Raw genomic sequence first — 144,179 nt, 5'->3', positions numbered from 1 at the left:
GGACGGTTTATTGAAGTGTTCAGGTGTGGAGGAGGATTTGGGACTGGTTATGAAAGTATAAATGTAAACTAAGGGAGAGAGTGATTCTATGCTTTCACGAGTGTGCAAGGAAATGAAAAATGGAGAGGAGTTAGGGATTGCGGATTTTTCCTCTAAAAAAGAGTGAGTCATCCACAATGCCTTCCAATTTAAGCCATACATATCATAGAGTCTTACTTGCTGGGTAAGGGTATATGTGTCCAACTCAGCAATTTACAATAGTAATTAGACAGATGTAGATAGTAGGGTGCTAATTGAATAACGGCTTCATAGTTTAGGTGTCTAATTGAATTTTATTAAAGTTTGGATCTCTACTAGACATTGAGGTCAAAGTTTGGAGGGTATTTTGAAAATTTTCAATGCCAAATAAGCTCTCGAACTTTATCCTCCTACCTTTTACATCCTCATCATCAAATTTTGTTTGCAATTTGACTGAATTAGACGGTAGAGGGCTAATTGAATAACAGAAGAATAGTTTGGGAGTAAAATTGAAGTTTATAAAAGTATATATAGGCGTCTATTTTTTTTTTTTATTATTATTACATCAAAGCCCATAGGGCAATACAGATTTACTCACGAAATAAATGAATAAATCAAAACTATCTAAACGTAAACCTAGGCAACTACTCTCGAAGCAAACTGACGAAACACCGGGACATAAGAAACCGTGAGAAAACCATCAGTCCATTAGCAGGACTAGAGAACCAGGGCGTACCCATTTTAAACCCCACCACCCTATACTTTTTTTTTTTGAAAAGTCATTCATTCAACACAAGCCCATCGGGCAAACAGATTCCAGAACAAATACAGGAAAGAACCAAAGTAACCTAAACGTCAATCTCAAGCACCTACTGCCGAAGCAGGCCCCGCGATAACGCCGATACATAAGAGCCAATCTCGGTCTAGATAACAGAGGATTTAAAGATATCCACAGCTCAAACCCTAAACAAATAAGCATCGCTGAAATCTGAAGACAAACAACAACAAATCAACTAAAATCTAACAGGTCTCATGGACAAACCACACGGGGCACCGGAACAGGATGAGCATTGAACACCACCCGACCACGGCGACAGTAGACCAGTCTTCTTCCAGCCAAAACTGCTGCGCAGCCCAAAACAAACACCACCGGACCACCACCAGCCCCAACAACACCACCGAAACCCACCAGCCCCAAAAACAGACATCCAAAGACACAGAGATCACCAACATCGGACCATTCCTCAATAGGCGCCGAGTTATTTGCCCACCACCATCACCCACCAAATCTGGAACACCCAGACTGGTACAGAAACCGGACGAGGGAGACCCGCCGGTAGAAAACACAGAAAAACAGAAAACAAAACTCACATCCCGGAACACATCTCCCTTATTCAGCCGCATTGACGTCCACCGCTGGGCCGCCCTCCACACGCCGCTTTCCTTGCTCCGACTTGAACCAGGAGAAAACGCCAGGCATCACGGACGAGCACCGCCACGGGAGCCGGATCTCTGGGTCAAAAAATCAGAAAACAAAAACAAACAAAACAGGGAGGACGGGAGAACAGTGGGGAAAAACGATTTGTTACGTATAGCACAGACGGCGCCAATGACCGGTTTATGCTGTGGTTCATTCCCACAGACGGCGCCAATTGTAGGTGGATAAATTCAAGTGATGGCAGATAACATCTGCATTCACCCCAGGCATCTCCTCTGGTGTCCAAGCAAATACATCGACATAAGTTTTCAAAAAACTAATCAGTTCATTCTCTTCCTCTTCTGGCAGTGATTCCCCAATTAGAAAATACCTATCTGGATCACTCTCGTTGATCAGTGTTTTCTTCAAATCCTCAACCACCCTTTCAGTTGGGTCTTTTCCGATATCCTCAATGGTCGGCAGATCCGGAGTTTCCACAGTATTAATATGGGGGGCATTATGGACTCTTTTAATGATGGATACCAAACATTGTTGAGCTATCTTTTGGTTACCTTTGATGTGCTCAATCCCATTAGACCCTGGGAACTTTACCATCTGATGGAAAGTTGAAGAGACTGCCCTCATCTTGTGCAACCATGTCCTTCCTATAATCACGTTATAGGAAGACGGTACATCCACCACTAAGAAGTCGATTCGTAGCACCACTGTCCCAGCCCGAACAGGCAGAGTTACCTTGCCTAACGGCCAAACTGCTCCTGCTCCAAATCCGACCAGTGGAGTTGCTGATTGTACCAAATCTTCTTGTGTGAGCCCCAGTTTCTTAAACGCATCGTAGAATAGCACTTCGGTGCAACTCCCTGAATCTACCAGGATTCTCTCCATATCATATTCCCCAACTCGTAGGGTTATGACCAAAGCATCATTGTGAGGTACCTGGACTCCTCCCAGATCTTCATCAGTAAAAACTATGCCCTCGTTACTTGCCCCTTCGTTGCGACCTCTTTTCTTCCCCAACTGCATTACATGCTGGTCATGTTTCACTCGTCTCTGAAGCAATCTCACCTCATTTCTCGTATAAGGTTCGGCCAATCCATGTATCATATGGATTATCCCTTTTGGATTTTGTTCGTAATCCAATTCCATTGCCTTGTCTTTATCCTTGGAATCCTCTTGGATAAATTCTTTGAGGTAACCTCGTGAGACCAAATCATCAAGATGTCGTTTAAACATCTCACAGTCCTCTGTCATGTGACCCCAATCCTTATGGTAACTGCAGTGTTGGTTCGTAGCACGTTTTGCATCTTTATTCCCACCAAGAGTTGGGGGCCATTTGAAGTATGGTTGATTCTTTATTCGATAAAGAATCCTGTAAATGGGCTCTTTCCAAACCGTGTTTATTGAAAAGAATGACTTGGGATCCGGGGCTTGTTTATCCTTGTACTGCTCTTTTTTCGCCTGCCCATAATCTTTCCTTTCATGATAGGTTTTGGGCTCTGGCTTGTCAGCTTTCTTTGTAGGCCCCTTTACTTGCTCGGCGGCCAACTTTCCATCCTCTCGTAGGATGTCATCCTCGTTCCTGGCATGCTGCTCAATCCTCTCCATTAATTTTGCCAATGTCTGCACGGGACTCATGTTTAGAGACTTACGCAGTTCCCCCCGAAAAGGTAAACCCGTTTTGAACGTGGCTATTGCGTACTCTTCACTACATCCTTCAATTTCGTTGAAGGTCTCCCAGTACTTCTTTGCATAAGTCCTGATCGGCTCGTCCTCTCCTTGTTTCATAAAAGAAAGACTCTCAAAGGTTTTGGGAGCTTTCCTGCTCGTCAAGAACCGTGCAGTGAATTCCTCGGCCAATTGCACCCATGTTCGGATGGAGCGTGAGCCCAATTTGTGGAACCAGGACAGAGCAACCTTCCCCAAACTCGACGGGAACATCTTGCACATAATTGCATCATCCCCTTCATGCATAAACATTGCTTGCTGATAACGCTGTATATGGGCCACGGGATCAGTATCTGTCTCATAGAGGATGAATGTCCCGTGCTTTACCCTGGTCGGCAATCTAGCCTCCTGTAACTTTTTTGCAAAAGGGGAGGATGCTATATTCTGCAGTGCTCTCCGTGCTGCTTCCCGTGCAGTCATGGCTTCATCCTCTGGTCCTTTCTTGGATCTAGTTCGTTCCCAATCGGAATCAGGTCTCTCGTACCTGTCCCTATGATGTTTTCTACTCCCTTCTTCTTCGGGGGTAGAACTCCGACCTCTGCTTCTCCTCTTTCTTGGAGATACCCTCCTTCGCTCGGGTGTTCGGATCCTGCTCCTCCCTTTTCGTGGAGAAGTTTTACGTCGCCTCGGGGTCAGACTTCTGCTTCTGCTCCTCCTTCCTCGTGAAGGAGCCTTTTGGTACTGTACCAAAGCGTATTCACTGCCTCTAGAATTTCTTCGAGATAGTCCAGAGTCCTCCGGATGTTCTCTGATTCTCTCTAGTTCTCTGATTTCATGTTCTCGTTTTTTGATCAAACGAGCATACTCCTCAATTTCTCGTCTCTTTTTATCAAGAACGTCTTCGCTACGGAATACACTTCTGGAGTGTGCAATCGATTCATCCCCTCGATGGGATTTAGTCCTTCTCGTGGACTTTGATGCCGTCTCTCCATCTCTATTTCTGGAGTTGCCGTGGATAGTAAGGGGGTGGCCCTTACTCGTGGTCCTTTTGTGTCCTCCGTCGGGCTTTCTCGGAGCCCCGGGTGGAGACTCATCCCCTCCTCCAATTAACACATCATTTGGGTCGTGTGGCGTTGCTGGCTCTACTTCCACCATGGTTGTATTTCAAAGGGAACTCTTTCGTTTCCCACAGACGGCGCCAATTGTAGGTGGATAAATTCAAGTAGTGCTTTAAACAGCACTGGAATGCAACGGCTTCTCATGCCTCTTGAACGTAACCCTAATTTGTCAATGAAACCCCTGTCCTGCAAAACAGACAAGGAGTGAGTGCACCTTTGCCTCTCGTGGCAAAGGCCCTCCGATGCCTTTGTTAGTATCACATACTAGCATTCAAACCCTAATTATCAATAGGAAAGCAAATAGAATGCAATGTATTGCGTACCTTTTACCTCTAGGTTTACCTCATATTTATAGATATGCGTATGCTTGTTGCCCAAGCATTCCTGTTGCCATAGGATTCCTAACTCGTATAGGAAACCCATGACATCAAGGATTCTCGTTTCCTTTATCAGTTTATGGAAAAGAGTCCTTTTAGGATTCTTTTCCTTAAAGAGCCGAACATCCATTCTTATTGGGTATCTTTCTTAGATCCTATATTCTCGGGATCTTATTCCTTAACGGAATACCAACATTTCTGGATCTTTCCAGAATGTTCCTCAAACTCCAACAATCGATTTGGAGCTCTTTCCTTGTTCGGCCATCTCGTTGCCGAACAGAGGGCCTAGACCAGTTACTTCACATGTAACTGGTCTTTTATCAATTATTTGGACCATTCCTTTTTTTAGGGTAGGGGGGGGGGGGGGGGGGGGGGGGTTCTCCTTTTGTTCGGCTCTCTCATAGCCGAACAAGGTACTTTGAACAGTGGCTTTACGTGTCACCGGTCAATCGCGTTGACCTTTCATAAGCTCCATGCTCGGGTGCTTCTTGGGCCTGCTCGGGAATACCTCCCTACAATTGCTCCCCGGCTTCACTTATTATTTTTTACTCAGATGATGTGTGAAGCTTCTCTTCCGAGCAAATTCATTCTGCTCCTGCACCTTATATATTGGAGCAACTTATCATCATTTTACCATGACGAAAATACCTTTTTAGGCCGTTTTCAGGCTTTCAGCCCTAATCTTTACACGTGTCAATGTTTATTTTGTTCACATTTAATGCGGACAGGAGTGTTTTTGGGGAACGGAACACTCAAACGCCGTCTGGGGTGACGTTTCACTTACGCCACCCTGGCTGTAGGGTATTTTTGGGTTTTCGTCCCATTTTTCAAAACACCCCAATCTTCCCCTTAGACTCCCTCTGCAGAAGAAAAAACTGTTCAAGCGTTCCCCCGCCATTGAAGCTCTGTTCATCATCTCAAGACCTCTTCTTTTAAGGATTCCATCGACTATTCTCGTAAGTCATCATTTCTTCTTCTTACAACTCCATTTCTCTAGTGGATTGTTTTCAACCGCAGTTTAGGGTTTCATTGTCCCCATTGCTTTACACTTCGTAGAATTCCAAAATCCTATCTGGTAATGGGTAGATTTCGAAGGCACTGTAATACTCCTCAAGCCATGGCTAGTTTCAGATCTCGATATGGGATTCCTGACGATGTAGCCACTGTATTGGCTCCTGAGGATGCCCTTCGTGAGAGTTTCGATTTCGACACTCTTCACATTCCTGTAGTAGCCATTGTTTAGGGCGGGGTTAGATTCCCTTTGGCTCCTCTGCTTCCCCAAGTTTTGGCGTATTATAGACTTTCCCCAATGCAAGTCTCTGCCAACTTCTTCCGAGTAGTTATGGGCATCAACACCATAAATCAGATGTTAGGGACCTCTTTAGGTTTATACGACATTCATCACCTATACAGTATCTTTAGAACCGGGGATGCCCTTTCATATTATTTAAAGAGTAGGGATTCTAGGAAGAAGCTTGTCCTTGAACTCCCTGACTCTGCTCGAGGGGATGACGACGACTTCCTGATTGTCACGGGCAACTTCGAACCCAGAGATGAGGACGGCCAAGTGATTGGTTTTCACGCTCCTCATGTATTCGGGAGCCCACGTTAGTGCTTTCCCCTAATTTCAAATCCTTGTCCTTTTTCATAGGAAAAGCTTTTTCGTGCTTTCTAATTATTTATGCTTTGCTCGGCTGCAGCTTCGAACATTAACCGGGGTTATAATATCATAACCCCTCAAGTGCACGTAGCTGATATCAAGCGAGCACTTGCTTTCAACGGCGAAGGGACTTACCTTGCTGGCCGAGCAAGAGCGGCTCAGGTTCTGCTGAGTTACAAAGCGTCATACGGGGGGTTTATTGATCGGCGTACCCGAGCAACGGACAACCTTGCAGCGGCTGGTCCTTCAAGACCTGTTCCCGAAGAAAGGCGTTCTCGGACACCTCCAATCTCCGACGAACCAATTCCCCTTGCCGAAGAAGCCTCCAGTCCCACATCAAGTTCTTCTTCCAGCGGTTACACGCCTTCACCTCCAGCAATGAACCAGCCAATTGATTTAGGGAGTCTTCTCACCATACCTGGTCGAGGTCGTGGCGCTGCTCGGGGCCAATGTGGCCAAGGTCGTGGCCGCCGTACTCAGACTCAGACTGATGCTCCTCCTGGCTTTTCCCCAGAAGAAATCGAGGCCATCCACAGAGAGAAACGTCAACGGGTGGAACAGCCTCAAGAAAGACCCCCACCTTCCTCCTCGTCTCCTGCTCTAATATGGGCTCCCTCCTTCTCTCATGGGAACCGAGCTATCACTGCTCGGGACACTGTCGAGACCGAATGGACTGCCCTTGCATTGTCCCAAGCCTTTTTGTTGCCTGGGGACATGCAAAAAGAAGTTGCAATGTCTCCAGACAATCTTCTCAGTTCCTTCATGTCCCACAACGCCAAGGTAAAATTTCTTTTTGTGATCATAGTGTACACAGAACTTAACAGTTATGTTTATCACAATTGTTTTGAATGTTTCCAGGTGATGCAAAAAATGGTGGCCATGGCTCAAAAACTTAGCCAATCAGAGCCCCAACGAGCAAAACTTGTCAGTGAAAACTCCAAGCTCCAATGTACCATCATCAGGCTTGAGAGAGAAAGGAACCAGGCCCAGGGGGTTGCAGATGGCCTGAAAGGACAGTTGAAGGGGACTGAGGACAGTCTTGCCCAGACTTTGAAGGAGCTCGAGACGTCCCAGAATGAAGCCAAGGCTGCCTTTGAAAAGGGATATAACGAAGGAATCAAAGTTGCCACAGAGAGCTACACAAACCAGATGCCTGGAATTCAGGATCAAGTGTGGGTGGCGTCTTGGAGGGCCTGCCTTGAAAAAGCAGAGATTCCTGAGTCATCTCCACTTTGGACCAACATTGAGCTTCCAAGCGCAGCAGCTGGTGATCAGGAGGAAATTGTTGAAGAGGGAGATGAAGAACAGGTCTTGCAGACAGCGGAGCCTCCTGTTACCGAAGTGGAGCCTCAGAGTGATATGACCAACTCTGGCCAAAAGGAAGCCAGTGGTGGTCAACTTGAAGATGAGAATCTAACTGCAGCTGAAGCTCCTCCAACTGTTCCTACAACCGTTCAAGACCTGACTGAAGATGAGTGAATATGTCTTTGTATTGTGACAATATGTTTGGCTTTCTGTTTCTGGGCCTAGCCAAAGTGTTTAAAACATTCTAACAGTATTTCATACTTGTCTTTAAGTATTTCGTACTTATGCATATATTTGAATGCTTCTAAGTCTGTGCACATTCGTTGTATGATTTGAACAGTTTTGTGCATATTCTCGTATGCTTATGCATGTATTCATATGCTTTGCATAGTCTCGTAGAGTTTTAAGTTTCACGTACTTTAAACTTTTAAGTTTCACGTACTTAAATGTTTGAAATTTACACAAGTATTTCGAACTTGTGTTCAATTTACACAAGTATTTCGAACTTGTGTTCAAGTGTCACGTACTTTAAATGGATGTCATATACCCTGCTCCCCAATACGAATGAGGGAATTTTACTTCGTAATTCGTATTTAAAACAAATACCAGAAACAACAATAGTTATAAAAAAAAGGCGACTTTATTCATAAGCTATAGAGCTCAAGAGGGCGTTATTCGTACCCCGTGCAGCTAAAATAACAGAACTAGAACATAAGAGAGTTTTATTCGTAACTCTCACACAAGCACGATGTGTACAAAGAAAAAGTATTTTTCATATAAAAAACTTCCTCAAATTATGGACATTCCAAGGCCTTGGCACCGGGTTCCCATCCAGGTCTGCCAGTCGATAAGCCCCAATGCCTACAATCTCAGTAACTCGATATGGGCCCTCCCAATTGGCCCCCAACTTTCCTTCATTAGCCACTTTAGTGTTGCCGAGCACCTTTCGTAGCACAAGGTCCCCAACACTAAATTCCCGTGGATGCACATGTTTGTTGTAGCCTTTGATTAACTGCTCTTGGTACGAGGCCAAGTGCACTAGGGCCCGTTCTCGTCTCTCCTCGGCAAGATCTAATTCAATCTCCAAAACTCGATCGTTGCCTCCACTTTCAACCAAATTGGTCCTGTTGGTCGGCAGACCTACCTCCAATGGAATAACAGCCTCTGTTCCATACGCCAAAGAATAGGGGGTCTCTCCCGTAGACCTCCTAGGTGTTGTACGGTATGCCCATAGAACCAATGGCAATTCATCAGGCCATTTCCCCTTTGCTTTATCCAAACGTTTCTTAATCCCATCAAGAATGGTTTTGTTAGATGCCTCTGCTTGGCCATTACTTTGAGGGTAGGCCGGAGTTGAATAGTAATTTCTTATCCCATACTGGGTACAGAAAGTTTTGAACTTTTTCTGAAATTGAGACCCATTGTCTGTAATCAATGAGTACGGGACTCCAAAACGAGTAATGATGCTCTTCCATACGAACCTCTCTATCATAGGTTCGGTGATTTTAGCCAATGGTTCTGCCTCAATCCATTTGGTAAAATAATCTGTCGCAACTAGCAGAAATTTCCGATTTCCAGTTGCCTTGTGTAGTGGACCCACTATGTCCATTCCCCATTGAGCAAACGGCCAGGGACTCGTCAGCGGCACCAGGTCCTCGGCTGGTGTTCGAATCATTGGTGAAAATTTCTGACACTTCTCACAAATTTTTACGTACACCTTAGCATCTTCTTGCATGTACGGCCACCAATACCCTTGGGTGATTGCTCGGTGGGCTATGGACCGACCACCAGCATGGCTTCCACAAGTTCCCTCGTGAATTTCGTGGAGGAACTTTTGCACCATCTCAGGATGCACACAAAGCAAGTAGGGTCCTGTAAAAGACTTCCTATATAGTTTTCCCTCTGGGGATAACCAGAACCGAGCAGATTTTGTCCTGATTTTATATGCCTCCTTTTTGTCCAAAGGGAGTACTTCATCTCGTAAAAACTCCACTATTGGGTCCATCCAACTTGGTCCTTGGTTCACGTCCAAGACCATCTCTACACTTCTGCCAATGCTCGGCTCAGTTAAATACTCTACGGCTATTTTTCTTTTAAACTCAGATGGCACAGCTGCAGCTAACCATGCCAATGAATCTGCATGAGCATTCTTTCCAGAACTTATCTGTTCAATATACACCCTTTCGAAGGTATCGAGCAGATCTCTGGTAACCTGTACATATGCCGCCATCTTCTCGCTCCGGGTTTCATATTGCCCGGACAGTTGATGGACTACGAGCTGTGAATCAGAATACACCCTAACTCGTTCAGCTTTTAGGGTTTTTGCACTTCTCAAACCAGCTAAAAGCGCCTCATACTCTGCCACATTATTTGATGCATTGAACCCTAGCCGAACAGATAATTCTAACATTGACCCTTCAGGGGGTAAAAGCACAACTCCAATTCCCGAACCGGTGTTGCAAGCTGACCCATCAACAAACAGCTTCCATTCCAGGGGATCTTGTTCGGCTAATGCCTGTTTCTTCGTTACAGGAGACTTTGCTTCACACTCCTTTCTCGTAGGAGGCAGAGGTGCAACCGCAGGTGAGAATTCTGCCACAAAATCCGCCAACACCTGGCCTTTGATTGCTGTGCGCGGCTGATAGTCGATGTCATATTGGCTCAACTCAACGGACCAAGTTGAGATCCTTCCCGAGAAATCTGCCTTTCGGAGCAATGATTTTAATGGGAACTCAGTGTAAACCACAACTTTATGGCTCTGGAAATAATGTGGCAATTTTCTAGTTGCTGTCCTTAATGCTAGGACCAATTTCTCGAGTGGCAAATACCTTGTTTCGGCATCTAACAAAGTTTTGCTCACATAATAGACTGGGATTTGCTCGGATCCCTTATCCCTTAAAAGTACTGCACTTACAGCATGCTCAGAAACAGCTAGATATAAAATCAGAGACTCACCTGTTTCTGGAGTCGAAAGAAGGGGAGGAGAGGCCAAATATCCCTTTAGATCCTGAAAGGCTTGTTTACATTCTGCTCCCCATTCGAACCCTTCCCTTTTCTTTAATAGCTGAAAGAAAGGTCTGCACTTGTCACTTGATCGGCTAATAAATCGATTAAGAGCTGCTGCCATCCCAGTTAATCGTTGGACTTCTTTCGTTGTCCGAGGACTTTCCAGATTTTGTAAGGCCTTTATCTGGTCGGGATTTGCCTCTATTCCCTTTAGAGTTACAAGATGGCCCAAAAACTTTCCAGAGCCGACTCCAAACGCACACTTCGAGGCGTTGAGTTTCAACTTGTATTTCCTCGAAATCTCGAAAGCTTCTCTTAAATCTGCAATATGGCCTTGCCCAGATTTACTCTTTACCACCATGTCATCTATGTAGACCTCCATAGTTTTGCCGAGCAATTTTCTAAACATGATGGTCGCCAGTCTCTGATACGTTGCCCCTGCATTCTTCAATCCAAAAGGCATGACATTATAACAGTACAACCCTCGTGGTGTAATAAAAGACGTCTTCTCCTGATCTGGTCCAAACATTGCAATTTGATGGTATCCTCGATATGCATCGAGAAAACTCATCCGTCCATATCCCGCTGTTGCATCAACCAACTGGTCAATCCTTGGAAGAGGAAAACTGTCTTTAGGACACGCCTTGTTTAAATCTGTGAAGTCAACACATACACGCCATTTTCCGTTCTTTTTCTTGACGACAACAGTATTTGATAGCCACTCTGGATAATAAACTTCCCTTATTGCCTTGGCTTCTAACAAGTGATCCACTTCTTCAATTACAGCGTCAACGTGCTGTACGGCCGCCCTTCGTTTCTTTTGAATGACCGGTTTATGCTGTGGATCTATATTCACAGACGGCGCCAATTGTATTTTGACTTCTTCTGGTTCGATTTGTTACGTATGCTTTTAGTTCATTAATTTATTACGATTTTTTATAGTGTGTATAGCACGTCATTTTTTTTTCTTATGAAATCATTTAGTACTATCCAATTAAAATTTGATAAACATATTCTGTATACAATAACTAAAAGGAACTTTAATTTACAAATTGCGATCTTCATTTTATTACATACGTCATGGGTAATTACTTTATGCTTGGATTGGAAGATACTTATGTTTTTTAATTATTTTTCTAGTTTTTTTTACGGGGAAGGTTATGAGGTAGTGAGTAGTCAATCTATTAAGTATTAACTGCATCGATGTAACCCATCAAGTTTTCTAAAAAAGAAATTTGCTGATAAAAAAAAGGAGAGTTCTAACTGCATCAAGGTTAGCTGTTGGCAGAAGTTACATAAATTCTAGTTTGAAAAATCATTTTAATCCTGTCAAGTCATTTTTATAAGTAACCTAAATTAACATAGAACTGATTTTGGCGTGACCATTTTTGTATTTTTACTTCTTTTGTTTTTTTTGGCCAATATTGTATACATCAGTTGAGAATTAACAGAAAAATTAGTGTGTTAACAACTTAGGGCCGGGGTTTGATGTCTCTCCATTGACTCGAACCCCAGACCTTCCCCTTAAAAGCAAAAGGAACAACTAGATGGGTTAATTAGCAATTTTATGTTTGTTTATTCAATTAATCCACAAATAGTGGCTAAAATAGCCTAAAGTCACAAGATAATACGAATTGATCCCGTAAGAATCCGGTGGTTCAACACAGAATCATATACCTTAGCCATCATATAAAAATCACAGATTTTTAGTAACTGGATTTTACCTAAGATCATGTTTGATTTGTCAAACTTCTGATGGATTTCCAATTACAGAATTTACCATAGCCTTCATAGGATTGATGATCCATCGGTTAACGTAATCGTTTCATCACACAAATCCTAGACCACATGCCTAATAAGTATTTTGAAGATTTTTTGGCTCTCTCTCTCTCTCCCTAACCCTAGAAAAACCACCGCACCCCATCTCCCTCCATCCCCTACTTCCAGGCTTTTATGGTACGGCAGAGTACTCTATCCAGTTCCATTACTGGTTTTTCTTTTTCCTGGTTCTCTTCTTTAGTGATGAATTTTCTTCTTGGTGTTTTGTTTCTTAGATCTATATTATCACATGTTATCGTTTTTGCCAAAAAAAGAAGAGATTCTAGCTTTTTATAATTAGCTTGGACTATTTACTAAAATTTATAAATAACAGATTTTCAAAAGCTAAAAAAAGGAATGAAATTTTAAAAGTTTCAAAACTGGGTTTTGGTAGCTTTAAGAACTTTTAGGATTAGATTTTTTGTTTTTAGTTCAAAAAATGCTAACTTTCAGTTTTTGCACTAAATAATTCTCTAGCTTTTATTGCAGCTTAGTAATAATTTCACAGTTGTGGTAAACTTGTTTATCTAATTTTACTAAAATCATAATTCATAGCTATCGCAAGCATGCCCAATATAAAAATTCTGATTTAAGCAGTTGATTGTATGTTAAACTAGTTATTTACATGTTCTAATCACCCTTTTGCTGCTCTAATCCAGCGGCTCATAATTCAAGAAACTGTAGGAAGAAGACTTCACATTAGCACAGGCAGCAAAATCTAGCTATGGCCAAAAGCCAATTGGCAGTGCTAAGTGCACTCGATAATACGAAAACCCAATTGTACCATTTCACTGCAATCGTAATTGCTGGTATGGGCTTCTTCACTGATGCCTATGATCTCTTCTGCATTTCCATCGTCACAAAGTTACTAGGCCGAATCTACTATACCAACCCCAACCCCAACCCGAAAAATCCCGGTATTTTACCGATCAAAGTTTCAGCCGCGGTTACCGGTGTTGCCCTAGTTGGCACCTTGTTCGGCCAACTCTTCTTCGGTTGGCTCGGTGACAAACTGGGCCGCAAAAAGGTATACGGGATAACCCTGCTTCTCATGATTTTCTGCTCTCTCGCCTCTGGTCTTTCTTTCGGTCATCATGCAAGGGATACGATGGCCACTCTATGTTTCTTCCGATTTTGGCTTGGGTTTGGCATTGGAGGCGATTACCCGCTTTCCGCCACCATCATGTCCGAATACGCAAACAAGAAGACTCGGGGATCGTTTATAGCTGCCATATTCGCAATGCAAGGGTTCGGAATATTAACCGGTGGAATTGTTGGTCTCGTAGTCTCGGCCGCATTCGAACATGGGATCCATGTTTATGCGTATAATCAAAACGCCGAATTATCCCTGCCACCCCGGGCCGACTACGTTTGGCGCATTATACTAATGTTTGGGGCCGTTCCGGCTGCAATGACTTTCTATTGGCGTATGAAGATGCCCGAGACTGCCCGTTACACTGCTCTTATTGCGAAAAATGCCAAAAAAGCAGCCGAGGACATGGCTCAGGTGTTAAATGTGAAATTTGACCCCGAAGAGGCCAAGCTAGAGAAATTCGTCGAAGAACCCTCCAATCAATATGGATTGTTTTCGAAAGAATTTCTTCATCGCCACGGGCTTCACTTGCTTGGCACCGCGACCTGTTGGTTCTTACTCGACATCTCCTTCTACAGCCAAAATCTGTTCCAGAAAAACATATTTTCAGCAATCCATTGGCTCCCTCCTGCTGCCAATATGAGTGGGATTCAAGAGGTTTATAAAGTCTCAAGAGCCCAAACCCTCATTGCCCTATGCGGTACCGTGCCGGGGTACTAGTTTACAGTGTTTTTCATCGATAAAATCGGAAGATGGGTCATTCAACTGCAGGGTTTCTTCTTCATGACCGTATTCATGTTCGCACTCGGGATACCTTTCAATTACTGGACATCGCATAAGGTTCCATTCATCATAATGTACTCCCTCACGTTTTTCTTTTCCAACTTCGGTCCAAATGCCACAACATTTGTACTGCCAGCGGAGATCTTCCCGGCCCGACTTAGGTCCACTTGCCACGGAATATCGGCTGCAGCAGGAAAAGCGGGGGCCATAGTTGGGGCGTTTGGGTTTTTGTACGCGTCCGAGCCCAGTCAAACCTCAAAGGACGATTCAGGTTACCCCCCGGGTATCGGTGTGAAGAAGTCGCTCATTGTGCTTGGGTTTATTTCTCTCTTCGGAATGGTGTTTACTTTCCTCGTCCCGGAGCCCAACGGGAAATCGCTCGAGGAGCTTTCAGGTGAGAATGAGGATTGTTCAATTGATGCAGTTGAGGAGTCCACGCGGGATAAACAGTACGTTTTTAACCGGACCATTCCTGCTTAATTCAGGTGAGGTAATGTGGGACTCTATATCAAGCTATTTGGAAGTGAAGAAATAGGTCTTTGTGTGTGTTTGAATAATGTAGATAATTTACTGTTCGGTTGTTTCATGTTGTAACTCTATGAGACAAATTGTGTTTTCTAGCTACTATGTTATATGTTCCTTCCGTCTTTTTTCTGGTTGTAATTTCAAAGCTCCAAATGAAAGGGAGTTTGAAAGCTTTTGTGATTTTGAATGGAGATTATGTTAGTGTTGTGTTTGTTCTACGGTACCTTAATTATCTTGCTCTCCTCGTGACTCCTGTATTAACCATTAGCAAGTGAATGTCGAGAAAGTTAGTCACATCTATGATATATATTTCCTTTGTCCCAAATTGCTCGACCTTTTTTTCTTCTCAATCAAGTCTTCAAATGGTGTAAGATGAATAGTCTCATTGACACAATCCAACCTTTCTGTAACAATGAAAACTCTTCCTTTGTCCTCAGATGACCTCACCCCATAGGTTGCCAATGCTTCTGAAGACTTGATTATTCCAAATATTAGGAGGAACACCGAGACATGATAACCAAACACATCTTGAGGGAATAAAGTCGATCCATTCCATTCCATTTGTTGATGTCATCAGAGAACCATCGTTTCCACACTTTTTTCAATGATAGGAATTCTTCTAAAGATTTGTTGGACTCGAAGGATATCAAAGTGTTTAAACCTCCCAAAGATCTGATTTGAGCGTCCCAAATGCCATGAGTAATGAAGAGATCTTGTATGAAGGAATTATCATGGTAATGAAGTAGTTTGACCACTGCACACAACCCCCACCATTTAGTGTCAGATTAACCTCAATCAAAGGGGTGGAAGATCTCCCTGAATCTCTGTTAGGATCTACGGCATTGTCTCGGCAAAGAGTTGCATTGTTATTCCTACGACCTCCAACAATCTCCGCGTAAGACGCAACCCCGATGACAGGAGCTTCCTTTGATAACTCCGCTTTGCTTGAAACTGCCACAAACTGTATCGATTTCTTCACATTTAGTATATTCTGACTACTCCTCAATTTCAATTTATCTTCCCTTCTGTGGAAAACTTGCAATCGATCTTAGCATGGAGTTTGTGACCTCTGATTGTCATCCCATTCATTTCATATATTGCAGACATAGCCTCCTTCTTTTGACGAAATCTAACAAACCCAAAAAAATTGAGTTTCTTCTAGATCTCTTACTTGGATCATAGAATGGATCAATTCACCATAAGGGCTAAAAAGCTGATAAAGCCATTCCTCATCCATTGAATTTGGAAGAACATCAAGATAGACCGAAGTTGAGCTTGAAAACATTCCCTCATATCCCCCATCACCTGAATATAAAAAACCCTTCCCTTTGGGTTTCCTTCGAGAGGCCATAGTCCAGGCCGCTAGAGGATTATCATCCTTGGATTTAGGAGACATCATAGAAGCCTCATAGATTCTGGAGGAAAAAAAAAAGCCTCCACCCTCCAGCAATATAAACAAGACCAGAAAATCAACAACAGAGAAAACAGAGCTGAAAATCGAGCCACGGCATGACGGAAGCAAGCTAGCCGACAAAGAGGAAGAAAAAAGGGAATACCTCGTAAGGGAGAGAACAGAGCCCCAAAAGTTCCCGGTGAACGAAAACGAAACACGATCACAGTACCAAAAAGTTGAGACACGACGACAACGGCGAGCAGAAAGGGAAAACGGGTAAAGGGCGGATGGAGGTCGGGGGAAAGAGGTCGGTTGGAGGGACAGAGAGACGATAGGAAAAGCTGTGAGTTGGAGAGGGCCGGTCGGCAATGGCCGCCGGCAATGATCTTCCCTGCCCGAATTAGGTCCGCCACTTGCCACGGAATATCGGCGGCAGCAGGAAAAGCGGGGGCCATAGTTGTGGCGTTTGGGTTTTTGTACGCGTCTGAGTCCGATCATGTCTTGGAGGACGATACAGGGTACCCCAAGGGTATCGGTGTGAAGTACTCACTCATTGTGCTTGGTTTTGTGTCTCTCTTCGGAATGGTTTTTACTTTCCTCGTCCCGAAGACCAACGGAAAATCGCTCGAGGAGCTTTCCAGTGAGAATGAGGATGATTCAATTGATGCAGTTGAGGAGTCCTCGCCGGACAAACAGGTTGCTTATAATCGACCCATTCCAGTTTAATTCGGGTGAGGTAATGTGGGACTTTGGATCAAGCTATTTGGAAGTGAAGAAATTTGTCTTCCTGTGTGTTTCAGTAGTGTAGATATTAGTGGGGATTTTATTCCGGACTGCAATGCAAATAGAATTTTCCGCTTTTGTTGGGCTGGTGTTATGAACCAAAAATAGTTTTATAATAAATTTTCAACAAATTTTAACAAAACTATGTAAATGTTCAAAAATAAACAAAAAAAAAAGTAAAAAAAAAAATGTATACTATTGAAGTTGTATCGTACTGAAGTTGAGCCCCACGTTGTTTTAGACAGTAGAAACAATTTATTATCGAATTTGAGTCGATTAGTTCTCTTTTAATAAAGATAATCATACAGGACGGGTTAGGCTACAAAAAGAAAAGGCGCTGCTATTCGCAGCCCTCTATTTTCTCCCATAACCCATTAAAATTTTTTAATTATATTCGACAGTTAGTTACCAAAATTAAGATATATTTCAACATCCAATTACCGAAATATAATATTTTTTTCAACAACTATTTACCGAAAATGTATGTTTGGCAGTTATTTACCGAAAGTTGAACATATTTTCGACACGTAGTTACCGAAATATAATCTTGTTTTCAACAGCAATTTACCGAAATGTTATTTATACTTTTCAACAACCATTTACCGAAATGTAGTGGGCTATGGGAGAAAATAAAGGGCTGCGAATAGCGGCGCTCAAAAGAAAATGATCAGGTGGGCTTACATATAAATTATTTATCTTTTTAACTCCACCTGAGCTATGGCCCAACTATAACTGTATGTACTTCCGCCCTTGCCTCTTGTTCTCTTAGGATGGTTAATTCTTAGTGTCAGAACTTTCGGCCAACCTCTCGTTCAATACCTTAAGTTGGGAATGGGCAATCTACATTGGGTTCTTTGTCGCCCAGTTTAGGTGGTAGCATTATTTTCAATCTTGGGAGATCACTTCGAAGCCAAGTTCATAGTAGGCAGTGACATTGTCCAGTTGCCCATTTCGTTATCACCCACGATGCAATTCTGGATTTTATCAGTTCTGTTAATTCCACCCAACTGATTTCCTTTTGCTGAAAAATGGATTCATTTCTCATCTTCCAAATGGGCCGCATGACTGCGATAGAAATGGTAACCGAGTTCAATTTTTTTCCTGTTTTTTCGGTTTTCACCAATCCACCACTGCATAAGAGATTGAACTGATGTTAGATTTTTCCATTGCATACCCCACCAATTAAGAATCTTCAGTCCATAGGGTCCATACTTTATTCAGCCATTCAGGATGAACCAAGAACCTATCAATCCTGCTCCATTTCTCACCCTCATTTGACCATATGAATTTCCTGCCCATCATTTGAAAATCAACCAGTTCCATGTCTTGAATGAACTTGTTTAAGTCACCCATGACTAGCTACTTCCCTCCTAGAGTAACTTTACCTTTCACCACCAATGCACTATGGATCATTGAATTCTTTTTTCAGATTTCTTATGATTTCCCAAAATTTTCTCCTTTCCCCAGTATCACAAGATCCATAAATGATTACAAAGACGCAAGGAAAGTTGGAATTTCTGGTACCTTTCAGTGAGATGAAGTTCCTGTTGCAACATGAAGAATCCGGCTCGAAGAAATTGGCCTTCCAAATGCATAGAAGTCCACCAGCAGAGCCTTCAGCATCCATTTCAGCATATTCAAAAGAGAAATTTATAGAAATGGTCCTCCTAGTTTCACCCGAGTCTCATTTTCGTCCTCCAAGTATTAATAACAACTCTATTAACCTTCAAGTTTGGTTTTCTTACCAAGTTGGTCCAATTGATAAAATCTATCAGCCAAATTGGACCGAAAAAATAATATTAATGGCAGTTTGGACGTTGCAGTTTGTACCAAGTTGGTTCAATTGATAACGTTTGCCCTCAATTTGATTTTTTTCGTCCATTATGGCTGACTAAAGTTATCAATTAAATCAATTTGGTATGAAAACCAAACTTGAAGGTCAAAAGAGTTGTAATTAATACTTTGAGGACAAAAATGAGACTCGAATGAAATTAGGAGGACCATTTATATAAATTTCCCTATTCAAAATCATCATCCCACCAAAGGGAGCTGACAAATTCTTTGGTGATGCTTTTTTTGCTTACTCTCTAGTAAAAGTAAAATATCTAGATTGCTTTCTCTTAGTGTTTTCTTCAAGTTTTCCCGTTTCTCCTTTTTCCCCAAGCCTCTAACATTCCATGACGTGAGTTTCATATTGGCTTGAGAGGCGGACACCATTTACAGTTTGAGTTGATTAGGGAAGGCATTCAGCCTTCTCGATCTGCATCTTGAACTTCCATCTCATAGAATTTAATTGCTTATTACCTCATCTTCATTTCCATCACAGCCAGGACCCATTAGCTTGTTTACAGTCCAGACGGTTTTGGGCTTCGTTGAGAATAGAAATCTATCATGATTTTCAATTCCCCCTGATGATATAGAGACAGACACTGCAACAGCAGCTGCAGCTAATCTTGTGGAAACTTTATATCCATCTCAAAACCAATTGGCAATGAGTGGAGAGGTCCCAGATGTTATTAAGTGATCACCCATTCCACCCCCAAGCAATGTGGGATTCATTTCCTTAACATTCCCCCATCACGTGCAACCGCATTTGAGGTCTGTCACGTGTGGCCATTTTGGGTCCTATCATCGTGCAGCCTTTCTGCTGGTCTGTCATCGTGGGGTGTGGACTGTTAATTTTTAAAATGGGGGGGGGGGGGGGGGGGAACGGGCCCCTCTCTGATACCATGAGTTTGCGGGGGTGTGTACAGCAAAGCCATTAGAAGGATGTATAAGTCTTTTACTGAATATCTTTAACCTTTACGTTTAAAGTGAGATTAGTGGTTAGTCAGTTGAGCTGGCATGTGCTAGCATTCTGTTGAGATCAGAGTGGAGTATAAAAGGGGTTTTGGCTCCTCATTTGTAATCAAGTACGACAGATATATTCAAGATTCAAGAAGTTACGAATTGTGTTTTCTCTCTCTCTATCTTCTCTGGTTTGGATTTCAATTTTCGTCATGGTATCAAAGCCCTAGACGCAAGTCTCACGATCCTGAGGTTACAGATCGATTGTGCTCACCAATTTCTATCTTCTTCAGCATTTTCTTTGATTTCTGCATAATGTCTTCAACAGCGGTAACCCTACCTTCTTCTCTTCTGTTTCTTGTCTCTAATTTTCACTCGTTTGTCAACATAAAGTTGGATAGTACAAATTACTTGTTGTGGCGCATCCAAGTCGAAAATGTTATGCAAGCAAATGGATTTTATGAGTATCTAGATGGTACTGCTGCTTGTCCTGCTCCACAAATTAGGTCTACTGAAGGAGAACTATCGCCTAATCCAGCGTTTGCTCTGTGGAGACTCATAGATACTCAACTGCTTGCATGCCTAACAGCATCTCTTTCCCCAACTACCTTACCCTACATTTTAGGGTTACATCATTCTCATGAAGTTTGGGAGTCATTGTCTAACAGATATAATTCTCTGTCCAAAAGTAATGTCCAAGAGTTTAAGAGCAAACTGTATACAATTACTAAAACTTCTACTATGGAGACTTATGTGGATACAATCAAAGAATATGCTCAAAAGCTTGCTGCTGCAGGGAGTCCAGTTGAGAATGATGATCTAATTTTTCATACTTTGAGAGGTTTGCCTTCTGTGTTCAATAGTTTTAAGACAATGATTAGAGCTTTACAACAACAAGGACATGGTATTAAATTTACTGAGGTGGTTACTATGCTCCATGGAGAGGATATTCAACTTCTTCAAGAATCCACCACACCTATGGATTCTGGTTCAGTTTTGGTTGCTACACATGGTCAAGGCAAACTGTCAGTTGGTTCTACTTCTTCTACTCTATCAGCTCATCCTTTGTCTACAGCTTCTACCTCTTATAATGATCTGAGTCAAAGCTTTGGGCAACTTGGGATTTCTTCTCAGTATGGACCTACTCAGCAGTGTGGTTTGCCTCAGCAGCTTGCTTCTTGTCCACAGACTTCATATTCTCAGTTTTCTGGGCCACCAACTATGGTTCAACAGTCAATGCCTCAGCAATCCGTGTCTCAACAGCTTATGCCACAACAGTTCTTTCATCAGTCTTCCAGAGGTTATTATAGAGGCAGAGGACGAGGTCCACGTATCCATGTGATATCTGTGGTAAGAGTAATCATTCCACCAACTATTGCTACTACAGACCACAATCTCCTTTCTCATTCTATCCTAATGTACCATGGAAGCCACAAATGCCTGCTCAGCATTCATCTTGGATGTCATTTAATGCACCTTCAATGCCTCACTACCCATATTCACCTGGTTTACCCATGTATCAACCACCAGTGCAACAAACTCCAGCTTCTGTGGTTTCTACTCAGTCTTCCACTACCACTATGCCATCCCAACAACCAGGTTTTGCTGGTTTCACTGAGACGTGTGCAGTTCCATATATGGATCAGTTCTCAGGGTTTTATCGAGGCTCAAGTCCAATATTGAATTCTGTTACACCAAACATTAGAGGACCAGCATATCCTCAGTGTCCTGTTCCTACAACAGCATATGGACCTCAGTTTTCTGCTCCTACATCAGCATATGGACCTCAGACTTCTGTTCTTTCACCAGCATATGCCTCTGTCAACAGTGCTTCCGCAAGTACCTCTCAGCCCTGGTATTTTGACAGTGGAGCAACAAACCATATCACCAATAACTTGCAGAATCTGACTAGCCTTCAGCCTGCTACTGTGAATGATGGCATAATGGTGGGAAATGGTTCTCATCTTCAGATCTCTCATACTGGGAAAGGTTTGTTACAAACACCTTCAGTCCATTTCCAGTTGTCTCATGTTCTACATACACCTCAGATTACTCACAACTTAATTTCTGTCCATCAATTTGCTAAAGATAATCATTGTTGTCTAATCTTTGACTCTTCTGGACTTGAAATCCAGGACAAGAATACTCACAGAGTCTTGTACAAGGGCCCCTGTCACAAGGGTCTGTACCCAATTCTGACCTACTCTGAGTCTTCTCCTGGTATTCCTTCATCCACTGCCTTTATAAGCTCATATTCTACTTCTGCTATGTTGTGGCATCAGAAACTTGGTCATCCTAGTTTTCCTTTATTTCAAGCTTTAATAAAACAGTTTGACTTGCCTGTAACAAAGCCTCATTTGGTTCAATGTAAATGTTGCAATATGGCTAAAAGTCATAAACTTCAGTTTCCTATCTCTGAAACAAGTACTACTGCTCCTTTTCAGCTTATTCACATGGATGTGTGGGGGCCTTCTCCTGTCCCTTCTCATAAAGGTTTTAAATACTACTTATTAGTTGTGGATGATTTTTCCAGATTTACTTGGTTATTTCCTGTTCATTACAAGTCTGAAGTAAAACATGTGATTGCTCAATTTAAAGCCTATGTTTCTACTCAATTTCATACCACCATTCAGACCATAAGGAGTGACAATGGGGGTGAATTCATTAATCACTTCCTTCTTAGTCTTTTTCTCACTAATGGCATGATACATCAAACTTCATGTCCTCACACACCAGAACAAAATGGTCTAGCTGAGAGAAAACATAAACATCTCATTGAAACCACAATTACACTTCTTTTACAATCTCAGTTACCAATGAGTTTCTGGCTTGAAGCTCTTACCACAGCTGTCTTTCTTGCCAATCGACTACCTCATACTAGTCTTAATTTTCAGGTCCCTTATTCTGTGTTGTTCAAAGCTTCTCCTGACTATATGAGTCTCAAACCTTTTGGATGTTGTTGCTATCCTTGGTTAAAACCCTATACAGCACATAAACTAATACCTAAGTCTTCTCCTTGTATCTTTCTAGGATATTGTGCTCATACCAAGGGATACAAGTGTTATGATCCCTTAACAAAAAGAGTTTATGTCTCTAGACATGTTAAGTTTGTTGAAACTGAATTTCCTTATCTTGATTTAACAAATACAGTTGCTTCTTCTGTTTCTTCTTCTCCTACCTCCTTTAGTGTTCCTCTTACCACTTTTGAGAACCTTGCTGTTTCTGTACCATGTACTCCTGTGACTTCTCCTTCTATCTCTTCTCCTGTTCCTTTGTCTGCTCCATCAACTTTTAATGTTTCTCATCTTTGTCCATCTAGTCTTGAGGTCTCTTCTTCTGTTCCTCATTCTTCTCCTTCCCCAGTAAATCCTATTGTTCCTCACTGTTCTTCCTTACTTGAGTCACCGGTTGTTGACAATTCTACTCCTACTCCTGTTTCCTTTCCAGGACTACCTTTTGAAACTTTTGTTCCAAACCTTTCTGTTATTCCTCCTGTGCTCTCTTCCTCCCAACCTTCTTTATCAGAGTCTCTTCCCATTTCCAAACCTCATTCCATGGTCACACGATCCCAACATGGAATAGTTAAGCCTAATCCTAAATATGGACTGAATGTTGTTGCTTCTAACAATACCTTACCAGAAAAGGAACCTGTGCATTTTTCTGACGCTGTTAAGCATTCAGCATGGCAACAAGCCATGCATAATAAGTATCAGGCTCTGGTCAAGCAGGGCACATGGTCTCTTGTTGAACCTCCTATAGATGCTCACATCATTGGTTGTCAGTGGATCTATAAGATCAAACGTCATTCTGATGGCAGCGTAGCCAGATATAAAGCTCGTTTGGTTGCAAATGGAAATCAACAAACTGAAGGTCTAGATTTTACAGACACATTTAGCCCAGTGATCAAACAACCCACAGTTAGGGTGGTTCTGAGCTTAGCTGTTCATCATGCTTGGTCAATCAAACAATTAGATGTCTCTAATGCTTTCTTGCATGGTGTTCTTGATGAAGAGGTTTATATGAGACAGCCTTTGGGATACAAAGATCCAACTCATCCTTCTTATGTGTGCAAACTTTCTAAAGCTCTTTATGGGTTAAGACAAGCACCAAGGGCATGGTTTTCTGTCTTCTCTAGTTTTCTGCTTCAACAAGGGTTTGCTCAGAGTAAATCAGATTCCTCTTTGTTTGTTAAGAAGACTCCCACTGAGATTACACTGGTTTTGATATATGTGGACGACATCTTGGTCACTGGTAGTAGTTCTTCTTACATTACAGAATTGATTTCTGTGTTGAACTCTAAATTTGCTATGAAGGACCTGGGTTCCTTAAGTTACTTTTTGGGCATTGAAGTTCTGTATCATGGCCCTTCTGTCATCTTGTCTCAAACCAAATATGCCTCTGATTTGTTGACAAAAGCTGGGATGCAAGACTGTAAACCAAGCTTGTCTCCCTCTTCTGCTAAACCTGCTCAATTCACTCCTAATCCTGATTTTCAAGATGTTCATTGGTTTCGTACCATTGTGGGATCATTTCAATACCTTACTCTTACTAAACCTGAGATTGCCTTTGCTGTTAATCTGGCATGTCAACACATGCATAATCCCAAATACAGTCATTTTGTTGCTGTAAAACGTATTCTGAGATATATCAAGGGCAGTTTACTTCAAGGTCTTACCTTTTCTCCTGGCCCTTTGCAACTCACTGCCTTCTCCGATGCAGACTGGGCTGGCAATCCTTTAGATAGAAGATCAACAACTGGTTTCTGTGTGTTTCTTGGTTCCAATCTTGTCTCTTGGTGTGCCAAGAAACAGCATACGGTTGCACGTTCTTCCACTGAAGCTGAGTATAGATCCCTAGCACAGACAGCAGCAGATGTCACTTGGTTACAACAGTTACTTGTGGAGTTGTGCGTTTGTACTTCTCAGCTTCCTGTCATATGGTGTGACAATCTTTCTGCTATAGCCCTTGCTTCCAATCCTATTTTCCATGCCAGGACCAAACACGTAGAGATTGACTATCATTTTATAAGGGAAAAAGTGTTGTCCAAACAGCTTATTGTTCAACATGTGGGGACTTTTGATCAAGTAGCCGACGTCTTCACTAAATCTCTGTCTGTGGCACGTTTTGAATATCTTAAGGCCAAACTCAAGGTTATTGACATACCCATGAGTTTGCGGGGGTGTGTACAGCAAAGCCATTAGAAGGGTGTATAAGTCTTTTACTGAATATCTTTAACCTTTACGTTTAAAGTGAGATTAGTGGTTAGTCAATTGAGCTGGCATGTGCTAGCATTCTGTTGAGATCAGAGTGGAGTATAAAAGGGGTTTTGGCTCCTCATTTGTAATCAAGTAAGACAGATATATTCAAGATTCAAGAAGTTACGAATTGTGTTTTCTCTCTCTCTATCTTCTCTGGTTTGGATTTCAATTTTCGTCAAATCTGAAATGGCACTTTTTCCCTCCTTCCTCCTTCTTCTTCTACCAAAGTTGGGTGGTGAGTAGAGTTGCTGAGGAAAACCCAGGATTTCTCCAACCGACTTCTGTTTTTCTCTCTTTAGAGATTGGTTTGATAGGTAGTAACTCTTTAGCTTCCATGCAAACAGGGATGGGTTTAGGAGTTTATCTATGGATTGGGATCGAGCATTCTTATTAACCTTTGAGCGTCTCGTCACTAATTTGGACAACACCTACTCTGTTGCCATTTGCCAGACGATTCTAGCTAGTGAAGATTTTGTGACCTGGCTTCCTAATGGTAATGGGGAATTCTCTGTCAAATCCTCTCGGGATGCAATTAACGAGAGATATCTCTACAACTTTTCTAAAATCTTGAGTGTCGGAATTGAATCTGGACAGCTTCTCGATTGTAATTTCAGCGCAACTTTCTTCTAAGAAATTGGATTGAGGTTATTCAAATTGGGATGGAATTTCTGATTCTCTGACTTTTTCACTGGGTCAAAACGGGACCACCATGCCAGAAGAGTCATATTTGCTAAGTAAAATTCCATCGCTTGTTTCCCCTTTTGGTTTGAAATTTTCTACTTTGTTTTGGACTTGTTAAAAGTACTATAAAATAAGCTATAGGATTCAAAGATTGATAACATTATAAGGGCCTAATTAAATCGATCTCTAAGGTGGAGATGAAGCTATTGTCCAAGTAATTGTTGGGTTCCCTCCTTTAGTGGAAGCCCAATATTTTGTTAGCCCAATAATAATTGTGTTTGGCACAAAAGAGTTATATTTGTGTGGGCTAATTTTGGTGGAACATTCTACACATTTGGAGCACATGTTTGGCACATGATTTGTTGGGATGAGAAAAGCTTCTCCTGGAAGCTAATTCAGTTTTTGCCTATTTTGGGGAAAAAAAATATCATCAGAAAAGTTAGCAGCTTTGAAAGAAAAAAGAAAAACTTAGTGCACTGTGTGTGAGTGTTTCGGTGGGTAAGAGAACCAATTGGGACAGCCATTCTCTCTTTTCTCTTGAAGCAATATTCAGCATCATCTTCGTTAACATTTGGGGCTGATTTGTGCTCTGTTTCCGGCTCTCCTTCACCTGCTATTGGAGGGTTTTGTTCATCTATTTTGGTGAGGTCTTCTCCTCTTGGTTGTTGTATTTGTTGGATACATCTTAAGGTGTGTGAGATCTTGTATATCTTGTAAACCCATTTGTAAGAACCTTCGTTGATAGTGGAATCGGACTCCGATCCCGTGGACGTACCTCACACTTAGGGGGAACCACGTAAAAATTCCTTGTGTTTGTTTGGTTTGTGATTTGCGCATTTTGATTACATTCGCTGCATTTACATTATTTCCTTCGAGATTTACTCATGGGAAATTCCGCATATTTTTCCCAACAACTGGTATCAGAGCCAGGTTGGCTAAGGTTTATTAATTTGGTGTAAATCATGGAAGGAAATGTGGGTAGAATGATTAGTTTTAATGGAACCAATTGGGTGACTTGGAAAATTAAAATGGAAGACCTCTTGTATTGTAGAGACTTACATGGGCCTATAGAGGGTGATACGGCTAAATCCATCGATATGAAACGTGAGGATTGGACCATTTTGAATAGAAAAGCTGTTGGGCTTATTCGTCATTGGATTGACGATAGTGTTTTTCATCATGTCTCCACCGAAACTTCGGCGTATGATTTGTGGAAGAAATTGGAAAGTCTCTATGATAGAAAATCGGCCACTAACAAAGCATTCTTGTTCAAAAAATTGGTGAATTTGAAATTTAAAGAGGACAAGTCTATTGCGGAACATTTGAGTGAAATAAATAGCATTGTTAATCAACTTGCTTCTATGAAGATTGTGTTTGATGATGAGTTGCAGGATTTGATGCTTCTTAGTTCTCTACCCGAGACTTGGGAAACTTTGGTTGTGATGGTTAGTAACTCGGCGCTGGATGGAGTTGTTTCCATGAGCCAAATTACTAGTAGTTTGTTGAATGAAGAGACGAGAAGGAAATCCACCCGGTTCTTCTCATTCGGAGGCACTTGTTAACCCAAGAGGGAGATCTCGAGGTATAAGTAGCACTCCCCACAATCGTGATCAAAGCCGTGGGAGTTCGAGGGGAAGATCACTGTCAAAGCAAGATATAGAGTGTCATTATTGTAAAAAGAAAGGCCACATGAAGCGGGAATGTCTAAAGCTCAAATTCAAGGAGGAAAATCGTGCCAAGCATGGTGATAAAAAGCAAGAAAACACAACGGCGGTCTCTTCCGATGGTGAACTTGTGGTTGTATGTGATGAGAGTTGTGTCAATTTGGTTAGCCAACATACTAATTCGGTGATTGATTCTGGTGTTTCATTCCATGTCACTTCAAGAGCCGATTTCTTCACTTCCTACAATGAAGGAGATTTTTGGGTGTGTTCGAATGGGAAATGAAGGTTTGTCGAAAATTGTTGGCATGGGTAATATTTGCTTGGAAACAAGTGTTGGATGCAAGTTGGTGCTTAAAGATGTGAGGCATATGCCGAATATTCATCTCAATTTGATTTCTACCAAAAAGTTGGATGATGAAGGCTACAATAACCACTTTGGTAATGGAAAATGGAAGCTCACGAAGGGTTCTCTTGTGGTGGCTAAAGGGAACAAGACTTGCTCGCTTTATACAATAAAAGGGAAAATTAGCAAGGGGTTTGTAAATTCACTTGACGATGGCTCCTCTACCGAATGGTGGCACAAGAGGCTTGGGCATATGAGTGAAAAGGGGATGCACGTTCTTGCCAAGAAAGAGCTCTTACCCGGTATGAAAGGTACCCCTCTTAAAACTTGTGTTCATTGCTTGGCCGGTAAATAAAATAGAGTTGCATTTCGTTTCAAGTCTTTTACTAGAGAACCTAATATATTGGACTTGATTCATTCGGATGTGTGTGGTGCCTTGAAAGTTAAATCTCATAGTGATGCACTTTATTTTGTTACCTTTATTAATTGATGATCATTCGAGAAAATTATGGGCTTATCTGTTAAAAACTAAAGATCAAGTTTTGAATGTGTTTAAAGATTTTCAGGCCTAGGTTGAAAGAGAGACCGGGAAGAAGTTGAAATGTGTTCGTTCCGACAATGGTGGTGAATATCTTGGGCCGTTTGATGAATATTGTCGTAGCCAAGGCATTAAACACCAAAAGACCGTCAAGAAAACTCCTCAACAAAATAGAGTCGCCGAGAGGATGAACTGCACTATGGTGGAAAGGATGCGATGCATGCTTTCACTTGCGAAATTGCCAAGGTCTTTTTGGGTGGAGACAATGAGGATGGTGGTTGATTTGATTAATTTGTCTCCTTTGGTTCCTTTGAATGGCAATGTTCCGAAAAAAATTTGGTTGGGCAAGGATGTCACTTATGATCACTTGAGGATCTTCGGTTGCCGGGCATTTGTTCACATTCCGAAAAATGAAAGGTCCAAGCTTGATGACAAGGCAAGACAATGCATTTTTCTTGGCTATGGGCATGAAGAATTTGGTTATAGATTGTGGGATCCGGTTGACAAGAAAATCGTTCGGAGTAGAGATGTTGTCTTTCTTGAAGATCAAACAATTAAAGACTTTAACAAGGATGATCAACAGGAGGAAATTGCTAGTGATCTCATTGACTTGGAGCCAATTCGTTCACCTTCGGTACATGACGAAAATGAGGAGGATGTGCAGCCACCTCTTGAAGTTGGTGAAAATGTTGATGTTCCGAATGAAGTTGAGTTGGAAAATGAGGGGGAGCAACCAATCAAGAGCCACCACCGCAACCGGAGTTGAGAAGATCCGTTAGAGACAAGCAAGCCTCAAGAAAGTACTCTCCCGATGAATTTGTGACGGTAACGGAACAGGGGGAGCCCGAGAGCTACCAAGAAGCCATGGAGCATGACAAGAAAGATGAGTGGGCTAAGGCTATGCAATAGGAAATGAAGTCCTTGCTTGACAACCGCACTTACGATTTGGTGAAATTACCTAAGGGTAAGAAAGCTTTGAAAAACAAATGGGTTTACCGATTGAAGCATGATGGGAAAAATTTAAGGTACAAGGCACGCCTCGTGGTGAAAGGGTTTGGGCAGAAAAAAGTTATTGATTTTGATGAAATTTTTTCGCCCGTTGTGAAAATATCCACCATTCGTGTTGTTCTTGGTATGGCCGCAAGCTTGAATCTCGAGGTCGAACAATTTGATGTGAAAACCGCGTTCCTTCACGGTGATTTAGAGAAGGAGATTTATATGGAGCAACCCGAAGGCTTCAAAGTGAAAGGGAAGGAGAACTTTGTTTGCAAATTGAAGAAGAGCTTGTATGGCTTGAAACAAGCACCGAGGCAATGGTACAAGAAATTTGATTCCTTTATGATAGAGCATGGGTATTCAAGAACCACTTCGGATCATTGCGTGTTTGTGAAAAAGTTTCTGGATGAAACTTTATTATTCTCTTGCTGTATGTCGATGATATGTTAATCGTGGGACAAAATTCTACGAAAATCAACGAGTTGAAGTTGGAGTTGAGTAAATCCTTTGCTATGAAAAATTTTGGACCGGCAAAGCAAATTTTGGGTATGAAAATTACTCGTGATCAAAAGAAGGGGCTAATTTGGTTGTCTCAAGAAAGTTACGTTGAAAAGATTCTTGAGAGGTTCAATATGGATAAAGCGAAGCCCATTAGTTGTCCGCTTGCGAGCCACTTAAAGCTTAGTTCGAAACAATGTCCTACAAGTGAAAAAGACAAGGCGGAGATGGAAAAATTTCCTTATGCTTTAGCGGTTGGTTCTTTGATGTATGCTATGGTTTGTACTAGGCCGGATTTAGCTCATGCGGTTGGAGTTGTTAGTCGGTTTCTTTCAAATCCGGGCAAAGAACATTGGGCAGCTGTGAAATGGACTCTCAGGTATCTCCGGGGTACTTCTAGAGTTTGTTTGTGTTTCAGAAATGGTAAAGCTGTGTTGGATGGATACACGGATGCCAACATGGCGGGTGACATTGATTCTCGGAAGTCCACTTCGGGGTACTTGATGACCTTTGCAGGGGGAGCTGTCAATTGGCAATCAAGATTGCAAAAATGTGTCGCTCTATCGACTACGGAAGCGGAGTTCATTGCAATTACCGAAGCTTGCAAGGAATTGTTGTGGTTGAAGAAGTTCTTGCAAGAGTTGGGTTTAAATCAAAAGAGGTATGTTATCTTTTGTGATAGTCAAAGTGCAATGCATTTGAGCAAGAATTCCACTTTCCATTCTCGATCAAAGCATATTGATGTTAGATATCATTGGATACGGGACACGCCTGATATGAAGTTGTTGCAACTTGAGAAATTCACACGGATGATAATCCTTCGGATATGATGACTAAAGCTTTGTTTAAGGACAAACATGATAAATTTTGAGCTTTGTCGGGTTTGGTCGATCCTTCCACTTAAGTCGGAAAGGGGGAGAATGTTGGGTTCCCTCCTTTAGTGGAAGCCCAATATTTTGTTAGCCCAATAATAATTGTGTTTGGCCCAAAAGAGTTATATTTGTGTGGGCTAATTTTGGTGGAACATTCTACACATTTGGAGCACATGTTTGGCACATGATTTGTTGGGATGAGAAAAGCTTCTCCTGAAAGCTAATTCGGTTTTCGTCTGTTTTGGGGAAAAAAAATATCATCAGAAAAGTTAGCAGCTTTGAAAGAAAAAAGAAAAACTTAGTGCACTGAGTGTGAGTGTTTCGGTGGGTAGGAGAACCAATTGGGACAGCCATTCTCTCTTTTCTCTTGAAGCAATATTCAGAATCATCTTCGTCAACATTTGGGGCTGATTTGTGCTCTGTTTCCGGCTCTCCTTTTCAGCTGCTATTGGAGGGTTTTGTTCATCTATTTTGGTGAGGTCTTCTCCTCTTGGTTGTTGTATTTGTTGGATACACCTTAGGGTGTGTGAGATCTTGTATCTCTTGTAAACCCATTTATAAAAACCTTCGTTGATTGTGGAATCGAACTCCGGTCCCGTGGATGTACCTCACATTTTGGGGGACCCACGTAAAAATTTCTTGTATTCCTTTGGTTTGTGATTTGTGCATTTTAATTACATTCGCTGCATTTACATTATTTCCTTCGTGATTTACTCATGAAAAATTCCGCATATTTTTCCCAACAACAATATTCTTGTATAAACTCTAGGTTTTTATTCGAGTTTTGATTGCATGATACTGATGATAGGATGATAGGGATCATTTTCATGATATAATTATATAATTTGGTTTATATATTCTATTTATAATCATGATATACAGTCAAGCAATGGTCTTTTAAGTCCACGATTCGCGTGATTAAGATAGATTACGCTAGGATAGACGAGACGTCATGCCAAGCTACGAGATGAGTCATGTATTTGAGACAATTGGTGCCAAACCTAGAATAGTCTATGCCGATTGATGAATCATAATAATCTCCTTGGCGATTATTGATAGAATCATAATTGACTTCAATAGTAAACTGGTTTTACAGTACTACATAACTTGTTTTTGCGCTAGTGATAAATTTGAAACTCTAGACTTTCCTTTTCAAGACTTCATCACTTTGATTCTATTGTTTAATCTAATATAGATTTGGATATGGAAACGACACGACCAGTGGTCAACAGGGTATATGCTGCAATATACCGGTGTTGATTCTGGGGACATTTAGAATTTTTTAAAGATTGAAGCGATTAATTAAATTTCCTTTAAAAAGTAGGCCAACAATTAAACATCTCGCCAACCTAGTTATACAGTACTACATATAGATAGATCTCTTACAGTTGCAACCCTTTCTAGCTCTCTCACACATTGTCGATAGTTTTTTCTCCGAACAAGCTGCTTACAATCACGTAACTCTCTCTCTCTCTCTCTCTCTCTCTCTCTCTCTCTCTCTCTCTCTTGTTATTTAAAATATTTTTTTTCGATCCCATTCATTAAATCTAATCTACTCTATCCTAAGGGACATGAGGAGGGGATTGAGAATGCACGTTGATTATGGTAAACGTAAGCATATCTTTTGTTTACCGTAAAATTGAGTGTGTAACATTAAAAGGTAAAGTTATGCATAGTTTGGTTTGTTACAAACTTTATAATTCATGTATTTTGGACTTCTTATGGTTCGATTTGTTACGTATGCATTTATTTCATTTATTTCGATTTTTTATAGTGATTAATTGTTATATACTATTCTTGTTATTGTGATTATAACACGTTATTTTTTTTACTTAGGAATCATTTAGTACTATCTAATTACAAACTATTAAACATATTCTGCATACCATAACTAAAGAACTTTAACTTACTCATTGTGATCTTCATTTTACGCTTGGGTTAATTCTTTTTTAATTTTTTTTATGGGGAAGGTTATGGGGGTAGTAATTAGTCGATCTATTAAGTGTTAACTACCAATGTTGCTACGCACATAGATATTTGCACATATGTTGTGCACTAATCACGGTGTGGGGCCCACTATGGGTCCCACACAAACGATCTGAACCGTTTATTAAATGTAAAATAATTTTTCAATGGCTTTCGCATAAAATCAAATTTTCAAAAGTTACGTAAATTCTACTTTGAAAAATCAAATTTATTCTCGTCATCAACGGCTGCTTAGTTACCCCCTCCGTCCTAATTTGTTTGTCCAATTTCAACATACGTGTCTTTTAAAAAATTGTCTATATCTCACAATCCATAATGTTTTATACTTCTATAATTTTGAAAACATCGTATTATAGACCTAATTGAGATCTATCAAACAAGATCTATATTGTATATACAAAATATTATACACTGAAACATATAGACAATTTTATAGAAGGTCCCAAATTATAAAAATGAACAAACAAATTAAGATGGAAGAAGTAATATATAGGGTAGTGGTTACGGTCAAATCAAGGGCTGCTTACATGAAGTTCTAGATTTTGAAAAGTTAGAATTTCAAAATCTGCAAAAAAATACTTGATATGTAGTTTGAATTTGTTTGACGAAACGATTACGTTAACCGACGGGCCATCAATCCTGTGAAGCCTATGGTAAATCCTCTAATTGGAAATCCATCCGCAGTTTGGCAACTAAAAATATGTATACTTTTTATATTTTTTTGTCAAAAGTGAGAAAATTGTATTTATAAATGTCCAGCAACACTCGTCTAAAAAATACAAACGGATCGAGATCGTTACAAAGTACTTGGCCAAAGCCAAACAATCATCTAACAAATACAAAACGAGTAAATCACAAGACAATCAATGTCTTTCATCTTAATCCAGGCATGACTTGACGTAACAGCGACACTTTTAAACTGCCTAATATCTAATTAGGAGTCTCAAACAAGAAAATTGTAAAGTTAAAGACAAAAGACAAAAGACATCAAATACCCAAACAATCAAATGCACTCAAACCAAGTATGAACGCATTAATGAACTCCCAAAAACTACAGATCTGTCAAGCCGCCATGAGTTGCCCCGCTAAAGACATCGTGTAAGGATAAAATGCTGAAGATCAAATATCATTGTGAAGCAATCTCGACTGAGAGAACCCCGATCTGTAACAAAATTCGTCCAAAGACGAAACTAGCAGCTCTAGTAAAACGAGAGACAACACTCTCACAGATCAGACGACAAGTCGTTGATCTAGAGAAACGGAAGAAAAAAGAAAAAAACAAAGAAAGAGAGTCGGAATAGTACCATGGTCCATGGCCTTCCCCTCCCACCGCCGCACAAAGGTATGGAACCCACGAGGGGGAGGGGAAGAGAGAAGAGGAGTTGTGGTGGCTAGATTTGAGAGGGAGGGAGAAAGAGATAGGGTGGGCTATGTTTATATCTCTACTAAAAATCTGTATATGATGGCTAAGGAATATGATTCTGTGTTAGACCACCGGACTTACAGGATCAATCGTATTATCTTGTGACTTTAGGCTATTTTAGCCAGACTTTAGGCTATTTTAGCCACTATTTGTCGATTAATTGAATAAAACAAAGATAAGAGTGCTAACTAATTTAGATACTAGAGAAGAAAAAAAATCCAGAAATGGTCACGCCAAAATCTGTTCTATGTTGATGCAGATTACTTATAAAATGACTTCAACTATTACATGGTATGGCAAGAATTAATGCCTACTTCCGGAGAAATCATACTTTTCTTACACCACCAAAAGTGCTAAAAGTGTCAAAGGGGCTATTTAATTAACACTTTTAAGTACTTTTGAGTTTCGAGAAACTAACTTAAAAAGAATTCTTAGCACACAAACTCTATCTCACTCACTTTGGTACCTCACTCTCTATTTAGTCTCACATACTGTAACGTCCCGATTTTTTAAGGAATTTTGGGAGCAATATAAAATACTAACTTTTTAAGAAAAATTTTGCTAATCAAGTACAATTTACTCAAAATAGAGGTTTAATCATTTCAATCTCAAGATAGATTTACTTAATCAAAATACATTAACTTCAGCACTGACTCTAGGCTTGATATTGATCCCAAGCATACTTGATCTCTGCCTCTGGTATTCCTCCTATTTCTGACTGCTCATCCATTGAATCATGTACCCTCTGGCAAATTGATTGCCAAAGCAACCGATTTACCAGAATATGGACGTATCCGTGAGTGATAAATCACCCAGTAGAATAATCTAACCCAACTACCCTTCTTATTTTACAGCTAGCAAGCAAATAATATTGATACAGAAGAATTGAACAGAAATTTCACACATAACCGATTTAATGCTATCCATTAGCCTAACGTGTGATCTAAAATATCAACCGCGAGATCTTTCCTCCCCTACCGCTAGCCATGTCCCGTCCCATGAGATCACTTCCTTTTGCTGTCGTAGATACACCTAAGTTATGTACCGAATGTGTATCCCAATGACTACAACAAAGGGTAAGCTTATCATGCCGTGACATAACTAGGGTTCGCCTATCTTATTCACCACTTCACAATCATCACTGGACTCCCGCCAGTTTCAATTCATCACTGGGCTTACTTTGCCAGTTTCAAATTATCACATCCAACTCATCACATCTCAAAATTCCGCCTGTAGGCAATCTAAAAATAAAACTTTCCGATTTATCCATTACCTAGCATCATCTAGGTGAATTCTATTCGTATACCACCCTATGTCTCTAAGGTCCAATCTAGCATTCAAATCAAGTATCAGTGCAATATACAATTAATGAAATAATAATTAAAACAAATAATAAGAAATGCGATCACACAATTTTTTTTTATGAATAGGCCGTTGCCCTTAATTTTGTATGGCCAAAAAGTTAATCTTATTAGAGGAAATCTTTATTTATAAAGAAAAATAATTTTGTACAACTACTAGTAAGTCTAGGCTTATTTATGAAATTAGATTGATTAATAACTAAATTAAATACATTAAAATATTATCCTAAAAAATGACCTTATTAGGAATCCTACGGTCCTACACAACATGTTCAGTATCAACAATCGGGTCCGGAGGGTCTTGAGGTTATACTAGTAACCGAAAAATACGTTGTCAGGTCAGTACATTAACCTTATTTAATTATAGGACTAAACCGTAATTCTGTTAACATTAATAGGGCCGAAATAATACATTAGAAAGTAGAAAGGGGTTTTAAGTGAGGAACTTACTATTAGTTGGGCCAATATAATATACTAATAAAATTAGAAGGGTTAAAGTGTAGTTTTTACAAAAAAATTGAAACCCAGGAGGCGGTTTCACTGTACCACGTCGGAAAAAAAAGAGGCCATTTTCGACCGTGTGACAACCAATTGGAGTCCTTTTTATTTCGGAACATAAAATCCAACTTGTAAACAATATATTTAGAGAAGAGATAGATAAGATTATAAAACTTAAGTCATAATAAAAGAAGAAAATGTTATGGCGCCAAAACAGGAACTTTAATAAACTAAGGGGCTAATTATAATATGTTGCCATACATTTGGACCAAAATTAGTACACTAAATAATTTAGGAGGATCAAAGTGTTATTTTATCAAAAAATTCAATATCCATCTCGTGGGATTCACTGTTCACAGCCGAAGAAAAAAAATAAAACAGAGGAGAACGGCCGATCTCGACCCCGCAACGTCGAGATCGATTTCTTTCAATCCGGATCATAAAATTAATATGCAATTACTTAATATACTTAAAAGAAGGTAGGGGAGGGATTATAATACCTCGAATTCGGTTAAAAATATGCGGCGAATGGTTTCAGTAAATTTTTGGGCCGATGGAAGAAGATGACCCGAACAAAGAGCTTCGATAGTGACTTCAGACGAAGGGGTAATGTTGCTGTGATGTTTGGGAACTCGGGGGATGGAGTGTGAACCAAATTTAGGTCCGGTTGGGTGTGAACCCGAAACCCATTTTTTTCTCTCTCTATCCTAAACCAACACGGACGGAGTTTCCGAGGCTTTTTCCCTTTTCTCTATTTCTACGAAATTTTCAGTGGCGGTGGTTGTGTCGTTGATGTGTAATTTTCAGATAGGAAAAGAGAGAGAGTATTTATAGGAGATGGGGTGGAGTGGGAAGCAAGGAGGGGAAGAGGAGAGAGAGAGTAGGGTGGTGGGCAAGGAATGGGGCAGGGGAGATGGATGCCGGAAATGGGGCAGGGGGAGGGTTCGCTTGGGGAGAGAGGAAGAGAATTAATGGAGAGAGAGAGAGAGAGAGAGTCGCGGCTGAGAGAAGAGAGAGTAGAAAAAAAAAATTGTTTTGGAAAAAAGTTATGGTGCATGTAGCACAAAATGTACACATGGAATTTATACTATAATAAATTCTTTATAACTAATTTACTGAGAATAATCATACCGGAATAAAATTTGTAAATCTTAAAAAAATTTGGGTCGAAAATCCAGGTCGTTACACATGCACCACTCTCACTACCATTCTATACATGTATTTATGAGTAAAAGCTTGGTTTGAGTAACTTTTGGAGCTTTGCGGATTATATTTTTAGTTTGAAGTTCAACAAAAGATAAATTTCAGTTTTGTGCAGTAAATAATACCAACTTTTATTGCAGCTTAGTCATAGTTTCACAGTTGTGATAAACATATTTATTTGATTCTTTTAAAATTTAGATTCTATAGTAAAATCTTATGTTAGAATCTAAAATCTGAATCTGTAGCTATCGCAAACACGTCCAATGTAACAATTCTGAACTTTGTGATAACTCAATTGGTAAGCGAGGACATGTCTTGTGATTTAAGCAGTTGATTATATGTTCTAATCACCCTTTTGCTTCTCTAATCCAGCGGCTCATAATTCAGAAACAGTTGGAAGAAGATTTCATAAGCAGCAAAATCTAGCCATGGCCAGGGAACAATTTTATTTTTGCTCGGCCAGGGAACAATTGGAAGTGCTAAATGCACTTGATGTGGCCAAAACTCAATTGTACCATTTCACTACTATCGTAATTGCTGGTATGGGCTTCTTCACTGCTGCCTATGATCTCTTCAGCATTTCCGTCGTCACAAAGTTACTGGGCCGAATCTACTACACCCTGCCCAACGCGGCCAAGCCCGGCGTGTTACCGCCCGGTGTTTCAGCCGTCGTCACAGGTGTTGCCCTTGTTGGCACCTTATTTGGCCAACTCTTCTTCGGTTGGCTAGGTGACAAACTGGGTCGCAAAAAGGTGTACGGTGTAACCCTGCTTCTCATGATTTTATGCTCTCTCGCCTCTGGTCTTTCTTTCGGTCATCATGCAAGGGGTACGATGGTCACTCTCTGTTTCTTCCGATTTTGGCTTGGGTTTGGCATTGGCGGCGATTACCCGTTGTCCGCAACCATCATGTCCGAATACGCAAACAAGAAGACTCGTGGATCGTTTATGGCTGCCGTATTTGCAATGCAAGGGTTCGGAATATTAACAAGTGGAATTGTTGGTCTCGTAGTCTCGGCCGCATTAGAACATGGGATCCATGTTTATACTTATAATCAAAACGCCGAATTATCCCTGTCGCCCTGGGCCGACTACGTTTGGCGCATTATACTGATGTTTGGGGCCGTTCCAGCTGCAATGACTTACTACTGGCGTATGAAGATGCCCGAGACTGCCCGTTACACTGCTCTTATTGCGAAAAATGCCAAAAAAGCAGCCGAGGACATGGCTCAGGTGTTAAACGTGGAATTTGACCCCGAAGAGGCCAAGCTAGAGAAATTCGTCGAAGAACCCTCCAATCAATATGGATTGTTTTCGAAAGAATTTCTTCATCGCCACGGGCTTCACTTACTTGGCACTGCGACCTGTTGGTTCTTACTCGATATCGCCTTCTACAGCCAAAATCTATTCCAGAAAAACATATTCACAGCAATCAATTGGCTCCCTCCGGCTGCCAATATGAGTGGGATTCAAGAGGTTTATAAAGTCTCAAGAGCCCAAACCCTCATTGCCCTATGCGGTACCGTGCCGGGGTACTGGTTTACAGTGTTTTTCATCGATAAAATTGGAAGATGGGTCATTCAATTGCAGGGTTTCTTCTTCATGTCCGTGTTCATGTTTGCACTTGGACTACCTTTCCATCACTGGGCATTGCATAAGGTTCCATTCATCATAATGTACTCCCTCACGTTTTTCTTTTCCAACTTCGGTCCAAATGCCACAACATTTGTAGTGCCGGCGGAGATCTTCCCGGCCCGCCTTAGGTCCACTTGCCACGGAATATCGGCTGCAGCAGGAAAAGCGGGGGCCATAGTTGGGGCGTTTGGGTTTTTGTACGCATCCGAGTCCAATCATGTCAAAGAGGACGATACAGGTTACCCCAAGGGTATCGGTGTGAGCTACTCATTTATTGTGCTCGGTTTTGTGTCTCTCTTCGGAATGATGTTTACTTTCCTCGTCCCAGAACCCAACGGGAAATCGCTTGAGGAGCTTTCAGGTGAGAATGAGGATGATTCAATTGATGCAGTTGTGGTGTCCACTCCGGATAAACAGGGCGCTTATAACCCGAACATTCCTGTTTAATTCGAGCGTGGTAATGTTGGACTGTACATCAAACTATTTTTTTTTTATTCGATAGATGTCTAGCCTACTCCTAAGTGGATGGGGAAGGGGTACCACTAAATGGTATACGGGTGGGGCAAGTTCAAAGGGCATCATCAACAATCACACCAAGTACTCGCACTCGTGGCGAGACTCAAACCCTCACTTTCCATGTAGAAGAGGTAAGGATGTTTCGTTGGGCTACAAACCTGGTGGCGTAAATCAAGCTATTTGGAAGTGAAGGAATTGGTCTTTCTGTGTGTTTCAATAATGTAGATATTTCTCCATTCGGAAAGCAATTACAGAATTTACTGTTTGATGAGTCGTGTTGTCTGTGTCAGTAGGCAGTTGGACAAAAAAAAATTCGAGAGTTCGAATGAATTCCGAGTCAGAATTTAAGCACAACTTTCTTCTAAATAATCGGATTGAGGTGATTCAAAGTGAGTTGGAAAGCTGGTCTTCAACTTTCCGTGAATAGGAATTTCAGATTCTGACCTTCACTGGGTCAACACCGGACCACCAGAGAGTCATATATGCTGAGTAAAATTCCATCGAAGTTTCCTTTTTGGTAATTGGGGCTTTAATTTCTACTTTGCTTGGGACTTGTTAAAAGTTAAAAAAAATACGCTTTTATATCAGATTTAGGTGTTGGTGAAAGAGAGAGATAGGATTCAAAGTTTCATAACATTACGAGGGCCTAAATCGATCTCTAAGGTGTAGATGCTGATCAAGAAACATATATATCGATCAAGGGTGTCGAACATACAAGAATCCATTCCGGGGATCTACGAAGATGCTGTCCGTCCATATTTCAATCGTGAAGCTGCCATTTTGTTGGAACAAGAGACTCTATGCTGTTTTTTTGCTTGGGATGAGCTATTGCTGATTTTGCAATGACCTGCTGTTTCATTCAGGATGTGTTCCATGTGTATAGACTTTTAGATGTATCTTGGGATTCTCAAGGATCTTTGTATTTTCCTTTATTGTTGGTTGTCGGTGGATTACTTGTCATCCTCAACCTCCTTAAGCTGGAGTGGCATATGGTCGTCGCTTGGCTTAGGGTGCCAATCTTGTTGGAATACTTCACCCGAGTTGTGATGCATTTTCACTCTTGCACCTTTAAATCGAGGGAAAATTTCACGTAGGCACCTGACCTTTCACACAAATCACATATAAACACCTGACCTTTCTTAAATTTCATATAAACACCTGAGCTTTCTAAAAACTCACCAATCAATACCTGACCTTTTTTAAATTTCATATAAACACCTGAGCTTTCTAAAAACTCATCAATTCAACACCTGTCATCACCCCTCCGTCTAAAACCAAACAGAAAAAAAATTAAGTGTTCCAATTTTTTATTTGTTTGAATCAGTGCACAGATCTTATTTTTTTATCATTTTATTCTAAAGAATCATAATTAATTTTTAACTCTAAAGCTCTCGTTAGTCAGTTCTAAGAAAGTCGTATAATCAAATATCTCTAGGGCTAACTAACGAGAGCCTTAGAGTCAAAAATTAAGTATAACCCTTTAGAATAAAATGATCAGAGAAATAAGATCTTCACATCAGTTCAAACGAATTGAAAATTGGGGCAATTAATTTTTTAACCATGTATAGACCGTTTATATATTAAAAAATATGATTAAAAAATTAAGTACTCAAATTTTCAATCTGTTTAAACCGGTGCGAATATCTTATTTCTCTGATCATTTTATCCTAAAGAATCATAATTAATTTTTTGACTCTAAGGCTCCCATTAGTTAGCCCTGAGAGATATTTGATTTTACGACTTTCTTAGGGCTAACTAACGAGAGCTTTAGAATCAAAAATTAATTATGATTCTTTAGGATAAAATGATTAAAAAAATAAGATCTTCGCACTGATTCAAAAAAAAAAATTGGAGCACTTAACTTTTTTTCCGTTTGGTTTTAGACGAAGGGGTGACGGCAGGTGTTGAATTGATGAGTTTTCAGAAAGCTCGGGTGTTTATATGAAATTTAAGAAAGGTCAGGTGTTGAATTGATGAGTTTTTAGAAAGCTCAAGTGTTTATATGAAATTTAAAAAAAGTCAGGTGTTCATGTGTGATTTGTGTAAAATGTCAGGTGCCTACGTGAAATTTTCCCTTAAATCTATTGCAATCCTTGCAATTGATTAATAAAATATTGGAAAAAAAAACTGTAATAGTCCTTGTACTTAAATGTTCGTATCAATTTGGTCCCTGTAGTTATAATTAGTTCGATTTACACTCTGTACTTTCCATTTTGTTTCAATTCGGTCCAATTACTAACTTCCGTTAGTCCGCCGTTAGTCCTTTAAATAGCAAAATCATATGGCCCCATTTTTTGGGGTTAAAACAAACCCATTCGGCTAAATAAGCCAACTTCCTTATTTTTTGTCCTTATTCAAATTTTTTTTTGTATTTGTTAGTTTTTCGTCAATTTTTTGAGGGTTATTGCATCGTCATGACGAGAAGAATCTAAAAAGTAAAAAATTATTATCAAAATTCAATTTTTTTTTGAATAAAGACGAAAAAATTGGCTTAGGTTTATTTTTCAACATTCCTAATTTGGAATCAATGCATGGGCCAAATGTAGGAAAATGAATGGAATGACAGGGCATTATTTTTTGTAACCACTTGGGCCGTTAAGTTAGGTTTATTATAACCTAGTTGAGTGGTTTGTTATGTCTATGTATTAGGTTATGACATGGTAAATTTAAAACTGAGTTTATATAATATTCTGACTTTTGGACATGGTTATTTATCATGTTATGAACTTTTGGATCTATATCATGTTGTGACTTTTGAACATGGTTCTATATGCATTTTCAGTATTATGCAGAAAAATAAGGCATCTCAGTATTTGTCCACAAGTTGAACATGTAGACAATATCAGTGGTTATGATGCCTCATGGCTGATCATGAAAATGCTGAATTCGATGACAACTTTTTGTAGAAAATTATAACCAAATTTCTTCCCTAGTGCCTCCTTATCAATGGAGAATGGAAGAATGAGCTGTGTTTTGGTTCAGAGGTATATTAGGGCAATAGGCGAATGAGTAACCCTATTCAGCTAAATAAGCCAACTGGCTTATTTTTTTGTCCTTATTCAAATTTTTTTTGTATTTATTAGTTTTTCGTCATTTTTTTGGGAATTATTGCATCGTCATAACAAGAGGAATCTAAAAAGTAAAAAATTACGATCGAAACTTAATTTTTTTGAATAAAGACAAAAATAAGCCAATAAGCAAATTTTTTCGTCTTTATTAAAAAAAATTGAATTTCTATCATAATTTTTTACTTTTTAGATTCCTCTCGTCATGACGATGCAATAACCCCAAAAAAATTGACGAAAAACTAACAAATACGAAAAAAAATTCAATAAGGATAAAAAAATAAGCCAGTTGTCTTATTTAGCCAAACGAGTCTATTTTAACCCCAAAAAAGGGAGCCATATGATTTTGTTGTTTAAAGGACTAACGGCAGACTAACGGAAGTTAGTAATTGGACCAAATTGAAACAAAATGAAAAGTACAGAGTGTAAATCGAGCCAATTACAACTACAGGGACCAAATTGACACAAATACTTAACTATAGGGACTATTTCAGTTTTTTCCCCTAAAATATTCTATTCTGCCGTTCTCAAAAAAAAAAAAAAAAAGAGAAGAAGAAGAAGCTATTGTTCAAGTAACATTGTTCTTATATGAGCTCTAGTTTTTATACATTCAAGTTTTGATTGCATGATAAGGACCCTTTTCATGATTATATAATTTGGTTTAAATAGTCCTATGTATATTCGTATCTACAATCAATTGCGATATACAATCAAGCAATGGTGTTTGAAGTTTGCGATTCGTGCGATTGAGATTGATTACGCTAGGAGAGACAAGTAGTGCCAAGCCTAGGATAGTACGTCAGTGCCGATTGATGAATTAATAATTTCATTGGCGATTACTGATAGAGATTGTAAGCCCCAGCAATAATCGTAATTGACTTGAATAGTAAACCAGTTTTCCACATAACTTGTTTCTGATAAATTCCGAACTCTAGGCTTCCTTTTTTTTAGTTCTAGTTTTCATAAACAAGTCTCGTTCCTTGAATTAACTTAGAAATTAATTGACTTACACTTAATTCAGTCCCTAAACAACCATACTCAGTATTTACCACTATTACCACTATTGTACGGTGGACTAGTTATCTCCAAGTTTTATAAATATGTTTTGATATGAATACAACACAATATGAAATATATTTTGATACGGAAACGACACGATCTGTGATCAAAAGGGTATATGCTGCAATATGCCGGCGTTGATTCTGGCGATATTTACAATTTTTTAAAGATTAAAGCGATTAATTTTCTTTGACCGGAGGCCAACAAACATCTCGCCAACATAGTTAATTAGTGTCACCCCTAGCTAGATAGATCTATTGCAGTTGCAATCCTTTCTATCTCTCAAATTTCCGTTAGTTTTCTCTCTAAACAAGCTGCTGACAATCAGGTAACACACACGCTCTCTCTCTCTCTCTCTCTCTCTCTCTCTCTCTCTCTCATGTTGTATTCGTTTTGGTGTGTTGCTTTTGGTGAAAATAGAAGACAGATTATCCAACGCACCCTTTATTTTTTCACTTTTTCCTTGCATTTATAGATATAGAAAATATTCTTGTTTCAACTCACCCTTCTTCTTTTTTCCCTCACAGTCAGGAAATTAAATAAAAAATCTTTTAAATTCACTTTCCTAATACAAAAGTGAAAAATGTAGATGAGGAATGCAAGTGGATTATGATTGGAGGAAAAGTAAACAGGGAGTATATATCTTTTGCAATAATGCTACATACACAATGGATGAAAAGTAAACAGATACAGAGTATGTCTTCTTTTGAAAAATGAAGAAGAAACACTAAGCTATAGAGATTTTTTATTGAAAATTTTAACAATAAAATTCTTATTACTTACTTTTTTATTACAAAATATTTATTCATCCTCTCAAATGAAAAATAGATTCGTCTTTTGGGATACAATTATAGTAGTTGTTAGAATCTCACCCAGTTAATTAGTAATTGTTTGAATAAGATTTTTTTTTTTTTTCCCTTTTTCGTAGTTTTGTGAATTAGTAGTATTTGAGTATTTTCCTCAAATGAATGTTTTGTTATGTAGAGAATAAAGTTTGTGATATATTAAAGCGGGTGCCATTTTTCTATTTAACTTTTCGAATGCTAATTAGTTCTCTAATATTTAAGGAAGTAACTTTGCATAATGCAGTGAAGTTAATTTCAATTCTTATGAAACCCCGCCAATTTTTTGTATGTAGGATGGGTGAGATTACAAACAGGTCCATCATCTTTTCTGTTCTTTTTATTTATTGACAAACACGGCGGACGTCCTTGATCTTTTAAATTTTGTCATGATACTTTTATGAGAAGTGGCATATTTTACCATTGTGGGATAGTTAATACTAGCGCCTTGCCCGTTCCTGAAGGCACGGCCAAGCGTAATTAGATCTGATCAAATTATATCGGTTATCTCGTTCTACTCGTCAAATCCAATCGAAGTCCATCAAAAATTTTACATATTGGGTCTACATAATTTCAACCTTTTACTTTTCATTCAGTTAGTCCCCTGTGTTTTTTTCTCTTAAGAATGCAACACCAATTCTTGCTCAAAGCACAGGGATAGCACCAAAGACCCGTTCACATAAGCACATGATAGCTCTCAAGCTCCCCATTTAAGTTTGGTTCGTAAAACACAATTCAAAATTTGAATTGTCACCATAAGCCTTTTACCACATTGAGTACCTTTGCTTTCCACATGTCTCCAGCTTCCTATCAGATTTAATAATAGTTTCTGAATAGTCAAACGTTCAATGGAAAATAACAAACAAAATTTAAAATAAAACAAATGAAGAAGTTAATTACTCCCTCCGTCCCTTTTTAAATGTCCTGCTTCGTAACTCCAACTTATTAAAAAGACATCATCATTACATCTTTCACACCAACTTTTTCCTCCACTTTCCCTACTTACCCATCATCATTACACTTTTACTCACTAACTTTTCAAAATAAAATCTACTTTTAGGGACAAAATAGACAATACACCAACTTTTACCCCCTAACTTTACAAAATGGACACTTATTAAGGGACAACCCAAAATGAAATACTGGACACAAAAAAAGGGACGGAGGGAGTACCATTCATCAAAATTGATCTTAAGGCAGAATAGAGCTTGTATTATTATAATATTTTATCAATTTAATGGGAAAAATCATCACAATAAACTAGGGGCTTCACGCATCGGATGGTTTCTCGTACGGTTGAAAGTACGTATTTAGCACGGATTTGATGCTAATTTAGATACGATCTTTCTATTATCAGCCCAGTGGATTGATAATAAGCACACAAGAGGAAAAGAAAAACACATATTTCTATTTTTTTTTTTACACTTTTTAATACACATTTACACTTCTTATTGTTAGTCCGTTGAACTGATTTTATAATTGGAAATTTCTAAAATCAGCCAAATTGGCTGACAATAATAAGTGTGTGAATTTGTATTCAATAGTGTAAAAAGTACACAGAATTATGTATTTTCCTTGTCTTCTAGAATACTTATCGTCAGCCCAGTGGACTGACAATAGTAAGACCGTTTATAATTTTCCATTTAGTTATTAGAAGCATTTAGATTTTGGCTCCCAAAAAATCGGGAGCAAATTTCATTCCCATATCCCAACCAAGTTCATTAATGAGAGAGAGAGAGAGAGAGTGAGAGAGAGAGAGGGAGGGAGGGAGGGAGAGGAATGGAAGGCATCTCAATTTTTTTGGAATAGAATCCCTTGAAGTTTTGGGAATGATATCATCCCTAAGATTGATTTGGTATTGATCCTAGCCGTAGAATTGAAATCATTTCTATGTGGGATTTAAATTTTGAATAAAGAGATAACAACCCTAGGATCAATTGAATCACAAACTTAAAATTAAATCCCACCTCTTCAACGTGCCACGGAGGATAGTTATGAGAGGAATATTTTGCAAAACGGTTGTATAATTTAATATCGATATAGATGGAGCTTTCCAAACCAACCTCCACTAGTGAAAAGTGAAATTTGATTTTCCAAATTGTCAAGGTGCACATTAGTACCCGAACACTAGTTATAGAAAAAATTTACTTACTTATGCAAGTGTTAAGACTTTATCTCTTATTGTTCATTTAAACCAGTCAAACTTAGTTACTCCCTAAGGTCATTTTTAAGTGTTCTGCTTTCTAACTCCAACTTATTAAGGAAACATCATTATTACACATTTCACATCAACTTTTATCTCCACTTTTCCTACTTACCCTCTGTAGAGGTATCATCATTACACTTTTACTCACTAACTTTACAAAATGGACACTTATTAAAGGATAGCCCAAAATAGAATACTGAACTCTAAAAAATGGACAGAGGGAGTAATATATTCTATAGGCAAACCCCAATTATTGCCAATTGATTTTAGGTCTGAACCCTCCAAGAAATCTAACATGACTTCAGAGCTAGGTCTTGGGTAACCTTACCTCACGTGGTCGATTCTCCGTCACCAGAGTCAAATCTCCTGGTCTCCTAAATTTATATCTCTATGTGCATCTAGACTGCATGTGAGGGGAAGTGTTAGACTTAATTTATCCCGCATCGCTCATCTAAGTCATTCAAACTTAGTTAATATATTCTAGAAGCTACTATACCTATAAGCAATTGGTGTTTTTCTTTTTTGTTACAAGTTTTATGATAATAAAAGTATTTAACTGATGTCAAACAGAACATAAGCCCACAGTCATATTAGAAACGGGAAAGTCTATCAATACAATTCTTTTTATAACAATATGCACAACAAGCTGAGGTGGCATTGTATAATTTTTTTTATCGGCAGGGACTGCATTATTAGGCAATGTAAATTCATTGGTTTTCTAATCGGGACTCATATTTGATGAAACAGTTGGAATAAGACTACCTATTATCACATGCAACAAAATCAAGCCATGGGCAGAGGACAACTACAAGTGCCAGATGCCCTTGATAGGGCAAAAACCCAATCCTACTATTTCATGGCAATCATAATTGCTGGTATGGGCTGCTTCACATCTGCCTATGATCTCTTCAGCATTTCCGTCGTCACAAGTTTACTACGCCGAATCTACTACTTCAATGACGGGGCCAAGCCCGGCGTGTTACCGCCCAATGTTTCAACCGCCGTTACTGGTGTTGCCCTCGTCGGCACCTTATTCGGCCAACTCTTCTTTGGTTGGCTTGGTGACCATATGGGCCCGAAAAAGGTGTACGGTGTAACCCTGCTTCTCATGACCATCTGCTCTCTCGGCTCTGGTCTTTCTTTCGCTGGTAGCGCCACTGGTCCAATGGCCGCAAAGGGTGTGATGGCAACTCTCTGTTTCTTCCGTTTTTGGCTTGGGTTTGGCATTGGCGGCGATTACCCGTTGGCCACGACCATCATCTCCGAATATGCAAACAAGAGGACTCGGGGTTCAATTATCGCTGCCGTCTTTGCAATGCAAAGGTTTGGAATCTTGGCCGGTGGAAATGTAGGTCTCATAGTCTCGCCGCCTTCGAATATGCATACAAAGCTCCTCAGTATTATGTCAATCACTCTGGCTACACGCCGCCTCAGGCTGACTACGTTTGGCGGATTATACTAATGTTTGGGGCCTTTCCAGCTGCAATGACATACTACTGGCGTATGAAGATGCCCGAGACTGCCCGTTACATTGCTATTATTACGAAAAACCCCAATCTTGCCACCGAGGACATGGCTAAGGTGTGACATGTCGAATTCCCCGATGAGGCAAGCTGGAGAAACTCACCGAAGAACCCTCCAATCAATATGGATTGTTTTCGAAACAATTTCTTAAACGCCACGGGCTTCACTTACTTGGCACCACCACATGTTGGTTCTTGCTCGATATCACATTCTACACCCAAAATCTATTCCAGAAGAACATATTCTCAGAAATTGATTGGCTCCCTACGGCTTCGAAAATGAGTGCAATTCAGGAGGTGTATCAAGTGTCAAGAGCCCAAGCCCTAATTGCCTTATGCGGTACCGTGCCGGGGTACTGGTTTACTGTGTTTTTCATTGATAAAATCGGAAGATGGACCATTCAATTGCAGGGTTTCTTCTTCATGACCGTGTTCATGTTCGCACTCGCAATTCCTTTCTATCACTGGACATTTCATAAGATTCCATTCATCATAATGTACTCTCTCACGTTTTTCTTTTCAAATTTCGGGCCTAACTCCACAACATTTGTAGTGCCAGCAGAGATCTTCCCGGCCCGATATAGGTCCACTTGCCACGGAATATCAGCTGCGGCAGGAAAAGCGGGGGCCATAGTCGGCGCGTCTGGGTTTTTGTAAGCGTCCCAGCCTTCTTATCGCTCTGTGGACGATCCAGGGTACCCGCGCGGTATCGGTGTGAAGTATTCACTCATTGTGCTTGGTGTCGTGTCTCTCTTGGGTATGGTGTTCACTTTCCTCGTCCCGGAGCCCAACGGGAAATCGCTCGAGGAGCTTTCGGGTGAGAATGAGGAGTCCACGCCTAACAAACAGGACACCTATTACCCGACGACGGTTTAATTCGGGTGTGGTAATTTGTACTTTACATCAAACTATTTGGAAGTGATGGAATTGGTCTTTCTATGTGTTTCAATAATGTCGATATTTTGGGGCTGGGCTATGTATCTCTTTGATGAATGTTATAGTGACCACATTAATTTGAATACTACACTTTGAGTGCCACATGATTTATTAGTAAAGCATTGGTTGAATGTGCTTCCCTACATGAATAAGTGAAAAACATTTCACCAATACATTGGTGACACAAAACATGGTACTCGAATGAGATAGATCACCTAAATACTATTGTATCTCTAGTTCAAAAACAATTACCCAATTCGCAGTTTTTAGTGTTTCGTGTTGTAACTCTATGAGATACAAGTTGTGTTTAATTTTCCCATCTGCTAGAGCTAGCTTCAAGAATTCCCAAAGGGCCAACGTATTAAGGGCCAATATTGTGCTGTATCGCTGTGGATATTTCTCTTTCTAGTGATGGCCAATATTTTGTTGTATCCCAAAAGGGCCAATATTCAGGGCCAGCACACAAAGGCAAATTGCCTAGAGTAGTAGACAGCCCCTTAGAAGACACATACATTAATTTTTGGGTTTAACTAGTTAGTAGCCAATGGAATCGTACAGTAGGCTCTGAGATGGGTCTAAGCAAACAATTACTAGCTAGGATACCTTTTGGGATTCCTATTACACGAGTAAAGATATATATAGGAACAAACATCCATATGATTCCATAGACTTCTTTCAAGGATTCCGGCTAACCTAGAAAACGAATTGATAGCTTGTACTTTTGTTTAGGAATTAAGGGATCCGTATTGTTGTGGTTTTCAATTGAGATGGTGTATATAAGTTTATTTTACAGTAGCTCATCTTGCTCTCCTACCGTCTCTTGCTAGTTTTAAGCAATGTGCTTTGCACGTTGACTGGTATCCCTTCAAGAATTCAGAAGTAAAACTTAATTATTTCCCACAATCAAATTTTGTTCCCAGCAAAAATCAAAGAAGTTGCCATGTAATGTGAATTGAAGTATGAATTCTTTGTAAGTTCTCTTAAAAGAGAACGAAAATAACATCACCTGAAAAATGATGAGTGGAATTCACTCTCATATTCTCTATTAAGCTATTTTTTACCTTTATAACTGAAATATTCAAAATTTTGGGTCTCGAATTGTAGACAAACACTAGCATTTTACGGAACCTTGTAGAGCGATGCAAAGCGGCCGATTCGGCCGCTTATTTCGACAATCGACGGCTCGGATCTTAACCATGCAATGGTACGGTTTAGATCTGCATGCGCTCAGATTCGATCCTAACCGTCCGTGCCAGGATAAACGACCGGATCAACTGCTCTGCACCAGCTCAGCAGTAGCCGGGTCCCCATTTTACTAGATAAAAGCCTATGATTAGAATGAAGTTAATTCTACAAAGAACCTGGAAATTTTAATTTTCCAAGCCCACAACCGGGAGGGGGGGGGGGGATCATTTTACGCTTAGTCTCCAAAACTCTTAAGCACAATTCCTAATCGTATAAATGTAAACTGTCTGCTAGCGCAATACATCCGGTGGATACAAATAATTCCTTCTCATTTTTTTATTAGAAATTAGCCTTTTCTTTTCTATGTAAAATGGTTTCGTACTTATAAAATCGTGTGGTAAATTTGGCTATTAACCATCAGAATTCTTGCATCTTACTATGAGGTCGGAAGTTCGAATCTCCCTACCTGTGGATGTTCTTCCCTTAGAAGGCTTTTGTTTTATTTCTAGGGAGCTTTGGCCAAAAGGACATCATATAGGGTGTAATGATGTATTTTATTTCTAGGGAGCTTTGGCCAGAAGGACATCATATAGGGTGTAATGATGTAATTAGGACATCAAATCCAACCCCCCCCCCCCCCCCCCCCCCCCAAAAAAAAAAAAATACCCCCTTTTAAAACAAAACAACAAACACGAAGAGGTGGAATTCTAATACAGTTTCGTCAACTCCCAAACATCACTTCTCTCTGTATCTCTCTGTGGGGGCTCCGTTCCGAATAGTTTATACTTTTTGAATGTGGGCTCGAGGTTAGCTCCCGGCTCCCTGCTCTGTCCTGCAAAACGAAGCACGACTAAAAGATCACACCGGAGGTTCTCCGGGATGGCCCTCCGGTGCAAGAGTCAGTTTATTTGCAAGGAAGAATTAGGGAATAGGAGCTAGGGTTTGTTCTGTGCATACCTCCTCCAAGTAGGCATAATGGGATATTTATAGAGAACCATTAGCTTGGTCTCCAAGGTTGCACCAACACTCAACACGCGTCGGCTGATGTCACTCTTACATCACGTTTAGGGTTTTGCAACCGTTTCCAAGATGAGCTGGCACCTTCACGTGCCCCCATCATTATCCTCATAACTGTTTGGATGACGTCACGACCATCATCATTGCCACAGCTACTGTTCTAACGCAGACGGGCTAGATCGTCGGCCACGCCACGCTCGGAACCGAGCATGTCGTGCGACCTCAGCAGCCGTCCAAACGAACGTATTCCCCGCCCATGCGGGTGCTCGGACTAGAGCATTTATGGAAGTAGTAATTAACGGGACCTTTGGCTACGGGGACCCTCGGCTACTGTTGCTATTCCGAACGTTGGGAAAAAGATGGCTTGGAGTTGAAAGAGATTATTGGATCACGTTCGGAAATGGTCCAAGCCGTTTTACTCGGTCCGCTACAATAGCCCCTCAACCCATGCCGAAGCTCTTTACTTGGTATGGGTTGATTTAAGATTTGGCCGAGCTTGACCCTGCAACAGATTAATCCGAGCCCCACATAAGATGACAGCTGTCAAGAATTCGAAAGGGTGTGTCAGTCGAAAGGACGTCTTAGCAGATGAGGAGACGGCTGGCATGGGCAAGGCTTTCAGTCGCCACGTGTCACATAGTGGTTGGCGAGGAGTTCGGCGGTGAAATGATGGGCGGGAAATTCGAAAAGCCCCGCTCTGCCTATAAGAAACGACGTAGAAGGAGAGAGAGGGCTCTTCTGCACTTTCTCTCTTTAGCGTCTGAAGTTTCTCTCTCTACAATCCCGTTCCAAAACTCGACTCGAATCCAGATCTTCACCTTCAAGCCCCATTCCAACAGAAATCTTCAGGTATGTCATCGATTCTTATCGTTTTACTCTTTCCCTTGCTTTTCATGCACATTTTCTGGACTTTTGAGGTGATTTTGGGGGTTTTTTGTACTGTATGAACAGTAGAATACTGGGAAGAACGATGATGTTCATCCCTGAACTCAACTTGTTCTTCCGAGCCCCCATAGGATGTCTGGAGCTCACCGAACGATTTCTTCTGATGGGGATAAATAACCGAACGGTCCCCAATTCTCTGGTTTGCCGAACGTAGGGGGTCTTTACAGAAGTACCGAGCCCATTATAGGTTAGCCTATGACTCGTGAACCGATAAGATGAACCGAACTTCCAAATAGTTTTCTTTGCCGACTCAGATTTCAATTGCTTAATACCCCTTTGTTCTTTTCCTAGGTCTGGCTCACGAGGTCATCGACGTGTCTTCAGACTCGGATTGCTCAGAAACCGAATCCGATCGTCAATTCATCAGCGAACTTCTCGAGCTGCGTAGGTTGAGGAGTAGCCGAGCGATTGAATCAGCTTTAACCAAGATGTCGGCGACTTCTCCTGTGTCCGACGACTCTAACGCCGAGCGTGATTATGAATATGCCGCTGACGACTTCCTTACGGAGCCCGAGATAAGTTTTTCCCCAGAAACCTAATCTGAAACCAAGCCACAGGTGGGGCAAGAAGCCAAGTCAAGGCTTATGTCAGGAGCCGAAGCTTCGACATCGGCTCCGAGCGACGCCGATCTTTTCGATAAGGGCTTGCTATGTCCCCTCACTATTTCAGTGGCAGTCCTGGGGAGTACGCAGCATTTCGAACGAAGTACAATATTCCCGACGATGTTTTGATTCATAGAGTCAAGAGCACTGAAATTAGAGACCATAGGGATCATCGTCCCGAGCATATAATCGTGCCCCTAATGGCCATTTGCGAGGCTGGGCTTCGGTTCCCAATTCACCCTTTCCTTAGGGAGATTCTTTGGAAGTTCAGTCTGGCCCCCCATCAGCTTGCAATAAACAGTTACCGAATAATCATGTCGGTGATTGCTTTGATCGAGAACCAGAACCTCGATTTTACCCCAACCGACCTATTTTTTACATACACCATGTCCAGACATGGCAAATCCGGCCGTCGGTATTTGACGACGCGCCCCAAAAAGGAGCCCCTGATCGACGGACTTTCGGATACCGACAAATGGGCTGATTTTTACCTCGAAGTGCACGGAAACTTTGAGTTCGGTGACGGTCTCCGTCGATACGCTGTTTCGAAAGTAGCTGATACGAGAGGTGATAAGGCCGAACGTGCTCAATTATTTTATTACGTTCTATTTTTATCTTCTTTGCTGCTGAGGGCATTTTCTGATTGTTGATTTTCTTATGCAGAGCTCGGCCCAATTTCCAAGGTGCTTAATACCAATTCTCGAGAAAAAGCCTGCGACACATTTCTCGCCCAAGCTTGCCTACACGCTCCAACCCTTCTTGAATACAGACCCTCATATAAGGGTGTGCTGAGGAGGAAGGGGAAGAACAAAGAAACCGAAGCCGAACCCGGAAAGAAGAAAGTAGGTGCCCCCAAGACTACCGGAGCATCTAAAGAGGGGGGTGCTTCAAACACCGAAGGCGTTCGGCAGAAGCGGCAACAAGGAGTACGGTTGCCGAAGATTGGATTTACCGCCGAGGAGTGGCTCACTCCGTTTTTATCCGACGATTTTACCGACCCCGCTGTCGAAGACATGTCGAGGAGAAACATCCCTAGGCCCGTCATCCCAACAAAGTCGGCTAACCCGGGTCGTAGCCGAGGCTCTGTGGACCAACAGCTCCAGCAAAGAGAAAAGAGAAAAGAGACAGAAGATATCTGAGGATGTCCCGCTGCCGAACCTTACTCAATCAGCTCGTTCAGCCGTTGCTCGAGCCTCTCCGCCCAAGGAACAAAGGAATCTTCCCGAACCTCACATCGACCTCACCGACTCTGCGACCGAGGCTGCCGTTCGTCGTCAATTCAGCCCTTCTTACACTTTGTCAGACGGCAGAGTCCTGCAGCTGAGTGATTCCGTTAAGGAAGAACCAAATCTGGCAGTGACACTCCTAAGGGGTCTAGCTCTTCCGAGAGATTATGATTAGGTGCCAACCGATCTAATCCCTGGGCTCGGAGAAATGTGCTCCCATCTGGTGCAGGTATTACTTGTTTTATTCATGGTCATCTAGCCTTAGAATTTTCTTGAGGAAATCTTAACTTTTGTTTTTGCTAGGCCGGGCAAGCTGCCTTGAAGGCCTATGATAAGGCTACCAAAGTCTCTGCCGAGCGTGAACGATACAGATCTGACCTAGATTCCTACCGAACCAAATGGAGGATCTCAGATCAACAGGCAAAGGATGCAGAGGCTGAGGTTGATAAGCTGAGGAAGGAGCTTTCTGATGTTAAGGCTGCTGCCGAGGCCGATGCAAAAAGAATGAGGGGAGAAAAAGAAGAAAAACTCAAGGCTGCTGACGCCAAAGGTTACGAAGCTGGAATCAACCGAGCCGCTTTGGAGTATACCCAGATAGCTCATAAGATGGTGAATGATGAGCTTGAGGTTCGGCTTACCGATTTCTTTAAGCTGGGATATACTGCTGGCGCCGAGGCGATGGCTGCGGTTATGGCAATTCAGGCCGATTCTAGATTTCTGAAGCAGCTTCCCGAGCCGATCGTGCCTGATTTAGAGCTTCCTTATACCGAAGAAGAGTGCCAACCATTGCCTCCCGAGGATGATGATGTAGAGATGGCCGATGGTGATCGTCAGGGAGAAAATGCTGATCAACCATCCGAGCTTCAAGAGAAGAATGCCGAAGGTGGGGATGCTTAAATCGACTAGGATGGACATGTTCCAATCAGAAGCCGCTTTAATGAATATCTTTTGAGAGTTAGAAGAAATTTTCTCAAGTCTTTTTTCTTTCTGAATATTTTGAACTTTGTTTTTGGACTGGATGGCTCCGAACATTTGGAATTTGCCATGCCAGATGTAATAGTTTGAAGGGGGACGGCTTCGAACGGTTTACCAAGCCGAGCCCTCTTTGTAGGAGTTTTTGAATTTATGTTTCAATGACTTAAAAAAAATTCTCAAATTTGTTGCTATATTGAATATTTCTCTATGCCTTAGAAATATTTTCTGACTTTTGGCCGAATGTCAAGCAACATTGGCTTGTTTTCAAGGTTTTGATAATTACTCATGAAAGCCCCTACTTTGGTGTAAGGCTCGGCTCAAAATGCCAGATTTATGCCAAGGTAATAGGTGGAGTAATTGTTTGATGTGGCCATTTAGTTCAAGTCAAATTATGAACATAGCCGTGCTGAGAACAAACTTTCAAGTTCATCTATTGTTTTGTGTTTGGACGTCAAGTTGTCCGAGTTTGTCATTATTTACTTGTAACAGCCCCTACGCTAGTATAAGGCTCGGCTCAAAATGCCATCCTTGTACCAAGGTAATATGTTAAGTAAATATTTGAAGTGGCAATTAGTTCAAGTCAAAGTATGAACATAGCCGAACCAATATGTTGATCGAATTGTGGCTGGAAAGCAAGTTGTCCGAGCCATAATTTTTTTTTGTGGTAAATAAATCTGAACGTAGTTGTAATGGTTAGAATGCCGAGCTATAGTGATCGATGTTTGAACATTGTAATCAAATATAGAGAACATTGATGCTTCAGAAGTAGGAGAGACTTTTCATTAAATAAAAGATGACCAAAACAGGTACAGCATTTTGGTAAGAGAAAAGTAAAAGACTTGGTAGCTGGTGTGACAGGTTGAGACCGAGGAGAAACTTCAAAGGTATGCCTTCCTGAGGTTTAGAGCGTTCCAGGGATTTTCAATTTTCCTTCCTTCTTTGTCTTCTAACTTGTATGAGCCATTGCCGACCTCTTTAATCACCATGTAGGGTCCTTCCCAATTCGGTTTGAATTTTGTCTTCTTGTTGGCTCGGACAACCTTCCGCCAGACCCAGTCGTTGGTTCTGAACTTCTTAAGCCTTACGCTCCGATTGTAGCCCCGAGCGACTTCCTGTTGATAGTTAGCTAATTTGATCTGGGCATCATCCCTCTTTTCTTCGGCCAATATGAGCTCGGTAGCGACTGCATCATTGTTGATTTTTGGATCAAAAGTTTCAGTGCGCAGGGTTGGGAACCTTGATTCAAGTGGGATGACAGCCTCCATGCCGAAGGCCATTGCAAAGGGAGTTTGGCCAGTAGAGCGTCTTGGAGTGGAACGATAGGCCCAGAGGACCCGAGGCAGTTCTTCGGCCCATTTTCCTCGTTTATATTCTAGCCGACGTTTGATGCCAGCGCAGACAGTCTTGTTTGTGGCTTCGGTCTGGCCATTGCCCTGGGTGTAGGATGGGGTCGAATTGAAAAATCTGATTCCGAACTCAGCGCAAAGTCCTGTTAACTCTTTGCCGATGAATTGAGAGCCACTATCCGAAACTATTGCATAAGGCACGCCGAACCTTGTGACGATGTTCCTCCAAACAAATCTCCGAACGTCTGCTTCAGTTGTTGTGACTAGTGGCTCGGCTTCCACCCATTTTGAAAAATAATCCGTTGCAGTTATCAAAAACTTGAAGCCCCCAGGAGCAGTTGGGAGTTTGCCAACTATATCCAAGCCCCACTAGGCAAAGGGCCAAGGGCTAATGATAGGTTTGAGAGATTGAGCGGGCTGCCTTGGTATAGGAGAAAAAAGTTGGCAAGGTTTGCACTTTTTGACTACTTCTTCACAATCCTTCTTCATTCCTTTCCAGAAGTATCCTTGACTGAGAGCTCTTTGACAGAGAGAACGTCCGCCGGAGTGACAACCGCAGCTTCCAGAGTGAAGTTCGGTCAAAATGATAGGGACCTCAGTTGGATGAACAACTCGAAGATATGGCCCTGTGAAGCTTTTTCTGTAGAGTTGGTCGTGCTCAGAGATCCAATAGTAGGCTGCTTTGCTGCGTACACGGTGGGCCTCCTTTTTGTCCGAGGGTAGCGTATCATTCTTGAGAAACGAGACGATCTCATCCATCCAACTAGGGCCGAGGGATATGCTGAGAACTTCATCCGAGATTTCAAAGCTTGGCTGGTGGATCTCGCCGAGGCTGATGTGTCTGTATTCGGATGCTTTGCTTGCCGAGGCCAGACTTGCAAGAGTGTCGGCATGAGCATTGTTCTCTCTGTTGATCTGTTCGATGTGGAATCCCTTGAACCCTCGGATTAGTTCAAGAGTCGTAGCCTGATACTTTGTCATCCTAGGGTCCCGAGCTTCATAATCCCCTGTTACCTGGTTGACGATCAGCTGAGAGTCACAGAAAACTTGTAGGTCTTCAACTTGTAAACTTGTCACGGCTCAGAGTCCAGCTAACAGTGCTTCATATTCAGCTTCGTTGTTTGTGGCTGGAAAGTTGATCGTGATAGCACTTTCGTGAAGGATTCCACAAGGGTTTACAAGGACAACCCCTGCACCCGCACCGTTGCTGTTTGATGCCCCATCAACGTGTAACTTCCAAACGTCTCCACTAAATAAGTTTCACGTTTTTCGAGCCTCTTGTTGTTCTAGCATTCCATAATTAGGCTTCACCAATGCTTCTTCGTCCGGGCTTCCAGGGGTGAATTCTGCAATGAAATCTGCTAATACTTGGGCCTTAATTGCTGTTCGAGGCTCAAAGTGAATGTCAAAATTTGCTAATTCAACCGCCCACTGAGATACTCTGCTTGATAGGTCGGCCTTCCTCAAGAGATTTTTGAGTGGAAACTCTGTGAGGACAATGATGGGGTGCTCTTGAAAATAAGGGAGCAATTTCCGAGCTGCTGTAACCAATGCTAGAAGAAGCTTCTCCAGTGGCAGATATCTAGTCTGTGCTGGGAGTAAGGTTCGACTAGTAAAGTAAATTGGTTGGTCATCAAGGCCTTCCCGTCGGACAAGTGCCGAGCTTACGGCATGTGGAGAAACAGCTAAATAAAGATGGAGATTTTCAAAAGCTTTTGGTTTGACGAGAAGAGGGGCCGAACAAAGATAAGATTTCAGCTCGGTTAGGGCTGCGTCGCAATCTTTCGTCCACTTGAAACTTCGTCGGCTTTGCTTTTTAAGAGTTTGGAAGAAGACATGGCATTTATCTGATGAGCGGCTAATAAACCTGTTGAGAGCCGCTGCCATCCCTGTTAGCTTCTGAATTTCCCGAGGAGTGGATGGTGGTTTTAATTGCTGGATAGCTGAGATCTAGTTCGGATCTGCTTCGATACCACGCCGAGTGACCAAATAACCGAGTAACTTCCCGGAACTAACTCCGAAGGCGCATTTGTCGGAATTAAGCCGTAGCTTGTACTTTTTCAATATTGCAAAGACTTCGGCAAGATGAGAGAGGTGGTTCTCGGCTTTGAGACTCTTGATGACCATATCATTAATATAAGCTTCCATGATCTCGCCGATGAGAATTCCGAACAATACGTATACCATTCTTTGAAATGTGGCCCCCGCATTCTTAAGGCCGAACGGCATAACCAGGTAGCAGAAGAGGCCCCTAGGTGTGATGAACGCCGTCTTTTCCATATCATCGGGGTCCATGGCTATCTGATGGTAACCTCGATAAGCATCCAAGAAACTCAGCCAAGCGTGACCTGCTGTTGCATCTACCAATTGATCAATCTTTGGAAGGGGGAGGCAATCCTTAGGGCAAGCATCATTCAAGTTGGTGTAGTCCACGCAGCCTCTCCATTTTCCATTCTTCTTCTTTACCACCACAGGGTTCGCGAGCCAAGTGAGGTATTGCACTTCTTTGATGGCACCAGCCTCGAGGAGCTTGTCCACTTCTTCATTGACTGCTTCGGCATGAATAGTGGCCGAACAACGAGGCTTTTGAATGACTGGCTTTGCTGATTTTGAAACATTGAGTGAGTGATGGATGAGCTCTGGGTCGATGCCTGGCATATCGTACGGTGTCCATGCAAAGACTTCAATGTTGCTCTTCAAGAACTGAAATGTTTCATCACTCTCGGCTTTGGGCAAACCGGCGCCGAGCATAAAATAACGAGATGCATCCTCATTGAGTGGGAATTTTACAAGGTCTTCAATGGATTTTTCTTTAGGAAAAGATCCGACGTCCTCGAGAACTGGTTTGTTAGGAACTTCAACCCAATGTACTCGTTTGGAGCTTGATGTCTTTCCGATGGCTGAGACGCAACATTGTCTGGCCTGTAACTGGTCTCCGAACAGATCTTCTTGTTTGCCGTTAGCACCGATGTACCTGACCACCTGGTGGTAGGTTGAGGCGGCGGCTTTTATTGAGTGGAGCCAATTTCGGCCAAGGATTGCGTTGTATGGGCTCGGAGCGTCCACAACGACAAACTCTAAATTAGAAGCAATCGAGCCCGTAACAACGGGGAGTGTAATCCTTCCGAGAGGCCAAACGGGAGTTCCACTAAATCCGATTAAGGGAACTTCTGCTGGGAGAAGGCATGACTCTGGGATTCCAAGCTCCTTGAAGAGAGATAAGTACATTACTTCTGCCGAGCTTCCTTGATTAATAAGCACCCTTTTGACGGAGTGAGTTGAGATTTGCACTGTGACCACCAGAGCGTCGCTATGGGGTGTTTGGATGCGTTGAAGATCTTGCTCGGTGAAAGTAATTGACCAGGGACGCTCAAGCATTTTCATTCTTTTAGGAGCGCGATCGATGGAAAAAATTTGGGTAACTTTCTCAGCTTTGACAAGCTCTAGACGAAGCTGTTTTGCTGCCTCCTTTGTTGTTGACCCATGAATAACGTTGATCACTCCGACCGGTCGTGGAATAGGATTCGGTCCACCAGCGTTCGGCTGTCTCCTCGATGTTTTCGTCCAGTCAATATGATCATCAAGAAGTCCCTGTGCTGCTAGATTTTCCAAAAGTGCTTTATAGGGAGCACAAGCGGTGGTGTAATGCCCGAGCTCATTGTGGTACGAGCATCTTTTTCGACCGTTGTTATTGCCTTCTTCTGTGTTCAACTTGGGAGGGTTCGGCCAGACAAAGAACGGTTCCCTCTCAAACGTATGGAGGAGGAAATAAATTGGCTCTTTAAAAATGGTGGTTTCCGCTATATAGTCATGAGCTTTTGGACCCTTTTTGTCTGTCGTCTTGACTGTGTTGACCTGCTTCTTTGGCTAGACCGCGACCACAGGCTTTGGGGGTGCAATTTGGGGCGTAGGGATATGAAGGCTTTGAGGTGCGATTGAATTTTGTCCTCCTTGGAGTTCTCGCTCAGCGAGGAACTCTTCGTAGGAACAAAACTGTTCAACCGTCCTCATTAGCTCGTTCATTCCATGAGGTGCCCGTATTGCCAACTCATCTAAAATCTTGCTTCCAGTTTCCAACCCATTTTTGAAGTTCCTTGCTGCCCAGTATTGATCAACACCGGGTATTTCGTTAAACAATTGCCAGTAACGTTTGGCATATTTCCGAAGCGTTTCGCCGGGCCTCTTCCTCATTTGTGCCAGGGCTTCTTCTTCCTTGGCTTGCTTGTTGCTTGTGATGAACCGATAGTTAAAAGCCCTTTCAAACTCTTTGAAACTATGGATCGATCCTGCCTCTAGCTGGTTGATGATAAGCCCTCGATAGTGTTTATAAATGGGCTTATCGATACCAATTTTGTCCCTCTTTCGTGCATAATTTACTTTAATTAGTTGATATTGCGCGGAGTTGGTGTTTTTGGCCTTTACAGGTTAAAGTAGAAAATAAGGCGTTTTGAACGCCAAGGAAATCAACCCGGGATCATCCAAAGAGCCGAGACCATGTGCTCCCCGCTACCAAGTCCCAAGGATTGTTTAAAGAAGTGTCGAAGAGTGTTCGGGATGTCAAAGGGACTGTTGGAGGCAAGAAACCAATTCGGAAGCTTTCTGCCAGCGATGTACCTGTACCGATAAAAGCTGTACCTGTACATCGCGGACAGATTTGGTTCAAAATGCTGTGAAACAAGCGATGTACCGGTACTAGGTTTGCACGATACCGGTACATCCTGGAAAAAAATCTACTTTTTGTGCCCGACTTTTGTAACTTTTTAGGGGCATTTAGGACCTTTGTAGCTCGTTTTTAAGGGGCTTTAAATACCCCCAGACCTGAGGGGAGTAGATCATCTTCATCTTTTGCACTTTCTCTCTTTACCTCCATTAATGGAGCTCTCACCTCTCTCCTCATTTATGCTTTGAGAAGGATTTTAAGCACGATCCGTTTACTTCCAAAGCTTTTGGTCTTCATTAAAGTTGTAAGGAATCTCATTCTCTTCGAGGATCTTGTCTTTATTTCAAATTTAATCAATGTTTAGTTTTCTCCTAATCTTTACCCTTGCTCATTTCATGTCTTCTTTCGATATGTGTGAGTAGTGTAGTAAGGTTAGGTTGTGGGATGGTTAACATCCCGTAACCAAGGATGTAGCTTGTTCTTCTTTTGTAAAATTCCATTTTCTAGCTTAAACATGGCTTAGGACTAATTTTATGTACCAAAACTTAGAGGTGTTAATCTTTTTGATCAAGTGTAGACAAGAGTTATGCTATTTGCCACATTTGATGCTTGGAGCTATGTCCCTCTTTGTGTTTGTTAAAATGAATCAAAAGAGCCCTAGTCATGTTTAACACCGTTGTTAAGAAAAGAAGAATCGAGTTTATCCTTACGTTATGGGTGTTAATTATCCCTAAACCTAGCCTTTAGTTTAATCTCCAGTTAAAAAGCCGTAGTTAGGTTAAGTAGCCACTTTCTAAATCGCTCAGTTGGCCGTCTCAACGCCGAACTTTGGTTGGCGGTCCTAACGCCAAAATTCTCTACGCAAGCTAATCTCCGAACCAAGTTATGGATGCGCTCCCTGTGGAATCGACCCCGGACTTCCGGGTTTTATTATGCTTTCAACCGACCTAGCCCTATGCTTGGGGTATTCTTATTGCAACACACTTTAAGGTCGCAAGCAGTTGAACCAAAGCAGGCCGAGGCGCCCAAGACTCGAGGGGAATGCTTTGCACATGATAGCATCGTCATCGGTGATGCATGAGATGGTGCTTCTGTAATTGATGAGATGGGTGTATGCTTCGGTTGTGCTGGGGTCGAACTTCTGGAACTTCGGGAGGTGAAGACCTGGCTTCGGCAACGTGGCTTGGATTTTTGCCGAGAAGGGCGATTCCGTCAGCTTTTTCAATTGATACTCGTGGGTTGGCCGAGGGGGGAGACCTTCCCGTGCGTTCCGAGACTTCTTCGATGCTCGGTATTCTTGTTCCCTTTGTTTTCCTTCTTCCTCATCTTGCTGACGTTGAGATCCCCTTTCTCTCTTCTCTATGGGGACCCTTCTGTAGTCATTTTCTGGAAGATTTTCAGTATGGTAGACCCTTCGTCGGCTTGGACGATCGTCTTGCCGAACGACCACACTTACGCTCTTTTCAGGGTTAAGTTTCCGAGCGCTTACCGAATTTGTTGCTCGTCCTTCGTAGGCTTTTTCCCGAGGGACTTCATCATGTTCAATACGATGGCTCTGGGGCTCTTTCCCGTTTCTTCAAGGCGTTCGGCTTCTTTGCCGTTCGGATTTGTATGGGATGAGAGCCTGATCGTTATCTTGAAATTCCACGGTATCGTAGCTTTGGGAGCCCTGGGAGTATTCGTCTCCAGCCGATGAACTTGAGAAAACAGTATGTGGGCTCCCTTCTCGTCGCCCTTCTCTTCCTTTAAGTCCCGCACCATTGCCGAGGCGTTGATGAACTGGGGAGAGGTGCTGTCTAAGGCGAGCGCTATCCCCAGCTCGGTGCTCTGTCAGTGGTGGGTCCAGGCGGTCGTGGACTGAGATTCTATGTGGCCGTGCATCACCACCCAGAGGAGGAGGTGGTGGAAGGTTTCCTCTCTGGCGCCGTCCCTGAGATCCAGAATGGGATGCCGTCGGAAATTCTTTGGCCTTAATCTTTTCGATCTCCATTTTTAGAATTGCAACGTCAGCGTTGGTCTGTTCTTGCTGCTGTTCTAGCATTTGTACGTATGCTAGAGCGTCTTCACTTAAGCCTACTGGACGTTGGATGGAGGAGCTCACGCCTGGGGGAGTAAATCCAGGAGGGTAAGATGGGGAGGCAGCGTTGATACCGATTTCAGAGGTGATGTGCAAAGAGGAACTGAGGGGTTGAAAAAGAGGAGGTGGAGGTGCTCCGCCCATTTTTTTGGAGGAGACTGGTGGAGATTTGGTGGAGTGAAGTTTTTAGGGACAGAATAGGTGGTCGAGGTGGAGGAGCCGCCGTGGATCTCAGAAAAAATGTTTCACGTCGGGTTCACCAAATTGTGGGGGCTCCGTTCCGAATAGTTTATACTTTTTGAATGTGGGCTCGAGGTTAGCTCCCGGCTCCCTGCTCTGTCCTGCAAAACGAAGCACGACTAAAAGACCACACCGGAGGTTCTCCGGGATGGCCCTCCGGTGCAAGAGTTAGTTTATTTGCAAGGAAGAATTAGGGATTAGGAGCTAGGGTTTGTTCTGTGCATACCTCCTCCAAGTAGGCATAATGGGATATTTATAGAGAACCCTTAGCTTGGTCTCCAAGGTCGAACCAACACTCAACACGCGTCGGCTGATGTCACTCTTACATCACGTTTAGTGTTTTGCAACCGTTTCCAAGATGAGCTGGCACCTTCACGTGCCCCCATCATTATCCTCATAATCGTTTGGATGACGTCACGACCATCATCATTGCCACGGCTACTGTTCTAACGCAGACGGGCTGGATCGTCGGCCACGCCACGCTCGGAACCGAGCATGTCGTGCGACCTCGGCAGCCGTCCAAACGAACGTATTCCCCGCCCATGCGGGTGCTCGGACTGGAGCGTTTATGGAAGTAGTAATTAACAGGACCTTTGGCTACGGGGACCCTCGGCTACGGTTGCTATTCCGAACGTTGGGAAAAAGATGACTTGGAGTTGAAAGAGATTATTGGATCACGTTCGGAAATGGTCCGAGCCGTTTTACTCGGTCCGCTACACTCTCTCTCTCTCTCTCTCGATGGCCGACAACCTTCACCGATTGAGAGCCCTGTGATTTTTTCGACGGCATCTCCAGCAACAACCTCTAGTGATTGACGCGGTGATTTTTCTAAATTACCTCGAGCAACAATTTAGCTATGACATGCTCGATGTCATCGTCAACAATGCTGCTGCCATCTTCCTAGACTGCGACATCCACACCAACCACACCAACTCCGGCCAGAAAACTTGGTTGCCGCCCAAGGCTGAACCGATAAAAACCCAATGAACACCGGAATCATAATTGAGAAATGTTGGATCGACAGTATAGTGCTGGGAACTTTATCGCCGGTAAACTATACTGGGAAGTTTATCGATGGTGAACGATGATAGCTGGTTGAGGAGACTTTGACCTGCAATATTAGTTTTCTATTTGCACTTGGGTTGTGAATTGGGCTGTGGAAAAAAGACAAAAACTCCATTTGATGGGATAAGCGGCACATGCTCCACATTCAAACAAAAAAATAATCTTATTTATGTATTACTTTGACACATAGATAACGTTATTTGTATGGCGTAAAACAAAAATATAAGTTTGTATGTGTTACTTTGGCATCCTAATAACAAAATAAATACACACATTTAACATTGTATGTGTGACCCACCAACCAAAAATATGATTTTATATGTGTTATGTTGTTCTTAATAACACAAATAAATACACACCGGTAACATTATATGTGTGACACATGAAGGACACAAATAACCTTATGCTTCCTCTGTTTCTAAATAAATGTCCAGCCAGCAAACCTAGACCTTTAAAAACATACATTTTTTGGGTTCAAAATATTTGAAAAAATTGGAAAAAAATACCTTGGCCCTGAAGGTATTTTTCCTAATTTTTTGAAAAAAAGAATGCATCTATTTAAAGGCCTAGGTTTGTGGGCCGGATATTTATTTAGGGATGGAGGGAGTATGTTTATGTGTGTGTATATATATATATATATATATATATATATATATATATATGGTTATATGTCCAAATTCATACTCTGTATTATCCCAAAACAATTTAACAGAAAAGGTTTTTTTTTGCTATACTTTATGGAAGTGGTTATAAGTTAGATGTTAGTGTGAGGGGAGGGGAGGGGGTAACTAGAACCTCACACATTATGTATTGGGGCAAAGAGCCGTAAAAACTGCACTGACGCCCCACTTGCAATTAACAAATAAGGTTATCTGTGAAAATTTGAATTTTCCAAAATCGTAACACCAACAAATGTGGTTATCTTTGTTGAACATTTTTTTGTCACACCGAATAAAGCAACAAATAATGTTCGGTTGCCATTTATCTTTAGTTTTAGTTTTATTTTTTAATCATTACCCTATATCTTTCTCCAGTTATTACCCTATATTTTCAATTATTAATTTCATTTCTCTCTATCTCTCTTCAATCATTATCCCTCTGTCCAATCATTACCCTATTTCTCTCTCTACCTACTACCAAAACTAAACTATCAACCAAACAAAGCGCTTAATGTGCTAATTTATTCTTTGTATCTTTCAAAATAAAAAACATATAATATTATCTCTGCTGAACTATTTCTAAAATAAAGTAACAGATGACCTTATATGCTCAAATATATTCTTTTCATCTTTCAAAAAAAAAAAGCAACAGATGACGTTAACTTTGTCAATCTATTTTTTTCTTCTCCCAAAAATAAAGCAACAGATAATGGATGAGTTCACACTAAAATTTTTGTGTTTACGCCAATATATCACTTATTTTTTCTAAAAATACAATTTAGATAACAAAGTTAAATAAGTTATTTTAAATCGGGGCGGTTCCGGGGACCCCTAAAAAAACCTCTAAAAAAAGTTAAATAAGTTTTTTTAGAGATTTTTTTAGGGGTCCCCGGATCCGCCTTGGTTTTAATAATGGATGTTTTGAACTAAAATACCGATTAAACAACTGATAGAAAATATAATGAACTGAGGTGTGTCCCACAAACTAAAATATGTATTTATTTTTTGAATTAGAGGTGATGCTTTGTAAAAAAATGACATGTCTCATAAATCAAAAGATAAATACCTAAAAAAAAACGGTGCCTGACTTGATTCTTAAAGAATAAAAGACCAGTACTAATCTTAATTTCTAGTCTGTTTTTCAGCATTGATTTCAATGCGGCCCCATTCTCACATGGTACTACCAGATGTTGATACTACATGTCAATAGCTTGGCTTAGAAAAAAGTAGTCCTCAAAACAAACACAACACCTGTCTACACGTGGGCCCCAATCAATACAATTTGTGAGAATGACCTGTCCACAACAGCTATGAGCTCTCGCGCAAGAGAAAAGAAAGAGAAGTGCGAGTCCGCACGAGGAAGAAGGGAGACAGGTCATTTTTGTCCAATCAAGGACTTTAAACTGAAACACTTTTAAGTTAATGGATCCTAAACGGTAATACTAAAAGGGAAAATGACGGCTAAGGACATATTTGATAATTAATATTCATCAAGAACATTTTTAGTATTAAAAAATAAATGGCCAATAGTTACCTGCTTTTGGACTTTAGTCCAATTCTCTGTATTAAAGGGGGGAAATGGTTCAAATTGTTGGGCTTTGACGCCTCAAAACTAACCATTTGCAAGGGAACTTCTTTGGGCCATAACTTAGAGAGTAGAGTCGAGTTTGGGCTCTGTGCCGTTAATTTACAGCCCCACTCCATGACTCAAAAGTGAGGAATCCATCATCTTTTTGTGTTTTGTCCAATTGTCCAGGCTACCCATTTTGAGATCTTCTTGTCGGTTTGATCAAACACTTTCTCCATTCAATTACTACGTACTTCAAGGTTTTATTTTTGGTAAAGATAGTGTGTCCAAGGTCAGTATGTGCGCCCCTTGAACTAATCCACAGTCTCTCCCGCAACCGTTTTTCACACGCATAGAAGTGATAAAGAGAATTGAACCTGCAACTTAGGAGACAAAAACCCCCTGAATCCCATATCAAACCCGGCCAACCTCTTGGGATTACGTGCTCGAAGTTCGATCCTTACCACTTAATTGATTTTATTTTATTTTTACAAGTCGAATTCCTTCGCTGCCAAGTGAATTACGTAAGAAACTGCTATTGCCATATAGAGTATATATAGCTACTTGGTCAAACGAATTACGTTTGGATCATGATTTTGCAGAGTAAGAGAGAATATAAGTGCTACAAGAATGATGGAAAACTACAGTACCGATGGAATCAACTACACGGACATATATTCTCATCTATCGATCCATCCAAACGAAAAGATTTATTCTTCAACCCATGCAGTTAACCTGAACAATTAATAGCAAAATGAACACTAAGCTAATATTCCATATTTTTCTCAAATATTAAGTTCTGTCGGGTTTTATTCACCAACCCAAGGTTATCTTAAGTTATAATTCACACAGCTAGGGCGCAAGAGAAAGAGCCCGTGGTGGAGTCACCACATAATTTACACAGATCCGACCACACCTCTCTTTCATACATGTGGATCTCGCATTTAGAATCCACATTGTGGGATCCACATGTATGTGACCATGTGAGAGGGGGTGTGATTGAAACTGTGTAAATTCAATTTGGTGTTTACCAAACATTTCCGCTTCTCAAAACCATGGAAAGTGTGTATGTTATGTGATCTATTAGCATGTCATCCTCTTTGGATATTTTTCGTTTGAAAAATCTGAATTAAATATAATCAGTTTTTCTTTAGATTTCCAAAATTAAATTTGTGTTATGCTATTTTTATTGGATACTACTTGAAAGTCTATATATATTAAAAGATGATCATTTCCAACACGAAAGAGCATCATGATCCCAAAAAAACAAAAAAACACACATGAAAAGAGCATTTATGGACCCGAAGGGTTGGACGTTGGTCGAGGTTTCAACTCCCAAGGGGCTACAAATGTTATGTCTATATATGTCAACTCACAAACTCCAAATCATGCCTGCTACTCGGGCAAATCGAAGTTCTCTTCCAGTCAATTGTCCACCGAGTCAAGTGCAAAAAACACGGTAAAATCACGCAATACACGCTGTTGGTGCGCTTTCCTCCTTGCGAGGAAATAAAGAGCGACAAGGTTAAGTGCAAATTTGACTAGTTTCAGCATGGGATTAGATTACCCAAATGAATCCCTCGGGCACTAATTAATATATCATATTATATGGTGTTGTAGCCTTGGTGACGGGTGACTAGGTATATCCATGTTTCCACTAGAAAAAAACGGAAAAAAAACTTACACGTTTTTTCTATCTTGTTTACACTAATCAATAAGTTTTACCATTTCACCGTCTCGTTTATACTAACAAAAAAGTAGTCAACAAGGCTTTTTTTTTTTTTTTGCTACAGTAAGTCTACTCACAAATCCATCTACAACTTATTCACTATTGAAAACAACTTGACATTTCTCAATAACATATTCACTACTGGAAACACCTGACATCTTGATTGCTCTAAAAAATTTCTCAAAACATAATTATTAGTGGAAACGCCCATGCACAACCATAAGGGAAGAAATCTTATCCAGATAGGGCCTGTTTGATTGGGAGGGTCCACGTCGAAATGAATTGCATGTCCCTAATCTCAGAGGTAAACAAACTGCAGGGTGTGGGATTAAATTAGGTTTTTGTCTAATTGGCCTAGTAATCACTAATCCCCATATGGAAGGCTATGTAGTCCACCTCACTTGGATTACTGATCCCGAGAAAACACAAATTCGAACTACGTAGTCCACCGGACGGGGGGTGCCTGTGGTGACCCAAGTCACCACAGGGTTGTTGTGGTTTAAGACGGTAACGTTTTGAGGCAAGAAAAAGTGGGAAAAAAAGGGCTGCAATGGCCTGTTATTTGAACCAGTGTAAAGATCTTATTTTTCATATCATTTTATCTTAAACTCTCATAATTAATTTTGGACTCTAGGACTCTCGTTAGTTAGTCTTAAGAGATATTTGGTTCTACGACTTTCTTAGGGCTAATCAACAAGAGCCCTAAATTCAAAAATTATTTATGACCCCTTAAAATAAAATGATCACAAAAATAAAATGTTTGTACCTGTTCAAACGGATTGAAAATTAGATTGGAGCACTTAACTTTTTAACCATATTTTTTAATATATAAATGGTCTAAAGATTGTTGAAAAATTAAGTGCTCTAATTTTCAATCCGTTTGAACCAGTATGAAGATCTTATTTTTCTAATCATTTTATCCTAAAGCATCATAAATAATTTTTTATTTTGGGACTCTCATTAGTTAGTCCTAAAAGATATTTGGTTCTACGACTTTCTTAGGGCTAACCAATGAGAGTCCTAGAGTCAAAAATTATTTATGACCCCTTAGAATAAAATGATCATAAAAATAAGATCTTCACACAAATTCAAACGGATTGAAAATTAGATCATTTAATTTTTCAACAATCTTTAGACCATTTATATATTAAAAAATAGGGTTAAAAAGTTAAGTACTCTAATTTTCAATCCGTTTGAACCGGTGCAAAGATCTTATTTTTATGATCATTTTATTTTAAGGGGTCATAAATAATTTTTGACTATAGGGCTCTCGTTGGTTAGCCCTAAGAAAGTCGTAGAACCAAATATCTCTTAGGACTAATTAACGAGAGTCCTAGAGTCAAAAATTAATTATGACCCTTTAAGATAAAATGATAAGAAAAATAAGATCTTTGCACTGGTTCAAGCAAATTGAAAATTAGAGCACTTAATTTTTTTCTTCTCATTTTCAGCAAACAGGGCCTTGCAGCCCTTTTTTTCCCACTTTTTCTTGGCTCAAAACGTTACCGTTTTGAGCCACAACAACCCTGTGGTGACCCAAGTCACTACAGGCTCCCCGAGTCCGTAGTCCACCTCACTTGAAATCGCAATCCAACGGCTGTTACTCAAATTTTGTCACATACTATATCATTTATGTCAACCTAAAACTAAACATAGGACAAAGCTTATCTATAATCATACGGAGAGTTTCACACAAGGATCACCGCATTTTAGCTTAAAATGCGGATTGCCATTCTGGCCGTTGGATTGTGTTTTGAATGGTCAGGATTCGCGGACAATCTATTCACGCTACTCGTGCGAATAGATTGTAGCGCGAATAGATTGTCCGCGAATCTTAACCATTCAAAACACAATCCAACGGTAGCTAAGTAATCCGCATTTTAGCTTAAAATGCGGTGGTCCTTAAGAGAAATGGACCGTCCTACGGAGCTTTCACATAACCCTTGGGATTAAAAAACACGGGGACCGCCCGTATTGGCTACACGTGGCCAATATTATTACTCAAATTTTGTCTATAGCTAGCATTGCTGTTTCTGTTTCTGTTTCCTTGAGGGGATTAACAATATTTAGTTCAATCTAGAAGCCAAACGTCACGCTTTTGCATCAAGCCAGCGTCAAAGTCCAAATGGTAAAGGTGCTTGGAATTGAATGAGTCTTTCGCCTAACTTTTAAGGAATTTTTTTGGCACCGTATTTTTAGTTGTTTTTTTAATCTTTATAAGATTTAGGTCAAATTTTTACAAATATTTTTTCCTTTACGAAGTGTGGGATCTGAAAATATAAAAGGAAAGACCAAAGTTGAAAATGATCCAGGATGACAAAAAAGATCTAAATTAGACCAAAGTTTAAATGAGACGGCGAATTTTTTCAACTTTTGTCTATGATTTATATTATAACGTTCTAAATCTTTTAGTCAAGACGAAAAAAACGGTGCAAGAAATTTAACCAAAATCTTGTAAAGATTAAAAAGATAGTAACCAAAAGGACTGGCCAAAAACCCCTAAAAATTAACCTGTCCATAATTTTGCAGAAGTCCAAATTGGTTGGTAGACTTTCTCAGACACGACAAATTGATTACAGAAAAGCTACGTGCACAGCAAGCTGTGCACAGCAGTTGTGCACAGAGCCCATTTTCTTCCGTCTCGGGTAGCACAAAAATGATCGGAGCCGCTCATTTTGTTCAAAATATGTCATTTAAGGTCCTTGTAAAAAATGAGTTTCGTTCAATATCGTTAGAGGCGTTAACAAAACACCCAAAAATTACTTCAGAATTTAAGCAGTATCCCGTGCAGTTCTTTTCAATTGATTAGCTTGCTTGTGTTATTCTCCTCCCCCCACAGTGCTGATGAGTGCGGCGGGTAGACATCGTTTCATGGAAAAAGTAATGGACCCTTTTCGAACAGGTGGAAGTTGATTAGCAGTATAAAAGGGGGCCGTATCCCGTTCAGTTCTTTTCAATCACTTCGGTTCAGTTTGGACTATTTGTGGGCCCTTTTTGAATGGATCCATAATAATTGTCTCTGGCCCTTACCCGTTTTGTTGTTAGCAATTACGGCCTTCCAACATATAAAATCTCGGTTCCGTCCGTACGCGCAATCCTAGTTCAACTGAGCTTATAAGCTAGCATTTTCGGCCTCTATCCGTTTTCTTACTCAAATTTAAAATTTGAATAAAATCATTTTGAAACCCACTCTACTCCTTGACAACAACTTAAACCTATCCCAAATTGAGTTTTATTCAAATGTTAACGATGGTTTAAACTACCAAACCATCATTAACAGTTATTTTCACTTCCACTTAGATTTCAAAAAGTATAGGACCACCGCATATTGTGTGGGACCCACTTCGTGCAACACAAAAGTACTATAAAAAAATATTCATAAATTTTAAAATACTCATTCCTTCTCTTTTTAAGTGTTCTGTTTCATAATTTCAACTTATTAAAAAGACATCATCATTACACCTTTTACAGCAACGTTTACCTCAACTTTCTCTTCTTACCCTCTATAAAAACATCATCATTACATTTTTACTCACTAACTTTTTAAAATGGAATCTACTTTTAGAGGCAAAATGAAAAATTCTCCAAATTTTACCCACTAACTTTATAAAATAGACATTTATTAAAAGACAGCTCAAAATGAAATACTGGACTCTAAAAAAGGGACGGAGGGAGTAATTATTTATGACATTCTATAAAAAATCAGCTCTAACAGATAAGTATTGGGCGACATAAACCTAGTTCCGGCAATAGAAGAAGAGAAAATGAAGCAAAAGTTCGATCCGTTCGGTAGATGAAATCAAGGCAGAATCTTGGAAGCATACGATTTTAGAAAACATATCTATCAATATTCGTTGAAGCTAATTGTTTTTACAAAATCTCATAAATAATTATTTTAAAATTTATGAATATTTTTTTGAATTTTGGTGGAGCCCAAAATAAACCCTTCGCCACACAACGTGCGATTAACCCATGTGGTGCACACCGTCCGTTAGTCCAAGTCCTAACACGGTTGCTTTGATGTTTTTTTCTTTTGCACGCCCACTGACTTTTGTACAGTAAGTTTCAAAAGTCGGGTTGACTCTGACTTTTCCTTGCGCATTTGAAGGTCCGTGGGCCGTGCCGTAGTTGTCGACGACTCGGTCACAACCATCAATAAAAATTCACAGCCCACCAGCTGCCCACTGAGCCTAACTATTTTCCTTTTCAAAAATGTTAGGCGCCCAATCATTTAAACACAACACTAAATATAATTTTTTGCATAGATGTGGGTCTTATATGTTAAATATGTGTGAGACCCATGTATATGTGAGATATTGTGTTCGGATGATTGTGCACATAGCATCTCTTTCCTCTTTTTGATCAATCCTAACTATTCCCTTAAATTACCGATCCAATTACTTTTTTCCTTTTATCGGCAAAAATACGACCAACTTACTTAAAACGTTAACACGTCTACACGGATCCGGGGATCTGTAGTGAACGAAATCGTAGTGAGCAATTTTAGGCGTCGAAAAGTGTTTTCAACGGTTCGGATTTAAAACAAACTATTTCAGTGAAGAGTTAAAAAAAAAAAAAACTCTTCCACAGAAGAGAATAACTCCTCCCTATAATAATTTGTTTTAAATCTGAATCGTTGATTGTTGAGATAGACGGCTCAAATGCTCACTACGACCTTGTAAGCTCACTACAAGGTCCTCGGGTCCAGCACAATTTAGTAATGGTAATAATTTTTTGCACTCTATACACGAAAAATAGGGTGTTTGGATCAAACACCTTACACACATCGGATGCCGTTGATTCCCGAGTGGGCCCTCTTCTTTTCTTTTTTTTTAAGAATTTTTGGACGGCTCGGATTGGCCGTCCGGTGGCCGGAGATGGCCCGACGCAACCGTCGATACAATTTCGATGGGATTTTGATCGGTACCTATAGGTTTTCTGTGAAATTTAAATGCATGAAGACCCTCATTATTTCAGGGACGAGATTTCTCTGTTTTTGTCAAGCGGCGAAATTATTACATTCTTATGAAATAAGTACTATGTATCATGAGGAGCATGAAGAGTCACACACTAAATTTTCGATTACTCCTTCCATCTCAAAATATATGTTCACATCGCAAAACAAGAATTTAAAAATAATTATAAAAATATAAATATTTTTTAACAATTTATTAGATCTCAATAAATTCTTTTAATCTATGAAAAAAAAAGTTTTAATTTTTCTTGGTAAAAATGTACTTGTCTTGAGGACCGGACAAATATTTTAGGAGTGAGGGAATATTAATTTGATGGGTTCAAACCCTAATGGGCATTTGATAAAGTATTGTGTTCAATCCAGAGAGTAATCAAAACTATTAATTACTTGTATCTCATAGGCCACACAAAAAGGTCTTCCATGTAACCAAAAAAAAAACACTTAATTGGACCTTCTTCTTTTTTGGTAAACAACTGAATTGGACCCTGATAGTTACTACTTACTTAAAAAAAAAAAAAACCTTTTGTGAAAAAATAAAATTCAAATTCGACGTTCAGTCTTTTTCGTTTTACAAATACTTTATTCATCTAAGTGTCTAGTTTCGATCAATCAAGCTGACACTTTTCGCACGGGTAACCTTCTCAATGGACCACCATATCCACTAGATTAACAATTCGGACCACCCTATGTTATGGATGCAAAATTGGCCCAAAACAGCTCAAAAGTCAAAAGCAAACGAAATTAATTTAACAGATGCAAACTGGAAAGGAGCCCGTATCCGCAACTAATCAGCCTTAAATACTATTTTCTTAACCAGCATTTTAATACTTAATTTTGGGTGATCTATTGTTTAATGCCTTTGCAATATTCCAGGCATTAATACTCCGCGACACAGAAATACAATTCGAAAGTGAAGTGTTCGATAATTCGTATCACCTTGTGTTTTCACCTTTGTGTTCTTGACATGATCACAATATCCCAACGTGTGCAACACATTTAATATAGTCATCACTTAATCGTGTTGCCGTGTCGGAGTTTCATGCGTTATTTGTTCGAGTGGCGTAGCCAAGAATTTAGTCCAATGAGGGCACCATTAATTAACATGGTCTTAGAATTTTTTATCTTTCATAGTAAATGATAGTAATATAAACGAAATGAATTTAAAACGTAAAATTTGCTACAACATACAGATAGAAAACGAATCTTTATGAAAAATAAGTCTTTTTTTCCTTGGTCAATCGGAAATAATTTTTTGATTTTTTGGGTTGCTGTTTTAGGTTTGCGGGCTAGTCCCTTGTGGTGTTTTCATGATTTTAAGGTTTTTTGGTTTGGTTGGCTTCTTGCCATCTTTTGGTGTTGATTTTCGGGGTAATTTTTTATCGGTGTGCCCGAAATCCGTTTAATCTTTGTAATTTTCCTCAAAAATTAATAAAAATCTTTTTGCTATTGCAAAAAATAGATAAATAATTGTTGAAATTACGGTGGGGACCTGTGGCCCCACTGCTAGTTTGTTCAATCAGATCCATGCATAATTCAGTTTTGTGAAGAAAAATCATACGTTTTTCGCATCTCAAAGATTTCTACGAATAACAAAGTCTTTAAAAATCGTGTGAAAGAGAACAAATTAAACATAATAATAAATTTCGAGATTTCTGCAAATTAATTGGAATGGAGAGAGAGAGAGAGAGATTAAAAATGCAACAAATAAGAATAATTAAAGGGATCGGGGACTGTGCTGTGCGGCCCGCCGGCATCGGTCCGATAATCAGAGACGTCCATTGCATAGAGCTCTTTGAGTACTACAAGTTTTCCAAAAATCAATTCGATCAACTATTGTTAAGTACCTCATCGGAATACATATAACTTGAAAAAGAAGAAGAATTCTAATGGATACGAAACACGGGATCAAAACCACTAAATCCATTCTTTTCAAGTTATATGTGTTCTGATGAGGCACTTAACGATATTTGATCGAGTTTGATTTTTGGTACACTTGCAATTCTCGACGAGCTCTACGCAATGGACGTCTCCGATCGTCGGACCGATGCTAGCGGCTGGGTGCTGCGCAACACAGTACCCGGATCCCAATTAAAGCACCTTAAAAACGAAAGTGGGTGTGCTGCCGATCGATAAAAAAGAAGCGAATTGGGTGTGTTTGGAGTATATTAACATGTTATACGCCTCGAGGCTTACGAGACCGACCATATCTCAAAAACTTTTTTTAAGAACCGATCCCATCGTCTACTAGTGGCAGAGGCAACAAAATCTGGCACACAATTAACAACACTTTTAGTTTTGTTACTTTTCTCCACACTTTTTTTGGGCAATTGCCATAGTTCATGTTAGACTTTGTCACATATCACTCATCTAAGCCACCCAAACTTGGTTAATATAATCTAGAGGTTACTTCACCTATTGCCAATTAATTTTAGGTTGAAACCTTCAAGAAATCTAATAGTTCAGATGCTTCAGAATGCATTGAATCTTGACCAATACAAGCTTTTGTCTAAAGACCCTAGCTAGTTTCTCAAATGTGGCCGGCAATATAAAGCTTCAGATATACTCGTTTTGGTCTTCTCATTGATGAGCGTACAAAAGAATGGTAGCAATCCATGTGTAATGCATGAGGAGGCCTCATTTATACTACTCCTATTAGGCAAAGTGAAAAACACATGGTTGAACCAGAAAATGACAAGGGAATTAGTGGATTAGAGTGCTAATTAATAAAATCACCTTGCTCTATGCATCAATATCCATGAGGGACTTGGGAGGCTGAGCAGCGCTCAATTTCACCGTCCAAAAAGTACTTGGATGCTTCGGATTTCTTTTAAAATCCGAAACATTGACTCATGCCGGCACGGACGGTGATATTGAGCGCTATGCTGCTGAATGCGTTTTTCCTTGAGCCAGATCCATCCTGGAGCAAGTGTTTTTCCTTGTTTTTTGTTTCTCTTCTCGATGTACCCTTATCAAGCCACTGTTTTGAAAAGGCACACGCATTTCCATATATCTATTTTTTGCTTTATGAATTATTTAACAAAATTGATCTGAAAAAAATAGTAAAATTGCCTCAGCCACCCTAAAAAATTACTATATCTCCACAACGACCTCTTTTACCCACTGGTACACAAAGGAATTTTCCTAGTATGGTGTTTAGAGATTAAAGAGACAACACAGATTTGAGAATAATTGTGAAGCTTATATTCCTTGATACTATGAACATGTATTTACACAAAATATACAAGCTAGAAAAGGAAGGTGTCATGTTCATATACAAAATATACAAGCTAGAAAAGGAAGGTGTCAATTATACAGATCCTAGGAATAAGGAATGTGATTGACATATTGAAGCAGTAAATTAAGGTGAGGAATTTTTTATTGTGGATCTTGGGTCTTCTTTCCTAATAGAGATGTACGTAAACGGATTTTTCTTTCCTATTTCTTTCTCTTTTTAAAATTTTTACATTTCATCAGTTTGATCGGTTATTTAGATAATATCGTACCAAACCGGTTGGATCAAATTCGTAGTTCTATTAACCTAAATCAACAAACAATATCCTACGCAACTGAACCAACATGTTATGTATCGAGTCAATCAAATATTATGGCGGGGAGAGAGAGAATATCAAAAGATATATAGAGATGGAAATGGAAATGGAGGATGGTGAGATTTCGGATAGGGAGCTTGATGGTATCGTTGATGGTATTGATGATTTGGAGGAAGATGTCTCTTTTCTCTGTGGAGTTTTGATTCCGTTTCTTCCGTGCTTTTTGGTTTTCTCAGGACGTGAACGTTCTTGTCATGTTTTTTTTAGGTGAATTTTTGTAAAAGTTTTGAACGAATATCATAATATTTCTGGAGAAGGAGTTCCTGTAATGTGCTTTGCACCAACGCGTGCTTCGCCGAGATTTCATCCCTGGGATCCATAGCGTTCGGTTTGTAGATGTTCACTAAGCAGATTTCAAGAAAAAATAAATTGATCGGATATTATTGACCTCTTGATCAGACCACAATATTTGTTTATAAAAAACGAATGATCAATATAATTTCACAAAAAAATTGGGGGGGAAAAAAATGTACACGATAACGTGGTAATCCATGTTCGAGTAACTTTATATTGGTACAAAGCTAGTGTTCAACAAAACCTACAAATTGTGCGCACAATTCAACATACAATAATGAGATCTTGATAAAGTCCATTGCAGCGCACAACGTCACGCAGTGCATTACCAGTGCCGGTCCCGGCATTTAGGTTGCCCTAGCCCAACCTCATGTTTTGTTACCCACTTACTATTAAGCCATCTAAAATAAAATAGAAACATACAAGTACAAAAAAAAAAAAACCAAAATTTACATTTTTTTTAGCTTGAATAAGATCAAAAAAAAAAAAAAACAATATCAAAACGTAAACCCCGGTTATAGTGCTTTAATCTCTCTTGCGAAATGGTAGTTCGAAGATTAAAAAAAATAAGGGGGGGTGTGTGTTATTTTAACTATAACATTTTTTTAATTATTACTAAAACATTTTGTTAAGTCTGGAAATTTCCAACAAAGTAATTTGATTTTTGTAATGTTATGGATTAGGAGGGAAACAAAAAAAGGTAGAACAAAAATTGTGGGTTGAAAGGAAAACAAAGAAAAGAGAATTGGGTGTGGCTGGGAGTCGAACTCTACCGAGCTGGAGTTTTCCCAATTGCAATGACCACCGAAACAGGCAGACGATTAGTGCATTCTTGGAAAACTTTTTTCGTACTTATCATCTATCTTAAATTTTATTTTATTTTTGGTCGCCCCCCAACCCGGGGTTGTCCAAGCCCAAGTGCTTGGACTTGTGGGACTTACCTCGGGACCGGCCCTGTACATTAACTCAATATGGGACCCCTCGTCTCACTTTTGCATGTAGTCATATCAAAAGGAAAATGCTAAAGGATGCGCTGGGACACTAGATGATGAGTTACATTAAAAGCATTTTATTGTCATTCCAACTCCAATATCTACCTACCCCTAATGAACGGTAATCGACTTTCTTTCTCCCTTATGTTTTTTTAACAAATTCGGGCTCTTTTTTTGCCTTCGTACAATGTGAATTTATAAAGTTGTCATTTTCTTGTTCTCTTCCTTTTTCAAAAAGTATTTTTCAAAAAATTTCTCCTATTTTTAACATTTCTCTCTCTCTATCTCTCTCTTCACTTATTACCCATACTATTTTTCAAATATCAAACCAAACACAGTAGAGTATGAACATACTCCGTAATTGACAAGTGAAAGGCTAATCCTGTAGATTAGCTTGCAAAATGACAATACAAAATGAGTTTGGTTATAGAAAAGGGAAAAATCACTACCCCCAATGAAATTGAAAGTACAAACATTTTTTTTTTAAAAAAGTCTACAATCTTTTGAAGCACAAGAAGACGATAACTCTTCCTCTTCTTCCATCTCTTAATTGTTTTTCTATTTTTTCCGCGGTTGACAACTGAGACTGAAGGGTCAATGTTCATACGTATGTGGCATTATTATTATAATCACATAATTAATGCAAATCTGTGAAAAATCAAATAAAACAAAAGCACACAAAAAACAAATATAAAAAGTAGTCCATACCTTGTTAGGGTGTGAACGTGCTTGTTGTAATATTACAGTTGACTTATTTTTGGGCGTAGAGCGTGTACCACATGACGGTATTCGTCGGTAATTCTATCTGTTTAAATGTGTTTTGGAGAGTTCATATTTATTTTCTCTCTTCTCTCACCCGACCACTTTCTCTCTCCTCTTTTTCTTTCTAAAAAATCTGAATCGTCCAAAACATGTTTAGACAGCTGGAATCGCTGACAGGATACCACGTGTACCACACACGTGGTACCAGCTCGGCACTCAAAAACTTCTCCCAAAATTGCAACATGTTTTGATTAAACCGTCAGGATCCTGCCACGTATTGTGAAAAAACTCCGAGGAATCAGATGCTTACGTGGCGAAATCGAAGAGGCAGTACTGTGAGGATAGGAAAGAGGTTAAGAGGGTAATCCTGTAAACAAAATTCCGAACGTAAGAGGCTCCGATGGAGTTAAATACGGACCCCTCTCCACACCACACCGTTCACTCCTCCCCGCCTCTTCTCTCTCTCTCTCTCTCTCTCTCTCTCTAACACCACGCTAGCTATCCTCCCCTCCCCTGTTTCCTCTGCCCCATAATTCCTCTCTCTCATACATTCTCTGGGTTGCAACTATCTTTCAACGCCCTGCGAAAACGACGCGGCGGTTCCTGAATCAACACTGCTGAGGTAGGATATCGCTTGAATTTCCTGTTTTTTCTCTACAAGTGGTATCATTTTCCCCTGTTTTTTTTTTTGTTTTTTTTCAAGCTTTTGACGTAAAAGAAATTACTCCACTCGTCCCACAAAGAAAGCGCACTATGAAAAAATGTGCAACGTTCGGACAAAGAACAGAGTACGTCCCGGCATCATTTTTTAAGTTTATTGACGCAAAATTGAAGATCTTGACTGGTTCTTTTAATTCGTGTCAACAATTCAGTGTATATTCTGAATTTAAGCTGATTTTGTTATCTACATTACGGGCCCGACCTCATTTGTCCAAAAAATCCTCTGCCTCTGTACACTGCCGAGAGATTTTCCGACCGTCGGTTTATGTGATTTTTTTTTTTTATGTCTTAAATCTAACAGCCGGAAAACTCCTCGGCACAGAGACGCTGGGATAGCGTTTGTTTTGGGATTTTGGATTTGAATTTGTAGATAATAAGTTTAGAGAGAAATAAAGTAATGTTTGAAAATAGAAATATTAATGAAAAAGAAATATAAAAAAAGATGAAAGTAATAATCGGAGAAAAATAGAATAATGATTAAAATACAAAATCCTTAAACGAACGAGGTCTGAGATTTTCAGCATAAAAGATCCTGCCGATGTGTAGTTCTGTATAGAATGGGCCAAAATGAAAGTTCCGACCTTTGTGTGTGGATCAAACTGGAAGTATTAGGCGCGTCCTGTCTTTCAATTAAAAGTAACGATTCTCACACATATGTTTTTGCACATATTTTGTACAAACATTTTTGTGGAATCCATATCAGGGTTACATAAAATGATTCGAACCGTTTATCTTCTTTAAAATATTTTTTGGAGGATTTCTGTAAAAAATCAGCTCTAACGAATATCGGTAAAGGCTTTCTCAGAAATCTTAGGACGAATCATTTTGTTTTGCCCTACGAATTCTAAGAAAGCTTTTACCGATATCCGTTGAAGCTTATTTTTTACAGAAAGCCTGCAAAAAATATTTGAAAAAATATGAACGGTTCGGATCATTTTGTGGAAGCCCAACATGAGCCCTACAAAAATGTATGTGCAAGTAGCACGGTTGTTCAATTAATCCCAGTGGGTATTTTGTTGGATTTCCAGACGTGTAGTATTTCGTTGACCAATCATTTTCGGAAAAAAAAAAACACAGAAAGAATTTGTGTTGTTTTACTGAAGAAAATAATCTCCGATTGGCAATCATTTTCAAGCACGTAGATTGTTTTTCTTTCTTTCACGAAAACAGTACTATTTTACTTTTTGTAAGTTTCGCGTGGTTCAACAAACCTTAAGAAATATTATTGATTTTCGCATTTCTTTTTCTTTTTTTTTAACCGAAAAGCAGTTGTGATGTTTGAGAAATATTTTCCCCTTTTCCGGCAATTCTCATAATATTGAGATAGCGATTTTCACACTCTTGCCTTCTTTCTTTCTTTTTTTCTCTTTTTCTTTTCCTTTTATACGCTAATTTACAATATAAACCTTTTATTTCAATATTTCTTTCCCATCTCGAAGAACAATATTGTAAATTTACGTATTAAGAAGACAAAAAGGGCGTGCGTAAAAAAAAAAAAAAAAAAAGTGTGGAACTGTGGATCACGTATCTTCATATCATCCAGATCTTTACAATCTCATGTTGTTTGACATCTGTATGGTCTCTTTCAACTTTTTTACTAGCTTTTTTGTTTTTTAGCTTTCTTCGCGCTAAATTTCCTACAGTGGTATTACGTTCACATGCTCTTGTTTGATCTGTTTTACTAACTAATTGGTAGAGGAAGTCAAAAAAATCAAAAAGGAGATTGATCCAAAACTTAGTTAATAATCTTAGGATGTGTTTCACTAACTAAAATAAGTATTTAAAAAAAAATATATTAACATAATGGGGCCGTATTTTTCAAATAAGCACATATTTTTTGAATTAAAGATTGTGGAAGAATGATCTGTCTCATAAAAAATAAAAACATTAACAGAACGGGGCCAAAATGCTGGGTTACCAAGGGTCCCATTTTTTAGAAAATGCGGTTGTCTCTTAATCAAGGAGAATCTCCATGAATCTCTCCATAATTTCAACCAACAGCTGTAACACAACTCTTGTTCCATTTCATTGGTCTTAATTTTCTCAAAGTTTTGTTACTTTTTCAGATAAAAAAATAAAACACTTTTTATAGCATCGTCATGAGATATTTCAAACATCAAAATTGTACTTTGCTATTTATCTCAAATTATAAATGGTGAGTTTTTTTGGTGCACTTCAATAAATGCTTTAAATTATAATATTTCAAAAAAGAGAGAGCGAGATTGAGAGAATATTTTAATCTCTTTATAGTAATAAAAAAAAAAGTCTATTTTTGTTGACCTTGATATGATATGCTCATTAATGCTTTCACACTATTCGTTTTGCTGTCATATTCAATACAATCATAGTCCTAAATGTCACCATCTTTTTTTGAAAATAGACATAGGCATGCATGAGGGGTCTAAGAGTTGTTGAAAACTAGCCCTCTTTTTATTTGTTTTTCTCTTACAATAATCCATTCTCTTATGTTACTTTCATTGTCACTAATCTAAGTCACGTAATGAGCGTACATGTGCGCGAGCGCGAGCGTAAAAGAGTCTCCGAATCACATCTCAATCAGCAAGAGCGATGATTGAGAATGACAGCGTTGCACGAGGATTAAGAGCGAAAGCGCAAGAAATTTTGAAAAATTATGTGACTAAGGTCACAATTTCGAATTGTGAAGTGCAAACTGCCAACCCCCAATATAAGCAAGAAATATCTATCCTTAATTGCTCTGCTTTTTTGTTTTCAGGACATCTAAACCAAGGCAGCTATGGCCAAGGAACAGTTGGAAGTGCTTAATGCACTTGATGTTGCCAAAACACAATGGTACCATTTCACTGCAATTGTAATTGCCGGAATGGGTTTCTTCACCGATGCCTACGATCTGTTTTGCATCTCTCTGGTGACGAAACTGCTCGGTCGCATATACTACCACCACGACAGCGATGCTAAGCCGGGGACTCTGCCTCCCAACATCTCGGCTGCTGTGAACGGTGTCGCCTTTTGCGGTACCCTAGCCGGACAACTCTTCTTCGGGTGGCTCGGAGACAAGATGGGTCGGAAAAGAGTCTATGGCATGACCCTGATGCTCATGGTCCTTGCCTCGGTTGCTTCCGGTCTTTCCTTCGGAAAGAGCCCGGAAAGCGTGATGGCCACGCTTTGTTTCTTCCGCTTCTGGCTAGGCTTTGGCATAGGTGGCGACTACCCTCTTTCCGCCACCATTATGTCCGAATACGCAAACAAGAAAACCCGCGGCGCCTTCATTGCCGCGGTTTTCGCTATGCAGGGTTTCGGTATCCTGACTGGTGGAGTGGTTGCGATTATTGTTTCTTTGGCCTTCAAGTCCAAGTTTCCTGCCCCTGCATACGAAGTTAGTCCTCTTGGATCCACTGTCCCCGCAGCCGACTACGTCTGGCGAATAATCCTTATGTTTGGCGCCGTCCCAGCTGCCATGACTTATTACTGGCGTATGAAGATGCCTGAAACCGCTCGTTACACGGCCTTGGTGGCGAAGAATGCCAAACAGGCCGCTGCGGACATGTCCAAAGTGTTAGAAGTTGAGATACAAGCAGAACAAGAAAAAGTGGAAAAGATTTCTCAGGACCAGAGCAATTCTTTTGGTTTGTTTTCAAAGGAATTTCTCCGTCGCCACGGGCTTCACTTGCTTGGAACAACCTCCACATGGTTCTTGCTAGACATTGCTTTCTACAGCCAGAATCTTTTCCAAAAAGACATTTTCAGCGCGATCGGGTGGATCCCCAGTGCTAAAACAATGAACGCGTTAGAAGAGGTTTTCAGAATTGCTAGGGCTCAGACTCTCATTGCCCTCTGCAGCACCGTGCCCGGGTACTGGTTCACCGTGGCGCTTATCGATAAAATAGGCCGTTTCGCAATTCAATTGATGGGATTCTTCTTCATGACCGTCTTCATGTTCGCCTTGGCTATCCCTTACAAGCACTGGACTCACCCGGACAACCGAATTGGATTTGTGATAATGTACTCCCTCACTTTCTTCTTCGCCAATTTCGGTCCCAACGCGACAACCTTCGTTGTCCCAGCGGAGATTTTCCCTGCGAGGCTGAGGTCCACATGTCACGGCATATCGGCAGCATCGGGCAAGGCCGGGGCGATTATTGGGGCGTTCGGGTTCTTATACTTGAGTCAGAGCCGAGATCCGGCTCAAACGGATAAAGGGTACCCGCCGGGTATCGGTGTGAGGAATGCGCTCATCATCCTCGGTGGAATCTGTTTTCTGGGCATGCTATGCACTTTCTTGGTGCCGGAATCGAATGGCAAATCCTTGGAGGAAATGTCTCAAGAGAACGAGGAAGAAGGAGGAGCAGCTCCTGGTTATGACAGTAGGACAGTTCCAGTTTAATTGATCGAGCTTCATTGCTCATAAGTTTCAGTAGCACTATGATATTTCTCTATGTTTTCATGCATTTGATCACTCATTTTAAGATGAAAGCACTGAGTGACTCAAAGCTATCACTATGCTAGTATGTTCCAGAATGTAATAGTAATGGGCTATTGTGCTGCAATATCCCATTGTAGCAACTTTACTTTTTGATGCATGTGCTGTCTAAGAGAGTACTTTTAGAGCTGGTCTTATGTGCTGCTACATTCATGTTTTAGTATGCCGGACCCCTCTTAAATTTAGCGATGTAAAATAAAATCGCCCAACCTAACGGACCACCAAAACTAAACTGAACCGATGAATGTATATCGATTGTTCGATTTGTACCGGTATATTCAGCTTTTGAAGTACTTAGTCGGCTTTCTGTTCGATTTCGGTTAACGGAGTCCTATGCCGAACAATAACGAATGACCAATTTCTTTGCATTGTTACTATATCCTTTGGTGCATAATTGTTCCTCAATCCTCACTCTCCTAATCATACACTTGATGTAACAGAACCGCTCAATTCAATTCATAGTTATTTTTGTATGGTTGACTGCAAATCTACAATTGTTGATAGGGAGAATTTTTCAGTGCCGGGTGGGTGTCACGTGGTGCCCGTTCAGCGCATTCAAATCGTCTATTGTGTTTTTGAACGGCTCAAATTTAGAGAGATAAAGTGTTGGGGTAAAAGGAGAGAGAGAGTTTCAATCCGAGCCGTCCAGAAGTGTATTGGACTGCTTGAATGTCCCAAGTGAGTACCACGTGGGATATACCCACTCGGCACCGAAAAATTCCTTCCTCTGTTGATAGACTTGAATTCACATAAAACTGTAATCCTAAAAACAAAGTGATTACTTCGTTGAAATATGATCTTGAAGGAGAAACCAAACCGAATTTATGACTTCTGACCTCCAGACTGCAGACTCCAATCACATCCATTCACTTTTCTGTTTTTAAGAGGTAAAAATCTCTTGTTTGTCAAGCATAGGTTCTCTTTTTCTCTTCTTTTCTTTTCTTTTCTTTTTTTTTTTCTTTTTGTGTGTTTTCTTTGTGAAAATGTCAATGAAAACCCCCGTTTAATGAACTGCTATTGAAACATAAAGAAGAAAAAAATTCGAAAACAAACACCTTTTCAACTTTTGTGCTACTGGACATCCTAATTCATGACACGATCACATATATAAATTAATCAGCAATTCAGCATAAAATAAGAGGAGCAAAGCATTCTTCAACCCATAGGGGTCCCCACAACTCTAATAAAATATTCCTACTACAAGTCTACAACAACAACGGTACTGAAGGCGTCACTGCGGCTTCGACTGCGACGGGGCCGGGCTACAACTTAACACATGTCAAGATTCTTCCACCCACCGAGACGTGTAGATTTGTGGATTCCGACACCAGAATTAAGGTTTTTTTTTTTTTTCTTTCTTTTTCGTTTTTTCCCTTTTGTATTTTGCTTTCTTTTCTTATATGTTGTGGACCTTTGTGTCCTTCGTATTTGTCTAGTTAGCAAAAGAAATCTACAAGGTTAGGAAAACGCCCGCACGCTGTATTCTAAGACCAAGGGGCGATGCACGCCTTCGGGCTCTGACTTCTGACTTCTGATGACATCTTGTTTGGTTTTCAACAATTTCAACATCAAGACACGAAAACGATCGGGAAAAAGAATAGAATACAAGAAACATGTTGAAAACAAAGGGACAAAAGCATTTGCACACTAATTCAACAACGATTTTTTTCTTTCTTCCTTCCTTACCTTTTGCTTTTCATTTTTATATAGTTTAGGATTTTTTTTTAAACAGCAAATAATCTTTTTTTTTACTAATCACTTGTAACGGATACGAAGATTAATGATTCAAGGGCAAGAGTGAGAAAAACGGCAACACAAAGGGAGGAAAACACCCTAACGAGGTTGTCACCCAACCCTTCCGCGACAATCATATGCAACTCAAGCCCCAAGAGATGATTACAAGGGTGGTATTACCTAGAAATTTAGGATGTTGACCGAACAACCTTACATATGCATCTCGACTAATAATGGAAGCTATTTAAAACACTTTTGAGCGGTTGAGATACTACCCTATAGTCATGCAGTGCACCCCTACACTACAGAATCCCCGATTCCCAAATCAAATGACTCAAATGATTGGGGAAATGACACAATAGTCATCTTTGGTTGCCGAAACATTGCGATTTTTTTGAATCAACAAATGTAAGTAGAAAAAAACCCAATCATGGCTTTGGCATGCTAAATGGCAATGGGTGGACTTGCTGTTAGAAGATTTCAAACTTGAGATCTTCAAAGGAGAAAATCTATAAATCTCAAATCTTGATCACTATTAATCACATGTTTTGACATCTCAGGTGTATATACGTCCAGATTAGCTTACATATGGATTGGGAAATCCAATACATTCTGTAGGGCGCACATGGCCATCGATCTTGACAATGAATGGTTTGATATAATCCGAACTTCTACAAATCCTACCCGTTCATTGTTTGGATGAAAATCTGAGCCGTCCATTGCCGAGATGGACAGATAAATTGACCGCACTACACGTGTAGTGCGGGAGGTGTACTAAAGCACCCCCGGGTCCCTTATGTATACCTCAAATACTCTCTTGGGAAAAATTCTATTGTCTACTATCAGGAGCCCCAATTATAGTCGGGATAAAACTCTATGTGAAACTAGCCCCATAAAAATGGATAGAACTTGGGAGTTTTCGAACATGAGACGTGAAAAAAGTGCAAACTCGTTCCATCCTCATTAGTAGGAGACGCACTATCTTGAACAAACAAAATTCGTTAATTAATGTTTTGTTAAGAAAACAAAGGTGTTTAAAAGCTTTTGGTAATCGAAAAAATGTGTAATTAACTAACCAAAGAGAAACAGCGTACCGAGTAAAAGATATGAACGTCCCTGTCTGGATATTTCTTAGAGTTTGGTCCCATCAAGTCAATTTTTAAAGGAATCAACACTCCTACATGCCATTTTCATTTTCAAAAAAAAAAAAAAACACTCCTACATGCGTAGATCGGAAATCGTAAGGAATCAATCAAGATAGAAGTGTCCACAAATCAACTTAAAGTCGCTTTCCGATCCATAGATGTTAAATTATAAAGTGTATCAAGGGTATGCTTTCTAGATGATCTCGCTCTTGTGTCATAGGACTTCTAGCTCGGCAGTCCACCGGGTAGGTTTGTTTATCCTTTCCAATTTTAAGTGTCTTCTTGAATAGTTATAGAAACAAGAAGACGAAGCATGAAAGAAGAGTTATTATGGTAAACAACAAAGTGGCATTAAAGAATCCAAATAAAAATCAATTGACGATAGATGAAGAGATCCTCTAGCTATCTCATAAACTTGTTTGTGAAGTAGTAAGTAATCATCGTGGAAGTTGCTCTAATCTATACCTATCTTATATTCTCTTGGGCTCATCGTCTGACTTTCCCATATAGGTCTCGTTCAATTGTATGAAACGATCGGAAAATAATAGAAAACTTAATTTTTGAATTTTTTTTTGTGTCTTTAGTGGCAAAGAAAGTTTGGGGACCTATTATTTTACCTTCGTTTTTTTACAAAAAATATTTTCCTCCAAAATTGTCTTGCAAAGAAGAATGAATTTTAATTTTCTTGTAAAACTATTTGTTTCCTTCTCTTCACTTTTTATGAGAATATCCTACTCAACATTAGCGATAACTGAAGAGAGTTACGATAAATTCAATAAAGCTTCTAAGGACATTTTATATAAATAACTAGATCTCTTATCAATAGGGGCGGATCCAATGTAGGACCAGGAGGGTCACGTGACCCACCTGGCGAAGTGATAAATAATATATTTGTCGACATGTAACAAACTGGTTTATGGTTCAATGGTTTGGTAGTAGTGCAAGGAACTGGTACGGTTATAGGTTTGAAACCTGCTGACTGCTTCTTTGTTTTGTTTAATGCTCACAAGTCTCCATAATATGTTTTGACATTATTTTAATTTTTCTCTCTTCCTGTAGCTTATAAATTTTATTTTAAAAATTCCTTAAATACATTAAATTTTGAGCATCATTAAACATATTATAGGACTAATTCAATTCTAAAAGAACTAGCATGGATTTTTGAAAATCTGTTATTAGTGTAATCATAGCATGTCATATTTATTTATTTTGTACTCTTATCAAGTTTATTTTTCTTGTCTTTTTTTGATAAGCTCCTTTGCATGATCTTAATTCAAAAATAACATTACTATTTGGAGTGATTTTATAATTTTCAATTATTGTCGAGAGCCCAAATTTAAGGTCTTGTCACCCTGAAATCTCAAGGCCGGATTTACACTCAAAATGTACACATCTATATAAAATTTCTGGTTTTGCCACCGCTAATATATGGTTTATAAACTGGCTTCACAAGACCTTATCCATATGCATGTATTAGGTCGAGTCCACTAAACCACCATCCAGCAAGATTCACTGCTCCAAAACCGTATCTATTTATGTCCACACATACTAAAGTCTCCGAGCAGATGTTCAAGGGCAGGTCACATCATTGGAGTGGTTGGCCGTTGAAGTTAAGTTTTGGATAATGTTGTGTGAGGGTGTTAGTACCGTGTTGTACACCTCCGCAAGGAATTCGGATTAATATTGTGCAGTAAGGTGTTAGTATCATGTTATACACTTTTGAGTCATCGAATTATGCATACGACAGCTCGCATTTTATTTTGGCAACCAACGATTGAGAGTCGTTCATTGCCAAGATGAGATCTGAGCGGTCGGATGCACGATCTGACGGCTCGGAGGTGCTCAGCACGGTGTTGCGTATACCACTGCACAACACCATCTCCCAATTCCTTCCGCACTACACGGTGTAGTGCGGCTGATCGGGCCATCCTTTTCGGCACAGACAATTTGAATTTAATCTGAGCGCAGCCAAATTTGAACCGGACTTCAAGTTGAAGCTGTGCAGTGAGGTGCATCTGAGCCGTCGGATCGTCCATCCAACGGCTCGGATCTCATCTCGGCAACCAACGATCGAGAGCCGTTCATTGCTGAGATGAGATCCGAGCCATTGGATGCACGATCAGACGGCTTGGAGGTACGCAGCACGATGCTGCACGCACCACTAAACAACACCATCCCCCAATTCATTTGAACTGCCCATTGCTCAATTTAAAATTCTATCCGTCAATTGCTGAAATGGACGACCGAAACGGCCGATTTACACCGCCGCATTACACGGTATAGTACGGGAGGTGCACTACAGCCAGTACTCCTTTGACATCTCAGAAATGTGTCTGGTTTAGGGGGAATTCGTGTTCAGTGGAACCAGGGGAAAAAATTCTCAACTCATGAATAGGTTTTTTGGAAATTGCCCCAGATATGAATCGGAAAAAAACATTTTCTCGTACATGGAAAGATAATGTAAAAAGACTAATATAACCCATACATATTTGAAAAGACGTGGGCTCTGCTATGCCTCATGGCACAGGGACCCGCACCAAAAAAAAGGGTACCGTTTTTTGAGGAAAAAATATTTTAGACTTCTTATTTGCAATCCTATGGAGCAGAAACGTGATTATAAGAGCCTTATAGATAAAATTTAATTATGTCTCTTTAGAATAATATGATCAGAACAATAAGATCTTTACATGGTTCAAATGGATTGAAAATTGGAGCAGATAATTTTTTAAACTGTATTTTTAATATATAAACAGTCTAAAAAAATTAAGTGCTCTAATTTTTAATCCGTTTGAACATGTGCAAATATCTTATTATTCTGAACATATTCTTCTAAAGGATCATAATTAACTTTTGTCTCTAGAACTCTCATAATTAAGTATCTATTATTTATTTAGAATTATGTGAAGTAGAAACATGATTATTAGAGTCTTAAATACAAAAGTTAATTGTATCTTTTTAGAATAATATATTCAAAATAATAAGATATTCGCACTTGTTCAAACGGATTAAAAATTAGAGTACTTAATTTTTTTAGACTGTTTATATATTAAAAATATAGTTTAAAAAATTATCTGCTCCAATTTTCAATCCATTTGAACCAGTGTGAAGATCTTATTATTCTGATCATATTATTCTAAAGCGACATAATTAAATTTTATCTCTAAGGCTTTTATAATCACGTTTCTGCTCCATAAGATTGCAAAATAGGAACCCTAAAATTTTTTTTCCTCCAAAAACGATACCTTTTTTGGTGTGGGTGGTTACCGTGCCATGAGGCACAACAGAGCCCCCGCGTCCCATTTGAAACCCTAAAAATCAGTTTCTCCGTGTTTCCCTTCCCCATTACGCAGCCAATAAGCTCGAGAAAAAATTGGGGCAAAAATCAGTTGTCCAAATCCACAGAATCTACCTCCATCATCGCAGCTTCCAAGCCTCCATCGCCACAATCAGCCACCGCCCTCGTCGCCGCTCCACAACAACCCCTATCTCCTTCCGCCTCTCTCTCTCCTTCGTCGTCTCCGTCCCGCTCCTGCTCACCATCCCCACCGCCCAGTCGATATGGTCTCCAGCCCTGGTAGGACAAAAAGAAGGCCTCGAAAGACTTGACTTCGGTGAAGTGGGTTTTCGATAATATAAAAAATCTAAATGTTTATTTGTGGACTACGTTGGTTGTTGTCGGTGAGTACCAAGCTTGGGCAAGTTGGGTTTCCCTGTGAGGTGTTTGAAAAAATATCCCATGTATGAACCTAAGTTGCCCACTAAGTTGTTCCGTGTATGAACTTAAGTTATTCCGTGTATGAATCTAAGTTGTCTCGTGTATGAATCTAAGTTGTCCTGTGTATGAATCTAAGTTGCCCCGTTTATGAACCTAAGTCACTCCAGAAGTTGTCTTGTTTATGAACCTAAGTTGTCCCGTTTATGAACCTAAGTTGCCCCAGAAGTTGTCTCGTTTATGAACCTAAGTTGCCTCGTTTATGAACCTAAGTTGCCCCATTTTTAAACCTAAGTTGCCCCAGAAGTTGTCTCGTTTATGAACCTAAGTTGCCCGCTTATGAACCTAAGTTGCCCCAGAAGCTGCCCCGTCTATGAACCTAAGTTACCTCTGATTCAGGACATGAGGGAGAGGCATTTTTGTCTTCAACACCATGTCTTGGGAATTATTGTTTTTCTTCTCATAACTGGGTAATTCCGAAAAAGTGATCCATGAATGGGGAGTTTTTTACCCCTCTTACCACTGAAATGCAATTCCCCCTTTTTCCAAAGTCTTGTCGTAGTACGAGACAATATGTAGGTGGCCTTTTGCTCTCGGTTATCTCGTCCTTTTGAAAACAACAGGTGCCTGCATTTTCCAAGCCTTTCCCCACTTGGTGGTCCAGGAAAGAAAATAATGAATGGCTAGATTCGGTAAGAGTTAGAGAAATCTGCATCAAACTCTGTCGTTTTACGAACTCAAAATCGATACTACGCGTTTAACACTATTTAGTACTCCTATTATTTTTTCCTTTTTTTAACTTTAACTTAAAGTTAACTTAAATCTGAAAATTTTGTTTTTATTTGAATTTTTTTTGCATTTGTTAACTTTGCATCAAATTTTTGTAGGATATTAATTTGTCTCAACGAGAGAAATCAAAAAAGTAAATTTTTTTTATACTTTTATCCAAGTATTTTGAGAAATAATCACTTTTAGAGCAAAAAATGTCGAGACAAATCAATAATTCAAAAAAATTTGGCGCAAAACTAACAAATGAGAAAAAATTTCAAATAAGGACAAAATTCTCAGATTTAAGTTAAGTTTAAGTTAAAGTTCAAGAGAACGGAGGCAACCAAATTAATTAATTGAGAACTATTTTTGTAACCTTGCATGATTACTATTGCTTCAAAAAAAAAAAAAGTTGCTACATAAAAAAGATGCAGTGTATGGATTGAGATAGGTTCTGTTTTAATTTACGGTGATCCGATTACGTGTGGGGATAGAACTATGTTGAGACTAAAGGCGACTTCTGTCTAAACATCTGTACGCAATATGTAATACTATCATACTATATGTTTAGCAAAACTACATCGTGGCCAAGATCAATTTTAAATTGCATATATAATAAAACAATTTCCTTACAATAGACTAGGAATTTAAAGTCCAAATTACATTATATAAAGGTTGTAACTAATTGAAGCTATTTAGTTGTAGTGAGATTTTAATTCCTCCTATGCACACCAATCCGTGCCCCAAAATGCTTCTCTCTTTGTGTTTCTTAGTTTACTTGGAATGAAATGGAAGACTACCCAGAATGATATTTCTTATAAGTTTGTCAAATAATAATGGAGTAATTAAAGCTTGTTTTGTAATTTGAGAAAAATATAGTGACAATTTTCGAAATACTAAGGTCAAGTGGGTACCAGTAAAAGATACGATGTGATTAATGGTGACTGGTGAGCTTGTTGGCTATTTTCCTGGCAAAAGGGGCATAAGACAGGGAGATAGGCGGGTCCCTGAATAAAATATTTTGGTTTTTTCCGGTTACCAAAGAATATTGCTTGGAAAATCTTCATGAGTAATTGGATGATATTTATTTCTTACAGTTTGGTCCCCTCCGGTCGATTTTTAGAAGAAGAATCTTCAACGGTTCTACATGCACCTCCCCACACGCACAGATCGGAAAAGTTTGACTCTATGAAAAACCAAGAAACTTCTGAGACGAGAAAACAGAATGTGGATTGGATTATTTGTAAAAACATCGATGTTTTAAGTACTTATTATTTTCCGATGTAGGGGCCGGCTTATAAGTTTTGGAGGCCGAAAGCGAACCTCTTAAATGAGGCCTCTCAATATTTTCTATACAAAAGTTTGGTCTACAAAGAGTCTTAAAAATAAAAATAAAACCATTACAAAATATAAGCATATAATTATCCCAAAAAAAATGCAATTTTAATACCTCAAAATCTATCATTTGAAAATTAGTCTTCTAGCACTTTTTGCTGAAAATGCGCTAATTCCACCGTTGGGCCTATTTTGTGTAATAGTGCAAATTTTTTTTGGGGCCATATATATATATATGAGTCTTAGCCAGGATTTTTGGGGCCCTCATTTTAAACTTTTGTTTGGGGCCCAAAGCCCTTGCTTCTCCTGCCTTTCCCTTTAGCCGGCCCGTATACGAGACAAGTCATTCTCTTATATTACATCACCTTTAATTCATGAAATAAATACTTATTTACACTTAAGTTTTCAATTGAAAAACAAGCTTCATATTTTATTTTTGCTGCCTAATTGCAATATTTAGCTTAAATTAGTTAGTAGACGAGAGAATCTTTGTTTGGTAATAATAAAAAAGTGGAAGTTGATATGCAACCAATTAACTTAGGCTCCCATTGAGATGCACTGTACATGATATAAAATAGCTGGTCCATGGAGTTTGTCCACACGCTAGCTATTTCAACCCTAACCTATACTTCATTTTCAGTGATATAGCTTGTGAAGAAGCTTCTCTTAGACAACGATCGCTCAAATCATCAAACTCAAATCCTAAAATTCCTAATATAAATTCGTATAGGACACGGTTTCTCTGCCGTTGAATAGTAAAAAAAAAAAAGCCTCTGTAGATGCATTGCGATCATCCTATAAATTCGTATAGGACACGGTTTCTCTGCCGTTGAATAGTAAAAAAAAAAAGCCTCTGTAGATGCATTGCGATCATCCATCTCTGCCGTCAATGTAATCCAGCTTTTTAAAATATACTTGAACTATTAAAAATACTTTTGCACAGCTTAGTTTGCAAAAATGGCTCTTTGTTGTCCAGCCTTAGATCACAGAATTTGTAGGGAAGTTTTATTAAAGCCAAATCAATATATTTGTAGGGAGCAGCTTATACCTGTAAAAAAACATGATGAACGAAAAAGCTCTTAATTGCAATAGTACCTCAACAGAATTTCTATGGATTCTATATTTGAAAATGAACGACTCGAAACAAAACATTTCAGAGGATCATATTCAAGCTTATGGAAAATTAAATTTGAACTAATCTAAAGCACTAACGAGTTCTAGAGGAGGTGAATAGGACGACCAATTAAATATTTAGTACAAGACAATACAAATTAATTCCAATAAGATCAATGATATGCAATTAATCAAAGCTCCATGTTAATCAGTCAACCAAGTATTCCAATAAATAGCAAATCTGGAAACTACTTAGAGTCTAAACACACTAAGCATAAAATTACAGTATAATCCTATCATTTTTCATTAATTGAGATAACCAAGTTCGAAATTACCCACAATCCCTTCCAACACCTAAGTACTCCACATGTACCTCTCACTCCTTTGATGCAATGGACTCCACAAGCTCCAACATCTTGATCTCCGAATCAAATCGGAAATGGAACCATCCGGCTCATGTAGAAACAAAGGCAACAGTGCAAGATACGATGATGATGAAGATTTTTGGTAAGACGAATCAATCCAAAGTGTATTCATAGAGTATTAGAGAATAACTCTAGATTGACAAATAAAATAATCAAATGTGTACAAAGTTTAAATCAAAATGAATATAAGAGGGAATGGTTTTCTCTATAAAATTGGGCTGATGCAAAAGCGTGCCTTCAATGAGAGAAAAATAGGTATACATGGTGTCAAGTATGAAGCTCTACTAGGGGCCAATAGGAGAGTGACAAGTAAGTGCTAGCGAAGGGATACCACGCATTACCTAAAGCCTCCAAGACACACGCTACCGATCAAGCTAGCGCCGTTTAAGAGATAAATAAAGAAATTCAAAAGGAAGCAACGCACTAGCGATACGCTGGGAAGTGCCCTAGTAGCGCCAGAGGTATCCTTGGTTCTGATACGAGATGAAGCCTCCCTTGCCTTGCGAAAAATTCAAGTTTTTCTCACCAAGGGAACTAAACCAAGCCTCCAATATACTTAGAAAAATTCCCATTCAATGAAATTCAAAGGCAAAAATGGAGAAGGCTAACTCACGCAAAAATCAACAAGGATTTAAAACAATTACATCTAAGATGCATAGAAAAACCCAATATAACAAATAGTATAAGCAACCTGTGGTTATACCTCTCTTGATCGGATCTCAAACTTTGGCACGGTGTGTTGACTTGTGGCATTTATCCAATTCTCCAATTCTTCAACCATTGCTCCAATAATTTGGCGATATCCGGAAATTGCCAATTACACTGACAAAACCAATCATGTTTACAACTTGCGCGAAGTTCTTAAAATAAATAATGCAAAACTTACAATTTTAAAAAATCTTATGCACAAAGTGGCGCCATAAATGTTCCACCGACTAGGGGTCAGGTTGCAGGGTTCGGAGTCAATAAGTTGGAGAATAGGGTCCGATCTAGAGTTGATTTGGAGAAGAGAAGATTGAGTTGTCTGATCCAGCACCGCTGGTTGTTTTCTTTCTTTTTTTTCTTTTTAGTTTTCTGTTGTGATGTTCCGCTTGCAAATGTTTCTCCCCTTCAAGGGTCTTCCTAACCCTTTTGGGTGTAGTGTGTTTTTGTTTCTTTGTGTTGGTGATGTGAGTTTTGTGTGAGATAATATTGTACCTCAGTGGACTTCGTAAGGAGTTTGGAGTGTAGGTCTTTCCTCGTCGAAGCTTATCCGCCTGATTGGCTATTCTTTCCTTGTCTAAGTAAGAATATGTCTTTTGATATACTCTCTTGATTATCAATGAAATTTCTAAACTTTTGGAGAAAAAAAAGTGGCTTCAAACTTGCCCTTTGTTTTTTTCGTCAGCCAAAAGTACTACTCCGTATTTCTCGATGATCAGTAATGGTGGTCTCTAATGGTGGGCTGGATCAATAGACTGGAATAGTACTTTACCTTTTCATTTTTTTGGAACCACGATAAAAATGCATTAATAGATGAAAACAGTTTACAAGGGAAACAAACAACAACAATATATAATCAAAAAATGAAAGGCCGGTGGTGGAAGAAGCTCAAGTCCAAAGCGGTATGCCCCGAACAACTGATGACTACTTCTAGTAACTTTTTGTCAAATGAATGACCTCAGCATCTGCGATTTATCGAAGAGAAACAAAATGAAATTTACTCAAACGTTTTTTTCTTTGCTTTTTAAGATTTCAGTACAAAATTGTCTTAATGTGAGTGGTCTCAATTGAGAAAAATCTCTGTAAGTAACACTAAATACTAACTTATAAAAAAATTGTTTGTTGAGGACAAAACGAAGTAAAATTTTTTTTTTTTTTTTTTGTACTTTCAAATTTGAGTGGATATTTTTGATATGAGTACTACTATGAGTACCGACGCCGTGTGTAGGGAAATTGTATCACAGGACAGCCGATCCGAGTCGTCCAAAAATTTCTAAAAAAAAAACACCAAGGGGTCCAACGCGGAAATCAACGACATCTGATGTGTGTATGGTGCTTGATCTAAACACCCTATTTTTCGTGTATATATATGTATATATGTACAAAATGAAATGAAATTTACTCAAAGAAACAAAATGAAATTTACTCAAACGTGCTGGGCTTTTTATTTTTTTCCTCTTTTTTTTCTTTGCTTTTTAAAATTTCAGTTCAAAATTTTGTCTTAATGTGAGTGGTCTCAGTTGAGAAAAATCTCTGTAAGTAATACTAAATACTCTAACTTATAAAAAATTGTTTGTTGAGGACAAAACGAAGTAATTTTTTTTTTTTTGCTGAATTTGTTTTTTTTTTTTTTTTGCAATTTCAAATTTGAGTGAATTTTTTTGATATTTCTGATTCTTTTCTTTTAGATAAATCAGATTAGTACTAGAATTTTTTTAAAAACTCACTAAAGGTGAATATAAAACTATAATCATAAAAAAACTTAATTCGCTCCATCTCTCAATTACTTCGCTTTGTGTTCGTGCTCTTAGTTATCATTTGCTTGAGATATTTTTTAAAAACACTTTTACGCACACACACATGCTGACTTTGGCTGGGAAAGCGACAAGGACGACCACGAGTGGCGTACTGATGATTTTAATTCTTATCCGGTAGAGTGCCAATTAAAGAAGGTACGTAATTATTATTAGTACTAATGGTGGAGTTTCCAGCCTATCATCAGTATCCGATCCGAGGTCAATCAATACCTCTCGCTTTTGAACTTTCCGTCGAAGTGGAAAAGTTAAACACAAACCAAATTGGAAACCATTTTCTTGGCAAAATTCGATTGTACTTTTGAATCTTTCTCATCACCGTCCCACCATTGTGCTGAGTGCGGCGGATTGACATCGTTTCATGGCAATTTTGGTGTCCCCTTTCCGCGCAAACGATTTGAAGGATGCGATACTGTCCAATCCAATATTATACGAGACAATTCAGATCGAGACTATAATCAATGGTTCGAATTCGCTTGTGAATTTAAAAATACGTCCTGACCATTGAATGTAGAAAATGAACAGTACCAATCAGGTCAGTCTCCCCAATTTTCAATACGTGCGTGTTTTTTTTTGGTGTTTTTTTTACAAAAATTTATTTTTTGTAATTTTTGTATGGCCTTTTTGTTTGGAATTTTAATTGTTAATCTCGACGAGAGGAATTAGAAACGTATAAAAATGTGAACCAAAGTTGTAAGTATATAAGATGACATTGTAGTCAAAATATGCCAACTGTATTTTTTTTTTTTTTTTGTCTTTAGTGAACTTTTTTATCTGAAAATTAAAATGTGAATTTAACAAAAAAATTTAGAAAAGACTAACAAAAATATGAAAATACCAAAATATAGTGTGACAAGACCAGTTTATTCGTACCTCGACTAATTTCTAGATCCAACTCATCATCCACTAGTAGAGGGTTCGGTTAAAATCGGGACTAATTGCATAAAATTAATAGCACTTGAAAGTTTTTGAATCTGAAACTTTAAGAGGGACCAAACACCAAAGTCCAGAGCAATATTATTTTACCTTTTCTTTGAAGGGGAAGTATTATTTTACCTCCCTGTACGTTCTGATTAGGGCAAACTTTCACTGTTTAACTTAGGAACCTCATATTTCAGAGCCAAGTATTGGATTCTCGGCTCCTCGCACAGTACCATGTGGTACAGCCTGCAAATTAAAGATTGCAACCGCGCAATGTAGGTTAGATATTGTCTTCCAATCACTTAACAAAATTTAATGATATTTCTTTTGCCGCTTAATTTGCCCCTACGTAAATGGTTGGGTGACTTGATTGTTGATACTCCCGGAATATTGCTGAACAAATATTTGAAGGGGTTTTTTTTTTTTTTTTTTGAATTGCCATTTTTTGAGACTTTAGATTTGTTGTTTCCTTTATTGAAGGAGTATTTTTTTAATTTGTCATTTGGAGATCTAATGTATAGATTCTGGCGCAATATATCCTTGTTGTGCTGGACACGGCTTTCCTCCAACCCCAATAGAAAGAGTTTATTCTTTCAACCCGTTACACATGTTGACACTTGATTGGCTCAAGCCTCTCCCCTCCTTAATTAAAATCCCGCGGAAAGCTACCTAACGGAATGGAACCTCTATTCCACATTTAATTCCTAATTGTTCTGGTAATCAAAGAGAAAAAAAACTCGTAATCGATATAACGTGAAGTTCTATCTTTTAGGAAAATTCCTTCATATTATGATTATGATATGAAATTATAGTTTACAATCCCATTTTTCTATCTTCCATATCTTCTCAACAAAACTAAAGAATAACAATGGAGAAAACTCCGTTAAAAAAAAAAAAAAAAAAAAAAAAGAGAATGGGAAAAACTCAAAAACCTAATGATATCCACCCAAGTCACTGTGGAGTTTGCCCTTGTAGCTAGGTTTGTGCTTCCACCACCACCCATGTCACTGTGGGAACATTGTTTCTTCATTTCTCGGAGATCTTTCAATAAATTTGTAAGACAATTATGAGATTGTAAACTATATATATATATATATATATATATATATATATATATATATGTGTGTGTGTGTGTGTGTGTGTGTGTGTGTTTGTCTTCTGCTGCAAGTGTTGTAACTCCACGAAAATCACGACTTAAGTACGTATATCTCTACCTTATTGATTCTTGCTGATTTTCTTGAAAAAACGCAATAAAATTTCCTGAAAATAGAATGAAGAAAAATATAAAAAGCTCCATAAAAAAACACGAATCCAACATGTGAACTCCATTGGCCTTTCGAATTCCAACAATTTCATGCTGTAATTGAAAAATATTCTCATCGGCGTAAAAGGGAAAGTGATATTGGTAACTCATTTTGCAGCAGCAATAAGGGGCTTATTATTCATCAAAGAACAAGGTTATGCTATTTGATTGATTCTTGTGAGAGTAATGTTATGATTAGATATCAATAGGTTTTTCCCATTATTATTATTATTTTTTGAAAAAATGTTTCTCGATTGTTATTCTTTAGTTTTGTTGTGAAGATAAGGAAGATAGAAAAATGGGATTGTAAACTTTATTTTTTCCAAATATGAAGGAGGTTTCCTAAAAAATAGGAGATAAATAGAACTTCACGTTAGAATAATTTGGAATTAACTGTGGAATATGGGTTAAATTCTGCTAGGTAGCTTTCCGAGGGATTTTAAGGAAGGAAGGGACTTGGGCCAATCAAGTGCCAACATGTGTTATGGGTTGAAGGAACTCCTCCTATGGGGTTGGACGAAAGCCGAGTCCATCCTTGCTCACAACATTTGGCAGTCAGCTGGAAGTGGTGCATGTAATCATTAAATTCTTCGAAAATAAAAGAAGAGGTTAGGGGCGCTTCAGAATGATTTTGGCCCTACAAAATGGATTTAATGATTTGGCACATGAACCATCATCTCGGCCGAAGATTTATTCCCTCCCTTCATCATCCTCTACCATCGTCTTTTCTCTACGCCTCCAGCCGCCTCCTCCCCCTTCTCCTTCGCGTAGCCATTGGGGTTCCATCACTGTGGTGGGTCCCGGGTTGCAATTTTGGTTTGCAGATGTGGTTCCCGATTTTCGTTTGGCGCATGTTTGATTCGCCAGAGTAGGAGCGTTGGATGGTGGTGTTTTGATTGTGAGATTTTCCTCTTCTTAGTTTTTCTCTAGATCTCGGTTGATGTGGGCTCCATTTGTGAAGACACCTCCTCCCTCTCGTGGAGCATTTCTCTCCGGTTCCTTGCTGATTTTGTTGGGATTTTGTTTGTTAGTTTTGGGATCTGGTTGTCGGAATGCTGACTTAATGATCAAGGGGTCGCCATGATGGTTTGTGAGGCTCTAAAAGGAAAAGCTAGTGAGTCTAGACCTCCTGGTTATCGTCTCTGTTTCGGGATTGGTAACCCTCTTTGATTGTATATTTGTATCCTTATTTCGTATGAATGAAATCTCCTAAAATAACTCATATGGAGAAATGCTCTGTACGAGAGGATGATGGAGATAGAGAATGAGATAACGAAAAAATACCACTATATGGAGAAACGCTGTTAAAAAACGATTATATGTATGAACCATATCACAAGTTTTAGACTGCACTTAATACTACCATATAGAGTCAACGTCGTCGGATCCAAAAAAATCAAGGCAGGGACAAGTACTCTTCAATCATAATAATAATCTTGAAAAGAAATTCAACATGCAGGTACAACACAACTAAATAGCACCAAACTTAAAAACTTTGTTCACCACGCATAAAATATTCTAGTGCACATTTTTACGTAAATTTTTCAACTGCGATCGCGAGGATGAAAACATTTTTACATAGGATCGAAAGTGGTAGTTTTCGAAGGTTATTACAGAGCTTTACACATTTAAGGTGAATAATGATGCTGCAGGAATACTTTTCTCCTTTTGATTGGCTAAAATAGCTTTTATTCCACTTTACCTAAACTGATAAATTATGATTATATTTGACAACCTACCATCATTATACTAATCTGAGTTTCAAAACCTAGGTTCCATGACAGCTCAAAATTTTCATTAATACCCTATTAATTCATAAGGAATGGGGAAAATGAAAATGATCACATGTAATCGATGTTTTGATATTTATATATTTTTTCCTAGATATCGCCTAATGGTAGTATCAAACTCCATACAATTTGCGAAGGTCGATCACAAACCTTTTCTGGATAATCATCTAACCTTTGACCCATGATGCTCTCTAGAATTGTTGCGGGTGGAGGTTAAATAATTACTCCGTAAAAAAGATGTAAAAGTAATACTTTCGAGTTCTTTTTTATTTTTTTCCCTAGATATCGCCAAATGGTGGTATCAAACTCCATACTATTTGAGAAGGTCGATCGCAAAACTTTTATGAATAAACATCACAACTTCTGGTCAAAGGATATTTTGGTTTCAAACAACTATTTTATCGGGGGAAATCAAAAGGATTCGGCCATTACGGTTAAGAAATCAAATTTTGAAGCATATTTAATTAGTAATGTTATTGGAACCGGCATATCATGAGTTCACACTTCTTTAATTTTCAGAATAATAAAAACATAATATAGTGGGAAAAAAAAAAATGGAAGGTCTTTCTGAATCATTGAGAAAATTTAAACTTTGGGATCATTAAACTCAACCTTGCCAAAATATAAAAACAACTTCGATTCAACAAACCTTTATCCAAATTCCAATTTTCATTTAATGAAAGCGCATACTAAAAAAACCAAGCAATGCGGAAAGTTGACTGGCAAAATATTTTAAATGAACTAAGTTTTTAGTCGCAACGGTGGGCTGGGTGGCGAATGGTTTGCTTCTCCTAAGATCTCAAGTTCAACATTATTCTGCTGTTATTAGTTCTTTTCGATTCAATCCATACAGAACTTTACTCCAATTTTGAATTGGTGTCCTAACTAGTGAACGATAAAATTGGTCCCCCATAATTCATTGAAAAGTGCATAAACTAATATAATCCAGCCATCTGAGTTATAAAAAAAAGGTAAACTCAAGAGTCAACATATAAGACTAAAATAGCATTAAAAAAATTAAATACAAACGTGATAGCAACTTCGTTGACTGACCTAAAACATGTGTCCCAACCAACCTAAAACATCAGCTGGGTGACGTGGTACCCATCTGGCACTGATAAATTTCTTATAGTTGGAAGATGGTCGAGACTCTCTCTTTAGGGAGAATAAATCTCCCACTCTCCCCATTATATTTGGACTACGAAAATCCTCGAATCTGGCTCTTGAATCGAATGGACGACATTGATCCTGAGCTCTCCAGCGGCAATGGTAAAGGGCATCAAGATGTAGATCCAATAGTGATACTACGGTAGGAACATGATCCAGTAGCGATCCTCCAATCATCACCACAGTGGAGGGTTGTTCCTTTTTTCTTTTTCTTTTTTTTAGTTCTTGGTATTTCGTTTAGGATAGTGATAATGTCAAAATTGTTTTTGTTGGTGCCAAAACCCCAATGCATAAAAGTTTTGTACATTGCACATGGTATAAGCTTTTTGTGCACCAGAGGATTGGCATCAACAAAAATAATTTTGGCATTATCATTTCCAATGATTTATTTGTTTTATTTGGTTGTACTTGTTCATGTTTGGATATATATGGGATGATCTTGTTTATCGGAAAAAAATACTCTTGTTCTCGGAAAAAAAATAAGAGCTGCCCCCCTACCCCCAAGAAGACCAAAATGCCCCCAACTCCCCTCCCTTTAACTAATTTGTTTTTTAATTCCTTAATCCTATTATCTTATTTATTTAATTCATTTATTTATTTACTTATTTAATTTTAATTTGGTTAACTCAAATAATATTTTCAACTAAAATATATTTTTTACATTTAAATTTGACTTTATATTTAAGGCTTTGTTCTCTTGAACTTAACTTATATTTGGAAACTTTGTCCTTATTTCAATTTTTTTCGCATTTGTTAGGTTTGTATTATTGATTCATCTCGACGAGAAGAATTGAAGAAATAATTTTTTTTTTTACTTTTACCCAATTATTTGAGAAATAATCACTTTTTAGCAAAATACTTGGGTAAAAGTAAAACAAATTACTTTTCCGATTCTTCTCGTCAAAACGAATCAATAACCCATAAAAGTTTGGCGCAAAACTAACAAATGCAAAAAAAAAAATTCAAATAAGGACAATTTTCAGATTTAAGTTAAGTTCAAGAGAATCGAGCCTAAGAACTTTAATTTAAATTAATTTGTCTTAACAATGAATAATAAATAAAAAATATACATTGCTTATCTATGAAAATTGGAACATTTCCGGTTCAAACGGAATAAATGCATTGTTTATATATTGCTCCAATTATCAATTCAGTTGAACTGCTTTTTTTTCATTTAATCCTTAATGGTCGTAATGAATTTTTTGCTCTAAGGCATTTTAACGAGCACCCTAAAGTTTCTTATTTAGTTTTTGGGCTTTCTAAGGGTGCTCATTAAAAGGCCTTAGAGCCAAAAATCCATTATGACCATTTAAGATAAAATGATCAAAAAAAAGTTTTTTGCAGCAGTTCAAAAAGATTGAAAATTGAAACACTGAATTTCTTAAATATATTTTTTAATATATAAACTATGTAAAAAAAATAAGTGTTTCAATTTGTTTGAACCTATGCGAAGATCTTATTTTTCTTATTATTTCATCATAAATGGTTATAATGAATTTTTTGCTCTAAAATCTTTCAATGAGCACCCTATAAGAGACCTGAAATTATATAAGGAGTCTTAGGGTGTTCGTTTAAAGGCTTTAGAGCCAAAAATTCATTATGACCATTGAAGATAAAATGTTTAAAAAAAATAAGAACTTCACACCGGTTCAACCGGATTGAAAATCGGAACACTTAAATAATATTAAATAACTAAAAGAGAAAAAAGATATAAAGATTATTAAGTAAATAAATGAGATATAAGAAAAAATGAGGTTGGGTATTTCTGGGGCGCAGGCTGCGAGGTATTTTCGAAAGAAGGGGTGGGGTCGGGGTGTATGTGTCAGGAGGGGGAAAAAGCAATTTCCCCAATATGATAATTCCACGTAGACATTAAAACTGGAAAAAACAAAAGTCAAATGACCATAACCTCGTTTCAGAAGTTTTTTTAAAAAATAAGCAACTTATTTCACATTTTCAAACTCAAAATTAATGTAAATGAAAAATAATTTTTTAATTTTTTTGCATTGTATTAAAGATATCAATGAGATCTATCAAATAAGATCCATAGTGGTAAAAAAATTATTTGCGTAAGCACATAATTTTTGAACTTGAAATTATTTTTTTAAAAAAGAAATAATTATTTTTGTTTCTGAAACGAAGCCTACGTGTCAGAAGCGTACGGGACGAAGCTTCCTCGTGGAACGGGGAAGAGGAAAGGGATATTCCGTAAATTGATTCCGTAACCAAAGAGGCCCCTCTGCATTTAAATACGGGCTCCCTATTCTCCGGAGCAAACTCAAACACGAACACCCTTCTCCTTCTAAGGGAGTACTAAGAACTACCTTCCCTCTGTCTCTTGAATCCCACCTCCCCCAATCTTCTTCTTCTCTCTCTCTCTAAAACTCTCTCCCTCTCTCTCATCCTTATATTTTGCGTTGCTATCTTTCAGCCCTCTCTGCATAAAAATGTTTCTTTTTCTTCTGAGGAGTCTCAGCAGTTTCTGAATCAGCACTACTGAGAGGTAGGAGGACATCCCATTTCACTATTTTGTCATAAATTTTTGGGCAAATTTCACTCATACCCCCTGAGGTATCTGACAATGACAGAAGGTATCCCTCAGTTTTCAAAAATGGTAGATACTTCTCTTATTTTACAGTTTGGGTTTCATTCCGTTAGTTCTGTTAGTGAAATGAACGGAAAATGTACGGAAAATGAAATCTTCAATTTTATTTAGTTCTATAGCTATCTTAGGGCTCTCATTGAAAGTCTTAGAGCCAAAAATTAATTATGATCATTTAGGATAAAATGATTAAAAAAATAAAATCTTCGCATCGATTCAAACGGATTAAAATTTGGAGCATTTGAATTTTTGCTCTTCATTTGGTTTTAGGGCTTTCAATGAAGAGCAAATACTTAAGTGCTCTAATTTTCAATCCATTTGAATCGATGCGAAAATCTTATTTTTCTGATTATTTTATCATAAAGTGCAATAATTAATTTTTGGTTCTAAGATTTTCAATGAGAGTCCTAAGATAGCCATAACACTACACGAAGAGGAGATACTAAAGTGCTCGAATTTTCAATCCGTTTGAATCGGTACAAAAATCTTATTTTTCTGATTATTTTATCATAAAGGGTCATAATTAATTTTTCGCTCTAGGACTCTCATTGAGAGCCCTAAGAAAACCATAAAAAGAATTGAAGAGTAGATACTTAAGTGCTCCAATTTTTAATTTGTTTGAATCGGTACAAAGATTTTTATTTTTTTATCATTTTATCATAAATGGTTAAAGTTACTTTTTGGCTCCAAGTCTTTCAATGAGAGTCCTGAGAGAGCCATAGAACCAAATGAAGAAAAGATACTTAAGTGATTCAATTTTTAATCCGTTTGAATCGGTGCGAATATCTTATTTTTCTTATCATTTTATCCTAAAGGGTCATAATTAATTTTTTTACTCTAGGACTTTCAATAAGAGCCCTAAGATAGCTGTAGAACTAAATAAAATTGAAGATTTCATTTTCCGTACATATCCGTACATTTTTCGTCCATTTCACTAACGGAATGAAACCCAAAATGTGAAATATGAGAGATTTCTGTCATTTTTGAAAATTGAAGGGTACCTTCTGTCATTGTCAGATACCTCAGGGGGTGCGAGTGAAATTTGCCCTAAATTTTTTTGATATGTAAAATGATAGTTTATTGTTGCAGTTAAGTCCCTCTCAATTTTTTTTTTTTGCAATTAATGCTTTTATTGAGTAAGATTTGGGTTTATATGCACAGATACATGCATGCGTTATAAATTTTTAATATTAGTTTGTGCAGTAAAGAGGGTGGACTGGAGGATCTGACGAATGTTTTTGTGTACCTTTTTTCTGAGATTTTTATTTACTGAGGACTTTTTTTATGGGTCTTCGTTGACCTTCAAAATATTTTTGTAATCTTAATCTTTTATATATTGTGATTATTCCCCTACTTACATGCATAAACATATTCGATTCACACAATAAAACAAAAAGGTGAATAGAATCTGTTTTGTACTCATTTTTGTTTTCTATTTTCATTGCTAGGCACTGAACTTATTTTATTTAATTTTGAATCTTAGGTGTATGCATCTCGATTATTATGCAAAACTTATTTCGCAAGCAATTTCAACCATAATCAGCTTTTTAGAAAAACACCTCAAGCGATGTCTTAGTATTCTTGAAAACTTCTAAAATATTTTGCGAAACCATTCATCATTTTCTGGGTGATTTCTGCTCAACTGTTCTGTTTTTTTTTTTTTTTTTTGACAAAATCTGTTCAATTGAACCCTTTTATGTAACATTTTATTTTCACCTTTTTCCCTTTGGGGAAAAAAAATATTTGGATGTATTCATGAGAAATATATTTTCATTTCTTGGTTCCTCTAATCTCATGTTTGACTTATCTGTAGTATCTAATCTCATGTTATGTTCAAATGCATCCGTTTGTTCCCTGTGTGGTTACAATTTTATCGGATGTCCCGGAAGGTACCCGCATCTTTCTGTTAGGTTAGAATGCATGTGTTTGTTAGGTTAGAAAACGTTTCTCTAATTTACTTGCTCCCACTTTAGCATTGAATTTCTTATGAGTCTTTGGTTTGAATTTTCTTGTGTTCCGCTTTAAGTAGTAAAGGTGGGTAACAAAAAACACAGAGGAGATTGACCCAAAAGGATGTTTGAAACAATCTCAGATGTTAGGCTAAAAAGGGCCCCGTATTAAAAAAGGTGACTGCCTTTCTTTTTAAAGGAGGATCCTCCTATAAGTAAATTGGTAATGATTGGATGGCCTAGTTGGGGCATTCCTCGGCCTTTTTGGATCCACTTTGATGATTAAACTGTTCATTTTCAATCTGCGTTGAGAGTCTCAACTCAATTAAAAATCATGCCGGTAGAATTACAATTAATCTGATTTCAGAACACATTTACGTTTAGAAAAATATTCTCGGACAGTGAATCAAAAGCCGTCAAGATAAGTGTCTTGCAATCATGAGTTTGTTAATTTCCAAGTGAAATACTCCCTCCGTCCTATTTTTATTGTCCATTTTCGTTTTTCGTACCATTCTTTCAACGCTTATATCTTCCGATATGAATCTCAAAAAATATGCAATATTGATCTTATTTGATAGTTTTCGATTAAATCTATAATACAAAGTTTTCAAAATTATGAAAAATATTATAGATTGAGAGATATAAGCGTTGAAAGAACGGCACGAAAAACGAAAATAGACAATAAAAATGGGACGGAGTGAGTATCTTTTAGCAGAGTTGGTGGATCTATAGATGAATAGTTTCCATCATCTATGTGAGCCAGCAAGACCATGAAATGCTATGCCTTTTTCATAATAGTACATCGTAGTTGAAAAGTATGCCAACAAGTTCGAAAAAACCCAAAAATATGCGTTGGAGCTGGTTTCAATACTGGTTGAAAAAATAGCCCCCTTTGTCTTCTTCTAAGCCGTATGATCTTTGGAATTTCTTTCACTACCACAAGTTTGATTATCTAACTAGGTTGAGCCAAGTCACCATCAGAACAAAAGAAATATCTTTCCTAATCTCCTCTGTTCTTTGTAATCAGGATACTTAAGCTACAAGCCTACAACCACAGTTAGCAGTCTGAAAGAGTTTCCAAACAGAGGCAGCCATGGCCAACGACCGGTTACAAGTGCTCAGTGCACTTGATCTTGCCAAGACACAATGGTACCACTTCACTGCCATAGTAATTGCTGGAATGGGTTTTTTCACCGACGCCTACGATCTGTTTTGCATCTCTCTGGTGACCAAACTGCTTGGTCGCATATACTACCACAACGATGGCGATGCTAAGCCAGGGACTCTGCCGCCTAACATCGCGGCTGCAGTCAATGGGGTTGCCTTGTGTGGTACCCTAGTCGGACAGCTCTTTTTTGGGTGGCTCGGAGACAAGATGGGTAGGAAAAGGGTCTACGGCATGACCCTTATGCTCATGGTCGTTGCCTCCATTGCCTCTGGCCTTTCCTTTGGCAAGAGCGCGAATGGCGTGATGGCCACGCTTTGTTTCTTCCGCTTCTGGCTAGGTTTTGGCATAGGGGGCGACTACCCTCTCTCCGCCACAATTATGTCAGAGTATGCCAACAAGAAAACCCGTGGAGCCTTCATTGCCGCGGTGTTTGCCATGCAAGGTTTTGGGATTTTGACTGGTGGGGTGGTTGCGATTATCATTTCTGCAGCTTTCAACGCAAGGTTTCCTGCCCCAGCATATGGAGTTAACGCTATCGCGTCTACCCCCCCGGAAGCCGATTATGTCTGGCGCATAATTCTTATGTTTGGTGCTATTCCAGCTGTGATGACTTATTACTGGCGCATGAAGATGCCCGAAACTGCCCGTTATACTGCCCTAGTCGCCAAGAACGCCAAACAAGCTGCTGCCGACATGTCCAAAGTGTTGCAGGTTGAGATCGAAGCAGAACAAGAAAAGGTCGAAAAGATTGCGGAAGAGCAGGGAAATTCATTCGGCTTGTTTTCCAAGCAATTTCTACATCGCCACGGGCTCCACTTGCTTGGAACCACCAGCACATGGTTCTTGTTAGACATTGCTTTCTACAGTCAAAATCTTTTCCAAAAGGACATTTTCAGCGCAATCGGGTGGATTCCCGATGCAAAAACAATGAATGCAATAGATGAGGTTTTCAGAATTGCTAGGGCTCAAACTCTCATTGCCCTTTGCAGCACCGTGCCCGGGTACTGGTTCACCGTGGCGTTCATCGATAGAATTGGGAGGTTCGCTATCCAGTTGATGGGATTCATCCTCATGACAGTCTTCATGTTTGCCTTGGCTATTCCTTACAACCACTGGACTCACAAGGACAACCGAATTGGATTCGTGATAATGTACTCGCTCACTTTCTTCTTCATGAATTTCGGTCCTAACGCAACAACCTTTGTCGTCCCGGCAGAGATTTTCCCAGCAAGGCTAAGGTCTACATGTCACGGCATATCTGCAGCATCAGGCAAGGCCGGGGCAATTATCGGGGCGTTTGGGTTTTTATACTTGAGTCAAAGCAAGGATTCGACTAAAACCGATAAAGGGTATCCCCCGGGTATTGGTGTGAAGAACGCTCTCCTCATCCTTGGCGGGGTTAATTTCTTGGGTATACTATTTACTTTCTTGGTGCCGGAAGCAAACGGAAAATCATTGGAGGAAATGTCTCAAGAGAATGAAGAAGAGGATGACGTACCGGCACCTAGCCGTGAAAGTAGGACAGTTCCAGTTTAATTCACAATTATCTTATACTCCGTATGTGTCTTTCATTGATTATACATATCGTGTTCAAGATGAAATAAGCTGCTAGCCTGTTAGTATTAGCCTTCAATTGAGTTCCTGACCTAGAGAGCATAAGGTGTATATATAGAGCTACGATATAGACTTAAGGAGTAATAAGTCTGGGCTTCCAATGTAAATAAGTTAAATACATTAAATTTTGAGCGTCATTAAACAGATTATAGGCATAATTCAGATCTAAAAGGACTAGCATGGATTATTGAAAATCTGTTATTAGTGTAATATATCATAGCATGCCATATTTATTTATTTATTTTGTACTCTTATCAAGTTTATCTTTCTTGTCTTTTTTTATAAGCTCCATTACATGATCTTAATTCAAAAATAACATTACTATTTTAAGTGATTTTATAGTTTTCTATTATTGTCAAGATCCCAGATTTAAAATTTTGCCGCCTTGAAATCTCAAGGCCGGATTTGCACTCAAAATGTGGCACATCTATATAAAATTTCTAGTTCTGCCACAGGTTACCAAGTTAATATATGGTTTATAAACTGGCTTCACAAAACCTTATCCGTATGCATGTATTACGCCGAGTCCACCAAACCACCCACCATCAAGCAAGATTCACTGCTCCAAAACCATATCTATTAATGTCCACACACACTAAAGTCTCCGAGCAGATGTTCAACGGCAGGTCACATCATTGGAGTGGTTGGCCGGTGAAGTTAAGGCCCCGTCCCGAAACCTTTTTAAAAAATAAGTACTTATTTTAAAATTTCTTCTTAAAAAATAAGAAGGGTCATTTCACAAAATCCAAATATAAAGTTTATTTCACATTTTCAAACTCAAAAATAATGTAAATGAAAAAAAATCAATTTTTTTTGCACCGTATTAAAGATCTCATTGAGATCTATCAAATAAGATCCATATTGATAAGAAAATTATTTGCGTAAGCATATGATTTTTGAGCTTGAAATTGCCTTCTTAACAAATAAGGAGTTGTGCTATGAGTAATGGGCGCCGGGGAGGGAAATCGTACCAACAACCGCGCCGGGGCGTCTCCGGCCACCTGACGGCCGATCCAAGCCGTCCAAAAATTCTATAAAAAAAAACCGAGGGGGCCCTAAGCGGGAATCAACGGCATCCGAAGTGTGTAGGGTGCTTGATCCGAGCACCCCTTTTTCGTGTAAACATGATATTCATATGTACACGAAAAGGGGTGCTCGGATCAAGCACCCTACACACCTCAGATGCCATTAATTCCCGCATAGGGGCCCCCTCGGTTTTTTTTTTTAGAATTTTTTGACGGCTCGGATCAGCTGTCCGATGACCAGAGACGCCCCAGCGCGGCCGCCGGTATGATTTCCCTCCCGGAGCCCTTTGGTACCTATATAAATTCTAAAACAGCACCCTATAATCTTCTTATTTTTGTGGAACAACCCTTATTATTGGGCAAAAAATAAGAACTTTTTCAAGTTCTGGAACCCAGCCTAGGTTTAAGACAATGTTAGTGTGAGGGTGCTGCATGTAGTCACCTCCGCAAGGACTTCGGGTTGATATTATGCAGTGAGGTGCTAGTACCGTATAGTACTATACACCTCTAAGTCGTTGGATCGTGCATCCGACGGCTCACATCTCATCTCGGCAACCAATGATCGAGAGCCGTTCATTACCGAGATGAGATCCGAGCCGTCGGATCGTGCATCCGACGGCTCGGAGGTGCGCAGCACGGTGCTGCGCACACCACTGTACAACACCATCCCGTAATTCATTTGAACCGTTCATTGCTCAATTTAAAATTCTGTCCGTCAATTGCCGAAATGGACGGCTGAAACGGCCGCGCTACACCGCCGCATTACATGGTATAGTACAGAAGGTGCACTACACACTCTCAAATCGTGGACCCAGTTCTCCATTGACATCTGAGAAATGTGTCTGGTTTTTCCAAAGTCTTGCTGTAGTACGAGACAGTTATGTAGGTGGCCTTTTGCTCTCGGTGATCTCGTCCTTTTGACAACAACAGGTGCCTGCATTTTCCAAGCCTTTCCCCACTTGGTGGTCCAGGAAAGAAAATAATGAATGGCTTGATTCGGTAAGAGTTGGAGAAATCTGCATCAAACTCTGTCGTTTTACGAACACAAAATCGATACTACGCGTTTAACACTATTTAGAAGTACTATTATTTTTCCCTTTCTTTGAACTTTAACTTAAACTTAATTTAAATATGGAGATTTTGTTCTTATTTAAATTTTTTTCGCATTTGTTAGTTTTGCAACAAATTTTTGTAGGTTATTGATTCGTCTCGACGAGAGGAATCAGAAAATTAATTTTTTTTTACTTTACCCAAGTATTTCGAGAAATAACCACTTTTTAGCGCAAAAATGTCAATTTTTTTGCTAAAAAGTGGTTATTTCTCAAAATACTTGGATAAAAGTAAAAAAAAAAAATTTACTTTTCCGATTACCCAAAAAAATTTGACCCAAAACTAATAAATGCGAAAAAAATTCAAATAAGGACAAAATTCTCAGATTTAAATTAAGTTCAAGACAACGGAAGCAACGAAATTAATTAATTGAGAACTATTTTTGGTACCTTGCATGATTACTATTGCTTCAAAAAAAAAAAAAAAGTTGCTACATAAAAAAGATGTAGTGTAAGGATTGAGATAGGTTCTGTTTTAATTTACAGCGATCTGGTTACGTGTGGGGATAGAATTATATATGTTGTGTGATTAAAGACGACTTCTATCTAAACATCTGTCCGCAGTATGTAATATCATACTATATGTTTAGCAAAACTATAACGTGCCCAAGATCAATTTTAAATTCCATAACAAGTTAAACAATTTCCTTACAATAGACTAGGAATTTAAAGTCCAAATTACTTATATAAAGGTTGTAACTAATTGAAGCTATTTAGTTGTAGTGAGATTTTAATTCCTCCTATGCACACCAATATATCCGTGCCCCAAAATGCTTTTCTCTTTGTGTTTCTTAGTTTACTTTGAATGAAATGGAAGACTACCTAGAATGATAGAGTATTTCTTATAATTACTTTGTCAAATAATAATTAAAGCTTAATTGTTTTGTATTTTGAGAAAAATATAGTGACAATTTTCGAAATACTGAGGTCAACTGGTCAAGTACCAGTAAAAGATACGGTGAGAGTAGTACCATGTTCTCTATAGTGATTAATGGTGACTGGTGAGCTTGTTGGCTATTCTCCTGGGAAAAGGGGCTTAAGACAGGGAGATAGGTGGTCCCTGAAGAAAATATTCTGGTTTTTTCCGGTTTACAAAAGAATATTGCAGTTTGGTCCCCTCCAGTCGATTCTTAGAAGAATCAACAGTTCTACATGCACCTCCCCACACTCACATATCGGAAAAGTTTGACTCATGAAAAACCAAGAAACTTTTGAGATGAGAAAACCGAATGTGGATTAATGGATTATTTGTAAAAACATCGATGTTTGTTAAGTACTTATTATTTTCCGATGAACGAGCAGTGCCGGCTCATAAGCTTTGGAGGTCGAAAATGAACCTCTTAAATGAAGCCTCTCAATATTTTCCATACAAAAGTTTGGTCTACAAAGAGTCTCATAAAAATAAAAATAAAACCATTACAAAATATAAGCATATAATTAACCCAAAAAAAATGCAACTTAATACCACAAAATCCATCATTTGAAAATTAGTCTTCTCGCACTTTTTGTTGAAAACCTACTAATTCCACTGTTGGGCCTATTTTGTGGCTTTTAAATTTCAATTGAGCCTATTTTGTGTAATAGTGCAACAATTTTTTGGGGTCCATATATATATATATGAGTTCTAGGATTTTTGGGGCCCTCATTTTTAACTTTTTTGGGGGGCCCAAAGCCCTTGCTTCTCCTGCCTCTCCCTTTAGCCGGCCCTGTGTACAAGACAAGTCATTCTCTCATATTACATCACATTTAATTCATGAAATAAGTAATTATTTATACTTAAGTTTTCAATTGAAAAACAAGCTCCATATTTTATTTTTGCTGCCTAATTGCAATATTTAGCTTAAATTAGCTAGTAGACGAGAGAATCTTTTATTGGTAATAATAAAAAGTGGAAGTTGATATGCACCAATTAACTTAGACTATCCCATTGAGATGGACTGTACATAATATACAGCTATTTCAACCCTTACCTATACTTCATTTTCAGTGATATAGCTTGTGAAGAAGCTTCTCTTAGACAACGACCGCTCAAATCATCAAACTCAAATCATGAAATTCCTAATATAAATTCGTATAGGACACGGTTTCTCTACCGTTGAATTGTTTAAAAAAAAAGTCTCTGTAGATGCATTACAATCATCCATCTCTGCCGTCAATGGCTCTTTGTTTTCCAGCCTCAGATCGCAGAATTTGTAGGGAAGTTTCATTAAAGCCAAATCAATAAATTTGTAGGGAGTAGCTTAAACCTGTAAAACAACATGATGAACTGAAAAGCTCTTAATTGCAATAGTACCTCAACAGAATTTCTACAGATTCTATATTTGGAAATGAACAACTCGAAACAAAACATTCAAGATCATACTCAAGCTTATGAAAAATTAAACTTGAAATAATCTAAAGCACTAACGAGTCCTAAAGAAGGTGAATAGGACGACCAATTAAATATTTATTACAAGACAATACAAATTAATTCCAATAAGATCAATGATATGCAATTAATCAAAGCTCCATGTTAATCAATCAACCAAGCATTCAAATAAATAGAAAATAAACAAAGGAGACAAGACAAGAGAATTACGTGGGAACTACTTCGAGTCTAAACACACTAAGCATAAAATTACAGTCTAATCCTACCATTTTTCATTAATTAAAAAGGGTTGTAAGAGATAACCAAGTTAGAAATTACCCACAGTCCCTTGCGACACCTAAGTACTCCACCTGTACCTCTTACTCCTTTGATTCAATGGACTCCACAAGCTCCAACATCTTGATCTCCAAATCAAATCGGCAATGGAACCATCCGGGCTCATGTAGGAACAAAGGCAACAATGCAAGATATGATGATGATGAAGATTTTTGGTAAGAAGAATCAATCTAAAGTGTATTCATGGAGTATTAGAGAATAACTCTAGATTGACAAATAAAATAATCAAACGTGTACAAAGTTTAAATCAAAATGAATATAAGAGGGAATGGTTTTCTCTATAAAATTGGGCTGATGCAAAAGCTTGCCTTAAATGAGAAAAAAATAGGTATACAAAGTGTCAAGTACGAAGCTCTACCAGGGGCCAATAGGAGAGTGACAAGTAAGCGCTAGCGAAGGGATACCACGCATTACCTAAAGCCTCCAAGACACACGCTACCGATCAAGCTAGTGCCGTTTAAGAGATAAATAAAGAAATTCAAAAGGAAGCAACGCGCTAGCGATACGCTGGGAAGCGCCCCGCGGGTAGCGCCAAGGGTATCCTTGGTTCTGATACGAGATGAAGTCTCCCCTGCCTTGCGAAAAAATTCAAGTTTTTCTCACCAAGGGGACTAAACCAAGCCTCCAAGACTTAGAAAAATTATCATTCAATGAAATTCAAAGGCAAAAATGGAGAAGGCCAACTCACGCAAAAATCAAACAAGGATTTAAAACAATTACATCTAAGATGCATAGAAAAACCCAATATAACAAATAGTATATGCAACCTGTGGTTATACCTCTCTTGATCGGATCTCAAACTTTGGCACGGTGTTGACTTGTGGCATTTATCCAATTCTTCAACCATTGCTCCAATAATTTGGCGATATCCGGAAATTGCCAATTGCACTGACAAAACCAATCATGTTTACAACTTGCGCGAAGTTCATAAAATAAATAATGCAAAACGTACAATTTTTAAAAATCTTATGCACAAAGTGGCGCTATAAATGTTCGGCGACCAAGGGTCGGGTTGCAGAGTCCGGAGTTAATAGGTTGGAGAACAAGGTCCGATCTAAAGTTGATTTGGAGAAGGAAAGGTTGGGTTGTCTGATCTAGCACCGCCGGTTGTTTTCTTTTTTTTCTTTCTAGTTTTCTGCTGTGATGTTCCGCTTGCAAATGTTTCTCCCCTTCGGGGGTCTTCCTAACCCTTTTGGGTGTAGTGTGTTTTTGTTTCTTTGATGTTGGTGGTGTGAGTTTTGTTTGAGGTACATTGTACCTCGATCAATGGCCTTCGTAAGGAGTTCGGAGTGTAGGTCTTTCCTCGTCGGAGCCTATCCGTCCGGTTGGCTATTCTCTCCTTGTCCAAGAAAGAATATACCCTTTGATATACTCTCTTGGTTATCAATGAAATTTCTAAACTTTTGGAGAAAAAAAAGTGGCATCAAACTTGCCCTTTGTTTTTTTCGTCAGCCAAAAGTAACAGATACGTGACGCTTATGGGAAATACTATCTCAGTTTTCTCGATGATCATTAATGATGGTCTCTAATGGTGGGCTGGATCAATAGACTGGAATAGTACTTTACCTTTTGAATTACTCCTACTTTTTTTTTTGATCCGCTTTGAATTACTCCCACTTATTACTTCTAGTAACTTTTTGTCAAATGAATGACCTCAGCATCTGCGATTTATCGAAGAGAAACAAAATGAAATTTACTCAAACGTGCTGGGCCTTTTTTTTTTTTCCTTTTTTGTTCTTTACTTTTCAAAATTTCAGTACAAAATTTTTTCTTAATGTGAGTGGTCTCAATTGAGAAAAATCTCTGTAAGTAATACTAAATAATAACCAAAACTTATAAAAAAAATTGTTTGTTGAGGACAAAACGAAGTTTTTTTTTGCTGAATTTGTTATTTTTGTAATTTCAAATTTGAGTGGATATTTTTGATATTTCTGATTCTTTTCTTTTCAATAAATCAGATTAGTACTAGAAATTTTTAAAAAACTCACTAAGGGTGAATATAAAACTATAACCATAAAAAACTTAATTCAAGTTAAAAGGAAAATTTTCAAAATGGCATCTGAACTTTGCATCAAATGTCACAGAGACACCTGGACTTAAGTTTATTTCAATTAAACACATGTACTAACAAAATCTTCAAATTTAGACCCCTGCCGTTACACTCCATCCACTTCATTCCAAAAATTGTTGACATAGCATCTCCAACTCGTTTAAGTTGTCCTGTTGCACATATTTCCAACTGGGGACGATGCACCCAAACAAAACCTATCACTTCATCTTTTCTTTGTGGTCCCAAGCAGAAGAAGAAAAACGTAAGAGTTTCTCTGGGTTTGGACAAAAAAGCATGGTTCTTTGCAGCCCTAATCGCCATTAACAACAGTGTACTGTACGGAAGACGACGAAAAAGAAGATGGTCCGGTGTTTGCGCGATCGTGGTGGTGGTTTTCCCCATACGGTATGATAAACAAATCGTATTCCCTTTGTTTAATCCAACAACTTCATTGTTAATGAACTGAAACGATTAGTTTAATCAAACCATTAGTTTTACCCAAATGATTTGTTTAAGCAGATGCATTGTTTAATAGTTTGTTGAATGCATCGTTCACTTTATTGTTCATTCACCCACCCACTGCTATTGTTTAACCGAAATGCTACTGGTACATACAATCCGTGCACAGACTGTGCACAGATTTTGTGATGGGGTCTACCATGGGTCCCACACAAATGATCCGAGCCGTTCATTAAATGTAAAACATTTTTTCAAGGGTTCCTACAAAAATCAGCTCAATCCAATACCTATAGGTGTTTGATCTAATCATCTAACTTTTCATTACCCGAAAATCTGAATGAAAATTTAGATGATTGGATCGAGCACTTCTAGGTATTAGATTGAGCTGATTTTTTACGGGGACTCTTGAAAAAATATTTTACATTTAATGAATGGCTCGGATCATTTGCGTGGAACCCGTGGTGGACCCCACCACAAAATTTGTGCACAATCTGTGCACAAATTGTCTGTACCAGTAGCATGGTTCATTGTTTAATACCCTTCTTCAGACTTTTTTTTTTTTTTATCCGACCCTTTTTCAGACTAGGTAAAAAAAATCAGACTTTTCACTTGGTGTTTAGGGTTGTGTACTAGATAGATTTATTTTTCATGTATTGATTCTTTGATTTGTTTATATTTTTGCAGACAAAAATTCTGATAATTTCACTATAAAAATGCATTATGGTGGGTCATTTGGGAGTCCGTTATATGTCGGTGGTAGTTATAGATTCATTTGGGTTTCGCTTGAGTGCATCGTTTCCTGTTGAAAATATGTGCAATGGGGCAACTTAAATGGGTAGGAGATGCCATGTCAGCAATTTTTGGGATGAAGTGGATGGAGTATAACAGAAGGGGTCTAAATTTGGGGGTTTTGTTAGTACATGTGTTTAATTGAAATAAACTTAAGTTCAGGTGCCTCTGTGACATTTGGTGCAAAGTTTATGTGTCATTTTGAAATTTTCCCAAATTAAAATCACAGTGGTTATAGTGTCCTTCGCTCCATCTCTCAATTACTTCGTTTTGCGTTCGTGCTCTTAGGCTCCATTCCAGAAACCTCTTAAAAAATAAACAGCTTATTTCACATTTTCAAACTCAAAAATAATGTAAATAAAAAATAAATTTTTAATTTTTTTTTGCATCGTATAAAAGATTTTAACGAGATCTTTTAAACAATATTCATAATGCAGATTTTTAAATTTCAATAAGCCCCTTATTTTTTAGCTTAAAATTATCTTTTTAAAAAATAAGAATTTTTTTTGAGTTCTGAAACCCACCCTTAAAAATCGTTTTGCTTGAGATATTTTTTAAAAACATTTTTACGCACACACACATGCTGACTTTGGCTGGGAAAGCGACAAGGACGACCACGAGTGGCGTACTGATGATTTTAATTCTTATCCGGTAGAGTACCAATTAAAGAAGGTACGTAATTATTATTAGCATTAATGGTGGAGTTTCCAGCCTATCATCGGTCAATACCTCTCGCTTTTTAACTTTCCGTCGAAGTGGAAAAGTTGAACACAAACCAAATTGGAAACCATTTTCTTGGCAAAATTCGATTGCACTTTTGAATCTTTCTCATCACCGTCCCACCATTGTGCTGAGTGCGGCGGATTGACATCGTTTCATGACAATTTTGGTGTCCCCTTTCCGCACAAACGATTTGAAGGATGCGATACTGTCCAATCCAATATTGTACGAGACAGTCCAGATTGAAACTATAATTAATGGTTCGAATTCGCTTATTAGTTTAAAAATACGTCCCAACCATTGAATGCAAGAAATGAACGGTACCGATCAGGGTTGTCTCCCCAATTTTCAATACGTGCGTGTTTTTTTAAAAAAAAACTTATTTTTCGTAATTTTTGTATGGCCTTTTTGTTTGGAATTTTAATCGTTAATCTTGACGAGAGGAATTATAAACGTATAAAAATGTGAACCAAAGTTGTAAGTATATAAGATGACATTGTAGTCAAAATATGCCAACTGTATTTTTTTTTTGTCTTTAGTGAACTTTTTTATTTTAAAAATAAAATATGAATTTAACAAAAAATTCAGAAAAAGACTAACAAAAATTTAAAAATACCAAAAATATAGTGTGACAAGACCAGTTTATTCGTACCTCGACTAATTACTAGATCCAACTCATCATCTACTAGTAGAGGGTCCGGTTAAAATCGGGACTGGTTGCATAAAATTAATAGCACTTGAAAGTTTTTGAACCTGAAATTTTAAGAGGGACCAAACGCCAAAGTCCAGAGCAATATTACTTTACCTTTTCTTTGAAGGGGAAGTATTATTTTACCTCCCTGTACGTTCTGATTAGGGCAAACTTTCACTGTTTAACTTAGGAACCTCATATTTCAGAGCCAAGTATTGGGTTCTCGGCTTTTCGCACAGTACCATGTGGTACAACCTGCAAATTAAAGATTGCAACCGCGCAATGTAGGTTAGATATTGTCTTCCAATCACTCAACAAAAGTTAATGATATTTCTTCTGCCGCTTAATTTATCCCTACGTAAATGATTGGGTGACTTTGATACTCCTGGAATATTGCTGAACAAATATTTTAAGGGGTTTTTTTTTTTTTTTAATTACCGTTTTTTGAGACTTTAGATTTGTTGTTTCCTTTATTGAAGGAGTATTTTTTTAATTTGTCATTTGGAGATCTAGGGCTCGATTGGATTGTGTATACGGTGGGTGTATTACACAATACACCCGGATTCATAAATAATACACCGTTTGGCATCCATTTCTTCCCCTGTATTAACTAATCCCCATATTCGCTAATACACCAAGAACAACCATAAATTATTGCTACCCTCCCAGGTAGCAATAGCTAATCCGGGTGTATACGCCTGATTTTTGACCAAAACACCCCTCCTCATCCCCTCCCCCAACGGCTCTCTCTCTTTCTCTCTCTCTCTCTCTCTCTCCTCTAATAGAGATAGCGAAGAAGAAGAAGAACAGGCCACTACAAACCATCTACTTTTAACAATTTTTTACATCATACACCCTTCATTCTAATACATCATTCAAACCATCTACTTTTTAATACACCCTCTATAAATATCACATCAATGTGGGTCCTCCCTTCTTAACTTATACCCCTTACTATCTTATCACCCATACATAAATAATACATCCAAAACACATACGGCATCCAATCGGGCCCCTAATGTATAGATTCTGGCGCAATATATCTTTGCTGTGTTGGACTCGGCTTTCCTCCAACCCCAGTAAAAAGAGTTCCTTCAACCCATTACACATGTTGACACTTGATTGGCTCAAGCCTCTCCCCTCCTTAAAATCTCACGGAAAGCTATCTAACGGAATGGAACCTCTATTCCACAATTAACTCCTAATTGATCTGGTAATCAAAGAGAAAAAGAACTCCTAATTGATCTAAAGTGAAGTTCTATCTTTTAGGAAAATTCCTTCATATTATGATTATGAAATTATGGAGTAGTTTACAATCCCATTTTTCTATCTTTCATATCTTCTCAACAAAACTAAAGAATAACAATGGAGAAAACTCCGTTTAAAAAAAAAAAAAAAAAAAAAAAGTGAGAGAGAGAGAATGGAAAAAACCTAATTATATCCACCCGAGTCACTGTGGAGTTTGGCCTTGTAGCTAGGTTTGTGCTTCCACAACCCAAGTCACTGTGGGAACATTAATTGTTTCTTCATTTCTTGGAGATCTTTCAATAAATTTGTAAGACAATTATGAGTGTGAGCGTACATATATATGTTCTTCTTTTGCTGCAAGTGTTGTAACTCCACGAAAATCACGATTTAAGTATGCATATCTCTATCCTATTGATTCTTGCAGATTTTCTTGAAAAAATGCAATAAAATTTCCTGAAAATAGAACGAAGAAAAATCCAAAAAGCTCTATAAAAAAACATGAATCCAACATGCGAACGCCATTTGCCTTCCGAATTCCGACGATTACATGCTGCAATTGAAGAATTTTCTCATCGGCATAGAAGGGAAAGTGATATCGATAACTCATCTTGCAGCAACAATAAGTGGCTTATTATTCATCAAAGAACAAGATTATGCTATTTGATTGATTCTTGTGAGAGTAATGTTACGATTAGATATCAATAGGTTTGACCCATTATTATTATTTTTTTGAAAAGATGTTTCTCCATTGTTATTCTTTAGTTTTGTTGTGAAGATAAGGAAGATAGAAAAATGGGATTGTAAACTATATTTTTTCCTAATATGAGGGAGGCTTCCTAAAAAATAGGAGATAAATAAAACTTCACGTTAGATTAATTAGGAATTAAGTGTGGAATATGGGTTAAATTCTGTTAGACAGTTTTCCGAGGAATTTTAAGGAGGGAAGAAATTTGGGGCAATCAAGTGCCAACATGTGATATGGGTTTGAAGGAACTCCTCCTATGGGGTTGGAGGAGAGCCGAGTCCATCCTTGCTCACGACATTTGGCAGTCAGCTCGAAGTGGTGCATGTAATCACTTCGAAAATAAAAGAAGAGGTTGGGGGCGCTTCAGAATGATTTTGGCCCTACAAAATGAAAAAAAATTCAGTGCCGGGCGGGTACCACGTGGTGTCCGCTCGGTGCATCAGAATTGTCCATTGTGTTTTTGGACAGCTCAAATTTGAAGAGAGAAAGTGTTGAGGTGAGACGAGAGAGAGTATTTCAATCCGAGCCGTCCAAAAGTGTAATGAATAGCCCGAATGTGCCGAGTAGGTACCGTGTGAGATATACTCACCAGGCACCGAAATGGATTTAATGAGTACATCAACAAGTTTTGGCACATGAACCATCATCTCGGCCGAAGTATATTTATCCCCTCCCTTCATCACCCTCTACAATCGTCTTTTTCCTACGCCTCTAGCCGCCTCGATCGCCGCACCTCCTCTGCCTTCTCCTTCGCGTAGCCATTGGGGTTCCATCACTGTGGTGGGTCCCGGGTTGCAGTTTTGGTTTGCGGATGTGGTTCCCGGTGTCCGTTTGGCACATGTTTGGTTCGCCAGTGTAGGAGCGTTGGATGGTGGTGTTTTGATTGTGAGATTTTCCTTTTCTTAGTTTTTCTCTAGATCTCGATTGATGTGAGCTCTATTTGTGAAGACCTCCTCCCTCTTGTGGAGTATTTCTCTCCGGTTTCTTGCTGATTTTGTTGGGATTTTGTTCGTTAGTTTTGGGATCTAGTTGTCGGAATGCTAGCTGATGATCAAGGGATCGCCATGGTGGTTTGTGAGGCTCTAGAGTGAAAAGCTTGTGAATCTAGACCTCCTGGTTATCGTCTCTGTTTCGGGATTGGTCTCTTTGATTGTATATTTGTATCCTTATTTCGTATGAATGAAATCTCCTACCATTTTGAAGAAAAAAAATCATATGGAGGAATGCTCTGTGCGAGAGGATGATGGGGATAGATAATGAGATATCGAAAAAAAAAAACCACTATATGGAGAAATGCTGTTAAAAAACGATTATATGTATGAACCATATCACAAGTTTTGGCACAAGCTTTAGACTGCACTTAATACTACCATACAGAGTCAACGTCGTCGGATCAATAAAATCAAGGCAGGGACAGTACTCTTCAATCATATTAATAATCTTTTAAAAAAATTCAACATGCAGGTACAACACAACTAAATAGCACCAAACTTAAAAACTTTGTTCACCACGCATAAAATATTATATTGCACATTTTTACATAAATTTTCAACTGCGATCGCGAAAATTAAAACATTTTTACATAGGAAAGTGGTAGTTTTCGAAGTTATTACGGAGCTTACACATTTAAGGTGAATAATGATGCTGCAGGAGTACTTTTCTCCTCTTGGTGTTCTACTTTTACAAAAAGTTTTTTTTTTTCAAATGAAAGTAATTTCAAACTCAAATATAATGAAAATGAAAAATATTTTTTCAATTTTTTTTTGCACCGTTTAAAAGATCTTAATGAGATCTATCAAACAAGATCCATATTGGTAGAAAAATTATTTGCGTAAACACATGATTTTTGAGTTTGAAATTGCCTTCTTTTTCAAAAAGTTCTTTTTTCCAGAAACTGGAACACCATCTAAAATAGCTTCTATTCCACTTTACCTAAACTGATAAATTATGATTATATTTGACACCTACCATCATTATACTAATCTGAGTTTCAAAACCTTGGTTCCATGACAGCTCAAAATTTTCATTAATATCCTATTAATTCAATAAGGAATGGGGAAAATGAAAATGATCACATGTAATCGATGTTTTGATATTTATATATTTTTTCCTAGATAATAAGATATCGCCTAATGGTAGTATCAAACTCCATACAATTTGCGAAGATCGATCGCAAACCTTTTCTGAATAATCATCTAACCTTTGATCCATGATGCTCTCTAGAACTGTTGCGGGTGGAGGTTAAATAATTAAAAACAATGTAAAAGCAATACTTTTAAGTTCTTTTTATTTTTTTCCTTAGATATCGCCAAATGATAGTATCAAACTCCATACAATTTACAAAGGTTGATCGCAAACCTTTTCTGAATAAATATCTAACCTTTGACCCATGATGCTCTCTGGAACTGTTGCGGGTGGAGGTTAAATAATTAAAAAAGATGTAAAAAAGATTTAAAATGACCTAAGTTTTTAATCGCAATGGTAGGCTGGGTGGCGAAGGGTTTGATTTTCCTAAGATCTCAAATTCAAAATTTTTCTGTTGTTATTACTTCTTTTTGATTCAGTCCATACAGAGCTTTACTCTAGTTTAAATTGGTGTCCTAACTAGTGAACGATAAAATTGGTCCCCCATAATTCATCGGAAAGTGCATAAACTAACACTCCCTCCGTCCCAAAATGATTGTCCGGTCCGCAAAACGGAGTGATAAAAATAATGCAATTTTTTCAAGAAAAAATTCAAACTTTTTTCACAAACTAAAAATACTCATTGATATCTAGTAAGTTGTTAAAAAACTTTTAATTTTTTCTTGCAAAAATTTTATTATTTTTAACACCCCGTTTTGCGGACCGGATAAACATTTTGGGACGGAAGAAGTATAATCCAACCATCTGAGTTACTATAAAAGAAATTACTATTTAAAGTTTGAAAAAAAAGGTAAACTCAAGAGTCAACATATAAAACTAATAAATAGCATTAAAAAAAATTATATACAAACGTGATAGCAACTTCGTTGACTGACCTAAAACAAGTGTCCCAACCAACCCAAGAGAGTCCATTTTTCGTTAGTCGTCCCCCCCTCCTTCGGTCCCCTCCCCCCAATGGCGGCCCCTCCCCCTCTTTCCTCCCGTTTTCTTCCCTCCTCCTCTCTTCCCTGTATGGTTGGGAAGAAATTTTTCAGTGCTGAGCAGGTATTACATAGTGTCCGTTCGGTGCAATCAAACCGTTCATTTCGATTTGGATGGTTCAAATTTGGAGAGAGAAAAATGAGAGAAAGTGTGGGCTGAGAGGGGAGAGAGTGTCAATCTGAACCGTCCAATACACTTTTGGACGGCTCAGAAGTGTCCGCTTTGGCACCACGTCAGCTGGGTGGCGTAGTACGCATCCAGCACTGAAAAATTTCTCATAGTTGGGAGATGGTCGAGACTCTCATTTTAGGGAGAATAAATCTCCCACTCTCCTCATTATATTTGGACAATGAAAATCCTCGAATTTGGCTCTTGAATCGAATAGACGACGGTGATCCTAATCTTTCTAGCGGCAATGGTAAAGGCATCAAGATGTAGACCCGATAGTAATACTGTGGTAGGAACATGATCTAATGGCGATCCTCCAATCATCACCACAAGTGGATTGTTGGGTACGTCTGACATCTGAGTTGAGTGGTTGTTTCTTTTTCTTTTTTCTTTTTTTTTTCTTGGTATTTCGTTTATGGCAGTAATAATGTCAAAATTGTTTTTGTTGTTGTCAAAACTCTAATTCATAATTGTTTTGTATATTGCACATGGTATAAGCTTTTTGTGCACTAGAGTTTTTAACATCAACAAAAAATAATTTTGACATTATCATTTTTCAGTGATTTATTTGTTTTATTTTGTTGTACTTATTCATGTTTGGATATATATGGAATGATCTTGTTTATTGGAAAAAAATACTCTTGTTCTCGGGAAAAAATAAATAAACCAATATGATAATTCCACGTTGACATTAAATTTGGAAAAACAGAAAGTCTACGGCCACCGAAGGCAAAATGCGGTGGCCGGCTACCGCACTCCGTGACTGTCCACTCCGGGCCCCGCACGGACGATCCGAGCCGTTCAATAATTTTAAAAAAAAAAAACAGAGTGGATCGAGCTGATTTCTCACGTGAAGCCCGGAGTGGATAATTTAAATTATTGAACGGATCGGATCGGATCGGATCCGAGCCGTTCAATAATTTAAAAAAGCCGTTCAATAACTGTCCACTCTGTTTTTTTTTTAAATTATTGAACGGATCGGATCGTCCATGCGGAGCCTGGAATAAGCACCAAATGAAATGCGGTGGCCGGCCACTGCATTTTGCCTGCCGTGGCTGTAGTCTTTCTGGTGGAAAAAACAAAAGTCAAGTGACTACGTGTCAGAACCGTACGGGACGAAGCTTCCTCGTGTAACGGGGAAGAGGAAAGGATATTCCCTAAATTGATTCCGTAACCAAACAGGCCCCGTTTAAATAGCTGCTGTACCGGTAACATTTTTGTTTAAATACGGGCCCCCTGTTCTCCGGAGCTAAACTTAAACTCCCTTCCCTCTGTTTCTTGAATCCCACCTCCCCCAAACTTCTTCTTCTTCTCTCTCTCTCTCTCAAACTCTCTCCCTCTCTCTCATCCATATATTTTGCGTTGCTATATTTCTCAACCCTCTCTGCATAAATGTTTCCTTTTCTTCTGAGGAGTCTCAGCAGTTTCTGAATCAGCACTACTGAGGTAGGAGGACATCCCTATTTCCTTTCTTCTTTTTTTCGATGTGTAAAATGATTGTCTATTGTTGCAGTTAAGTCCCTCTCAATTTTTGATTTGGTTGCAATTAATGCTTTTATTTAGTAAGATTTGGGTTTATATGCACAGATACATGCGTCTGTTTAAATATTAGTTTGTGTAGTAAAGAGGATGAACCGGAGGATCTGACGAATGTTTGTGTGTACCTTTTTCCTGAGATTTTTATTTACTGAGGAATTTTTTTATGGGTTTTTGTTGACCTTCAAAGTATTTTTGTAGTTTTAATCTTTAATATTGTGATTATTCCCCTAGTTACATACATAAACAGATTTGATTCACATTTTTGTTTCATCGTCGCGACCCTTGAATTGGTAGTTTAAGGACCGCGAGCAAAATACAAAAAGGTGAATTGAATATGTTTGGTATCATTTTTGTTTTCTATTTCCATTCCTAGGCACTGAACTTATTTTATTTTATTTTGAATCTTAGGTGTCGCCTTACATGCATCTCGATTATTATGCAAAACTTATTCCACAAGCAATTTCAACCATAGTCAGCTTTTTAGTAAAACGCCTCAAGCGATGTCTCAGTATTCTTGAAAACTTTTAAACTTCACTACGGAGTAAATAAGATTTTTATGCGAAAAAAACCTGATTCTGGAATTTTTTTTGCAAAAGCCTTCTTCATTTTCTGGGTTATTCTTGTTTGGAGTCTCACAAGGGTCCTCTGTTCTTGGTTTTTTTTTTTTTTGACAAAATCTGTTCAACTGTTCAAGAACCCTTTTATGTAACATTTCATTTTCACCTTTTTCCCTTTGGGAAAAAAAAATATTTGGATGTATTCATGAGAAATATTTTCGTTTTTTGGTTCCTCTAATCTCATGTTTGACTTATCTGTACGACTGTAACATGCTCTAATCTCATGTTATGTTCAGATGCATCTGTTTGTTCCTCGTACAGTTACAATTTTATCGGATGTCCCGGAAGGTACCCGCATCTATTTGTTAGGTTAGAACGCATGTGTTTGTTAGGTTAGAAAACGTTTCTCTAATTTACTTGCTCCCACTTAAGCGTTGAATTTCTTATGAGTCTTTGGTTTGAATTTTCTTATGTTCCGCTTTAAGTAGTAAAGGTGGGTAACAAAAAACACAGAGGAGATTGACCCAAAAGGATGTTTGAAACAATCTCAGATGTTAGGCTAAAAAGGGCCCCGTATTAAAAAAGGTGAGTGCGTTTCTTTTTGAAGGAGGATCCTCCTATAAGTAATTAGTAATGATTGGATGGCCTAGTCGGGCCATTCCTGGGCCTTTTTGGATCCACTTTGATGATTAAACCGTTCATTTTTAGTCTGCGCTGAGAATATCAACTCAATTAAAAATCATGTCGGTAGAATTACGATTAATCTGATTTCAGAACACATTTACGTTTAGAAAAATATTCCCGGGCGGTGAATCAGAAGCCGTCAAGATAAGTGTCTTGCAATCATGAGTTTGTTAATTTCCAAGTGAAATATCTTTTAGCAGAGTTGGTGGATCTATAGATGAATAGTTCCCATAATCTATGGGAGCCAGTAAGGCCTTGAAATGCTATGCCTTTTATTGCTTTCACATGTTTCCTTCATATCTTTCACAATAGTACATCATAGTTGAAAAGTATGCCACCAAGTTTGACAAAACCCAAAAATATGCATTGGAGGTTTCGATACTGGTTGAAAAAATAGGCCCCCCTTTGTCTTCTTCTAAGCCATATGATCTTTGGAATTTCTTTCACTACCACAAGTTTGATTGTCTAACTAGGGTGAGCCAAGTCACCATCAGAACAAAAGAAATATCTTTCCTAATCTCCTCTGTTCTTTGTAATCAGGATACTTAAGCTACAACCACAGTTAGCAGTCTGAAAGAGTTTCCAAGCAGAGGTAACCATGGCCAATGACCAGTTACAAGTGCTCAATGCACTTGATGTTGCCAAGACACAATGGTACCACTTCACTGCCATAGTAATCGCTGGAATGGGGTTTTTCACCGACGCCTACGATCTGTTTTGCATCTCTATGGTGACGAAACTGCTCGGTCGCATATACTACCACCAAGATGGCGATGCTAAGCCAGGGACTCTGCCGCCTAACATCGCGGCTGCAGTCAATGGGGTTGCCTTTTGCGGTACCTTAGCCGGACAGCTCTTTTTTGGGTGGCTCGGAGACAAGATGGGTAGGAAAAGGGTCTACGGCATGACCCTTATGCTCATGGTCGTTGCCTCCATTGCCTCGGGCCTTTCCTTTGGCAAGAGCGCGAATGGCGTGATGGCCACGCTTTGTTTCTTCCGCTTCTGGCTAGGTTTTGGCATAGGGGGCGACTACCCTCTCTCCGCCACAATTATGTCAGAGTATGCCAACAAGAAAACCCGTGGAGCCTTCATTGCTGCGGTGTTTGCCATGCAAGGTTTTGGGATTTTGACTGGTGGGGTGGTTGCGATTATCATTTCTGCAGCTTTCAACGCCAGGTTTCCTGCCCCAGCATATGGAGATGACGCTTTCGCATCTACCCCCCCGGAAGCCGATTATGTCTGGCGCATAATTCTTATGTTTGGTGCTATTCCAGCTGTGATGACTTACTACTGGCGCATGAAGATGCCCGAAACTGCTCGTTACACTGCCCTAGTCGCCAAGAACGCCAAACAAGCTGCTGCCGACATGTCCAAAGTGTTGCAGGTTGAGATCGAAGCAGAACAAGAAAAGGTCGAAAAGATTGCGGAAGAGCAAGGAAATTCGTTCGGCTTGTTTTCCAAGCAATTTCTTCATCGCCACGGGCTCCACTTGCTTGGAACCACCACCACATGGTTCTTGCTAGACATTGCCTTCTACAGTCAAAATCTTTTCCAAAAGGACATTTTCAGCGCAATCGGGTGGATTCCCGATTCAAAAACAATGAATGCAATAGATGAGGTTTTCAGAATTGCTAGGGCTCAAACTCTCATTGCCCTTTGCAGCACCGTGCCCGGGTACTGGTTCACCGTGGCGTTCATCGATAGAATAGGGAGGTTCGCTATCCAGTTGATGGGATTCTTCTTCATGACGGTCTTCATGTTTGCCTTGGCTATTCCTTACAACCACTGGACTCACAAGGACAACCGAATTGGATTCGTGATAATGTACTCACTCACTTTCTTCTTCGCGAATTTCGGTCCTAACGCAACAACCTTTGTCGTCCCGGCAGAGATTTTCCCAGCAAGGCTGAGATCTACATGTCACGGCATATCAGCAGCATCAGGCAAGGCCGGGGCAATCGTCGGGGCGTTTGGGTTTTTATACTTGAGTCAAAACAAGGATCCGAATAAAACCGATAAAGGGTATCCCCCTGGTATTGGTGTGAAGAACGCTCTCCTCATCCTTGGCGGGGTTAATTTCTTGGGTATCCTATTTACTTTCTTGGTGCCAGAAGCGAACGGAAAATCATTGGAGGAAATGTCTCAAGAGAATGAAGAAGAGGATGACGTACCGGCACCTAGCCGTGAAAGTAGGACAGTTCCAGTTTAATTCACAAGGATCTTAAATGTGCCTTTCATTGATTATACATATGGTGTTCAAGATGAAATAAGCTGCTAGCCTGTTAGTATTAGCCTTCATTCTCGTTTAAAATGTATAATTGGCTTTTCTTGTTTTGGTTTGTACTGTTGAGCAGTTGTTATGCCATGTGATCAGAGTTGAAACAAAATTCCACAACTGCTTGGTTTGTTTCTGAAGTTTCCTGTGTCTTGGCTGGATGAAACTAACATAGAGTCAACTACTCCATCCCACGGTTAGATGAGGCCAGATTGATAGCCTCCATGTGGGCCTGCATAAGAAGGAAAGACAGCGGCTTCGGGCGGGCATTCCTACGCTAAAAGTAAGATAAAGATAAAGAAATAGAAATGTCATTGTCAGTTATCCCGACTGGATACTTTCTTTCTTTGATGAACACCTTGATGTCATGAACCTAGTTCAAAGGGGGCAAATTTTCATTTTTTTGAAGCATTTTCTCCATTAGCGGCGCATAAATTATCTTCGTCAACCAAGTTTGTTCATCTTCGTCAACCAAGTTTGTTCAGTGGTCATAACGTAATTGATTAGTGGGGAAAAACATAGGCATTTGGACTTTTTGTTCCATTGTTGGTTAGGTTTTGGTGGATGTTGCTTGATGTTTCAAACCAGTTCTGCTACAAGCGATGTAATTGGACCCAGTTTTTTCGCAATAATCAAAGATCCTATGGTTTACTGATTTATTCTTATTTTGTTGAACATAAGATCCAATGATTCTTTCGTAATCAAATTATTGGCTATCGGCGTCACAAATGCATTCTCGGAGCAAGTCCAATGGGGGATGCTGGCAACCAGCTGCAAAGCTGCCGATCCGGCAGCTCACCTCGGCATTTATTATCTCAAAACGCGACTTTAGATCCAATCTTACTTACAAAACTACTTTGAAAAGTCAAATATTGGTCATATATCTCTAAAAACATTCATTTTTTTCAAAATAAGGTTAGAACATTGATACTCAATGGGTTTTTTTTTTAATCATTGCTTTAAAAAAATTCACAGTTGCGGTCTCTGATTCCCGTTACACACTGACTGATACTCTCGATGCCCGTGACTGTTACGCCCACCGCGACCGCGATTTAAAACCATGGCTTGGATTTTAACTAAGCAATGGACAGTTCATATTTGTATGCGCTCAAATTCGATCTGAACTGTTTGTGCCGAAATGAACGCCCGGATTGACCGCTTTGCATCCGCTTGGCAGCATCTCCGGGTCCATCCAATGGTAGCCATTTGGGGTGTTATACCCATAATTTGGAACCAAAAAAATAGAACTTGGAGCTCTAATGGGGAGGCAAGTTTGGTTCTAAAAGGGCTTGGTTCCATATCCTCGCCACATCACCAATCCAACAGAAAATTGCAACCTGAATTTGCCGGAAACCTCGCCATTCTTTGTGACCCTTTTTATTTTTTATCAAAATTTCGTGACTGTTAAATGGCTCTTTTTTTTTTTTTTTTGGCCCAAACGGCTTTTTATTTTCCCAATGGGTATTTCGAAAATGATTTTGGCACTCTAATTTTTTATGACGGCACTTAAAAATTTGTCTTTTAGTATGTCTTGCTATGTATAATTTTTACACTAAAAAAAAAAGTTTTGGAGTGCCAAAATCATTTTCTTTTCTCAAATTGTACTATAAATACCAAATAGTGATTTTTTTTTGTCTTTCCCCAAATGGGTATTTCTCAAATTGAGAATGGGGGTTGTTGAGAATTAATGATAATTGAATTGGGGTTGAGAAGGTATGACAAAATGAGGTGGAAGGAAAGTTAGTTAAATTTGTAACTGTTTTGTTTTCTAAAATAAATCAACCACCAAAGAGGAAGTGCCAAAATTTTGCACAAAAACACTTTTTCATGCCAAATTACGGAATTGACAATAGCCATTTTTCATTTTTAGCATAATTAAAGAATTCGAGACAAAAGTTGAGACCAAGATAATTTGGTGGGGAAAAGTGCACAGTTAAAATTAAATTGAAGTCTGCCTTTAACAACACACACACACACACACACACACACACACACACACACACACATATATATATATATATATATATATATATATATATATATATATATATATATTATGTAGTATAAAAGTTCGTACACAAAACTGTCCCTAATTTATTCCTTTAATTCCCTATATCCGCTTACCTTAGGCTATGTTTGGAACTAGTGCAAAAGAAGAGAAAATTTCAAAATCTTCCCCACCCTTGTTTGGTACTTAAAGAAGCGAATGAAAAATTTCAAATTCTAATTCAAATTTTTTTCTCCCAATTCAAAGCCTTACTAATATTTGCAAAAATGCCATTTCATATTTCTAAAATAGTGTACTTTATAATTTATTTATACTAACTGTATTATTTCGTTGCGAATCCTATGCATCATCTTTTACCAGCCATGCATATCTGTTTGTCCCGACAAACAACAATTAATGTATCGGAATATACTTTACAAGTATTGAATCCCCCTTTGCGTCTCCTTCTACGAGGTAATAGAAGTGTGAAGTTGTTGACTCTCATCAAAGAAAATTGTTCGATCTGTTAAATAAATGGGTAGGAATTTCTTCACAGCCATACCGCATAGGAATTTCCTGCGCTTACTTCGGGTTTGAGCGGGGATTCCTTGGCTCCTTTACTACTGAGTCACGGATGGGATTCTCATACCAGCACTAGTATAGATTCGCTTCGGCAGGATATCCTTGACGAGGGTGTTTGCAATGAGTTAGATGACCTTCTTAGGTGTGACGAGGGTGTTGGCAATGAGTTAGATGCTCTCCTTCGGTGTGACGAGGGTGTTGCCATTCTCGATGACGTCAAGGTTGATTTAAAAGAACTCTCTGAAATATTAGTTTTCATCAAAGAGGTATTTAATTTACTTCGATTTAATTTCGTCAACAATTCTGCTTTAGAAAATGCTTGATTACTTGTATACCAGAATGTTGCAAGATGAAATATACACTCAGGTGTTCTCTTTTTTATTGGCAGCGTACAAACTTCAAAAATTGAAATAGTTTGTTTATTAGTATGGCTCCTAATGTGATTCTACTGTGCTTGAATCCTGAGAATCATCCTTATTGCGCTTTAACGGATTGGACATGGTACAGTGAGTCAATAGTGACTTGTTTCTGCATTGTTGTCGATGTGATTTTCATTTCCTTTATACAAATCCATTTGGTCACTTAATCTCTATGGAAACTTGGGCAAAGCTACATATGTAGAACCTTTATTTTGCCTTTTTTCTATAGTAGTCTTAGATTGCTGAGGCCATTGGAGCTAATGGTTGGTCGTTGGAAAATCAATGTTGGACTTCCTGCATCATTCAATTAATACTCCAGTGTTACGAACTTTCTTATCCTCTGATTTGGAGTAACTTGTCATACAAAGACATTTTGGGGCCTTTTTTAGCTCATGGTAAGAAAGGTGGTATTATTAATTGCACTTTCCATCTAAGTTCAAATCTTTACTAAAAATCCAGGCGGAGGTAGTTAACACCTTGCATGGGGTAAAGAATAACATAGAAAAGGACAAGCATAGTAGAATCGTCCAATGGATCATCAGGATTTGCAAGGGTTTTCTTCCAGCCACGTTCTTCTCTTGTATCTCTCTATTTGATCGTACCTTGGTGAAAGGCTCTATTACGAGCAGCAAGCTTAGGCTTGTTGCTGTGACATCTTTGTTGATTTTTGGGTAAGTCGTAGTAAAAGTTTAAGTTATTTTACTTTCTTATTTACCTCATCTAATAGTGTGTAACTCCCTTTGTCGATTCAGAAAATTTGAGGAGCCCAAGAAGCTTTATGTTGGGCATCTGCTGCAATTGACAAATGCCGAATATACAAGGAAAGATGTGCTCAAAATGGAGGAACAAATCCTCAAGGAGGTCAGTTGGAGGCTGTACTCTCCTACGGTCCATACTTTCTTGAGGTACAATTATATATTTTCTGACAAACTGACTCTTGAATTTGGAAGACAACTTTCATCTCAGGGTTGACCCTTGCTAGAGAAGTAATTAGTGTTGTAACATCCCAAACCTCTTTTATACAGCTAAACAAACTTAAGGATTGACTTGTTTAATTCATCACGAGCAGCCATCTCTTCAATGTCATCAAGAACTCCAAGACTCTCGTCATAGTGAAGCAAATCGTCTAATTCATCTGGAGCAACCATTTATAAAAGTTCCTCAATGTAGTTGGTTAGAAGTTGTATGTTCCTATGTGCATACTTCTTGATTGTTTTCCCCCCCTCCTTTGTAGCATTTATAACAACCCTCATCTAAAGAATCCTACCGGATGGTTGATGGCCCCAACTTGAGGTCAAACTTCGCTGGCCAATGAGCCAACTTATTGTAAGATCTAGAACGATACATAGAACAATACACAAAAAGAGAGAAATCTTGAACAAATAGCCAATGTATATCTGATGATCAAATCTAAAGAGCTTGAACCGATAGTTTTATGTACAAGTTACTAACACGTCCACAATTTTCCATCCATTGCCTTAAAAATTTATGTTCTCCACTCGCAAAAAATAGAAGGGGTAAAGCTTACGTGATTTTTGTTGTTTAGGAAAAATGACAATACTTATCCTATATTTATACTACTTCACATGGGTACATTCTAGATTTAAAGATATTTTTTTACATAAGAGATAAGTGTTTAGATTTTGCTATGGTAAAATGTAGAAATTGTAAGTAGGCTTGTTCTAGAAGCTAGATATTTGTGAGGCTCTAGAATCTACTCCATCTTAGGATTTTCTTCTTTGGGCTTCTGATATTGAATGGGTCGCATCCACGTTTCTTGGTCGTTTGACCGTTAGTGTCCCAAAAGAAACTAGTAGTTGCGCGGCCCAACATTGGCGGATTGGTCCAGAACATCTAGGGTTGATTGGAAACGGGTCAACAATCAATACTCACCACTTTGCCGTGACCGAGGATCTTTTTTGGGCAATCGACATCATTCCGGCTTTCAAAAAGGGAATTTTTCCGTTTTAAGAAATGATGATTGATTTATTTATAACTTTTAGTAGGAAACTCTATTTTTGTTACCGTTTGTTTTGGCAATTTTCTCTAGCGTAGAATTTGATTCTATATTTCCAGTTTTGGTAGTTTTTTCATATTTCGTTTTATTTAGGCTTAATTAGCAATTATAATTTCTTGTTATTTGTTTCGTAGTTGGTCTAGAATTTCTTTGGCACTAGCTATGAGTACCATTGTAATTAGCCTTAGGGCAAGAATTGGTTGTTGATCAATGAAAAGTCGAGAATGTTTTCAATATCGATCGTTTGTTCGTAGAAAGCGTATCTATAGTTCACACTTTCTGCAACAGTTCCAAACACTTGTATTTCAAAACCAGAGTTTTGTAAGTAAATTTAAGTCTAACTTTAAATTCCTGCATAGTTTTTAGGTATCCTTGAGACTTATAGCTTACCTGACCTCGGATCAATGGGGTATCAGCAAAAACCGTTACTCTACCGAGTCATAATCGAACCTAACCCCGAGAAAATTTAATTTCAACTTTTCAAATGGTTTTTCTGTCAAGACAAAACTATGTCCGAACAACATCCAAGCTAATTCTTCTTGTCTCGAGGATACGTAGGCAGCCTTCTTGCAGGCTTGGTTGCCTCTTTTACGAAAACCCCCTAAAACTTCTCTACCTGATACATTTTCTAAAGCTACACCCTTAAGAAAAGGCCTCGAGGGCACCAATATTGCCGGAAAATTGTTTTGAACTACGTTTGACTTGATTCTCCCATAGACATACATTGACAGCCTTGTCCAAGCTCGACCATTCAATTCACGCTTTTTAAAAACACGTTACCATGCAAAACTTTCATAAAACCTTCCCTTGGAACTACAAACTACTTGACTTTTCGTTCAATTGCGGATTACGTAGGCAGGTCTCTCACAGGAAATTTAGGCTGTTACAGTGGGAAGCTCCAGTTGCTTTAAATAAAATGAACTGACCATTTGTCTTGGCCAAATTTGGTAGTTTCTCATCGAAGTGTTGATAAAGAAATCGGGTACCAAAAGGGTAATGTGGGATGTCTAACACCTTTTGCACTCGTAACAATAAATTTCCGAATACATTTTTTTTAAAGTTTCGTAGACCATAACATCTGGAGTCATTTTCAAACCGAATCTCACTACATTTACATTTTTTTAAACCAAGTCACTAGGCTCATAAAACTCATTTAGTTTGGAAATACTCGATTGATACCTTCTACACATAAACTCCATGCCTGGTGGAAACTCCTAAAACTTTTTCTAAAAGTCACACTAGTCAAAACTACAATAACATCTTTCGTCGCATAAAAAAGCAATGTCAACATTTGCTCCATTCCACCAGCACGGGATGTAAGCCAAACTAGGCACTAGGGTAAAGCAAAACGAGAAATTCCAAAGAATAAAACAACACAGAAAGTAACAAAGAAACGAAGACGTCAAATTTTACCATTGTACCTTCCTTCTTCTCCGTTTCCCATGCTCTTGATATCAATTCTTTGTCCCCTAAAATGTACTCGGCGAAGGGACTCGGAAAAGGTCATTGCTTGAAAAATTTCGGGCAGGCATGTGAAGTAGTAAAACGTCAACCTTATCGCCCAAAACCTGAAAATTAAGAAACATTTGGTTCCTCCACCTTCTCATGGTAATATCATCGGCTGCCAATGGATCTATAAAATTAAGAAACATTCTGATGGGACTGTGGCAAGGTATAAAGCTCGTCTTGTAGCTAATGGTAATCAACAAGAGGAAGGCATGGATTTTACGGAAACCTTTAGTCCTGTTATTAAACAACCCACTCTCAGGGTCATTTTCAGTCTTGCCGTTCATCATAATTGGCCACTAAGGCAATTGGATGTTTCTAATGCATTTCTACATGGGGTGATCTCTGAAGATGTCTATATGAAACAACCATTGGGCTATAAAGATCCAACACATCCCAATTATGTTTGTAAGCTGTCCAAGGCTCTTTATGGTCTCAGGCAAGCTCCACGGGCTTGGTATGCAATGTTTTCCAGATATCTTGCTGAATTGGGCTTTGTCTCTAGCAAGGCTGACACCTCTCTGTTTATTTTCTCTCAAGACAGCAATCTTACCTTTGTTTTGATCTATGTGGATGATATTGTTATCACAGGAAGCGATACTACATTTGTTACTAAACTGGTTACTCTTCTCAACCAGCGGTTTGTTATGAAAGACTTGGGGGCCCTTCATTATTTTCTAGGGATTGAGGTAACCACTTCTCCTTTTGGTTTATTTCTTTCTCAAGCTAAGTACGCTTCTGAACTTTTGCTTAAAGCTGGTATGGTGGACTGCAAACCCAGTGATTCTCCTGCCTCTGTCAAATCTGGTTCTCTTTCTTCAAATCCTCCTTTTGCTGATGTTCATCTTTATAGAACTATTGTGGGGTCTTTGCAATACCTAACCTTGACCAGACCTGAGATCTCATACTCTGTTAATGTTGCTTGTCAGCATATGCATTGTCCCTCTCTCAGTGATTTTATTGCAGTTAAGAGGATTTTAAGATATGTCAAGGGTTCTATACTTCAAGGTCTACATTTTACTGCTAGTCCTTTATCTCTCACTGCATATGCTGATGCCGATTGGGCTGGAGATCCCAGTGATAGGAGATCTACTACTGGGTTTGGAGTGTTTCTTGGGTCTAATCTTGTATCCTGGTGTGCTAAGAAACAACATACTGTGGCTAGGTCTTCTACTGAAGCTGAGTACAGGGCCAAGGCTCATACTGCTAGTGACTTAGTTTGGTTGCAGCAATTATTTTCTGAGTTGCATGTTTCTTTGGCTTCACCACCTGTTTTGTGGTGTGACAACAAGTCTGCCATTGCTCTTGCTTCAAATCCTGTTTTCCATGCAAGAACTAAACACATTGAACTATCACTTCATTCGGGAGCTCGTGCTTCGTAAAAGTATTATTCTTGCTCATATTTGCTCTGAGGAACAGATAGCTGATATCTTTACCAAAGCTTTGTCTGTATACAGATTTCAAGCTCTCAAGTCCAAACTCAAGGTAGGTGAACCACCCTTGAGTTAGCAGGGGGCTGTAAAGGAGTTGAACTCAAGCATGGCTTATTCTTCTTCTAAGTCAGCTACAGAATAAAAAGCTTTTGCCACGTCAGCATTAAGTGGTGTATGGTTAGTTTGTTAATTAGTTGAGGTTAGTAAGGCTAATACTGGTAGCTTGTAATCAGGAGCATATAAAAGGGGTTTTTCCCCTGCTTTGTAATCATCGAACAAAAACATATGGAAATGAAAGTCTCTGTTCTCTCTCTTCACCATACCTTTCTCTCTCTAGTTCTTGAAGTTCGTTTCATAGATTTACAGAGTTTTTGATATTTCTTTAGTCTCAGATCCGCCCGCAGAATTTCCGGTCTTATCCAATTGGTGCACCTATGGTCTCGGCTACGATTCTTCTACCGATGACTACAAGTTAGTTTGGATCGACCTTCTTGACGACATTGGACTTGAGCCAATTCAAGTTGGACTCTTTTCCCTGAGAACCAACTTTTGGAGGCAGATTCAAGACTTCCCCAATACTAAGCTTTGTTCCCTCAAACCCTGGGTATTCATCAATGGAGCTCTGTATTGGATCGGCGTTTCTAAGGATTCGCCTGACCACCATTATATGATTGTTTCTTTCTGTTTAGAAAAGGAGAAATATACGCTGCTGGACGTATCGCTGATTTTCGGTTGGACAACTTTCATATCGAAATTCAGGTTTTGGGCGATAAGTTAGCAGTATATTATCCTTCAAATGTGGATGGTTCTTATCATTTACTGTTGTTCAATCCATGCAACGATAGCGAGTCCTGGACAAAACACGCAGTCACGCTTAATGGTAAGCGGTTCACTCCGTTGTGCCTATGGGAGAATGTTGAAGAAGTCAGTTAGGGGTTTCCCGGTTGACCGTTGCTCCGATGATAATGGAATAACGCCCCAAGCGTAGGGACTAAAACGTCTGTTGAAGCATAATAAACCGGAAATCCGGGATCGTACCCACGGGAATAATTATATGGCTTGATCGGATTTGTAGATGCAAGTAGGGGCTTTCGGCTTTTAGACAGCCAACTTTGTTTTACTTTAAATGGTGGAAATAAAAGGCTAAATTAAAAACGAATTAACTAGAGAAAAGATAGGCTAGGTCTAGGAATTATTAACACTCAAGACTCGAGCTAAATCACACTCTTCACCCAACTACACAATTAAAGATACTTGATTAAAGTTCTCAAATTTGGAAGATGAAATGATTTGAGAACCAAGCTAGCTCTAAAATTCATTTGGCAAATGTCTCGAGCGACAGAGCTCTAAGCATCTTGTGTGGTGGGTAGGCGATGCTCCCACCTACACATGATCAAAGAGGTTAACACCTCGGTAATTTGACAAACAAACCCGAACCCCACATCAATTTTCAAATCAAAGTTTAAAGCTTTATTGGGTGCAAAATGCAATTTTCGCCCGAGCCATTAGGTGCTAATCACCCCATGACCTAACCCTTGAAACTACTCACTCATATCTAGAGAGATAAAAGCAAGCAAAAAAACTACTTAGCATAATGAACAGCAACACTAGAAGAAAATTAGAGATTAAGATAGATCGGGAGAAGATAAACAATTTTAATTAAGGTAACAATAACAAAAAGTAACAACTAAGGACAGAAAATTAAAAGATAAGTGCTGGAAAAATGAAGAACAACAAGAACACTCAAGAACAATTTGAATCTAGATCTAGATCTAAAATTAGGTAAGCAAATCTAATTCTACTTTTTGTACAAAACAATGAAATAAGCTTTTATACTTCTAAGCTCCGCGCCTGGAATATTCCCTAGATGCTCTGAAAATCCCATGCTAAGCCCCTCGACATCGATGACAACGGCCTTAGAGTGCTTCACTAAGGGGCTCGGCATCGATGTAAAGTATTTCCTTCCATCGATGCCGAAGCTATTAACGGCCTAGAAGATTAAGCTGCTCGGCAGCGATGTAACATGGTTTCCTCCATCGATGCCGAGGTGGATAAGAGTTTTGATCACTAAGGGGCTCGGCATCGATGGGACTTATCGCTTGACATCGATGCCGAGGTCGTTAACTCGACGCTTGGCTGCCTGCCTCTGCCTTGGCTGTCTGCCTCTTGCTCGGGCAAGTCTTGTTTTGCTCGGGCAAATCTTCTTTCTGCTCGGGCGAATCAGCTTCTGCCTTGGCCATTTCTGGTTCTGCTCGGGCGAATCAACTTCTGCTCGGGCTGTTTCCACCTTGACACGCCTTAGGCCTCAAAGATTCCTTTATTTGGCGATTTATCTACAAAACATAACCAAAGCACTCTACAAGCGAAAATCATTAATAATAACTAATTAATACTTTAAATTAAACTAAAACTAAGCACTAGCGCACCCTACATTACATTCTCGGGTGCTTATCACACCCCCCAACTTAAGGTTTGCTAGTCCCTAGCGAACGAAATGCATAAACTTAAAATAATAGCACTATGCAATCCTTCCGAATTCACAACTTAGAACATGCTCAATTCTGTAACCTAGCAAGAGTTCAACAATCCAGCTTTTTATTTCATTTCTACAACTCACATTTTCAGCATTCAATTAAACAGACTAAGTATCAAGTAAATCTAAGAGCAAGTCAAAATGGTCTGTGTCCTCGAACAATGGGAGGATACGGGACACAGAACCTGCGAATTCAGACTAAACCATATCCACCGAAAATGTGCTCAACAATAGGCATAAGCGAACAAGAAATACTATGCCTCAAACAACTAAAGCACTTTATTCAACTGAATTGAAAACTAGTAGATGAAATTTGGACAACGAAAGGAAAGCATGCCATTAACTAGTTATGCAACTATCAGACAGTCAATCAAAATGGAATTCAGGCGCACGAAAGATCAACTAAGGTCTTTTAAGCTTGTAATGACCTTGGTTACAAAGAACAGGTTAGCAAAAATAGGCGACGGTCTATTTCTAGCTTGGTTAACTACCCGAGTGACCGCCGCCAACACATGAAATGAACCAAGTCAAGGCCAAACCGGCCAAACCAATAAACCAACTACTAACTAACAATGTGCAAAGCAATACTACAAAATGAAAATGCAACAAAACAAAATAAAAGGATAGGATAGTTGGCATGTCAACCAACCAAGACCCCGACCAAGTAAGGGGAATTCCTAGAGCCACCGACTCTCTATCAGATCATCACCATGCCACCACCTCAGCTAGTCATCCTCTCAATCCCCCAACTCCTCACTCTCATACCCAGCAAAATCATCACTCACTTCTCCCTCCTCAACCGGCTCGGGGACATACTTCACCCCATGCTGCTGCTCTAGAATTGATGTCTGCCAGGCTATCTCTCTCCTCTGTGCTTCCTGTTCCCTCATTATCTTTCTTCTTTCAGCCTTCTCCTTTCTTTGAGAGTTGATAATTGAAACCCCCTGACAAAATAGTTTCTTGAGCCAAGACCCTTGTTTCTCCTTTCTTGAGGGCATTGTAGTCAAATAATCCCCCTTTCTCGCCTGTTTACTCTTAGCAGTGTGAATCTGGGATGAGCTCTTCACCTCAAATGTGTCATCTATAGGCCCCAGAGAAAGTTCTTCCAATTGCTCATAAGCTGCCCCCCTAACTCCTTTGCTCTTACACAAGCTAGTAATCATACATGGAAATGACATATTGGCAGTAATCAAAGTATTGGCCCTAAAATCACGCAGCTGAGTAAATATGAACATGGCCCAGTCAACTATCAAATCATTAGCTGTAAAAGCAAATAAAATTTCTCCACTTTTCCTGGTTGGCCTACTCTCTGAACCTCGGGGATAAAGATTGTAATGTATCACTTTGTTCAAGAATCTAGAGCTGCCTTTGAAATTTCCGGGCACATGGGGCAATGAAGCCAAAGCGGGATCATAATACAACGATCTCATTTACTACTTGCAAATCAATCAATTCATCCTTTCTAGGGTAATTCACAGATTCAGGAGGAGGCCTTTGAATTTTCAAATATGCAGCAATATCATCAGGAGTAATCACAATATCTATTCCCCCTACTTTCGAAAAAATTCTAACAGCCGGGTCACTTTCCCAATCACCCTATGGAATAATCATAAACTTGTAAAATTCAATAATGGCATTCTTATTATAACCCAATAATGGCTCAGTCCAGAAATTCAAACCTTTCCTTAGGATGTATCGGAGCCCCGTGTGATCATCGGACAATGCCGTAGCATCCACTTGCCTCTCATTTTTGAACTTTCTGCCCACAAAACTATCCTCCCACACTCTCCTTTTATCCGCTGCAACTTGGCCCGGAGTCCGTCTTCTCCGCTTACTCTTAGATCCCGAAGCCTCCGCGGGCTGAATTTCCTCCTCACTCTCAGCCATAAAATCGTCCTCCTCTTCAATTTCTGCTTGAGAAGGCGGAGCACGATGCGCGGTTTGTTTGATTCTCGGCATTGTAGGCTAAAAGGGATTTTGGGTATTTATTTGAGTATTTTCGAATTTTTGGTGGGATTTTTCTAGGGTTTCGATTTTGGGTTGGAAAAGATGATTTGGAGGGTAAAATATAGGTGGGGGTTGGATGTATAGGTGAAGAAATAGAAAAATTAGGGATTTATGTGGGAAAAATAAGAAAATTTCGGATTAAAGAGGTAGGAAATGGGTTTACCTTGATTTTTGGTTTAGAACTTGAAATTGATGGAGAAAACCTTGAGTATTCTTGAGGGGGATGAAGAAATTGGAGATTTTCTGGAAAATGGGAGATTTGGTGGGTTGATTTGAAGGTTAGGTTAGGGTTTTTAGGAGTTTAATGGGAGAAAGGGAGAAAAGAGTCGGCTGTGGGAAGATGGAGTTGATTTTGGGATTGAACTGCCTCTGGACCAATTGTCTGATCTGCCTGCTGATAGTGAGCTCGGCATCGATGTAACTTGTTGACTCCCATCGATGCCGATTGTCTTAGTGGATTACTGATGAAAGCCGTTCACTATCGATGGAATATCTCAGCTCCCATCGATGCCGACTTGCTTACTGACCTAGTGAGATATGCTACTCGGCAGCGATGTAACATGCTTTAATCCATCGATGCCGTGCGCCTTAACTCAAAAATTTCTGCCTTTCTTCAATTTAGTCCCCAGAACTTCCAACAAATGATTCAACAGCCTCAAAAAGACCTTTGCATATAGAGAACCACACCAACACTCCCTCCAAACAACCGGTCGCCTAGGCTAAGCAAAGAATGGGAGAATAAAAGGATGCAAAATAGGACAAGGTGACTCATATGTGGTATAATCATGCAAAGAATGCCTTGTATCCTTTCCTAAGTGCGCTTTGGATTCCAAAATGATTGAAAATCGACATTTGAACACAATTAGGCATGGACATGCGATTATTCACCTAACTACAAGCATTTTATTGAAAGATGGGGATATGGGCCAAAACTTGCTCAAAAACTTGCTCAACACTTAAACCATTCAATTGTCAACTAAGCATGCAAATTAAGAAGCACAAAATTCTTAGGATTGCTACGAATTCTTGCTAACTAACAATTATTGAGCATGCAACAAGTCTTGAACAAAACTAAAAACTATGACAAAAGGAAGAAATTGCAAGTAAAAAGCTTTTATTTATTTTTGAAAATTTCTCAAATTTCTCATTTTTTTTGGTTTTTCAATTTCTATTGTTTTTTTTGAATTTTTCAAATTTTCTACAAAATGAAACAAATAGCACATAAGCTAACCCCTCCCCCCAACTTAAAGCGATGCTATGCCCTCATAGCATTAGGAACAAGAGCGAAGAAAGGAAGAGTGCGCGAATGTACCGTCCAAGGGGAATGTCAACCCCTAAATACCTCGACCAAGTTGGAGGATTTTATGCCAATGTTTTGCTCCAGCCAGATTAGATGCTTCCAAGGTTTACTCCTTCGGTTCTACCAACTCGGAACCATAGCTAGTCACACTGGGCCATATCCACAGCTTTATCGGACTAACAACCGCGGCTCGTAACCACACCCATGCTTAGGGCTCCTGAACGCCTCACTCACTCCGGCTTTAGACCCAAACTACCAAGGCTGGTGTGGTAGCATATAAACCCTGCAGAAGACTTAAGAGAACGACCTTCCACAAAACAAATGACATTAGAACCACCGGCCTGTGTTATCCGGCTTCAAACCAAAAGAAAAGTAAGAGACAGAAAACAAGGAAAACACAAGAAACACTGAAAAGCAAATAAAAACATGCAAAACAGAATTAAATGCACCACCCGATCCTCACGCGATCACACGAGTCATACTTTTCTTCCCATCCCTTACCGGTGGGGTAAAAAATGGGTGGCTATACTAGACCGTTGAACATGTGTTATGCTAGCGCCCGTAATAAAATCTATCGCTTGACCTCGCCAAACAATGAAGTCCAGCGTCCCCTAGGATCAAAACAGAGCAAGATGTAATACAACCTAGCGTGCACTCTAGGCAATATCAAACCTCACTCACAGACCTAAGTTGCCTCCGATTAGGGGCAATCGCGGAGAGCATGGATCATTAATGATAAACTATTACCAAGAAGAACTAATAAAAGCCCTTTTTACACTAATACATTGGTGAAATCTTTTGCATGTGATGTATCTCCAAGATTTTATTCGATGCAAAACACAGAAAAAGAATAAACAACACATAACAAACAAACATGCATATTAAACTAAAAGAGAAATAAAGCAAGAAAGAAAGAAAGAACAAATATGCAAGGTATATACAAATTTAATATCAGAACTCGGAGCATCAAAGTCACAGCTAGACTCCGCCAAACAATGAAGTCCAGCGTCCCCTAAGATCGTAACCAGGCAAGCAAACAAGATAGAGCCAAGTGCGTTAGCACGGGAATATCAAGACCTAACCTAAGGATCTATACCGCCCCCGTTGGGGCTAATCTGGGAGACGTGAGTGGTTTACTGTGAATTACTCCTATCAGAAAAGCTAATTAAAGCCATATGTCACTGATATTAAATGATTTGCCCTTCGAACCGGAGCTGGGCACACGATCCTTCTTTTAGTAGTGGCGTGCGAAGCTACATATACCCAAGTCAAT

The 144,179-nt window shown here is 39.1% G+C and overlaps 7 protein-coding genes and 2 pseudogenes across 7 annotated transcripts; 8 read left to right on the top strand and 1 right to left on the bottom strand.

Moving 5' to 3' along the window:
* Positions 1-13,081: 13,081 nt before the first annotated feature.
* Positions 13,082-15,014, top strand: LOC131324083 (probable inorganic phosphate transporter 1-3; annotated as a pseudogene).
* A 937-nt stretch (positions 15,015-15,951) lies between these two features.
* On the top strand, positions 15,952-17,007 carry LOC131324084 (low affinity inorganic phosphate transporter 1-like). Its single transcript, XM_058355908.1, has one exon. It carries the CDS (start codon positions 16,578-16,580, stop codon positions 16,920-16,922), a length of 345 nt encoding a protein of 114 aa, XP_058211891.1. The 5' UTR covers positions 15,952-16,577; the 3' UTR covers positions 16,923-17,007.
* Positions 17,008-37,515: 20,508 nt separating this feature from the next.
* Positions 37,516-39,168, top strand: LOC131323958 (probable inorganic phosphate transporter 1-3). The gene has a single exon (XM_058355792.1). It carries the CDS (start codon positions 37,516-37,518, stop codon positions 39,166-39,168), a length of 1,653 nt encoding a protein of 550 aa, XP_058211775.1.
* A 7,975-nt stretch (positions 39,169-47,143) lies between these two features.
* LOC131322561 (probable inorganic phosphate transporter 1-2) lies at positions 47,144-48,912 on the top strand (annotated as a pseudogene).
* Positions 48,913-58,114: 9,202 nt separating this feature from the next.
* LOC131323957 (uncharacterized) lies at positions 58,115-59,392 on the bottom strand. Its single transcript, XM_058355791.1, has 2 exons — positions 58,631-59,392; positions 58,115-58,540 (listed from the first exon to the last, which is right to left on the bottom strand). The coding sequence occupies exons 1-2, from the start codon at positions 59,390-59,392 to the stop codon at positions 58,115-58,117; spliced, it is 1,188 nt and encodes a 395-aa protein (XP_058211774.1).
* A 19,788-nt stretch (positions 59,393-79,180) lies between these two features.
* On the top strand, positions 79,181-84,101 carry LOC131322203 (low affinity inorganic phosphate transporter 1-like). Its single transcript, XM_058353440.1, has 2 exons — positions 79,181-79,414; positions 82,247-84,101. Exon 2 carries the CDS (start codon positions 82,268-82,270, stop codon positions 83,873-83,875), a length of 1,608 nt encoding a protein of 535 aa, XP_058209423.1. The 5' UTR covers positions 79,181-79,414; positions 82,247-82,267; the 3' UTR covers positions 83,876-84,101.
* Positions 84,102-104,264: 20,163 nt separating this feature from the next.
* Positions 104,265-109,487, top strand: LOC131322202 (inorganic phosphate transporter 1-4-like). The gene is made up of 2 exons (XM_058353438.1): positions 104,265-104,403; positions 107,479-109,487. Exon 2 carries the CDS (start codon positions 107,545-107,547, stop codon positions 109,153-109,155), a length of 1,611 nt encoding a protein of 536 aa, XP_058209421.1. The 5' UTR covers positions 104,265-104,403; positions 107,479-107,544; the 3' UTR covers positions 109,156-109,487.
* LOC131322201 (inorganic phosphate transporter 1-4-like) lies at positions 104,271-129,234 on the top strand. The gene is made up of 2 exons (XM_058353437.1): positions 104,271-104,403; positions 127,388-129,234. Exon 2 carries the CDS (start codon positions 127,446-127,448, stop codon positions 129,054-129,056), a length of 1,611 nt encoding a protein of 536 aa, XP_058209420.1. The 5' UTR covers positions 104,271-104,403; positions 127,388-127,445; the 3' UTR covers positions 129,057-129,234.
* A 1,575-nt stretch (positions 129,235-130,809) lies between these two features.
* Positions 130,810-133,112, top strand: LOC131323956 (cyclin-A3-3-like). Its single transcript, XM_058355789.1, has 4 exons — positions 130,810-130,835; positions 131,762-131,957; positions 132,570-132,781; positions 132,863-133,112. The coding sequence occupies exons 1-4, from the start codon at positions 130,810-130,812 to the stop codon at positions 133,080-133,082; spliced, it is 654 nt and encodes a 217-aa protein (XP_058211772.1). The 3' UTR covers positions 133,083-133,112.
* Positions 133,113-144,179: the final 11,067 nt, after the last annotated feature.

Source organism: Rhododendron vialii, chromosome 4a, assembly GCF_030253575.1.
Source record: "Rhododendron vialii isolate Sample 1 chromosome 4a, ASM3025357v1".
NCBI lineage: Eukaryota > Viridiplantae > Streptophyta > Magnoliopsida > Ericales > Ericaceae > Rhododendron > Rhododendron vialii.
Note: the sequence above shows the minus strand (reverse complement) of the source record. Positions and strands in the feature narration are given on the sequence as shown.

Coding starts and splice junctions, on each gene's coding strand:
- LOC131322201 (XM_058353437.1), top strand. CDS start 127,446: ATGGCCAATGACCAGTTACAAGTGCTCAATGCACTTGATGTTGCCAAG.
- LOC131322202 (XM_058353438.1), top strand. CDS start 107,545: ATGGCCAACGACCGGTTACAAGTGCTCAGTGCACTTGATCTTGCCAAG.
- LOC131324084 (XM_058355908.1), top strand. CDS start 16,578: ATGATCTTCCCTGCCCGAATTAGGTCCGCCACTTGCCACGGAATATCG.
- LOC131323957 (XM_058355791.1), bottom strand. CDS start 59,392: ATGTACTTATCTCTCTTCAAGGAGCTTGGAATCCCAGAGTCATGCCTT. Junction 58,541..58,630: donor GGCTCGCGAACCCTGTGGTG/GTAAAGAAGAAG, acceptor CCCCTTCCAAAG/ATTGATCAATTGGTAGATGC.
- LOC131323956 (XM_058355789.1), top strand. CDS start 130,810: ATGATAATTGAATTGGGGTTGAGAAG. Junction 131,958..132,569: donor TATTAGTTTTCATCAAAGAG/GTATTTAATTTA, acceptor CTAAAAATCCAG/GCGGAGGTAGTTAACACCTT. Junction 132,782..132,862: donor ACATCTTTGTTGATTTTTGG/GTAAGTCGTAGT, acceptor TTGTCGATTCAG/AAAATTTGAGGAGCCCAAGA.
- LOC131323958 (XM_058355792.1), top strand. CDS start 37,516: ATGGCCAGGGAACAATTTTATTTTTGCTCGGCCAGGGAACAATTGGAA.
- LOC131322203 (XM_058353440.1), top strand. CDS start 82,268: ATGGCCAAGGAACAGTTGGAAGTGCTTAATGCACTTGATGTTGCCAAA.